General features: G+C 47.7%; 4 protein-coding genes across 6 annotated transcripts; 2 read left to right on the plus strand and 2 right to left on the minus strand.

Moving 5' to 3' along the window:
- Positions 1-371: 371 nt before the first annotated feature.
- Positions 372-99,386, plus strand: LOC8037300 (sodium/hydrogen exchanger 10). Of its 3 annotated transcripts, none has more exons than XM_040504469.2 (26): positions 372-488; positions 63,708-63,892; positions 65,471-65,731; positions 66,603-66,743; positions 68,001-68,117; positions 68,494-68,764; positions 70,726-70,869; positions 72,050-72,221; positions 75,907-75,988; positions 77,390-77,580; positions 78,302-78,481; positions 80,236-80,333; positions 80,589-80,649; positions 82,865-83,146; positions 85,635-85,838; positions 87,364-87,549; positions 87,945-88,109; positions 89,163-89,288; positions 90,829-90,927; positions 91,839-92,018; positions 92,900-93,037; positions 93,918-94,115; positions 94,631-94,819; positions 96,578-96,748; positions 97,623-97,781; positions 98,338-99,386. In XM_040504469.2, exons 2-26 carry the CDS (start codon positions 63,724-63,726, stop codon positions 98,437-98,439), a joined length of 4,086 nt encoding a protein of 1,361 aa, XP_040360403.1. In that variant the 5' UTR covers positions 372-488; positions 63,708-63,723; the 3' UTR covers positions 98,440-99,386. The 3 variants fall into 3 exon arrangements, with proteins under 3 accessions (XP_040360403.1, XP_040360401.1, XP_040360404.1); XM_040504467.2 differs by having other exon boundaries at positions 400-488; positions 78,299-78,481; XM_040504470.2 differs by lacking the exon at positions 372-488 and adding an exon at positions 21,369-21,519.
- A 1,678-nt stretch (positions 99,387-101,064) lies between these two features.
- On the minus strand, positions 101,065-109,473 carry LOC8037289 (DNA-directed RNA polymerases I and III subunit RPAC1). Its single transcript, XM_002412219.4, has 11 exons — positions 109,043-109,473; positions 108,876-108,947; positions 106,267-106,374; positions 106,058-106,190; positions 105,873-105,989; positions 105,074-105,123; positions 104,611-104,676; positions 104,470-104,536; positions 103,584-103,706; positions 103,389-103,505; positions 101,065-101,217 (listed from the first exon to the last, which is right to left on the minus strand). Exons 1-11 carry the CDS (start codon positions 109,100-109,102, stop codon positions 101,096-101,098), a joined length of 1,035 nt encoding a protein of 344 aa, XP_002412264.3. The 5' UTR covers positions 109,103-109,473; the 3' UTR covers positions 101,065-101,095.
- LOC8037287 (AP-2 complex subunit sigma) lies at positions 109,431-115,120 on the plus strand. Its single transcript, XM_002412220.4, has 4 exons — positions 109,431-109,614; positions 109,861-110,010; positions 113,588-113,761; positions 114,248-115,120. The coding sequence occupies exons 1-4, from the start codon at positions 109,612-109,614 to the stop codon at positions 114,347-114,349; spliced, it is 429 nt and encodes a 142-aa protein (XP_002412265.1). The 5' UTR covers positions 109,431-109,611; the 3' UTR covers positions 114,350-115,120.
- Positions 115,121-116,915: 1,795 nt separating this feature from the next.
- Positions 116,916-118,129, minus strand: LOC8037288 (rRNA-processing protein UTP23 homolog). Its single transcript, XM_002412221.5, has one exon. The coding sequence runs from the start codon at positions 118,001-118,003 to the stop codon at positions 117,245-117,247; it is 759 nt and encodes a 252-aa protein (XP_002412266.4). The 5' UTR covers positions 118,004-118,129; the 3' UTR covers positions 116,916-117,244.
- Positions 118,130-118,677: the final 548 nt, after the last annotated feature.

The following is a 118,677-nucleotide window of genomic DNA, read 5'->3' on the forward strand; positions in this document are numbered from 1 at the left end:
TTGGCGACGGCGGCCGAAGATAGACTGTAGCGTCGTCGAGAGCCGCGTCAGCGATGCGACGACGTTTTCTCTCTCTCCCTCTCAAGGTCGTCACGCAATATTGATTCGAACCGCGTCGATCCTCTCTCTCTCACGTACTCCTTCCTATCGCCCCCCCCCCCCCCCCTCCTCCTTGTCCCTACCGCTTCATTCACTCTTGTCACCAAGCTGCTCCTCTTCTCACCTGTTGTCTCCGCTTCACCTGCGCTGCCCTTTTCTTTCGTAAGATTCGTCCACTTCTTCTATCTCTCTCTATCTTTCTTTTCCCGTGTCTCTCTTCCTCTTCACTCATCTCTCCCTCTTTTTCCCCTTCCCCTTACCCCCTCGCCCTCGCAGTTCTTCACGGGGTTCTGTGCAACGCGTCGGATCGCTTTGGAGGGCAAAGGAGCCCCGGCGTTCGCGACTGGTATCCCGAAGTCGGACTGCAATCGGCCGCTGCGTTCGCTCAGGTGAGAATTCCTCACTCCCTTTACAAGCGTCCGGCAACATGGTAACAACAAACTCGTAGTGCCGAATCGCTGACGTCACCTAAAGAGGAAGAGATTTGAACCGCGTCTGCGTTCGGTTCGTGAGAACACCAACTCGTGCATCCAATCTGTGCACCGCGTTGGCCTTCTCTGGGTGACGTCAACGCTTCAGCACTCTCCGGCCTTCGTCTGCTCTTTGTGCGTCACCTCGTGCGTTTGTTGAGCCGTCAAATGCGCCACGTGCATTTGTTTGCGCCCTTCCGCCCGACTTGAGAAGCAATGACGGCGCGTGCTCGAGGCTGCATCGTCATCGCGCATTTCCTGCGCGTTCTCTAGGTTCGCGTGCCCCTCGTTGGGTGCTCCGATGCAGCAAGAGACGCGTCTTGGAACACCTTAGGGGGGATCGGTGGCCGAGTGGTCTAGCGCACACCAGCTCGGAGCACGTGGAGCGAAAGCTCGCGCTGCAGAACCCAGGGATCCTGGGTTCGAGCCCCACCCCTGCCCGTTTCGATCTGGATGAGCATCGTACTGGCGTGCGGTCGTGTATCACTACTGCGTGATGCACGTTAAAGACCCCAGGCTAGCGGCTGTACCGCACTGGCTAAAATTTCTCATCTACAGCTGGGAGACTCGTCGCCCCTGTGAGGCAGACCAAGTTCTAGGCTGTATAAACACACACACAACCCAATTTTTTTTTTTTTTTGGAACACCTTATTAGGTGTAGCTCCGGGCTTCACTGATTTCTTTCCCTCTCCGTTATAAAACTTATTTCTCGTATGTTTTTACTTTTCGCATTATCCGAGTCTCGTAGGCACTGTGCCGATTATCCGAGTCACCGCACGTTTCTGGGAGACTCGGCTGGTGAGCGAGTCGTCTGCGAAGTGATTGACGCTCACCATCTACTACACCGCTAATGCATATACGTATACAAAAGACAGACTGCAGATATTACCTGTTCAATTGCTCGTATAACATGTTCAAAGAAAACGTCCTTCAAACGTACTTCTGTCGTCATGTCAACAACGAAACACCGTGTTTAAAAAATATATATCTAGTTATGATGTATGGGCAGTGGGATTCTGGCTTTTAGGGGACGAACGTTTTCGCTATTTTCGAAGCCGGTGTAGAAGAATGAAATAGAAGAAGAGAGCAGGTTTTATGTAGCTTCATTCGATATCGCGGACGAGAATTTTGCTCTCGTTTCTCTTCCTAAATTGGGCAAAAGGTACGATAACCCATTTCGATTTTTGAGACGTCGTGAACGCGTATAGGGAAAAGACTCGCTAAGCGTGATGTTCGTAAAATGACGTAGAGTCCACATTGCATCCCTAGATACTAAAGACGGATGAGTGCGGGCTTTTAATAACTCTCGGGTTTATTTTGCCTCTTTGAGTCGTCGTTAGTCGCAGTTTGGTGACACAGTTTGTATCGACGTCGGACCTGCACCTATTAGTCTGAGCGTATTGAGATATACGGGTGAAACGTGCAAAGTACAGCGCGGACAATTTTTGAGATGACTGAGCAATTATTTCCAATGATTTTAAAACAAATTTGTCGAGAGCCAGAAAAAGAAGGGGGGAAAAAAAAACCTAGCTGCATTTTTTGGGTGAAACAGCGCAACGGGACAGTTTTACCCCGAAATGTTCATCAACCAACTAGTCTAAACAATTCGGCAATACGCAAATTACTCTGGGTGCATAAGGCGATGAGAACATTGATGCATTGCAACCAGTAAAGCACAAGACAAACAAATAGAACGTAGCGTATCTTATCCTTCACATTTGGAATCACTTCGGTTTACATTGTAGAAATTTGGCCTTGGAGGTACTGCACGATGATGATGACGATTTTTTTTTTTTTTTTAATTGATATAGACACAGAATTGTTGCAGTCGGATCGGTTCAGTATCAGCCACCCATAATATAACGATAGCACTCCGTATCAGTGTTGCCCGACACCTGATAGAAAAGCGGTTCGGAGAAAAGCCCATTCATATCGATTCACGTTATGAAATAATCAGTGGCGGGAAAAGGCAGCAGTGTTTCCAAAGATCCCCGATGGACTGAACGCTGCTTTTGATGATAACGTGGATTCTTGCGCGCTGTTTTTGGACGCACCCCAAAGCCTCTTTCTTTGTCGAATGTTTCATTCTTTCGCAAGGGACGTCTTTTTTCACGTTACTGTCGTATCTGCTAGCTGGTCGATCACGGCGAGCACGAGTGGGTTGAGAAACGAGTGCCTTCCGTTATCTGGAAGCGGTCGACGTTCCTCGAGACTTCGTGTTATTCCATTTGTTATGGAATGTTTACGTCAACCATTTTGATTGTGCCATTCTTCGATGTACGTGCTACCAGCCTGCCAAAAGTGCTTGCTCATTTTTAAGCATATATTGTTGTTTTTCAGCACTCTAAACATTTTTTTAAAATCATTTTTGGTTACATTCAGTAAGGTGTTGGATCGGTACACATGTAATCTCGTATGCAATCACATGCTTCGTGCCAAATGGATGGATGGATGGTAATGGCTATATTCTTTGTAACGGGCGGCAGCTCGCGCCACCTACCGCCAGTTTTGCTTGACGGGGTTTTGAAACGTGTATATTGTGTCCGTGTTCAATGGGTACATGGCATTTAATTCATTGGCATAATCGTTGAATATAAAATGGCTCCGAACAAGCACTCGGTGAACATCCATGCGTTGTGTCCTGTGGAATGTGCAACCTGTTTGGCGTATAATAATCGGGGCTTTGTTCGGTACGGTGTTGCATTTGTGGCACAAACTGCGGGACTTTGGCGTACGAAAGTAAACGGTGTTTTGAAATGTCCATCTCTCGAGAAATGCGGCGGGCGCTGTATTTTTCGAAATTATCGTCGGCATTATATATTAGGTCGACATTTTACGAGTTCTTCTGGCATATATGGTGGGAATGTGTGTCTGAATTTGCCCTCGTTTTAATTTACTTTCACGATGAGTCGCGTTTAAAGAAAGAAAGAAAAAATCGTTAATCGCGGTGAATATTTTTGTATGCCAAACTCCAAGAATATTGATGAGTGTGTCTGAAAGTTTACTTAAGGAACACCTGTCGGCTAATCGCACATTTTTATGACCACATTTATTGGATCTTGTCTCAATGACCAGCGCGAGGTTGGCATTTCAAGTTCCACCACGTCAACGTTTCATTCACATGTCGTTTGTAGCATATGTCCTGCGAGAAGCCACGCGTGCCCGTGTTGTTTGCAAGCCATCACAGACGCTCCTTTTTTTTTCGAGTTTTTCACAACCAATATATTCTTTTACTGAGCACGTCTAAATTGTAATTTGCTATGACGGTAACATTACACGTTCCTATCCTACACTGTGGCGGCTTTGACCCTTCTGGAAACAGTAAAAATGTCGAGTATATGTCTGATTAATTGGTCTTCTATAGCTGATCATTTGTTTCCTAAGAATACCACCCATAACGCTCGTCTGCTGGCCGTACCACGTACCTTTCACGTAAAAAAAAAAAAAAAAACTTTTCCAAAGCCTGTCTGGAAATCGCAGAATGAACTAAAAAGAAAAAGGAGACAAAACAAAAGAAAAAAGCGGGTTTGTATTTTTTTTTTTTTTTTTCCTCTGAGCCCTCGGGGGGTTTTTATTCTGATGCTGTTCCAGCAATTACGAAACCTGGCCGCCAGAATGCGTGCCTGACTCGCTCGCGCAGATAACGTAGACTACCGCCATAAGCTCTCAGCTGGAATTCTCGACAAAGTGCGATCTGACTCGGCAGAAGAACCTGTCCTAAGGATGACTGCGTCACGGTTGGAGGCTGCTTCGTACCCTTTTAGAACTTGCTTCTGTTTTCATAATCTGAAGATGGATCGTTACCTATCCCTCGCGTTTTGTTCATTTTTCCATGTTCCGGTACGTTCACTCGTGTAGGTTTATTTTAAAAGCGCTCGCTCATTTCTTCGCTTACGTCAGTATACTTGTAGAGTGATAATTAGTTACAAAGTGCATTGGCTTGCCCCCTGTAGTTATTGCAACGCTCTCTAAGAGTTCTCTAGCGTTTACTTTCCCGAAAAGAACTTGGAAAAGCGCTGCAATTTACGGAGGGAGGCAGGCGAACGCCGAGAACGGCAAACGCTAGATGTCGGTGTTTGAAAGCGTTTGAAGAGTGAGATTTATTCTCATCAAAGCTGGGCATTCTGACGTCCCCTTTCATCTCCTTCTCTCCCCCACTTTCTATACGCAAGAAAAGTCAAATTTGGGGGTTTTACGTGCCAAACCAACGACGGGCATCTGGCACGCCCCAGCGGAGGACTGAGGATTAATTTGGACCACCTGGGGATCTTTTGACGTGCAACCGAAAGCTCGGTTACACGGCGCCTCCTCCGCAATAAACCCCCGTCAGATTGTCTTTCTATACGCATACACTTCGATGTGTAGTGCACTGTTCTCGCGGAGAGGTATATACCTTTTTCACGAGGGCGCCGCCATCTTGAAATATCGCCACTTCCGGTGTGGGTGAAAACATTGTTTTGCCGTCTCCACGCCAACGGAATACATTTAGGATATAAGCGTAACCGTCATCCATTCTCGTTTCGTCCTCCCCTCTATTATTTTGCTATATGCTGGTTGGAATGTTTTATTCTATTTTCGTCGCCCATACCGGATACGCTTATTAGGTGGACTGGGGGCGAGAGTACAGTGTATACTGCATGCACAGCGATGCACCAATTCTTTTTTTTTTTAATTCGTTGAGCGAATGAGAAGTGCCATTAGTATCATTATTCAGAGCAGTGGTTCTCAACCATTGATGTTTCGCGAACCCCTTGTGGATCGGCGTAGATGATGGAGGTTCGCGTTCACGGTGAGGATAAGGGAAAGGTATAGATTGTTTACGATAATGATTAATAAATAAATAGGAGTAAGGGCTAGTGCGAGGTAAACTTCTCTCATTGACGTACACACGAGAAAACTGGTCCGAAACTGGAAAAATTCCTTCTCGATGTGAAGAAAGACAACTTTTATTGCCGGGCTTCATTGATGAGGCAGGACTTCGCGGACTTCTACCGTGTGTTCCACCATAGTGGCCAGGCTCTTTAAATCGACCGCGAAAATCGGTTTCTTCACCTATCGCGTTCATATTTGTACAGCATTGGCCACAGGTGGTGCATTTTTTCTATAAAATTCGCAAAGAGCGAACTTCCCCTTCCCCCTCTCCTACCATTAATGCAATACATTGAATAATCACTCCATCGGAGTCTCGAAGTCTCTCCTCTCTTCGGTCACCAACCTATGACATCATAAAAGTGACGCATTCATACTACGTTGCGCATTTCTCTTCGGGAATTCGTCAACTCAGTCTCTCGTGCAGTTCCTCCGTTGTAAGAGGAGGGCGCATAGCGACAATGGCGGAGATCCGTTCAATCACGGCCACAGAATAAGTTTTGGATCATACCGCGATCATCAACTGCACCGGTCAGTGTTTCGTTAAACGCGGTACTCCAAAAATCACCGAGGTCACCAACTTTTTTTTTTTTTTTTTTTTACTTTTTGACGGCGTGCGTTGCTTCTCCAATTGGTCGTCGCAATTTTGTCAACATATTAATTGCGAACGCGCCGGCTTCAGATAACTTGTCGACGTAAGAAAGATTAACAGCGAGGAATTTGCTGGAAGCATGCCCGGAGGTAGGTTTTGTTTTGTTTTCTTTGTCGAGCTCTTGCGGAAGAGAAGATTTTGTCGCAGATGTACTCCGTATGCCGCGTTCGCAAAAGAGTTGTAGAAATGTTGAGTTCCTTTCCGAAGCGATAACGAGCGAGTTTCGAGTAGTGGTAAGCTATAAGATTTCCAAACTAGGAAGTTCGAAACCTTTCTTTTCTGCACCGAGTCTTTTACGCGAGAATAGCGACGTCGCCATGCACCAATAAAAAACGCTGTTTGGGCTCGGCGCACGCGCAGTGGCGACGACGTCATTCCTTTGCGTTCGCTGTTCTAAAACTCCCTATTAAATAGGGAGTCGAACTGATCATTATTTCGGTTCCGTTTCGGCTCAGTGATAAAAATCGAAATGACGGTTCGGTTATCGGTAGGATTCCGTGTCTTCGGAAAAATTCGAAAAACTCGGAAAAACACCCTCCGGTAAAATGTGGGTTTTATGTGCTAATGCCACCCACCCCCTTCCTCCCTTTTTTCAAAAAAAAAAAACAAACAAACAATAAATAAAGAAAAAAAATCTAAAAACAGACGGTATATTACATTTCCATTCTGATGTTAGCCTGAGACTGAGGCAGGAAAAGAGGAAGTTTCAAAGTATAGAGACGTATCCTCGACTGTTCCTTTTTCTTCTACTTTGAAACTTCCTCTTTTCCTGCCTCAGTCTCAGGCTAACATCAGAATGGTTAATTTCCACCAGCTCGCCTGCGCACTCACTACAATATCATTGGTATATTACACTTAAGTTTGATCAGTGCAAAGGATCAATGGTCCTGGAAAAATGCCACCACAGATATCTTTTGAAACCTCGGACCATTGTCAAGGAGTCTTACCGCTTAAGTCCTCAGAGTTCATTAGGACAACAAGTCATTGTATTTTCGGGTCACGACAACAAACGAAAGTCCACTATTTTGGTTTCCAGTTTGGGCCATACTATCTGTGCTTGAGAGAAAGGAGATGTCTTGTTTTGGTAGCAGGGAAGGCTATAGATTATAGAGGTTGCATAAAACAGGGAAGAGGGGCAGACGAAACTTTTCTGTTCCATCCTTCACCGCTCTACGCCTCGCGCGGCCGTGGGGAAGGTTGGTGGAATAGGAAGGGATGAATACGAGGTGCCCAGCGACTACCTCTAGGAGTTCATTGATTTTAAGGTATCGACGTTTATCGAAGCAACAATCGCGTGTGACTTTTGTCGTAAAGCAAATTAATATTTTTATTTATTTCATTTCATGTATTTATTTATACATACTACCAGCTGCCATTTGGCAGCCAAGGCAGGAAAGGACATACAGGGCAACACACAAGAAGAAAACCTAGAGTAGAGAATCAGGTTGTTTTTGTTCACTCCGGACCTCGATGGAGCACCTGGAGCTACCGTCGGGAACCGGGAGGGCAGATCGTGGAAGATGTGGTCCGGATGCTGCTTTTAGTTGAAGAAGACTTCTTGCTTCTTCTTGTTGTGGCCGACGGCGGAGAGTCAATAGACCTGGAGGCTAAGTTGTAATGAATACAACTGGTAACAATAAACTTTACTAAAAAAAAGATACACAAAAGAAACGACATGCTGCAACTATAACTGCCGCGCACGGCTTACGTAGTTAAGCAGTTACAAAGGCGGACGGACGCCTCGGCGTCAGGTGTCCTTCCGCGCACGGTGAGGACGGCATCTAAGCCGCAGAGCAGGTTCTGTCGCGCACGAAAGAAGTAACGTGGCGAACCGCGGGAAAGAAACGCCACACGGGTTTGTTCAAGCTCAAGCCTCACACGCTCGTTCAGGTCTTAAGACAGTGCGCCGTCACCAGCCCTGCCCAATGAGGGTTTAATTCGAACCCCATTGGGTACAGGTCCCTACACACTCCCGACCAATCGCACTAGAGGTCATTGCCGTTGCCGAGAGGGCCATTGAGATCAAGCCCTGCGGTTGAGTGTCCAAGCCCTGACATGTTTATGCTCGAAGAAAGATCTACTGGCTCACGGATTCGGCGAAAATCGTCGAAACGTGCCTCACCAGCGAACCTCCCTTCACCACGAAACACTGGAACCTGACCCGAGGCTTTCGACAAAGTCGTATACGATGCTCGGTCCGCGCCTTCGCGTATACGTCAGCTGGGCCCGGTGCCTTTCCAGTCAAAGTCACGAAACATTGGAACCTGACCCGAGGGTTTCGACGAAGTCGCTCGAGCTCGAGGCGCGGCCAAGTTTATGAAATGGCGCGCCAGTCGTTGATAGCAGCACTTAGGTGCCCCGAGTGGAAGCGTTGACAGGCCCAATACACATTGTTCGCAACCAGTGGCGTACCAACTTGTTTTTGAATTAAGGGGGGGGGTGATCCCCGCCCCCCCCCCCCCCCCCCTTAGGGCCGGGGGGGGGGGGTGGGTGGTGCCCTTGGTATCCGATTTGTGTGCCCGCGGAGGCCCCTTGCCCCGGGTGAGAGGGAGGGAAGATCCTCCGGCAATGACACGCCGTGGGAGAGGCACAGCACCGTTGACAATTGGGCGAGTTGGTTACGCATAGTGACGAGGAGGGAAACAGCGCCATAGGTATGGAGGACTTTTGGCGCTGTTTCCCTCTTCGTAAGAGAGGCACGGCGTCGCTCGTGGTGGAAAAACTATAGGTTGAGCCCTTATCCAAACGTTAAACTAATTCATAAGAGAAAAAAAAACTCCGCCTCCGTAGCGCGCAAAAAGGCGACCACATCTAAACCTAGTGACACACAAGTGAATGGCACCAGCGTCAAACCCAGCTGAAGAAATATTACGAAATAAAACTTTGGATTAGGCTAGTTGGTTCGTTGTGATCTGGAGGACTTAAAAGCGCGAAAAACACGGACGACAAGAGACGCATACAACACAGACTGGCGCTAACTTTCAGCTGATTTATACTAGGCAATTAATCTTAGAAAGCTGACAACGGCTTATTGACACAAGCGCGCTCTATTTCTTATCTAGCATACGTTTACACCCGGCTATTATTTATTTTTATTGGAAAACACCGCGAAATTAAATTCCAAATTGCGGCGAATTTGGAATCAAACAAAAGTAAACTCCGAAAAACGCCCTCCGAGTTTGAAGAAAAATAAACTCCGGAAACACGGGATAGTTATCGGTCATAATTATGCGTTTCTTGCGTTGTTTGTGACTAAAGTGGTGAGGCACTTGAACCCGGCCGTGACACGACAGGCTCATTGGCTGAAACCGATTGACGCTGTCCTCTTGTATCCCGCCGATCTTGCACTGTGGCTGGGACGAGGAACACAATTAAGATAGCGCCCGGATAAGTTCGCCAACTAAGCACTATACACGAGATCTAATCGGACACGACTTCGCACAGTCCGTTCACGGTATGCCACGATGTGACCGCTGTCGGTTTCACGCGCTCCTCGCGTGCAGAGTGCCGTGGGCGAACGAAATCATCGCCCGGGTCGGCAGCAGAGCCGTATATGTAGAGAGTTTGGTCAATCGGAGGCGCGGGCACAGCCAGGGCGTGCGGCAGACTCGGAAAGAGGGCTTGGCATGCTCTCTTGACCAACAAGAAGCCGAAAAGAATCCCCTAGCGGTGGTAGCGAGAAACAGTTCTGATCAAAGGTCTATGTTCGTAAATGGTTTCTATAAGTGCGTAAGAGTGAAGTGGAGTAACTCTTTGCGGTTGAAAATAGGGTGCACGTGTTGTTTTGATCATGATCATGCAGAAAGATGTAAGAAACGAATGCGCCGCTCAACTCTGTTTTGCTTGGGCAGAGTGTGACCGTTCTGGCGGCTGATTCCCGGCCCTGGGCGCTTGGCGTACGGATTATGTCGATCGTTCCGCTAGTCGTACTCTTCCACCATCATTTTAGATGAGTGTGATTGAAACCATAGAGTTATTATAATGTACGCTAGAGGTTCAACTGGCGCTAGTATCTATGCGACTTCCGGGAGGCAAATTGAAGCAGACAGCAACTATACTTTTGCGGTGCTTTTGTGCATTCCTATGAGAAAACGCGCGTGAATTTTGTCTATTCGCCGGAAAATAACATGAATAACTTTTGTTATTTCGGTTGTACCGGATAGTATGTACCTTTATTAATATTGTGAAAGTGTAATTGATTTATTTACACCATTTTTCTTTACCACTGAACGATGTTAAACTTCGTTATATTTCAGTCCCCAACCTATGTTCCATGGCTGGTATGTGAAAATGAGCGACGATTCTAAGCAAAATAACAATCGAAAGGAATGTAGAGTGCGTTCAAGGTTCGCTGGCATTCCGGTGGCGCTTATATATTGCTAATATGCCCGTTCTATCACTATATGAAAATGACTCCGTTGTGCATTTTTACGATCTGTTAAAAAAATAAAGTATGTGGGCTACGAAAGATGTATTTTTATTATTTCCTATGTCGGGCAGTTTTACTCGGGCACCTGTTCTCTGGCTTCTCCCTATTTGCAAAGATTTGGAGCGTGCGGGTGATGATTTGAACCCAGAACAAGCATCTTCGCACATATTCATGAGCAGAAAGAAGAAAGCAGTACTTATTTATTGCAAATCTGACTATATTACGTGGCTGTCAATTTATTTTTGATGGTCTGCATGCACAAGGAGTTACTTATCCAGTGTTACTGCGTGGTCCTTGCCGTCTCTCTTGGTTTTCCACATGTCCTTCGTTCGCTTGGCACGTATGTCCCTCATGCTGGAAAGCGCCGACGCCGTGTTCGCGCTAACAGTGTCCGACAGTGCACATAAATACATGCACGAAGCGGTTTTAGCACCGTTTTTCGTGCCACGAATTTCAAATAAAAATGCTGTAACTGACCAACTATTTCGTCAGCGTGACTGAGAAATGTTCCAGGCTATTTAGTACGTACCAATAATTCGTGATATTTGCTGTTATAATCGAGCGCAGAGAGAAAATGCACTCGCTTTTTCCCATAGGCTCCTTGCACATGACGTCATTTCCGATACCCTCCAGAGAAAAGGGAAAGAAGGAGCTCACTTCTTATCAGGGTCCTTCTTTGTGTCTCCCGGATTTGCACAGGCGTCGCTATTCTCACCCCAGAAGATTATAGAAGATTAGCCCGTCACTCAAAATTCTTACAAAAGCAGCTTCCCTCTCCTCCTCTTACTTGGTGTTCAAAAGTATGCGATGTGACGTCAGTGCAAGGAGCCTATAGAAATGCATTACCGGAAGTCGATTTCGGACTGGTTGCTGTCTGCTTCAATTTGCAGCAGCACACTAGCGCCACTTGAACCTCTAGCGTACATTATAATAACTCTATGATTGAAACATCACGTGTACCATATTTTAAGCCATCGAGAGTTACTTCAATGCAGTTATCAGGTTTGTTTCTCGCGACCACCGCCAGGGTATTATTTCCGGCTTCTGGTTGGTCACATTCGAATTTCTGAAGACGCCCTGGAACACGCCCAGCCCGCTTTCGGCCAATGGCGCCTCCTCGTTTGTCTCCTATACTTCCCAACGAATGGCCAAACTCTCTACATATACGGCTCTGGTCGGCAGAACCATAGCCTCCGTCGACGGAGCCATTGAGTGCCCGGTCGCAGATTTGAAGCGCGGGGATATGGTAGCAGAGAGCATCAAGGAGTCATTTCTCAGGGAACCTGAACGTCAGCGCACAGCTTTCGCAGCGGCGAGGACCCGAAACACACTTGTTCGCTCGGGAGGAGTGTGTTTCGGCGTCTCGCCGCAGCGGGGCGCCAGTCACGTGGCTCTCCTCTCATCCGTTGTCTGCCGCTCTACCTTTTCCATTTCGGCAGCCGCTTCCCGTGGCGATCTGCCAGGCTTTATCAGTATAGAGGAGGCTATGACAGAACGCGCTAGTCTCGAACAGGTTACTCGAAAAAAGTAAGCGATTGCAATTGCAATTACTCTCGATCAAAAGTATTCAATTAGACTACTTGAGATGAACGGTAACTGACCGTTACTCAAAAAAGTAACCGTTCATTTTTCGATTCCTTCACGTTTTGAAACACGCATATGTTTCTGCCGGTTTGAAAACGTGCCTTTCGTACTATCCATTACTGGTTTCGATTCGGCGAATTACAATTCTACCTATCCTCTCAATCCACCGACTTTGGTGATCCATCCTGCTGTCGAGACATGATTCTAAGATTCCTCGCTAGGAAATTTGGAAGCTATTAGAAAGAGGTGGAAAAAATAGTACCGGCTACGAATAATTTTTGTACTTCTTAAGGTGATCGATTACCTTCGTGATTACCTCGTAATAAAAGTAATAAAATCATTACAAACTACTTCGAAAGGTAGTCGATGTACAAGTAATTTGAATCCTCGTAATGAGTGCAGCGCGAGTCTGCGCTAGAGTCACTGAACGGCGTTGAGTGACACTACTAGCCACGATCGCAGCTCGTGACGTCACGGAAGAAAACGACGAGAGGACGCCACCGAAAACATCTCGGCGCTAATCGTGGGGACAGCTGCGGAGGCTCTCGTCGATTCGCAGATTCTACGAAACCGGGCTTTTGAGTGACGTGAGCAGCAGTCGATCTCGCTTATTGGTTCTCTGGGTTCGCTGACGATGCCCGTCTGACCTGCGTCGTGCGGGGCTCGCTCGTCAGATGAAGACGGCGCGTCCGGTCCACGTCCGCTGTTCCATTAGGGTCATAGCAGAGAGGGTAAAAAGAGAAAAAAAATGCCCTCCCCCTCTCACTCCGTGTGTCGTCTGCTCCGCCGAGGGGGCTGCACCTAGCATCCGGCTGGCGTACAAACTCTGTTTAAAATCGCGTCTTTTTGGAAATTTCAAGCGCAGATGCGAAGATTTTGGTATGCCAGTTATCGTGTATTACTATGCTAGATAAAAGGACTAATAGGGTCCAATTGCGCAATTACCTGCCTGCAAATAAAAAAAACAAAAAAAAACAGGGAAAACTGTGTCAGACTGGCCGGTCTCTCCGGCGAAAAGTGAATCCTGTGGCTGTACCTTTTTTACTATACAAAGTTCGTACTGGTGTAGGCCTTTAGCGACCATGAGTGGATGTCTGAAATAATAAATAAAAACGTGCTCTCCTGCCGCAATACACGCAGTAGTTGAGGGTAGTACTGCCGGCTGACTCAACTGCTATTCAAGTAACGGAAAAAAGATATGTCAGTTGATCATTTACCGAAGTAGAACAACAGAGAGTTCTAGGCTGATTTTGGAGTAGCCATAACTCTTCTAAGAACGCGAACCACTTCACAACGGCAGCCACGTGCGAGAGTTCGATGTTCCGTACAGCCCGCCGATACAGCCCAAAGATGGAGAATGGCAACCTCCCGTTTTGTCGTCTGCTAGCGGAGTCGGGCGTGTGCCCTCTCTCTCGTTTTACCCCGCCGAACCCGCTGAATTTCCCGGATGTATGGCGAGTTCTCTACTCAGGCAGAGCCTGACTTATTACGGACAGCTTTCGTGACCCGTGCACATCGACTGGAGGACTTAAATGGCTGCGAAGCCAATTAAGTCCTCACTGGCTCATTGGCTGCGAAGCTGTCTTATTGCCGGCAAAGCTGTCTTATTGGCTGTTGTTGTTGAAGCGATGTTTATTAGAAAATAGATGTCGTAGTTAGTTGCGCTTTGTCTTAGTGGCTGCGAAGCTGGCTCATTGGCTGTGAAGCTGTCTTAATGGTTTCGAAACTGTCTTATTGGCTGTGAAGCTGTCTCGTTGGTTGCGAAGCTGTCTCATTGGCTGCGAAGCTGTCTTATTGGCTGCGAAGCTGTCTCATCGGCTGCGAAGCTGTCTTATTGGCTGCGAAGCTGTCTTATTGGTTGCGAAGCTGTCTCTTTGGCTGCGAAGCTGCCTCCTTGGCTGCGAAGCTGTCTCATTGGTTGCGAAGCTGTCTCATTGGCTGCGAAGCTGTCTTATTGGCTGCGAAGCTGTCTTATTGGTTGCGAAGCTGTCTCATTGGCTGCGAAGCTGTCTCATTGGCTGCGAAGCTGTCTCGTTGGCTGCGAAGCTGTCTTATTGGCTGCGAAACTGTCTTATTGGTTGCGGAGCTGTCTCATTGGCTGCGAAGCTGTGTTATTGGCTGCGAAGCTGTCTTATTGGCTGCAAAGCTGTCTCATCGGCTGCGAAGCTGTCTCATTGGCTGCGAAGCTGTCTCATTGGCTGCGAAGCTGTCTTATTGGCTCCGAAGCTGTCTTATTGGCTTCAAAGTTGTCTTATTGGCTGCGAAGCTGTCTCGTTGGTTGTGAAACTGTCTTATTGGTTGCTAATCTGTCTCATTGGCTGCGACGCTGTCTTAAAATGTTCGGTACACGCCGTGCGTCTCTGAGGCTTCCGCTGACTCTCGTTGGGTTAAAATGGGGCGGTGGACGGAAACCACCGCTTCTTTTTTGTTTTGTCACGTTGCGACAAAGGAATTGTAAACGAGTACTCACCTTTCCACAGTTCAAGGGAAACTGAAGCGGTTCTGTATTTGAAGAAACACGCTTAGATCGTCTTCATCTGGCCCCTAGGATCTTGAATATCGATATCACTTTTTAATTTGGTGCACGGAGGCTGCACAAATTCATTTTCGAAGTGCCGCTTTCAAAAATAGCGATAGTAAGCGTGATGTCATAAAAAAAGCTTTTTGTTTTTTTAATCTTCGCATTTGCGCATTTTCAGGGCCTATCAAAGCTATGCACGTGCACTCTCGTGACTTCACGACTGGTGTCATTGCGGGAAATTACACCTGGGAAGCTCGCAATTGCACGCGCTGCCCACACGAGCGACACGCGCTTGGTGGCCGAGTGATCCCCTTTACGTAACGACTGGTCTGGAGTTTTTCGTGTTTTCTCGAGTTTAGTTACATTTTATGGGAAGACAACCGTGATATTCAGATTCAGGGGATAAAACTATACGCTAGAATCAACCTCTATCTAAATTTGTGAAAGAAGTGCTTCGGCTTCCTTTTAACGTGCACGCGCAGAAAAAAAGAAGGCAAACGAACAGTCTAGCGATGACGAACATTAAAGGGGCCATGAAATGATTTTTCAGCTTCTTCCTCCTTAGCTTTCCTCCTCAACTCATAAGCGCAATGAGAAATGACGTGGACGTGAAGTGCTTAAACATGACTCCAAGCTTAAACCGTGAAACTTGTCATTCGCAAGCGATGATAAGTGACGACATGGCACTCATTCGCCACAAACGCAGAATCAAATATTCGTGGACGGATTTATTGCTGAGGACCGATCGTGTCCAACACGGCTCCCTCGTAACTTTGGCTCTCTCGCACGGCTGGGAGAACTTCCGTTTCCGGTAGAAAGGCGGAAAGCAGACGTGAGTTTTTATCTTTCTTTTTGCGTTAAACGGGGGTCAATAAGCCGAAAACGAATTCCTCCTCAGGGTTCTATATGAACATCGAAGATTAATGGGGGTCTTCATTCGGAAAAAAAGCTAAAAAATCATTTCATGGTCCCTTTGACAGCATCAGCAATGGCAGCTGCCAAAAGCTCTTGCAGAACGATGAATCGTCTATGCAGGTGGCAACGCAAAAACATGACGGGCGATACCAGCCGTACAGCTTTCCATGACCTATCCCCCCGACAAAATACTGTGGTCTTACATGAGCGGTGTACTGAAGTTCGTACAAGGAAGCGATTGCGCACGCTCCGGACGCAATCCACAAGTAAGCAAAGGTGGCATACATTCCTCTGCTCTTGCAGGCTTCATCTGCATCGGCTCCTGTTCTCTTTGCATGAACCTCCTTCTCCTTTATTATGCTCAAAACGGCGACACAATCTCAGCGGCTCACACGGAGCAGTACATATGGGACTCGAATCCTGCCTTCAAGGTTCAGTGGCCGTACACTCGCGACCCGTTGAGGACCTCCGACGAAATATTGTCCTCGAATCATATCTCGGCTCCGATATGAAACTGACGATTTATCAGTCTTTTCCGGTTAATTCCACGTGACGGCCGTCCTTCGGGGCTTCGGAAAAAAAAGAAAAAAAAAAAGCTGAGAAATATCTCTTAGAAACGCTTCCCCACTACGTCGACCTAGAACCCTGCCTGCATCCGTCATATGCGTCTGGTTATTTTTCCTTACTAACGACGTGCTCGCAATCGCCTAAGCATATCTCTGCTTGAGACAGGCACTCGGTTCTTTGTATAGCGTTTAAAGTTCGCGGAAGAAGAAACGCCGCGCATTCATCGAATGTAATACAGGTTAAAAATAGTGGAGTCAGTTTTAAGGCCCGTTCAATATAGCAGCATTGGATAACGCTTGACTGCGTTATAGAGGCTTACGTAGAGTTACAACCGCCAGTCGCGGGGCAATTAACCCACTGAATGAGTACCTTTGAACGCGACACGAGGCACGGATGTCGCGGTCGGTTGTACCCATGGGCGTACCAACCGGGAGGGGGCGGGGAGAAGAAGAGGGCAAGGGGGGCGCTTGCCCCCCCCCCCCCCCCAGTTCTCAAAGTGGGGGGCAAGGCATGTGCTTTGCCCCCCCCCCCCCCCCCCCCCCCCCTCCCCTGAAACAGCCGCCACTGGGCAGGGCAAACACTGGACGGCGGCGCTCGAGGGATACCTAGGGCACTGCCTCCCGGCCCTTTGGGGGGGGGGGGGGGGGGGGGGCGGGGGGGGGGGGTCTGGGGGTCTGGTTTGTTCCCCCACTCAAAAACAAGTTGGTACATCGCTGGTCGTACCACATCGCGTAGGGTAAATAGTCAAGCATACGCTACTGTGTGAACTGGTCTTCACTATACGTAACCCCTCATAATGTAGTTAAACGCTCATGTGTAAATGGGCCTTAACTCTCTGCGTAAGTCCTCATAACGCAGTCAAACGCTCCTCTGTGAATGGGCCTTAGCTATCTTGTAAGCCCTCATACCGTACTCAAACAGTACTGTGAGAATCCTAACTACACGCAAGCGCTCATAAAGTAGTCAAAACGCTCCTGTGTGAATGGGCCGTAACTACATATGTAAGCCCCCATACCGAAGTCACACAGTACTGGGTGTATGGGCCCTAACTACTTGTAAGCCCTCATAACACAGTCAAACGCTCCTGCGTGAATGGGCCTTAACTATCTATATAAGCCCTCATACCGTAGTCAGACAGTACTGAGTGAATAGGTCTTAACTACACGTAAGCCCTCATACCGTAGTCAGACAGTACTGAGTGAATAGATCGTAGCTACACGTAAGCCCTCATAACGTAGTCAAAGAGTGTGTGAATGGGCCTTAACTCTCTAGGTGGGCCCTCATAACGTTGTCAAAGGCTACTGTGTGAATGAGTCTTTACTTTACGTAAGTCCTCATAACGTGGCCAAACGCTCCTTTGTGAATGGGCCTATCTGCGTAACTCCTCATAACATAGTAAACTGGGCGAATGGCCCTTACCTCTAAGTGAACCATCATGGCAGTTAGGCGCGGTCAAACGCTACTTGGTGACTGGGCCTTCGCCTTTCGCCGAAAACAGCCGCGCATAGCGTGTTCTTTTCACATCCGAGATTGTTACACACTGCTCAGCTTCGGGATCGATTCCCCTATTACGGAACGCCCTTTCCTATGCACAGTTCAACGGAAAAATGAAGGGCACGGTAAAGTACGCTTTCCATTCCATATTATCCTTTTATTTCTCTTGCGGGCTGCAAGAGGCTGCAGCGCAGCAATCGCCGTTTTGGATGTGGTCTGTTATCTGTACAAGCGCCGTCCTTCGATGAGCGATCGGCTTCGAGGATCGTGCGCCGGTTCTCGACGACGCCAGAGTGGTGGCCGGCCTTCGGCCGTCATTCGAAGCACGTAAGGGGAGCCCTTCCCGTGCACGATCGCCAGAAACGTCGTCGCCACACCAGTCCTTCCTTTCCGCGAATCCGTGCGTCGTCGTAAGTCTCCAAACCATGCTGGAATGCCGCCATATTGCGGCACGAAGCGAGACGAGAGAGCGCAGAGAAGAACACCGAGCTCTGGTTGGAATGATCAGTGACGTAAAGCTAACTGCCTTTGTCTGTACTCACCCTTCGAACGCGTTTCAACATCGGCGTGTTCGAGCCCGTACGAATATTGAGTATAGACAGAGGCAGCTATAGCGTCGCGTCTACCCAGTAACCATGGCAACCAGAGCTCGGTGTTCCGCCGTCCCCCTCGTCTCCTCCTCTCCCTCAATTTCTACCCGCATAGCAGACGGTGCGGAGTCGCTGTGTCGTCTGCGAGAAACCGCGGCGAAAGGTTACCGTCGTAGAGTGTGGCCAATATACTGAACCCCCCCAGATAGCAGACATCGGTGCGCTAGCAGATGACGCGCATGCGGAGTCTTCGTCGTGTCTCCGGGAAACCATTGTAAAAGCTTAGCGGCGGAGAGTGTGGTCAACATTGAGCTCCTCAGAAAGCAAACATGGCGGTACGCTAGCAGACGATGAGGCCGCGCAATTTTTGTGGTGTTTGAAAGGAACCGTCGTTAAAAAGTTTATTATTATAATGCAAATAAATGCAAAGGTGCAAGCGAGCTGGACAAGAATGACGAAAATAATCCCTGGAGAAGGGGAACAAGAGGGACAAAGGACAAAGGAGATTTGTGTTTGTCCTTTGTACTTCTTGATCCTCTTCTCCATGGTGATTATTTTCGTCATTCTTGTCCAGCTCGCTCGCACCTTTGCATTTAATTGCATTATAATCATAACCTTAAATTGCAAGCTTCACTCTTGTTGGTGTGAGACTGGTGGCGGCTGATAAAACCCGTTTGCTCTACTGATGTCTAACCCCTGGATAGCTCAATTGGTAGAGCGCGCCACCTGTAATGCAGAGGTCCCGGGTTCGATGCCCGGCCCAGGCGGATTTTTTCGGTCGCGCACCAGTCACCTAGCTGTGTTTGGGGATTTGTGTTTGTCCTTTGTCCCTCTTGTTCCCCTTCTCCAGGGATTATTTTCGTCGTAAAAAGTTAGTGGCGAAGAGTATGGTCAATGTTGAGCAGCAAACACGCATGGCTGCGCACAGTCCGCTAGATGTTGGCCATCGACTGTGATTCCGGCGATGGATCTTTCATAAATTAGCGATTCTAATCCCGTTTTATTGCAGCGCTGTGTCGCGTAAGGCGAACTGCGTGCTGTTTCCGAACCAACCCGTCTTCTTCCTTCTTTTCTTTTTTCTAGCGAGTTTTCTATGAGAGAAGATTGGAAATAAAGAGAGTGTGGCTTCCATTAAGATGTCTTTCCTTGTGTAAACTAGTGTTGCGGCGCTATACACTGTAAGCTTCTTTCCCGTAAAAGACGTTGAAAAGGACTACGATTTTCTTTTAGAATCACTTTCAGCTAAATTCGAGTGTCTACATTCATTCAATCCACACGTCCGTTGACGCTCTTCTGGGGAAAATTTAAAGAAGCGAATAAGTTTTCTCTTCTTCATTTTAAGTAAAGTAGGGCTGAGAAGTGAAGTACCTTGAGCAGCCAATGCGTATATCATCGTCCTGCCAGCTTACAGAACAAAATATATGAAGCAAAGTATATGTTCGAGGTCTTTACGCCCACTTGCCCTCCAGTGCCAGGACGGCGTCTTCGCGCGTAACTCGGGAGACAGGTGAGAAGCGTCCTTAGAATTTCCGGCGATTGATAACACACACGGGGATGTGCCGGCGTACCACAGGATGCGTCGATGGAACCAATCAATGCTGCATTATGGATCGGCGGAGGGAGCTATCGTGGCCTCTCAGATCGAGGCTGCTCGCTTACGTAAGTTCAGACCGATTCTCCGAGTCTCGCCAAGCAAGATGGCTATAAGCGGAGCTGCTGCTCTATCCATGTCGTGGAATTTGGTTCGTGCACGCTGGTTCCGTCGCCGTAAATTTTGCGGTCCGGATCTATCCCTGCAGAGTTTGATTGCAGCGGGTCGTATGTTTTTGCGATAGAATCCAAAAGCGAGCCGTGGCATATGCGACTCGAAATAAATCTCCCAGATCGATGTTTAATTCATGGAAAATGCTCACGCGAGATACGAGGGGTGTAGGTTCTGGAGCCGACTGCATAATGTCGTCCAGGACCTCGTGTACGTCATCTAGATAAACGCCTCTTTTTTTTTATTCCATTTGTTCTTGAACCTTTTGTTTAAACAAAAACTAAAAAAGAAAACTAACGGTACCAATAACCACACCACAGCTCGGAGTGCGTGAAGTGAAAGCTCGCGTTGCGGAACCCTCCTGGGCTCAATCACTACCATATACAAAACAAAGCCTGCCCCCCCCCCCCCCCCCCCCTCCCATTCCATGCAGCGTTGCCTAGCTCGCGTCAGCGTCACTAATTTTGACGTTATGCGATGCCTTGTCTTCAACGCGGTATTGGCTGAGCCCCCGTTTCCCACCCCTGCCCGTTTCGATCTGGATGAGCATCGTACCGGCGTACATTCACAGCGCAATGTAGACGTTAAAAACCCCAGGCTAGCTGTCCTACTGTATCGGCTAAATTTATCGTTTACAGCGTGTTGCAGTGTCGTTATACACACCGGCAGACTAAAGTTTTTTTTTATACATAGCTACGATAATTTTTACTCGTACCGTCTTCTAACTCTTGCTCTCTACAAATATTGAAATAACCAAAGAAGCAGCGTTGCAGGCTCGGACCGTCTAATAAATCTGATTCTGAGAATATATGAGTGGAAGTCCCAGACACGCCACTGCCCTGACTCGCGAGCAAACAATTCAACCGCCGTGTAAAGATGACCTTGGAAGGCTCGCCCAGCGAGGTTACTCACTCGTTCCGTTTAACTTAGTCGCAAGCTATCGGATCACTGACCACACCACTGACACCGATTCGAGTTCACCGAGGACAAAGACAGCGGAATTGTTGACTGATAAGAGGAGAGGGACGAGGAGGTGCAGGGAAGGGATCGTGGTGGCTTGCCCGCTTATAGCCGTGTATCCCAGCGGCTCATCGGCAAGATTCGCCAGTTCGATCCTGTCCGCCGACGTGCTTCGGAGCAGTGCCAATATACCATCGACGAGCGCGTCTTTCCCCACGTAACCGCCCGCCGTCTTTCGCCCTCCTCCGTATTTCAAATCCGAAAGCTTCTCCGCGACTTGTGCAGAGGTTACCGGGCAGAATGTCCGCCACCGATAGCTACTGCTGCTCTGTGGCCTGACCTCGCGTTCGGTTTTCCTGATTAGTGCAAGCGGGACGTCGTCACGAACGGACAGTATCCAAGCGCGCGTCGTCTGCTCGCCGCCGCCGCCGTCGTCGTCGTCTGCGAAAAGTCGTCTGCTAGAAGTCGTCTGCCAGAAATCGTCTGCTAGAAGTCGTCTGCTGGAAGTCGGCGGCCCATCGTCTGATTCTGTGTGTCTGTGTGCGTGCGCCCGTGATCTGCGCAGTCTGCTTTTGGACAGGTAGCCCAACTACACGTCTTTGAATCCGTAAGTGTATATCTGGTTCCTAATATAGATGCATGTTGAATTTTTACCTTTGATGCACATTTATGGCATTACATAAAATGTCACGAGCTGTAACATATTCCAGTCTTACAAGCAGACTGAATGTGCTAAACTACAATATAAGTTATACACGCCATAAGCGCAGTAAAAATACCTATTTAAGATAAAATAGAATAGACTTTATTTACGTAAAATATTAGGCGCAAATAGTGCTGGCCTGCGAGAACAGATCCTGATTGGGCGCAGGAAAGTACAACCAGCAAAACTGCACATACATTTACATCTCAAAGCAGGATCTAGGTTGTGCGTATGCCCGATGAAGCACCTAACCTAATTAAGTAATGTAGCAAAAGTTTTTAAAAAAAGTTTATGAAGTATTAACACTTTTTTCGTAGAAGGAAAAATATATATATATATGAATTTTACGCGAATATGAATGGCGTTAGCTCGTCAATGTGTGGCGTCTGAAAAAAAAAAATTAATATAGACTGGACGAGTGAAGTTTGCCACTGGATGTAGGTCGCGGTACGAAACTAAAATGTAGCGCTGACACGTATTTTAGTGGTAAAATTGTACAAACATTCCGCTTTTTCTTTTTTTTAAGTCAACTGAGTTGTAGGCTCATTAGCGCAATATGCAACATTTGAAACCGGGAGCAAAGCGAAAATTATATTCTTCCTCTGCTTTGCTGTTTTAGTAAACAAAAAAAAAAAAAAAGTGTAGTTCTTTAAGACGTTTTAGTCTTAAGAAACCACTTTTTTTCTCTATCTCTCTCTTTGACCCGCAAAAATGTGTTACTCTACAACAATCCCGAGCAAGCTTTTAATTTTTCGTCGGGAATTGTAATGGAGGTGAGAAATACCTTACTTATTTGCACGAAACAAATGTACCAGCTTTAGGCGCGAATTGGTAAATTACTGTCGCAGCACGGCGATTGTAGACGTTGCCGAAGGAAAGTAACGAGAGACGTTACTCGTTACGAAAAGTAAAAAGAACACGTTTCCGCCCTACGTTACCTCAAGATACCAATAAGCAAAAACGCGCACGTTACCTCCACGCTACTATGTAACGGAAGAACACTACGATATTAACGTTTTTTGTTTACAGAAGAGTGCCGAAATCTTTACTTACAGATATGCGTACACGCCTTCATTGTTCGCCCGTTTCTCAAGTTCCAGGGGTAACGTTTGATTCATAAGTTCTCGTGACGTAATTGGCCTCTGGTAACACCAAACAGTTAGAAATATCCTTTAGTTTAGCCTCGTGGACGTCCTGGCAATATGAAAGGTAGCGAGTAGCGTAATCCTATACGTCACTCAAAAATTGTTACGAAAATCCCTCACCCGGCCGTTACTGCCATGTATTGTATAAGCAGCGTAACAGCGGCTTTAAGAAAATGTAACGAACACGTTACTAGGCTACCATAACAAGTAACACATAAGCCGTAACGCTGTTACTTGCAACGCGTTACCGCCGACGCTATCCGAAACCGATCTTTCTATAATTTATTCAACGTGCATTAGGTAGTTTTTTTTTTTTTTTTTTCGCGTATTTCTTTTATTTATTCTTTAGGCACAGGGTTGGTGTAGTATAGGGAGCATTAGTGTATACAGATTGGACAGCACGTATACAATGTGGCATCGCTGGATCTGTATACGTCGCTCATCGTTTCCGTTCGTCGTTGCACCGCAGACGCTCTTTTTCACACACTCCGGAGTTCGCCCGCTCTTTGTCTGCAGCATCGCGTGGGATCACATCGTCCCTCTGCTGTGCAGACGGCATCCCCCGACTTACACAAGTTCGGTTTCTCAAGTCGAATCCAGGCAATAACAACTAGGATACGAGGCCTTTCCCTCCCAAACGTCATCACTAGTGGCACCCACACCAGCATCGCCTCCAGCTCGACTTGCAGCGTCTCGACGGCCGGGGTGTCCACTAACGATGACGTCATGAGCAGGCCTTTGTCCTCTAGCTGGTGCCGATCCGTGCGAGCGGGTTTCACTTGCAATCTGTTGTCAGCCTCGTATGCGCGCACGCTGTTCGTCGAGATGCCTTCGCGTGCATGTCCGTTTCCTAGGAATGCCCGTCGCCAACAGGAACCTCCTCTTTCTCCGTTTGTCTCCTGGCTTTGCCCAAGGGACAAGATCCTCGTTGGGCATTCATTAAACGTAGGCTTATCTGCCGCCGCGGTGGACATAGCGTGTTCAACATGCGCGGTACTGTGTACTAACCCCCGCGCGTTGCTCGTAAACGCCGTCAAAGTACGTGCAAGCGCAACCCTCAAAGACCACCCTTGAGTCGTAAACAAGCTTCTCTCCCATCGGTGGTTTTACAATCGTATACGGACTCCGAGACTCCTTACAATGACGACTACCAGTCCGTTTTAAGGCCCTTTTAGTAATACGCCGTTCAAAGCCAACCCTTTTCCCGGGATTCCTAACACTCTCTTCTTCGATCTGAGTTCGTTTCTCGATTTAATTCACTTCTTGTTGTTGTTGTTTTCCCTTCAAGGTGAGCGATCGGATTTGTCTGTCCCCCTTTGGGTCGTCGTCGGATTCTCCGCGTGTCCTCCCTTCTCTTCCTCCCCTTCAACTTCTTTCCCCCACCCCCCGGATCGAAATCCGACATTTAGTGGTTCTAATCCCCTTGTTTACGATTTGTCCGCCGGCCAAATCGATGAATTGGTGGTGCAACAGACCGACCGACCGCCCAGAAGTGATTTCTGACCTTTCTGCGCTCGGGACGCTTGCCGCGACTGCCTGCTGCTTCCTTTTCTTTCTTTTCTCTTTCTTTCCCCCTTTCCTTCGCCGTTTATTGCGTTCTGTCCGCTCGCCCCATAGTAATCCGTGTTAGCAGCTACGGCATTTCCGGAGCGACGCGCAGCTATGTATCGCTACTGCGTGAGGCACGTTTAAAGACACCAGGCAAGAGTTGCTCATAAGTGGCGCATGTACACGCAGCAGGGTTGCACTAGTTAGTGGTTAGCCGGAAAGCCTTCGTCTCTACTCGCTGTTCGAGCGGCCAACGCCGGCGCTTGGCAATCGAACGCGTTCGAAGAGTGAGTCAAGACAGCAGGCGAATTCCCTCTGCCCACGAACCATCCCAACCAAAGACTCGCCTCCTCCTCTCCCACCGTTTCTACCCGTATAGCCTGTCCAGAGCGTCTCACTATGCGGAGAGCAAATCGTTTGCTTCTCCGATTGGCTCTGACGGAAGGATAGTGGGTAGACCTCAAAGCAATATGCCTTGAGGTCTACCCACAATCCTTCCTTCGGAACCAATCAGAGCTCAGCGTCTTTCTGACGTCACCACAACAGCAGACGAACCTGTCCTCCGCGTTGCGCCACAAGCAACGAGATTGCGGCATAAGCCACTAAGAGCTTCGAAGAACCAATCCCGATGCAGAAAACGTGACTCACTACACATCCCTTCGCTTCTTGATGACAGCGAGCAGTCGTTCTGTGCAGATTCCTCATTTACAGAGGAGATACGAGACGTCCAGCGACCCTGACTCAAGCTGCGCTCGCGCTGCTCATACAAAGGACAGTGCACTCTCTGAGGCCTGTCTCTTCCTTTTAAGATGTTCGTCGTACAAAAACTGTCCGCAGACATGTACGAACATGCCCGAGGCGTGCCGGCAGAGAATTCTGCCATCATGTCTGCAGCGAACGCTGTGGCTTTAGGACCCGCTGTCTAACATACGTGCGACACAGTTACTTCATCGGATACCGAGATCTGCCCGTGAGTAGACCATCAGGAGCTTTTGTGTGTACGCTTCTCCGCGATGCACGCAAAACGCCAGTCTTAAAGGGGCGGTGCAATGATTTTAACACTGAACGAATGTGCAGCTTGTATTTTTTATATTGTTTACTTCGGCATAAGTAAGAGAAAAAGTGCCACCATACCCCAAAATACCTCTATTTCGCTGCGTAATCGCAAAATAAAAAACGCTTTTTTTCCCAACCTGCGGCCACATGGTGGCCGCAAATGGAACCTGTGGTATGACGTCATTCGGAGTGGATTTGTAAGTGATAGTGTTAGGCAATTGTAAGCTTGATTTAGGGTTAAGTTTAAAAAATCTTGTTGTTTAGGCATGCAGAAACGCTTCAAAAGCTTAATATTGCCGCTAAAAGGGTATGAATTATTTGTGGCGCCATCTACCGCAAGTCAACAAAACCTGCCGTCGCCATCATCCGTCGACGCCCGAGGCGCCTACGGCGGCTACACGAGCAACCCGGACGTTTTGTCTTTCCCTCGCTCGACGGAGTGCGTTGGTCGTGGTCCGTAGTATTATGGTATCGTTATTGTTCCTGGTGTCTCGACCTCGACTTCGACTTCGATTGCTCGCCGCGTCGACTGCCCGCCGCACAAGTCTAACTGACTTACTATACGCAAGCATCTTGCGCTCGACGTCGCTCAGGCCGTCCGCCCATGCCGCCATGTTGGTCGGGAATCGGCGGGAGAGCGGGAGAGCGGCGAGCCTGGCGAGCCGGCGGGCGCTGGGGAAACGGAAGCCAGAAGAACCCAACCGGAAACCAACGCCACTCCGAATGACGTCACAGGCGAAGCTGGTGCCGCTTCAATGTTGAGTTGAGGGGTGCCAGAGATACCAATTTCTTTTATTTTTTTTAATGAAAACTAGGGCAAGCAGGAAAGAATAGTTTTCGGTTCTTCGTTTTATATGTGGCCGGGATCGATTCCCGCAATTAATTAGCCAAAGTCCGCAAATTGTTGCACCGCCCCTTTAAAGACCAACGTCGGCTTTCTGCTCTTAGCGCTACCTTTCTCCTATAGGTGCGAGGGCAGCCAAGTTGGGGAGATGTGAAAAGAGGAGAGGATATAGGAAAGGGAAAGGGAACGGCGGGCAAAAAAATGGAAAACGCCGAGTGTGCGTCGGCCTTTAATCGACGCGTTCAACCACTCAGGAGGGCGACTGTACGGTGTTTCAGTTGCTGCGCAGTGTCAGTGAGCCGCAGACACGAACTCCTTTAAGCCACTAAAGCCTCTCGACCGCTAGAACACGATACCATCAAATATGTATTCCTCGGCAAGAACACAAGTAGGAAAGACAAGAAGAACGACACAATGACGTCACGTACAAGCCGTGTATGGATAGTTCCCACGCGCAGCCCAGAGTGCAGCCCTACCAACCAGAAGACAAGGCCCGCGCAATTTACGTCCAAACGTCATCGCTAGACGACCGAAGCAGCATAGCCGTCACGTGGGAGTTCGTTGCCTGTACTCCGAAGACGGCGCCTGCCAGAAGCACTTCGCTGGAATCATGGCGTACAGGGGCGACGAGGACGGCGAGAGTGGCAGACGGGGACCCGTTCCAATAGTCCACCAGATGCGTGTCCCCCTCCATTCCCCCGGGGCACTCTGGCAGGGATCGCGGGCATCCCGGCCGGCGTATCTCTCCGTCACGTAGCCCCCGGCGGCTATACTGGCCGCAGTGCCGTCGCTCTGGACAAGAATCTCAAATGGGGTCATCACGGAGAGCTAATAACGTGAGCGTCCGCCAGAGGAAAAAAAAAAAGTACGCTTCTCTGTAGACCAAGAAGACGGCTAAATCTATCCTGAGCACGCCCGCTCATTCACACTGGGAGCGGATCCGTGTTCGCAAAGCGGTTGCGAACGCGGTTGTATAAAGATCCAGTACAATTGCACGCGCACAATTGATGACATTAAATGAGCGTCAAATTGTACTGAATCTTTATACAACCGCGTTCGCAACCACTTTGCGAACGCGGATCCGCTTCCAGTGTGAATGAGCGGTTACTTCGTGATTGGTTGCTCGGCCTCCGATGCTTCCATCTCATTGGACAAAATAAGATGGTCGTCACGCCCCGCGTTTCTTGGCTTCTCACGAAAGGCTCTGTTCTACTACGACGTGGAGCGCAGCAAACGCGGCGTAGTGCAGCGGAAACCGAGACTGATTGGTCGCAGATATCGAGTTCCTACTCGCCGGCCAATCAGAAGCTTACCTTCTGCGCTACGCTACGTTCGCTGCACTCAACGTTGGAGTATAACAGATCCTTAACTTTAGCACAAATAGGTTCCTGTCGTAACGCCAAGGCTGGCTGTAGAATGAAGCATGTCCGTGATCCTTGGATGTTCCTCTCGTTCTTTTTCTTTTTATGTGTTTGTAACGAGTCATTGTTATAAACAAACGCACTCCGTTATCACATATAAGCAATGGACTAGTGTATGTTCCCAAAGGACGCGGTTGGGGCGTGTAAATATGCCGCTCGTTTGCTGTGAAACGCAAGCACAGTCTCTCCATACCGGCAAGCACCGCTCGCACCGCTGCTATGCCGGGACGCTATAGCACAGGTCTGTAAATGCGCCTTTTGTAGCACTCGGCACGCGCGGCCCTAGAATAGTAACAACATGCGCTCCGCGTGTTTCTTTTATCTGTTATTTTTTGGATCTCGGTGACTTTAATGGATACGCCGTAAAAAGCATACCCCTTCTTGCAACCAGACATGTAGCTAGTTGGTGGTGCATACTTGTTTGGTGTCTGGCTGTAGAATGAACTCTCGTTCCAACTCTCGTTCAACCTCCGCCATACTTTTGTTTTCTTTCTTTTGCAAAAGCTTAGGATTGGTAGACAGCTGCATTGCTTGTGTTCAGAGCGACCGAAAAGACAGCAACGACAAAGTCTTCGGGAGCAAAGTTTGCCGTGCACAACTAGGCAAAGAGTAGCTTCGTGAACAAGTCGCGAGTGGCGATGGACCCGGTGTTCCGGTTGTTGCTGTCGTTCTGGTGGTTGTGGGCGCAACCGACACCAATGTTTGAATTTGCAGCTATTAGCCGCTCTGAAAGCAACCAACGTGACTGTCGGGAACAGGCTTAAACCTTTCCGCGTTTCTTGAGGGAATAGGTGGGGCCGAATGCGAGCCTGCTGGTGATCATCCGATCGTTGGAGGTAGATTGTTCTTGCCGTCCAAATACGGCTTTTTTTTTTTTTTTCGTTACGCTGCACATGATTTCCTGTTCATTACATGCATACGTCTGTATACCTGTGGAGAGTGGAGAGTGCGAAAGTTCAGTCTTCCCGATGGCAAAATGGAATCGAAACGGGCGAACGGGAAAGGCAAATCGTGATAGCTATACACTCCGTGCGGGAACTATAGGGGGCGCTTTGAAAAACGCGCGCAGCGCCGCTAGCGGAGGAGCTGGCGTTCGACTGCGAGGCGCGTTCAGCAGCCTGCGGCGCCTTTTCGCATGCCAAGCTGTGGCGGCGGAAGCGCGCACGTACGAAACCTTTGCTTTTTGAGCCCATAAGTTGAGGGTGGCGTTGCATAAGTGCTGGGGCAGAAGGACATTTTGCTGTTCTCCACTTCTTATATATTGAGTTTGAGTCGTTATTAGGGGTAATTTCTCTAGTCGCGGCCGAAAAAGAAGTTGGAGCAATTTTCCCAAAAAACAAGACGGCCGCCACCATAATTGCTCTGAGTGCGAAATTTATTTCGCTCGTCGCTGTAAACCTAGGACTGCTGGAACGATGATATTTGGAGGCGAGTGAGATGTTCACTAAGTTTGTGCAAGAAGAGTGCCAAGTTTCTTTAGGACAGCAGGCGTGAAAGTTATGTTTAAAAAAGAAATAAAGCTGTACGGGATATCCAATATTGGACCCAAAATGTTCTGTTATAGCGGGCTGTGCAAAGTGCAGATTTGGGCACACAGGTGCTTGGACGTGACAGTAACATGACACAGCACTTATTATAAAAAAAAAAAGGTGGTATAGGGAAATCAGGTGAAAATTTGGTTTGGGCGGCATAACTCAATGGGAACCGGTTTTGACCATGAAAAGGCTGTTAAGAGAATACCACTGGTCGGGGGAGGTGGAGACTTGAGAGGTAGGAAGGAACTAGTGGACTGTACTTCCAATTGAAACAACTTTACGAAGGGTGGTTTCAAAGCCGAGAAAGCAAAGTTGTCGGCCAACACACGGTTTGGCCGCCAAGGGCTTTTGCGGTCAGCTGTTGTGTAATAACCTGTTGTGCGAGGTGCTGATTTTCGGCGCACAGGTACTTTGACATGACCGTCACTTGGCACAACACATATTATAACAAAAATAGTTGGCATAGCGAAACCAGGTGGAAATTTAGTTTGGGCGGCGTAACTAAATGGGAACTGGCTTTGACCGTCAAAGGCTGTCAGGTAATACCACTCATCGTGGGAGGTGCACACTTTACAGGTAGGAAGGGACCGGTAGACGGTACTTCCAGTTCGAACCACTTTGCGATAGGTGGCTCTAAAGCCGAGAAGAAAAAAAATGTTGTCTTCAGAACTCGGGGTGTCAGCGTTTCCACATCCAAAAGGAGGCTAATCAAGAAAGAAAGCACACCACATAAACTTCCATACTCAAACGTCGATTCTCCAGTGATTCCGAGTTTCATTGTTGTTTTCTTTAGATTTATATTTGTCACTTTTTTTAGCGTTAGAATCTTTCTTCATGAAGTACAGATTGCATGCCATACTTGTCCGGAAATATCATCGACACGTACGATGGGGACGAAACTTCTTTGGAGGGCATTCCTCCAACGAAATTGGCACTGCATACCCGCGAGTGTGGGATGGCACTTCAGTTCGTCCCATCGCCGCTGACACATGTAGGCGTCACTGATACGCAAACAAACGCAGAGCGCAAAGCGGCAGTGTAGAATATGTCAGCCGTGCCGACACGGTGGCAGCCATGATCGGGAGACCAAATTTCTCGCGTCGTACGGCACGGCTTCATCGTTGTCGCTGTCCCACAAAACATCGGCGAGGTGAAAAACTGTGAAACTTTATCTCCACGAGATACGACGCATAACTATTGAAGCGCTTAATGACGCAGCACAGGCAGCACTTCATGCTGTGAACCCAGCGCAACCGCACCGCTTCGACTTCAATGCGTACCAACGTACGCGGCGTGGTTTCGGTTTCGTTTTCTCTGGGGTTCTCACTGCCTACCTTCGGTACCGGCCGCGCGGCGGCGCGCCAGTCGCGTCGCACGGAGTGTATAGTCGCTATATCTAAAAAAAAAAAAGCAACGTGAAAATAAAAAGTGTACTAATTTTGTACTTTCACGGGACAAAATTTCCACTTTTAAATTATATTCCTAGCGTGTACTCGATGTCTGAAGTACGCATCTATTACACATCTACTCTATATACTCTGAATTTTAGCGGCGCGGTCCATGCGTCCACCCCATCTGACAATTGAAGTGCGCTTACTCGGAGGATACGTTTACAATACTATTCGTAAAATTAAAAAGAAAAAAAGAATATTGCCCAGTATTTTGTGATACTACACTTCGATCGCATATATTTTATTATCGTCATGGGCTATACGCGTCAAAGTGACGACATTCGATGATCGTGGTTGCCCGCGCTGTCCCGAGCTTCGTCTGGAATATCGCTTTTCCGTTTTTCCTAAATATTCGAGCAGTCAGCGGAATGCTGACTGGTCGAATATTTACGAAACTGACTCAGCTTCCTAATTATTTAGCTGACTCCCCTTTATCCGAAGCTGAGGAAGCGACTGGCCACGAGACGGAAGAATCGAGTGGCCGATACGCGATCTCTATACTTGCTCTGGCGATAGGGACTCATCGGTGCAGTGTGTACGCGCGTGCCCCCGGTAGCGCCGAGTCGACACGTATCGGCCGACTGGGAATCTGTTGGCCTGCCGCAGCAGACGCGCATCCACGCACTCGCCGGATGTCGTGCGATTAGACCGACCACAATCTCCGAAAGTGCTTGGTCACGGCGGTCATTGTCTTTGTGCCTCGATCGGCTAAACCAGTCGCGAAAAAGAAAAAAGTGGATGACCAGCGACGCTGTTTTAGCACACGACACAAACGTGACACAGAATTTTGAACAAAGGTACGAACTATCGCCGCCCCGAGGAGCCGGCGGAAAGTAGACACTCGCGACGGGAGCGCCACCTGGCGGAATGTAGACGCGCGCGACGGGAACGCCACCCCGGGCAGAGCGGAAGGAAATGAAACAAGACATGCAAGCGCTTGGAACGACGACAGAGAGAGGGCGCGCGAGTTTCTGTTGACGCACATGAAATATCCACAGAACCCTAGGCATTAACAACTTCGCTGCAAAAAAAATTAATAAATAATAAAAAAAATTAAAAAAGTGCAGGATCACGGGGCATTGAATGTTCGTGACTGGTTTAGGTATACAAACGTAACGTTTTCTTTTTATTGCAGCTCTTCATTTAAAATGGTTCCTTTTTATGGCTCTTTGAATGCCAGATGTTCGTTAATTTGGCCACCTGGTCTAGAGCTTTATTTTGTCTAGACCCGGAACACAGCCCCAAATGAACTGTCCACGAAGCTGTTTCGTGCTTCGGAACCACACATTTTATAGCGTTTCTTTCTCTTATCGGTACGGGACGTTTTTCGAGTATAATTAAGGCACACACATGTTCTCTCGAGATTGGGGAATTCCACGCCCGTGTCCTATTTTGTTCCACATAAACCCCGATAATCCCCGAATTTTGTCGTACACCGCAAATTATAATAATAAGCTTTATTTTCATTTCCTATTACGGGTAATGATGGGGCCGAGAATAAAAGCCGCGATAGACGGCTTGACGAGCTCTCTCTTTTGATACCGAAAAACACCGAATTCGTGGGAAAAAATATACCCCCGAAAAAACACCCCTGAAAAATAAACCCCGAAAACACGGAACCCTAGTCATAACTGAAGCCGCAACACGATTGCAGGGTACTTCAATATTATTGGCAGCGTTGAACAATAAACAGCTCGGTTGATTTCATTTTATTCACCTCAAGGGCGTCGGAAGCAAGCATTACATGAGGGGAGATAAAAACTAACAGAACAACAAAACACGGAAAAGTGAAATATGATCGCGGATGCCAGTGACGTTAACTCGTAACTTGTCTTTTTAGATGACAAAGTCTATATTTAATAGTATGGTTTAAATAGGATCGGGCCGTTGATCGATTATGCTTCCGGTAAAGCGATACACTTTTAATTGCGACCAATTTGTTTTCTCGGTTAACTGGGCGGGTATGGGGAAATTTTGGGTGAAGAGGAACAACGTACAGATTTCTTCAATTTAGAAGACAGGACTCTTGAACTCTATACGGTACACTACTTCAAAATTTAATGTCATTATACCATTCAAAGTAGCGCCAAGTTCCAAACAAGGCAGTACGTTCCGCCTTTGATGACATAGTAAAAATAGTAGAGTAAAATTTTGTGGTTTTGACAATTTTCGGATATTATTCCTGGCGTATGCAACATATTTGGGGATGTAGATAAATTAATAACCAGGTAACGTGTAAAAAAAATTAATCGAATCCGAGTTAACATTATTATTAGCAATGGGGCGAAATTGCGCAGGTTCGGTTTCGAACTTCGGAAGATTCCGAAACTTTTTGGACGAAATTTCCGCTGTTTCGAAGGTCCGACACTTTCGCCGGTATCTAGCCAACATGGCGTTGTTTCCCTTGGTTTTCCGAGCGTTTAAAGACCGAAATTTGATGAACCTTTTGTTTATTTTTTGCGTTATAGCAATATATACGAGGTTGCCAGCGATGTGTGTGGGATCTTCGTAGACCGTATACGACTCCAAGCTGAGGCTTGCGGGCGCGTCGACCCGTCGAACACGTTCTTGATCCGTGCTCGAAGTGACGGCCAAACTGACGGCACGAGCTCGAAAAGGAAAGCACCATGGCAGCTTGCGCGTGTGCAAGTGCCCAAGTGTCAGGGTCTCTGGGTGCGGTGTTTAGGCCTCCCGAAGATTTCGATCACGAATCAAGGTTGACTGATCAGTGATTTCATTTCCACTCTTGAAACACGCTGCCAGTGCTCGTTAGCGGAGCAGTCTGTGCACGTGAAAGCCGCCTAAAGGCCGGTTCTCACATGCAGCGAAGCGCTGATGTAGCGCTCCTCACGTGCCGTCAGCTACTTATCGTCTGCCATGAGCAACAGTTTTGACGGTGCGATACAAAGCTGGTGAACGCTCCCGTCAGCACGCGCTCAGCGCGAGGTAAGCGCTATGCTTGTAGCGCTCCGCTGCATGTGTGAACAGGCCTTAACTGTGTAAAGCACGAGCAATAAGCGTCTTCGGGTAAGCAATGGATGAGTATTTTTCTTAAGAACTAGGAATATGTTATATAGCCACAGGAGCAGATAGTGACGGGAAATGGACTGAGCAGACCCGGTTAATTTGTACCGTGCAAATAGGTTTATAGCGTCGGGAAGGCCTGTCACCGCAAATTTGCTTGCTCCCTGTGCTGCTGTGAAAAATAGTCGCTCGGTGCGTCCGCTTGAAACATGTATCCGCATTGATGGTACACTTATCAAGCTCGTTGGAACCAACTGTGCGGGTCTACGATGTATGTTTCTTGTAAACATGATACGCGTGTACAGTACAGTAGGTTTCGCGCAGCACGTGCCGTGCATGTTCTCGATTGCAGGACACGGATGTCGGAGATATTCCGACACAGTGACTTCCGCATGCCACTTGTGTTGTGTCAACTGGAAACTGCAACGTTATACCGGCGCTTGGAACGAACGCCATACACGTCGTCGAGTTATTGGTGCGATGAAAAAAAGCGTTGCAGTCTGTGATACTCGATTTCACCGATTTCAAAAGCATGCGGGAAGGGCCTTAGAACGCACCTGGTATCGCTACGGCGCAGCGATACCAGGTGCGTTCTAAGGCCCTTCTTGCATGTTTTTCAATGGGCGGAAGGCGAACAAAAAGAGTTCGAAATAAGGACTTAACGCAGAAGACTGCATATCTCCAGCGCCTCCTAATTTGACGAACCTTAAACGAAAAACGCGTTTTTATGGCTATTCCGCTATCTCTTTTTTTTTTTATCCGTAACATGGGTCTAAAGTATCAAACTGCCCAACTTTTTTTATTCCTTTTTTTTTTTAATCAACGTATTTGCAGTTTTTTAGAAGCTACAAAAAATGGATGTCATATTTTTGTCTATTTTTAATATTCAGTGTGTGTCTTCGATGATCCACGACTTTGATTATACTCGGTGGTTCTGCCTAAACCATAGAAAACGGCACGTGACCACGGAAAAAAGAGTAAGCGCGACTCAAACCGGCCAGTTCTCGATTGGCGGTTTTCGGGCGGAAAGAAACCGAATTTCGAGCCGCAAATTCTGTCCTGAGTAGGTGGGCTCTCGTATGTCATGTACAAATAAAAACCTTGACGAGGATAAATACCCCGTCAGCTTCCCTTTAAAATAAATCTTCACTTTGAACGACGTCGGGCGAGACGGCCTGGACAGCCGCAATTTTCAAAGTACCAATTATCTGCTTGCAACACGTATGAAATCAGGTATCGGATCCCCCTGAACGTATACTTACCCGCAAATTCCCTCAACACCCTTCACTAATGACGATACGCTGTTGTTTATATATTTTTTATTATTTCTGACATTTTTCCGGGAGACTTTAAGGACAAGCGTAATAAGGTAGCGAAAAATTCAGGCAAAAAAATAAAAGAGAAAAGTCAAAGCGAAAACAAATGATCGCTGTAAATATCCCCTTACGCTTGATTGACGTTTCGCCGCTGGACTCCACCCTAATTTTCCGTAATTTCATCTCGTCGAAGTGATCTGCGCAATTCCCAAAACACTCGGCCTACCACACGGCAATCGCTGCTCCTTCTCGCTTGAACGCGTCACGTGTAGTCCTTTTTATTATTCTTTATTTTGAATCGACCGCACCGTTTACAAACAATCCGGAGTTTGCCCACAGCTGCGCGTGCCCAAAAACCCAATTAGCGTGTGCCAGAGGAAGCGTCCGCGCATGAGCAGTGCCGACAGCAGCGCCAACCTGGTGGCATGACGCCAGAGAGTTGAGCTGTCGCAGTACCACCTATCAGGACAAGGCCGTCCCGTGACGTCATCGTTCGTGTATCTCCGACCCGGCCGAAGCGGCAAACACGCCGAAAAATCGACGTATACAGTCGCCGGAAAGTGGGAGACGCGTTTTCGGTCTCGTCGTCACCGTCTGCTAGCGTCTTGCGCCGTGGGCGAGAAGCTAGGCTGGGACAGGCTTCGACGCTACGACAGACGACTCAATTGATGGCTTTGTCGGCTGTCTCGTGGAGTGGCCTTGGCGCGTTTAAGGGCATATTTGTGTGACACCACGCGAAGCTTCCCCGCCAAAAGAGGATTCCGGAATTTCAGGTCGGGCTCGCGTCACGCGTGCCGCGGAATATAACTGTTGCTCAAGATGGGAGTGGAGTGGAGGGGGAAATTGGGTCTCATCGGGACGGTGTGCGAAGAAGTAATGGGGCAGCGAAGTCGTGTTTGCCAGATTAGCGCGTCTGAGATAAGAAACAGGAAGGTGTCGTCCGGACGGCGATAATTTTTGCGCAGTCGCCAATGCATCGGCGAGCGCCATCGTGCATTCGAGCCACGCGCCAGAGTGAGAAGGGGGAGGGGGGGAATGAGAGAGTGAGACAGATTTTGTTTCAAGTTCAAGTTCGCCTGCCACGAGCGACGGACTAGATTCGTGTATCCGAGTTCCTTTTGCCGACGAATGTACGGAGTATTCACTGGGCACCATATTTGTGGGTGCTGTTTAGAGCGCATGCTCAGACCGAGCTCACATCAATAGGCTGCTAAGACGGGCACTCTTGATGGCGCGCAATGCACGTTGCGAAAGAACTGTGGAAGGTCGCCATCAGTACCCGCTCAGCATTCGCGCACATAGTTATGGCCGCCAGTGAATACTCCCTATACTCCATGTTTCCAATATAGGCAGCGACACTCTCGGTAGGATCGGAGAAAATATGGTGCGGGAGAGCTGGTGAATAGTAACCACGGGGAATTAACCTGAGAACGGGTGAGAAGAGAAACATCAAAAAACGTCGATAGAACAGAAAATAGACGGGAGACGTCGCCATGTCTATTTGCTGTTCCTTCTACGTTTTGATGTTGCTCTTCTACCCGTCTCGGGTTAATTCAACGTGGTTAACTATTCGTATGACGGATATACGCAAGTCACCCTATGGTCGTTCGTCGTTCGCAGGACGCATGCTCGGAGCCAGCACTCCTGTATCGTCTGTCACTATGTCGGAATGCACGTTAGACGTGCACAATCCCGCGTTCCTCCCAAACAACATGTTTGTTTCTGGCAAAATATAAATGTCACCAGGGCCGGCTTGCTAGAAACAGCGTCTCAGCCGAGAATGGGGAAAAGAATGCACTGGCAAAGCCAGCGCACGAGCTGAGCGGGACTCAAACCGCGTCTCAAGACGCAGCGCGCCCCATCCCCAGCCTTTGCAGTGCTTTCTTTCACCCAGTCCCAGCTGAGACGCTGTTCTAGCAAACCGGCCCAGCTCTGAGCACACACTGCGAACGACGACCAACATTATGATACTGACTGTCGTGGCTTGCACATGACGTCACTGCATGGTTTTGCTGGTCATTATTCCTACTCGTTTTTGTCGAGAAAAACAAATTGGGTGCCACGAGGACAGGAACGCGCTCAGCAGCAATGCCCGCTGATCTGACGTCAGTGCAAGCCCTGTATACAGCGTGCACGCGACAGCCGAGGTATACACGGCCAATCCCCCGGCGGCCTGCAGCGATCCCTGGGCGTCCTCGAGACGCCCGTGTTTGTGTAAACAACGGGGATGTCGTCATTGGCCCCGAAGTCGGCGGGGAGTTTTTTTCCGCAGTCCGTCGCCCGAAGCTCGAGATCTGTCTTCCGAGCGCCGGGATCAGTCGGCCCCGATCACGAGAGCCACGGATGTTGGCGGAAGGTCGACTTCTCGGAGAACGAACGGCCACGGCAACAGCTCGCGCGTTCACTTGCCTTCCAGGGTTACACCCTACAAAAAGAAACCTGGTGCATCTACTTACCCGCAAGCAAATGTTGAGGATGTGTTCTGACATCATTGGGCCACGCAATGATGTTTGGCAGGAATGTTTCTCACTTCACTCAAGCTTACTGTCACGGGAGCCGAGTATACGCTCACACGCAACGCCACTCACCAAGAAGCGTCTTCGTCGCCGCGCGTAATTTCGAGAATATAAGCGGACGTTTTCTTGCAATCTCTCCTTCGCGAAACTTGACGACCAAGTTGTGGAGATCGCATCGTTGGCGGCGTCAGCAATGCGATCTCCGGGATTTCGTCATCGAACTTTGCGGTCTCCGCGGTGACAGTATATTTCAAATGCGGCGCATATGCAGTGGACACGAGCACTGCGTGAACAAGCAATTTGGGCTCGCGACAAGAAATGCCTCGACATCCGTTCGGACAGTCGCTCATGCCATATCGTTGCGATGACAGAATATTCCTCCAATGGTCCATGAAACGATTTTTCTACTTTCGCTAAATACTACTTAGAATCATTCCTTAACATTACTAACGGAATAAACTTGCCTTAGTGTTTCTCTCTAGGCAATGGCAGTAGCCGAAAAAATTCGAGAGATACGAGCATCGTTCATGCCGTCAACTCGGAGCTAGAACAAGTGGCCCCGTGGCGTGGTGGTTATCCCATGCCGCCAACGTAAATCATAGCCACGCGCTGGGGTTGGCTATGTTGGCTAAAACGCGTCCCGAGCTTCAGTCATTGTTAGTGTTCGGCTATTCTCATCGCCGCAGTAATTGGACACGAGCCACTACCCGAGCGTCCGCCGAAGCATGGATCGTTACGAGTCGAAGTCGAGTGCTCGCGCAGTTCTCGTGTCCGATCCATGAGCCGCGCTCGACTGTCGTCAGGCGGGTGGTTTCGATCCCCCAATGACGTCATCGAGCTTTGCGAAGGCAAGACTGAAAGAAAGAGTCCCTTTTGATCCGCGGAATTTCACCGCGACAAAGAAGTTTCTCAAATCAGTGGCGGTCCGTGCGAGTATACTTGGGTCAGACTAGGACCAGTACACCTCTATCACACCATGAACATTCCAACCCTATATCGCCTCATGACCCTTTTAACCCTTTGACGCCTAAAACTTTACTTGAAATACCGGAGACCTAGAAACACTAACGTGATTTTAGAACACACGCACGCACGCACGCACGCACGCACGCACGCACGCACGCACGCACACACACACACACACACACACACACACAAAATCTAATCTAAAACAAAACAAAAACTTTTTTCGTCCTTATGTTTTTGAAATGTTGCTCATACATAAGCAACATTGGTCATTTGCAGCATTATTTTACGTCTGATGACTTAAAGCACTTACGACCTGGGAGAAGGCACAGGTGCACTTCAAATTTCGCGCAGGAAAGACACTTGTAACTGGACTCGCAATATTTGCGCCTGTTCTTCTCCTCAGAGTTTCGAGGTCACTGGTGCATGGCTATCATACTACAGATTCTCTGTCAGCTTTGGTTTTAAAGGACAAGTGATCTGCTTTGAAGATACAATTCGATTCTTCATTGCTAAGCGCGGGTGTCCTCGCCCTTGCGACAGAGGGCGCTAAATTTATCGAGGCGCGCATCATCATCATCATCGCGCGTGGCGTGGGAGAAATTAAATCATTCTTGAGTTGCTGCTATTGGGCAATATTGGGCATCAAGAAAATGTGAAACGTTTTTTGTTTGTTATTTTTAAATAGATTAATGTAGTATTTTTTTTTGTTTTTTCTGCAGTTTTTTTTTGTTTTTTTTTTTGGGGGGGGGGGGGGGGGGGGAGGGGGATCTAATTATCCTCATAACTTGTCCTCAAAACGACACCAAACGTGAACAAAAAAAAAAAAAAAGGAAAAGTTGAAAAGCATGCTGCCGCTCACTGCTGCCTAACGTCATTGGTTGGTCGAGCCGTGACATCATAAAATGGCCAGGCGCGATTCTAATTGTTTCTTTCGCACAACGATTCAACAGGCAATCCTTACCTCGTTTCGTCTCCGCATCGCGTAAGCTCCTCGTATTTGCTGCCGTGCCCGCACCTTATGTAAAAAGATGCTCGGAACTGCCGGACTAGCAATCATTTTTACTGAAGATAAACCTCTTCTTCCTCCACCACACCCATTCGTTCCGAGATATGAAACTGATGGGTGTGGAAGAAGATCTTCAGTAAATGGTTGCTAGTCCAGCAGTGTGTTCGTTCTCTCTCTCTCTCTCTCTTCATCCTGCGTTCGGCTGGCATCTTTCAGAAGCATGAATCAGCAACTATAGCTCAGTATCGACGATGCACGACACTGGCTCTCCGAGTCGAGGAGCACGCGCAAGGAACCTATCGTGACGTCGTGTTTTCCCTTCTCCTTTTACTCCCCTCTCCCTGCTGCTGCAAAGGGGCGTGGTTTTAAGGCAAATTCAGAGGATTCGTACTGCTTGGAGTCGGATGAAAAAGAATCGAGTGTTTTGAATCAAATTCAAAACCGCTTCAGCTTCCCTTTTATCAACTTGTGGAACTTGTGATTTGCCAACACCACAGCGGGACTTGTGATAAACATTGGCGGCACATAGGCCAGTGTCCGAAGTTCTAGCCCCTAGCGATGCAAATAGGTAATTATAATTTCAAACGCGAGCTCTTGTGAAGAGAGGGGCAGCGCATGAAATAAGTTTTTTTGTTTGGTTTTTACAGCACTCTTGGAAACGATATTGTTCTTGGAGTTTCGTGACTATGCGTTTCTGACGTTCTTACACTACGATATGTGCGAAGTTTTTCACACAAAAAAGAAAAGCAGTCTTGAAAAAAGCGCAGCCTCCCTACTGTGTCATGGCGTCAGCATGACGCGTTAGGGAGGCTGCCCATGGAATAGAGCCTACACGGGTACATCGCTCCGAGTTGAGGTATGGTGCCTGGATCGCGTCTTTGACTGGTGTGTTTACCGCGGCCAAAAAAGTGGTCCCTCGATTTCCGCCTGATGACGTCATAAAAGTGTCATGCTGTCGCCGGTCGCGACCCTGGCGGCGTTCCAACAGTTATGGTGTATGTAGCAGATGCCTGTTCTGCTGCAGGTCTCTTTCCACTGTGACAGTTCACGGAAGCTAGTGCAGCCGGAAGTTGGGACGCCTAATGGGACGCCGTGACGACTGGTGACGACAGCGACATTCGCGTGCGCTCGTGCTTTTTGCCAGCATTTCTACGGCCAACCGCCAGGATCGCGACAGGCAACAGCATGACACTCGCGTCATTTGTTGCCACATTGGGACCACTTTTGATGTATGGACGGGATAGGACGCTAAACACACCAGTCGAAGACGCGATCCAGGCACCATAGTTGAGGGGATAAACCCTGCCCGTTTTTCTCGATTTTTTTTTTCGGCGATTATCATTGCGCGGAGTAAAAAAAAAAAAAAAAAAAACTAACGCGTGCTTCGTGGGTAATGAATGTCACGGAATAATTCTAAGCGGTATTTGCCTAAAGTACAAACATTTCTTGTTTAGGTCTGTACATATTTCCAGCCATTGGGCGAGCTCCTTGCGTTGATTGCGGTGATCGTGACTCTACCGAGTGATCTGCGGGAAGTTTCCTTCCTACACTTTTTTTTTTTTTTTTTTTGCGGTGCCCTCTCTCACGAGATATGAGACAATTTGGTGACCGTGTCTGGAAGCGTTTTGCAACTGGAACGACGTTAGTCTTTACAGTTACTTTTAATAAATATATTGACTCTGTTACACTTACGAATTATTTCCACTAAACAGTAACGCCTTACCGTTACAGGTTACCGAAAGAAGTAAGTAGCTACCGGTAACGCGTTTACAGGAATGGTTACTGCTGCTCTCCGAGTACCGCCGAGAGAATATGAGGCTCTCTCTGAGGCAATTCTCTCGGCACCACTTGCGTTTGAGTGCGTTTGGCTGCGTTGCGTCGAGAACTAAAAGCGAGTCACCGGCACATCTGTGTTTCGTATGAAGCGTGGAAACCAATTCAAGGAATCGCCTTGGCACGCGATACAAGCAGCAGCGATGTCCTGGTTTCTCGCAGCCGCAACGCAGTCAAACGCAACTGTCTGAACCAGGCTTTATTTTACATCGCGTAGCGGTAAAGTGTTGACTGCAAGAGGAAGCCTGCCACGTGAGTTTTCCAGACGCCGTGCACGGTTAGAAGATGTTCTTCGCACAGCTGTTGCTTTCACTCTAGTGCCATATACATGACTCTCCCGCTGCACGAGTATATCACGATTATTAAAGAACGTAGAAGACAACCGACTAATGAACGACGAGTGCGAGCGGGAAGTATACCCTCGTATTTGCGAAACTCTTGAGAGGCTCGAGAGGCTGCAAAGTGAAGTTTCGTCGTATCCGCGTCTTCACCCCGAACAATCGCAGGTATGTGCAAGCATCGAGAGACTCGCCGACGCTTATTTCTACCTCATACTATTCCGGCAGGCGGTGTCGATCGCCAAGCAACAAAACTCGAGCGAGCTGCTAAACACTGCTTCCGCGAATAGAAAAAGCGCAAGGCAAAGCTTCCCAGCATAGGTTTGGGCGAGATTCAGAGCAAGTATACTTGTCACGTGAAAGCGCACTCTTCCCTACTCGAACGGTGCGCATTGAGTCCACGTTCCTCTGCTTCCGATTTCGGCTGTTGGTCTCATTTTTTCGCAGCAAAAGGGCTACGTCCGAAAGTGACACGAGGTTAAATGCAGCCCTAAAATACTCCTTTGCTGAGAGTCTGAGCAGTTGAGGTGCTCAAACTTGGGCGCACTTGACGCGGGCCTCGCCTAACTTGTATATGCAGTGCTCGGAGGCAGCAGCCTAACGACCGGTCGGCGCACCGCGAGGCCACGCGCAGTGCAGGGGTGATTTGCCCGCTCCTAATTTGCCTCTTGTTGGAGGAAGGTAATCGCCGGGGACGGGGAGGAGACCGCCGTCGCCTCAAAGAGCCTTCTCCTTTCTCTCCATCCGCAACGTTGCTCCGCCTTTAGTCACTGGATCCTCGGAAAGTAGCGTCCAGCTCCCGCCGTATGGTCGCCATCTTGGTCCGTGAAATGAGCTCGCCATGTTGGTCCGTGAAATGAGCTATTTCTCCTTGACCCCTTCGTTCTTGGTGAGCCGATCTAAATTCCCAGGTGAAGGGTAGCTTTATGCAGACGTTTCTTGTATACCGAATCCACACACCGGCGAAACAAGCGTAGATCTTCGTATACCACCACCGCATGCTGTGTCGGTCCTTGGAGGCACTGGAAAATAAGTTTACTGTTTTGAAATACGCAAGAAGAACAATATAGTTGTAAGAGATCCTTGCAGATGGGCATGATTGATAAGTTGATTGCATACACAGTGCCAAAGACGCTTATGTTGGCGAGGAATGCTTCCAGTATGATGATGCTCCATGGTGATCTTGGCGCGACTGGTTTCCTGTGGAAGCTTCGAAGATTTGAATGGACCGAGATGGCGATTTCCATGGCAACGTAGACAGATTAGCCAATCGCCTTGCGAGGTTTTGGTCGTCCGTATGTTAGTATCCGTTTGTGTCCGGCTAGTAGGTAAAGAAGGCAATGGCGCTACCTTCCCAGGATCCAGCGACTTTAGCTCCGCCTATTGCTGCCGCTGTCGGCACTACGCAGGCGTAGAAGCTTCGCCTCACGCGACTGTTGTTTGTGCACACGCGCAATGTCCACACTCGATGTGAGCAAACGCGGGCTTGTTTGCAAACGTCAGGGCGTTCCCTCGTGTGTTCTCACTTATGTCTAGGGGTGTCGCGAACCGGCCGAGGTTCGAGTTCGACCAGGTTCGACTTTTTCGAACCTTTAGTGGAAAATTCGACGAACCTTGTATTGAGGTTCGACTCGTGTGCGCATGCGCGACAGGCTGGCCAGTTGGCTTTGGAATGGATGGTGATGGCTAAGGGGAGAATTAAGGGCAGCGCTGATTGGTTATTTCAGTTAATGCAGTACAAGAAGATTAAGTTATTAACTTCTTCAGTGATTAGAATTGGTTAATTTTATTTTCAACTGTTCATAAAATAAAATAATCCTTGGCATAAAAAAAAATATTCTCAAAACCTAGACATGCTTGTATCAAGGTCTGGCCACAGTGTCCACAAAGTCGAACCGGGCGAACCTGGGGAAAAGGTCGAAGGTTCGTCGAACCGGTTCGACCCAGTCGAACCCCGAAAGTTCGACCTAAAAATCTGGTTCGACAAAAGTTCGCGACACCCCTACTTATGTCCCGTAATTTCGTCCCGCAATCTGGACGCCGAGGTCCAGTGTTGCCAACTGCTTTCCGCAAAAATCCCTCAGCCGCCCTCGAAAAATCCTACATGTCCATTCATTGGTTACGAAACACCCTACCCGAGTTCCTACACGTATAAAAAAAATGCCTGGATCATGAAAAGAACAACGCGCAAACTTCGGTACGCGACTATACTTGTTTCTAGAATCACTAGTTTCGTTTTCTAACAGCGTGTGTGAAACATCGATTCAATTGGACATGTTAATGAGGAGCGCAAGTTCGTCTGCTTCATTTTGCAGGGGTGATGTCAGAACGCCGATCTGTGATTGGTTCTGATTGGAAGGATAGTGGGTAGACCTCAAAGCCTGCCCATTATCCTCCAATCAGAGCTCGGTGTTGTGACGTCACCGCTACCCCTGCAAAAGAAGCAGACGAATTTGCGCCCCGCATTAACATGTCTGCCAATGCACCGAGAGGGAAAAAGGCAAATAAACCACAATTAAGAGCTTGCAACGTCTAGTTTTTTAAGCAATATACGTCTAAAAAAACATAATGCAGGTACGGGTATTATTTATAAACTATATAACCGTGATTGTACACGTGCAATTCTAGCTCAGTGCACACGTCATGAAAAACGTTTTTCATCGGCGTATTTTTGTTTGTATTCCTAACATTCTACTATTCCATTCTAATATTTTTGCTTTCAGGTTGCGCCAGGCCCTCATCAGACTGCCGATGCCTTGATGACCTTTTCTATTTTACTATTTTAAACCGCGTTTTAAGTTATGAGTTTGCGTAGAAGACACTTCATTCTCAGCGCCCTCTGTAACAGGACTTCGTAAGGGCCTTGGCAGGAACGTGATACCAAATTTGGTGATGCCACACCTTTAGTGTCGCTATTCATTTGGATTAAAAAGCGCGCCGTGGTAGCTGCGATATGTAAAATGTCTAAAAAAAATGACAGGAACCGTTGAAAGTGTTCACGTTTTCCAGTAAAAATGAGAGGGCGTCCATACGTTCCTACTGGGCCAAATAATAGTGGCTGCGTTTAGAGACATGTCTCTACAGATGGTAACACTGCTGAGGACACGCCCTGCAGTCTTTAGCTCGGTGACTCTATCTAGTGCAACGAGCAAAGCTCTACAGGCGCCTCTTTTGCAGGCACATTTCAAAGCAGAGCGCTCTGCATGCGGCAACCCTCGCTCCGCTTTCATGTCGCGACCGCCTGACAGTTGACATACTTATTTCGGACGTACCTGGGATGGAAGGAACCAACTCATTATATTTGCCGAATGGCGTATACAATTGAAGACGCAACTTTTTATCCGAAGTATAATAAGCGAAGATTCGGCATCGCTTATGCAGGGGAGTTCGGAGTGCTTCGCTGCGCACCGCGTATGCGAGAACGTCCGTAGCCGACGGCCGAACTTTCCCATAAAGGGACGTGATTTTACTCGCCATTTTCACGCTGCCGCATAGCGTACACTCTCCGGTTATAGTAACACGAACGACCTCTCCGTAGCGTACGTAATGACGGTTCAATCGCCCGAAGCGTAACCCCAGGAACCGGTGGTTATGCAAAACAGAAGGCGGCCCTGCGGACGGCCAAAATGAAAGGGTGAGGTGCCCATTTAGACTTCATCACCCTCGTTTTTCTTTGGCAACTATACCTTCTATACTTATGGCGCTACTACCGACACACACACACACGCACGCACGCTCGCACTGCAGACTGCATGTAGTATAAGCGCGCCCTTTGAGGAATGCAGGAAAGGGAGACGGGTGTTTGGTTTCATTAGGTGGTTGACGGAGACGCATGCAGGGTTAATGCAGGGCGGTACTCAAAGGCGCTGGCGGCGGTGCGGCGCCAGCAAAAGACGAACCGCGACGCCAAGATCACGAAATGTGTGTCTGCGCGCCCGATTAGAATTAGCCGTGTGTGTCGGAAGGCAGGCACCGAAGGATGATTATAGAAGGGACCCGCTTCCAATGTTGTTTGCTAATTTGTTTGGTTGTTTGTTTGTTTGGTTGGTTGGTTGTTTGTTAAGGGCCGTTTCTGCGCGTAGTCTGCGTTCACCGACTCTGACATCATGGTATGGGCGACGGAACGTGCATTGGCGCTTCGTTCTTTGATAATAAAAAAAAAAGATGGTTCGTGCGCGTGCGTCTCGCCCGCGGCAGTCTGTGGGCAAACGTGTTTGCCGATAAGTAAATAGTCTGTGCACTTTATATAGTGTCGCAATTATCGACCTTTTTAGTGTATCCATTGCGCCTGCTGTACCGAGATAAGGCTCTCGTGAGTGGATATAGCTATCGTATGCAAATACCGCAACGTTCAATTGTAGTTCCAATAGCCCCGATAACGATATCCGATAACAAACGATACGATCTCCAAAGGCGCCGGCGGAGTAGGTAGTTTTAGTGTGATACATGATGCTCTCGTATGTCGCACTGCTTGTTCACGGAGCTGTGTATACTCTCTATAATAAACAGCGATGGCGCGAGCGAGCTGATGTACATTTACCATTTTCTTTGAACACCCGAGGCTGCAGCGTGAAGAACGTGAAAAAAAACCAGAGAGGAAGGAACAGGAAAAGGAAGACAGAAAGTGACGCCTCAAAACTAGGTTTTTTTTTTTTTTTTTAAAGAAAAAGGCCACGACCTTGTCTCGAACACCCCAAATGACAAACGCGAGTGTCTCTACATTTTCGGACGAGTGTGCATACTACAGTGTCACGAACGTATCGAACTTAAACGCAGATCCTCTCGTGCTCTCCACGTTCGTACTACGAAAAAGAAAACAAAAACATAATAAAAAAAGCATTGTAAGGTTGTCAAGTGCTTGTGGGGAGCAAGCTGATTAATCGTTGTGTAAGCTGCTTGCGTAAAGAGAGCGTAACTGGAATTATCCGAGAAATTCCCGGGACGATGATGATGAGGCAAATGGCGTGAGTGATCACGGAACTGAGTTGGCGGATACCCGCGTCTGAGGATAAACCTGAGTGCTAAAACGGGTGAGAATTGAGTGTGATAAAATGAAGCGAATTGAGGGGGTCGGGGCCGCGGACAACATGACAGCGCGCCACTTAGATGGGAGTGCCGGTGTTGGCGTTGTCGATCCATTGATGAAGTCTCTGAACGTCTCCACCAAGTGTCTATAATATAGTAAACGCCTGAGCATACGTGTGACCACGTGGTTTGTAAACTGTAACCTGTTTTTTTGGTTTACCACGGCGGAGAAATACAGGACCTCGTTCACTTTTTTGTTTGCTTTTTGCTCATCAGGCGTCTTTTTCTGTTACATTATTGTATGCAGTCGAGTCACCTGTATTTCCCTTCCCTTTGATAGATCAGAGAGAAGGCTGTCGGTATCTCAAAGCTTATTTGCTTAGGTGTTTATTTATTCGATGCTGAGAACCTTAAAAACCCAAGCAAGTTAGACAGTAAAAAACAAAACAAAAAAACTCGTCCTCATTAGGCACGACAATAACACCTTACGAAAAAGTAAGAAAAAAAAAAGAGAGACGACCTTGCTATTTTGTTAAAAGCCTATTAAACTCAAACGCAGAAACATCACCGTTTAACCAATTTCCATTCTATTCACGGATGAAAAGAGATAGCCCAGCAAACAGACGGATTATACGAAAAGAAATGATTACATTGCTATCCAACCAACTACATTATTTTCAGTGGCGAAAATAAATAACTATAATCAAACTGAATCTTTCGTTGAACATAAATAAACACGAAAAACAAATAGAGAGCGAACGCGGTAGATCACAAACACTGGGCGACGAAACTTCCACCGAGATATTAGAAAAGAATAGTGGATACAATTGTTCAGTCGTGGTGCGAAATAAACAGTTCATGATGCAATGAATTCCACTCGCTTATTGTTCGCGAAAAGTATAAAATTTTAACGATTGTTGTACGCGCAAAATCAGGTGCAAAATGCCAGAAACATGCACGAGAAAACATGCGACGGGTCGCACGTTTTCTCGCGCGAGCAGCCATGTTTATAGTTAACCTTGCTGAAACGTAATCTAAAGGAATAAATAACCTTGCTTTTTTTGTATTTATGTGGCAGCATTCGACACGTACGGCGAAAATACACATATTAATTTCAAAAGTTTTTAAGAACACTTAGGCCATGATACTCACTTTGAGTTTCGCGACACTCTTGTATTTGGGGCTTTATTTCGAAACAACGTGCAAAAATAAGTTCTTTTTTTTTTTTTTTTGACGCTTTAAAATTAGTTTTGGAACTTTCGATCCCACCTCGCAAAATACATATCAGACATTTGGTTATTTGCGAAATGGTAAAGTTTGAACCTTGAGGAGAGCGCTGCAGCTCAATTTGGATTAGCTATTACATATTCTAGGCACTATTGTCGCTTTTTGCATTTCCTATTAATATTGCATATACCATATGGCATGCCGTGAAAGATGTGGCTGTGTCGTTTTCGTCCTATACATGTTTGTTACTTCTTCGATGTTAATATTATTTTTTTCTTCCTGTCTGCCGTATTGGCACGAGACAAGCTTTTCCGGCGAGAGGCCCACACCGAACCAGAAATGCGAGTTTCAAAAACTGGGGGAAGCGGGAGTATAAAAACGTAAAATATCCAAAAAAAAACAAAAAAACTTGCGGATTTTCTTGCCACAGCCGCGATCGGCGCTTGCAGAAAGGGCCTGCAACGCAGTATCAGCGCCAAGTTTTTTTTTTTTTTTTTTTTAGACAAAGTTGGCAACTAACATATACCCATTTTCCACGTCCTTTAATTTCGAGTGCTGCGGGTGGGCTCGTGCGTTTGTTTTTGTCCTTTCCGTGGTGCCCGCTCAGTTAGTCTACGCACACCAAAAAGATGCGTACACAAAAGACGGAAAACGTCGAGAATCGCCAACGGGCACCGCACATTAAACGAACTTGACGCGTATGCAAAGAGACCTATACACGTATCGAAATTCGATGGTCGCCCGCGACAATACGTAATTATTCCCCCACTGCAACAAAAAGGAAATACGTATACCAAACGAGAACTATTTCGAGGATGGATTGGCAGTAGAAAGAAAATATACTTTTCTTTGTTTGTCTGTGTGTGTATGTGTACGTGTGCGTGTGTGTGTGTGCGTGTGCGTGTGCGTGCGTGCTTTTGGGACTGGGATACCTGCTGTCGAGCGGCCGAGAAAAACAATCTTGCCTTACTGAAAAGGTCGAGCCAATAGCACAAAAAAAAACACAAAAAAAACAAGGCCTTCGCCTCGCTCCCCTTCCGAACGTCATCACTGGTAGCGCCAACTAGCTTGCGTCATCGTCGACAGCGCGAGTTTGCCGCTCAGGGCGAGTCGGAGATCCACCCATGGTGACGTCATGAGCAGGCCTTGGTCTTCTTATTGGGCGAGCGAGGGCCCGGCGCCGGCGGCGGAGCCCTCGCAATAGTCAGCCCGAGGTGCGGTAAGGGAGAGAGTTGTTCAGGAAGAGAGTTACGCCATTCTCGAGCTTTTGTCTCCGACGGGTCGCGGCGACGTCGTCGGATTCTGCTCGAGGGCGCGGATGGCCGACGAAGAAAAGGCCGATTATCGAAACTCGTTTTTCGAAAAACCTTTTCCTGCGCATATACGTGACGGGCTTATTCGCGACTCCAGCGACCTATAGGGGGCGCCCCCACCAAACAAACATGGCGGCTGAGTCCAGGTCATGGAGAATAGAAGGGTAGGAGAGGGCATGACGTCAGCCGCGTAGCCTCCGCAAGCCATGCTCCCCTGACGCTACGCCTCTTTCGCATTTTCCTCCTTACTCTCACCACACCACGTGACCGTAGCTAGCCTTGCTAGCCTTCGTCTAGCTATGGTGTACTAGAATACACCACAACCTAGCCTTCGATCTGATAAAACCCACCGGACGGAGCGCGCGCAAGCCTGCAAGGATCCTCCTACAATCAACCATCCATCTCGCACGTGACATGTCACGCGCACCAATCGCCAGACAGATCTGCGGTCACGCGGGGCACAAAATCGTTTAAACTTTTTATGACTAGGCTTCACCAATATTGCAACGTGCCCCCTCCTAGTACTTCTAACCTCCTTGGTCCAGGTCGCGGCGGCTCGGCCGGGCCGCCTGAACAGGTGGCGCGTTCAATTTAACAGATTTTCTTTTGTTTAATGCCCAATTTTATAGGTATTTGAACTGAGACGGTTAAGTGTAGCCGGTGCAGATAAACTTGCAAGCATAGTTCTGTTTTGCCGGTGTTTTTTTGTCCTTTTCGTGTCAAACTTTCGTTTCGGAGATTTCGTTCAAAACCGAAACTATGGGCTCCGGAGAGACGGTAATATACTAATCAGTTTTGATCATCTAAGGAAAGCGGCGATGACTATAGAATTGTTCCACAGAGAGCAACTTTACAGCTAACTCGCATGCCTCGACCATGCGACTTATCTGTCCGCGAAATCGAGCTTTTGTGCGTATCCGCGTTTACAAAACCGCTCCAGTCTGCTCGGCCAACAACACAGGCTGCAGGAAAATTACGAAAATTAAGCAACCGCTTCTTGAGCCAAGGACCATGTTAACTCTCCGGCGCCCCACTAAGCAGCTGATACTCGTATTTCAATTCAGGTTTTAGTAGGAATCAAGAAGTCATTTTGACGAGCGGGTTATTACGTACTATGTCCCACTAAAGCGATATTAGTATATTCTTCGGGTTGAAATATGAGCTTAGTTGACTAGCTATAAGGTGAACTGCTGGATAAAAGTATAGTTGACAGACAGAGAGATACTACCTAAACTCAGCCATATAGCTCTAGCCGGCAGCACGAAGACAAACTGAAGAGAGTCTTCATCGGAAATTCACGCAGAACCTCTCTGCATTGAACTTTGCTTCGAATCCTGAACGGAGAAAATGAGTATTTTTTTGTGGCCGGTCAACCTGAGCATTGTAAACGGATATTGCTGTTGGCTTTGACGGGGGTATAATCTAAATATTGGGAGGCGCAATAGATCAAAATGCCGTGACAGCTTCTTACGTCGCGAAACTCGTCCCCCACTTTTTGAAAACGGATAATTTCCCTCATTAATCGTATGCAGCGAGCAGGTTTTCCCAAATCAAGTAATTGCGAAATCAGCCCAACTCCTTCAGTGTGGTCCAGAGGCTTTTTCGGCGAAAAGCAGCCAAGATGAATAGCCAACGCACAGACCGGCGTGGGTGGCTCAAACTTGAAGCCAACCGAACGCAACCAAACTCAAGAAAAACAGCTATCGAACCTTCCCATTCATTTGACTGCAGCATTGGTGTTTCCTCCAGTATCAGTTACCAAGCAGTCGTCACTTTGAATGTGATTCGAGACAGACAAGGAATCAAAAAGTTTTTCCGTGATTCCTCCCCATCCAAGAAATCGAAAGCACGCGACCGTGTGCTGTGGAGTAAACGGGCTTTCAAACACGTAATAGAAGAAAAGAATCTACTGAGGCTTTACCACGCTAACGAACACTCAGGCAAACTCTAGAAATATTCGGACCTTCGTCAAATTACATCGTTCGCCACCGCGCCGACAACACGTCTCCGCGAAAGCCATCAGAGACGCGGAGGGGCGCGGAGCGACCTGGACCGGCTGGTTCCCGGTTTTCCCGCTTGGCGGCGTCCGTTTTGCTGGAGTCGCGAATACATCCCTTGTCGGACCATGCGCCTGTTAGGAAGTAATTAGTCGTACGTAAACAATGAGTGGAACCAACTACCCGCATCATTGTAGTATCAATACCCTCGTTAAATTTGTTTCAAACTGCCCGTTAATAATTATGTTTGCCTTAAGTGTCCCCCGTGACTCCGTTTGACTAATACTTCGTCTTTTTCGATGTGTTTTATAATTGCCCACTCTCCCGTTCAATGCCCTCCCGGTCCCTAGGGTACTGTAATAAATAAATAAATATATATGATAGTATTCTGTTAGTATCTTTCTGTGTGTAATACACTTTTTTTTTTTTTAATAGGGCGTGGCCTATGACGCTCACCTGCTTCGTTCTTCTCCGCTTATGCTGTACATCTTATTCGCTAGGGAGCGATGATCCCGCCACGCCTTTCTTAAGGGGACCAGAGTTCTTTTAAAGGGAAGTAAAACGGCCAACTGGTCACTCCCTCGTGCTCTTTACATTTTTCCGATCTTTTATTCGGACGACAGGCACAAACAAATGTACAGTTGTCCGGAGGCTTTCGCAAGAGCGAATGAAAATACCTGAAGAGACTTTCATCATCCAGCGTGGCGATCAACAGTACATGCTTAGATGTAGCACTCTACGCGAAAGACAGCACATTACGACAAAGCGTGACGAAGCATAAATACAAAGCACACTTGTGCAGGAAAGAAAATCACTCCCGATAATACAAAAATAAGCACTCATGTTCCATTTTAAGCCATATGTTAATACACTATCTTGGATTATAGCAGTCAGATCCGGATGGTACGTCGTGGAAGTCGTGGAAGTCAGATCCGGATGGTACCTCGTGGAAGTGGAGCACTGGGCTCTAGCAAACCACCTGCAGCTTAGCCCCAACAAGAGTGCTGTGATCCGCTTCAGTGCCAGGAAGAGTGTGACCCCACCGGAGTACACACTCATGGGAGCAAGCTTGATGCCTTGCAAATCGCTCTCCATCCTTGGCGTGATGTTCACCTCTACGATGGATTTTTCCGCTCATGTCGCCTGTGTGGTTGCTAAGGCTCGGCGTATGCTGGGCTTCGTTGCACGGGTGACGAGGCCCTGTGAGCCGGCTTCACTGCGTACATTGTATACGGCGATGGTACTCCCATCTCTCGAGTATTGTTGCTCCATCTGGTCACCAACCCAGCAGCACCTTATTGAGCGAATCGAAAGCGTCCAGCGGAGGGCGTCTAGAACAATATGCTGCAGGGCACTTGGATATGTCTCTGGACAGGACACCAGCTACTGTGACCGGCTGAAGGCGCTTGGGTGGCGCCCGCTCCAACATCGGCGCCAAGTGTTTCGTGTGCGTTTTGCCTGCCGGGTGTTGGACGGTTCCCTGTCAGGCACCTACCTCTCGACAGTAGCTCGAATTGGCAAGAGAAGTGGACAACCTGACGAGCTGAGGGGGAGGACATTGCGCCACAGTTCCTCACTGCTCCCTGCTGCTATAAGAGACTTTTTGAAACTTCCCCTTTGTGTGCGCAGCCCCCTGCCGTCAAACGGGGCAGAGTCGCGAGAGCTGGCCAGGATGTATGGAATGCAGCTGGCATCCTCGTCATAACGCCTTACTTGTTTCCCACCTTCTTTTCTTTCTTTTGCATGTACTTTCTGTATTGTGTATATTCTGTACATATATATGTCTGTTGTTTTTTCACGTGTGGTGGCGGGCTGGCAGGCGCTCTGCGTAAGGGTTTTTCACCTATCTGCCTAGCCCCGCACACCACCACATGTGCCCATTCCAGCATGTGCAAATAAAATTATTTTTATTATTATCCTTTCACCTTTCCTTTCTATCTAGAAAGGTCTATCCTTTCACCACTATTGTTCAATATCTATGTCAATGATATGTGCACTGCTGTTTCCGACTGCATTCTATACCAGTACGCTGATGACACTTTGTTACTTACGCGTCACCTCTCTTATCCAAAATCAATAGAGATGCTCCAACGTTCTTCAAATCAACTAATGGAATGGTTTAATCGCAATCTACTTGATATAAACATCTCTAAGACGAAACTCGTCTGCTTTCACAATCCTCTAAAAGTTATTTCTTTAAATGTTCCTTTTTTCTTACACACATCAGAATGTATCCTCTGCCATTGTGATCAAATTCCTTATTCAGACACCGTAAAATACCTTGGAATACTCTTAGATTCAGACCTATCATGGAACTCTCATCTTACAAAAATATGTTCACAACTAAGGAGTGTTTCCTGTTTGCTTTATCATATCAAAACATTTATGCCTCTTGGTGTTCGCAAGCATATTGCCTATTCTTTAGCTTACAGCAAATTACGCTATGGTATAACTGTTTTTGGCCAATGCTCGAACTTGTGGCAAAAAAAGGTGAACAGCATCTTGAAGGGAATTCTAAGAAATGTATGCTATAATCTTACGTCCTCCAATTTAAATTTTTTTCAAATGCTTTTAATGCCCGATTTTCGATCTTTGTTCTTGGAAACAGTGGTACTCAATCACAACTGGAATGATGAATTTAAAACGCATCACCCGGTCTCACGGCAGTTGCGCAAGGTTTCACGATACCTTGTTCCCAGCTGTTACACTCGGTATGGTAAAAACATTCGTTCATTTTATGTTCCGCATATATTTAACTCTCTCCCGCCTCATTTTTCAGACATCACGTCCAAAAAGAAACTTAAAAAAGCTCTACGCCATGTATATTGGAATGAAGGAGATACATAAATAATTTTTGTCTATCGCGAGGAAGAGAGGGGAGAAGGGGGGGGGGGGGGGGGGGGAAGCGGCGTAGTTTCATTCTGGGTTAATAAGCGTTTTTTTTCTCCCCTCAGCCATTTTATTCTTACCTTCGACGCTAATTGAATTGTCGATGCTGTTCTGCATCTTAAAATATATTTTTTTTTTTCTATTTTTTTTTAATAACACACGCGTTCATGACAAAAGCTTTCGGCTTGTGGGTGTAACCTTCCTGTGACTTTCATGTGACATTCGTGTGACTTTCACGTGACTCCAGTGTGACTTTCAGTTTTTGTGATTGTTCTTTTTTTATCGTGACAACTGACGTCATTTTGCTCAAATCCTCCACTGTTTCCTTTTCGTTTTTTTTTTTTGTTTTTTTTGTTTTTTTTGTTTTTGAGAATGTTTCGTCACCAGTGCTACCATGGTTCAGTCACACAAGCCCTTGAAGGCTTTGACGAACCGGCCTTGCTTCATCACTGCACCCATAACGTACAAATAAATTTATTATTATTATTATTATTATTCTTATTAAAAAGGACAGGTACTTGACTGGTTAGTTCATGCGCGACATATTTTCTTTTCTTTTTTTTTTTTTTGTTGTTGTTGTGTAATTGGGGGTTTTAAAGTTGTATTTATGTTATTTGCAGATATACTGTGGGAAAAAGGTAGTTTGATTATTTCTAATTTCATTATAAATATGAGGAAAGCTATTTTTTTACGTTTTGTGCGGCTACTATTTTATGTTTTCTAAAAAAAAAATTTTTTTATCTGTGCGGTTTTGGTACGTTGCGTTTTCTATTAAACGTACGACTCTTTTCTGCCGTAAGTACAGCCTATCTATATTTGTTTTTGTTGTAGTACTCCATACAAGAAGGCAGTAGTGTGCGCGTGAATGAACCATCGTATAATATAACTGTTTATTTACTCGACGGGGCAATAATTGATTTACTTTGAACATCGTACCAATGGACAGCTAGATGTCGGTTCTCACCTCGTCTATATCGAAGGACCAACTTAAGTTTGCGTAAAAAAAACTGCCAAGGAACTTGCGTGAAACAACACGTTCGATAATGTCGCCTAATATTGCATCGAGGATTTTCTGTCGAACCATTTATTCTGCAGTCTAAAAATAATTTACTGTTCATTTCTTCGCATTTAGTCGGAGCCTATTTGCTATGAGCCATTCCGATACATTTCTAAGTCACGTATATGTTTTACCTCAAATGTTTTGTAGGTTATTTCGAGAGAAAAAAAATGAGCGTTGTCAGCGTATATCTTTAGGCGCACAATGTACTGTTTATGTTTATGCAGCGGAAGGTCAAACCTTTGAGCCTTCCCTGGGGGCCGCAGTAACTACGAATCTTTAACTAATGTGCATCACGCAGTCGTGGTCACGATTCGAGTCACTGCTAAGGTGAGAGCGGCAGGAAGGAGCTTCAGTTTTCCCGCCTCCAGCGGGAGTTTCCTGCCTTTGACAGTGCTTCGGCGTCTCGTGCACCGCGCACTCGAAGCACGACGGAAGGCCCGGAGCACGTATGTTCGAAGGACCCGCCCTGACGTTATCATTCTCTCAGTGCATATAGCCTCCAATATATACTGACAAAACCGGGCAGATCGCCACGAGAAGCGGCCGCCGAAATGGAAAAGATGGAGCGGCAGACAACGGATGAGAGGAGAGCCACGTGACTGGCGCCCCGCTGCGCCGAGACGCCGAAACATACTTCTCCCAAAGGAACAAGCGTGTTTCGGGTCCTCGCCGCTGCAAAAGCTGCGCGCTGACGTCCAGGTTCCCCGAGAAATGGCTCTTTGATGCTCTGTGCTACCAGATCCTCGCGCTCCAAATCTGCGACCGTCGTCGAACTGCCAGGCTTTGTGAGTATAGAGGAGTCTAGTGACTATTAAGAACTGAAACGAACGCATAAGAAAAGGAACACGCGGCGTTACTGATTTGAAAATCCCCGGGACACAGTGACAGGGTCAGAGGCCGTTTCATCGCCCCTTCGAATATAGCTTCTTCTCTTTTACGACTTCGATAAGCGGGCCAATTAGCGAACATCTCGGGTCCCGTGCCAAAGGCGGCGGTGGTCTATTTCCGCACTCCGCGGATTGAGATACGAGATCGTTTTATTTTCGTGTACACGTTCCAAGTTTTGAGGTCACCGCATGTTTCGTCTCTTGGATTCCCCAAAACTCGGTTTCATGGTCATCCAATACCGCCGCTGTTATCTCATTATTTATTTATTCGTTTATATAAGATACTGGTCGGCCTTTCGAGGCCATCGCGGGGAGAAATGTTGCACGAAGCGAATCATTCGCGCACGTGTAATGTACAACACAAATGCTAAACGTGTCCGAAGCACGCGAAAAAAAAAAATATTGTTGGCGAGGGCCTTTTTTGTGTGCTGGTGTTGCGACGGTGCTTGCCACCTCATGTACAGAGTGTTTCTTTTACAGTTTCTTTGAGCTTCTACTGCACTCGTCGAACGCAATTGAACCTGGAAAGCGGACGTCCGGTTTTCGCATTGGAACGCGTTCCGACGATTGCAGTGGAGGCAGCTGTAGCTTTCGGTGTACCCACTAATCGTACCAATCAGAGCTCGGCATTCTGACGTCCCCTCTCGTCTCCTCCTCTCCCTCAACTTCTCGGACTCGTGAATATTGGGATGGTGTATACGCGGGCGCCGCCATCTTGAATCGCAGAACTTCCGGTGTGCGGGAAAACATTGTTTTCGCTCTCGCCTCACCACTGGGAGAAGCTCACGTTTTAATCGCGACTGTCTATCATCCTTGTTTTGCCTTTTCTGTATTATTTTACTTATTCCAAAACTTTTTTTTATATTAGATTTGAACTATGTGGCTGCAGACGAAGGTAAACGAAAGAGCACGCAGAAAGCAACTATGGATTTTCTGACGAAACGGAACTGCGGTGGCGCTGCTGTCGGTACTGGGCATGCGCAGAGGCTTCATCCTGCGCGAACCCGGTCCTGGTTTCGAAATACGCCCTGTGACTGGTGCGGGCAAACGCCGACTCGGTCGTGCGTGTTGCTTTCTCATGGAATGCCCCCCGACGATCGAGCGATGAGCCCGGGCCTGAGAACGACGATGACCTCGCATCACCAACAGATTAGCCCTAACCTTAACTCCGCTCTCAGATGCCACATATAGAGAAGGAAGGCTGGAGAGGAGGACCCTTCCCCCTCGCTCCAGCACCCCGCCCGCTTCCTCCTCCTCAGCCTTCCTTTCCTTCGCCCTGAACTGTTAACCTGTGACCGCCTGTAGTTCTGTGCAGTGCAGGCGAAAGAAACGCCAGGCGAAGAGAAATGGCGAGCACTAAGTCAGAGGGGGAGAGGAGGGCAATGGAGGGCGGGGGGAGAAAGGGAGAGCACTAGGAACGCCAGAGAGGCAAGGAGGTTTCTTTCCGCCTTCCCAACCTTCCTAGTGCTTGTCCTTTGTTCCCTCGCCTGGCGTTGCCTTCGCCCGTACTGCACGCAACTATAGTGACACGGAGTAAAATGTAGCGTCGTCTGTACAAGTGCACACGGCAAGGGCAGCTGCCACTTCCCGGGAACGAGGATCTTCTCGAAGACCGATCGCTTCCGTTGACCCTCGCCCAGTTCCGCATTATCAATGCGGGCCGCGCATCTGGGCCTGGGTTCGAGTCCTTCCGGTGAGGGCATTGTCTTCGTCCGCGGACGCGGCGGTTGCTTATCGTTCGCCTGAGTCTGACCGACTGATAAACCCCCGTCGACGGCGTCTCCCGATTACGGCCATCGCGAGACGAACCGTGCGGAGTTTAGCATGTATATCGCCGATGACGTCGGTGTCGCCAGTCGCCGTCATACGTGCGCTCTGTCTGGACAGTTTACGTCCTGGCAGAGACAAGCTGCAGTCACTGCCTGAGGAGTTCCTTGTATGATGGTCCTGTCAGACTGGCTATCTACAAAGGCTCCCTGCAGACATGTGTGAAGCGAACGTACTTGGCATGTCTTCTCTATGACTTTGGTCCCTCAGGGAAAGTAACTGCGGCGCATTTAGTCCTTCCTAGGTCAAGAAGTAGCGAAAATAAGACACTCGTTCCCGTTCGTAAGAGGGGACCGTTCACTTCGTTACCCGGAAGAAGTAACATGTTACAATTGTAACATGTTACTGTTACAAACACGTGGGACTGAACCGCGGCATCGACTAACTGATAGTACGTGCGTTTGCGTGACACACGTCAATGTGAAGAAGACCACCGTGTAAAGGCGTTTCTTCATCGCGATTAACTCGAGCGCGTAGATATATGCCAGCAGGACTGGATTCTGGTCCCTACTATACGAGAAACTGGTCCTTGAATCGCGAACGGACGTCCGCTGTCGACGAGAGACGCGACAAGAAACGCGTGAAAGCTCTTCGTCGTGCCACTGGACGTCGGGAAATCTCAAACGTGTGTACGCGGGCGTTTAGGATGCGAATGCGAGACTGAGGCTGCGTTTCCATGGATGTAGCGCGTCAAGGTGAGAGGGCGTCCAGTCCCTCTGCTACTGCCTTTTCTGCCCAGTCACCCAAGACTCTCAGGTTCGTCTGCTACATATACGGCGTGCAAGTTGGCCTGGTCCTCGCGCACCTCGCGCGGTGGTTACCCTCCAAATGCACTCAAGCGCGTTTCTTTCGAATGACGGCGCGCGCTTGGCTGTCTTATCATCGCGCCTTATCTATACGCGTTCTCTGTGTCGCCCTTTGATTGGCGTTCCGATGCGCCAAAGACGCGTTTTAGATCACTTATTCGCCGTATAGAGTAGTAACTGACGTCTCATTATACCATAATGCTCTCATCCCCAGCGTTCCTGGACACGGTCTCCTTGCGCCCTCTCTTGGCTATTCTCAGCAAAACGCAGTAAAATGATAATTTTACTGCATAAATCCTTAAGTTCCCTGGGATATCTATACAGGGCACTAATACACTCTTATTTAATACCTACTTGAACCTCAGGATTGTGTACTTTTTATTCCTGGGCCCGATATAATATTGTTGCATTGGGTCCTATGGGCCATTTTGACAAAACTATGAATTTATTCTCACTGAAGCGAAGAATCGTAAAGTTCTCGAGGGATATAATAGCTGCCGACTTATAGCACACATCGCAGTTAAAATTTCGGTACTTTAATAAATACTTTTTATTCCTCGAGACTTTCAAATTCGGCCCGCTTTTTGCCCCTGTAAAGTTAGCACTCCGCCGTGCACCAAGAAGCTTGCGGCCAAGCTACCTTTACATAGGGTTATCGAAAAAAAGATTTGTACGACGCGTTTGTGACAGCATATTGACTAAGAATGGGGCAGTTATAATATGACTATAGATGCTAGCAATCAAAATTTCGGCCCTGGATTTCAAATAGGGTCAGAAACACTTGCATTGTGTATATCTTGCTTTGAATTTGCCTGTGTACGTAAAGTTTTAGCTCGGTTACAGACACAAACTGAACAAAATTCTTTCAGGCGTGTATAACTAGAAATAACTAGAAATATAACTAGAACGGCGCGCAACTGGCCGTTCGATTGTGTGTCTTTTTATCTATCTTATTTTATTTGTACATATATACGCGTATAAATAAAGAACACAACGACGACGACGTTGAGAGGATGACACACCGGGCGACGGCGGTGCCTCAATCTGAGCCCTGGTGCCTCGGAGGCGGCAGCTTCTACTTTGACTTGGCTGCCTCCTTGGAGCCTGATGCTTTGACCCCAGAGGACCCCAGTGAGCAACAGCACCATCATGTTCCTGGGGCTCTTTCATGCACCGATCGAACGGCGTGCCAGGGGTGCTATGTTGCGCCTTTTGGACTCCCAGGAGACTTGGAAGAGGGAAGTGACGTCAACGACTAGAGCAAACGCAGATTGGATGTTGACGGAAGAAAACAAAATCAACATCCAATCTGCGTTTGCTGTGTCGTTGACGTCACTTCCCTCTCCCTAGTCTCCTGGGAGTCCAAAAAGCGCAACATAGCCCCCCAGAACCCCGTGGCTCGCTGCTGACCCGCCCGACCCACCTCCACGAAATCTGGACTTCTGCTAATCTGACTGCCATCCTCCCCAATACCAACAATCCATGTCGTCGTCATTATGCATGTTTATACTCATCTCATCACATTATCATGTTAACTAGACGCGGCACCGTGGGCCTCCATGGTACGGTCTGCTGCCTTTCCGCAGTGCCGCGGCTCTCCAGAGCCAAATAGATAAAAACTAAAAACTAAGGACTAAAGATAAAATGCTTTGCTGACCAACAGCCGGTAGCGCCTGAAAAAAAAGAACAATAGTTTTTCCTCGTTTGGAGGATGCGAATTCCCAAACTACACCATACTAGTGGCGCACATCACTGAAATAACATAGGCAATACCGAAAATAACAGATTGCCTTTTGAACGCAAAACGGCAAAATACACAAAATTGGGGAGACTTTTTTTGTTTCTAAAAGCCAAATTCAGAAACATAAACTAAACTAATGTTTGCTCAAACTCGGGGTATATCGTGTGCATCGTTCCGAAAATGTATCAAACAAAAAACACCACGCAACACACTTGACGTTGTTTCACACCTCGAGACACTGGCTTGCACTGGCGCACCGACCGCCGGCGTAGCATAGCTCGTAGTCGTGAAATGTCTGCGACTGATGATGATGATTGCTTATTTGCCCCCCCCCCCCCCCCCCCCCCCCCCCCCGAAAAAGGAGACTCGGCGCGGACCTCCCCTCCGTCAGGGTTGGATTCGGCATTGCAGGCGTTCTGTCTAATGCAAATGAGCGGAGTGGAATGTATTCACCCTATACTCTGTTTCATAAACTTCTTAGTGAGCGCGTTGGTAATGATGTAGGTTTAGAAAGAGTTATATACGTAAAAACAGGGGACGGGACAGCTATACTTTACTATACTTTACTATACTCTGTTTCATACTTAGCGTGCAACGCTGCCAAAGCTACTGGCACGAGCGTGGGGCTTGATCTCGTTGATCATTTGCACGCGTCCTCGCGCAAACAAAACCATAAAGGAAGCCACGGGCTCGCGCCAGTAGCTTTGACAGCGCTGCACGCTAAGTATGAAACAGAGTGTAGTAAAGTATTTGGCCAGACGCAAACGGTGAAAAGGGTGGAAGGCCGTAGAGATGCACTGGAGAGGAGGTTCAGATGGCGGTCGCGGGCTTCGAATTCTCCGTTTATCTTGCCCTAGGGTGCCTACATGTCTGTCTGTCTGAGGGTGAAGACATCCATTGTTGCCTTGAATGTGCCAGCGCGTGACGTTCTCGCGCACTCGGTGCGTGACTTGGGCGGTAAAATGGCGTCTACGCATTAGCCAAAGCTACGCGCTCGAGCTGAGTGACACCGGATTGCGCGCGCTTCAGAATGCATAAAAAAAACGATTGGGCGGGAAAATGGTTGAGATGTCAGCACTCAAGCAAAAGCGCGCGTGTGTATGAAGGCACTCTATCTTGCTCTAAAACCCCTCGATGTGTTTGTGTCTGTCTTGCAATAGTGCCACTAAATAAGCTACGCTTCAGAGTAACGACACTTGGCCATAATGTGGCTTAAAATCATGGTTGCCAGTTATCTGAAGCTTTATCTGAAATCACAGGAAATGCTTTTCCACCCTCTACAAATGTTTAAACCGTTCGCGACAGAACAGAGCAATATTACATGACCTTCCTAACACCGAATCTAATGCTGAGGAAGTCGCACTTTTGAATCATGACGATCGGCCGTTGCGTCTGTTCTGCATACGAGCCAAAATGGCGGCGCCCACAACAATGTCGGGGAACGGAGTGCCGATACTCTAAGCGCAGCTTATTTAGTGGCTCTATCTTGCAAGTAGCGTCAAATGCGCGAGTACACGAGACCCACGTCTCGAGCGGCCCTTGGAAGCGAATGGCGGCGCAGCACTGAAATGAGCGGACCTAGGAAGCGAATGGCGGTGGAGCACCCGCTCGTGGCAAGTGTCTCGCGCGCTTCCCCACCAATGGTTGGCGATACTTGTAAAAAAACGCCCTTATCAAGGGGCTTTATCTTGCTCAAGGTTGATACGCCACGTGTCGTGAGAATCGGGAACTGAAACAGCGCGTCTCAGAAAGCTGGCCATGTTGCTGTTCGGCGTCCTTAACGGCCGATTCTGCAGCCTCATTGGCTTTAAAGAAACACCACCCTTCCCCCCCACCCCCACCCCCCCCACCCCCACCCCCCCCACCCCCTCCCACCCCCCCCCACCCCCCCCCCCCCAAAAAAAAAAATATATTTTTTTTTTTTTTTTTTTTTTTTTTTTTAGCCAGGCGATTTATCATTGTGTCAGCACCCAACCAATATTATACAGAGTCAAGTATATTGTTTTAATAAAGTAAAGAAACTCATCCATTTTAAACCGAAAGATGTGCACAGAAGCTCGGAGGACAGAGTTGCCGGAAGTCACGTGGCCATCGCTCCCTACTCAGTTTTTCTTTTTCTTTTTTGCATTCTTCCCTTTTTTTGAGCGTGTGAAGCAGACGGCGACAGCGAGAACGTTGCTTGAACCGCTTCTCGTGCGTCTGCTTCGCACTCCTATTCCTTCCCCCCGCTGTTCCGTGCTTGAAAATCGATGGGCCGGTATCCACGACCCACAGTTCCCATGTAGCGATCCCACGCCGCAAAGTTGGTTCGTCGTGCGCCACCATCGCGTCCTGACCAATTCAGTTTCCCCGCTGAATTGGTGCTGAGGTCACGTGATGTCAGTTTTCTCGCGAAATCTACCGTAGAAACTGAATTTGTTCATAGATTACGTAACACCAAGTCATGTGACGTCATTTTCCTCGCTAAATTTTGCGGGAAAACTGAATTGGTGTTGAGGTAACGTGGCTTTAATTTTCAAGCTAAATTTAGAGGGGAACGTGTGGGAGGAGGGGAGGGTACAGACAACCGGTGTACAGAGGAGGAGGAGGGGAGGAGGAGAAAAGGGGCGTACCCTCCCCTCTATACCCTCCCTCCTCCTCCTCAAGAGCTGCGCTCTAATTTCGCGTTACAGAGATTTGTAAACGTCTTTCATTTTTCGATCAACGTATTTGCAGCTCCTTGGAAGTCACAAAAAAATGGGGTTCTTATTCTTTTCTATCTTTAATACTAAAAGTGTACCTTAGATGACCCACGACTTTGTATGTATATTTGGTACGCATCAGTTTGAACGGCACGTGACCGTGGAAAAGAAAGTGAGGGCGCCTGAAACCGGTCAATTCTCGACCGGCGGTTTTCGGGCGGAAAGAATACGAATTTCGGGCCGCAAATCGTGTTCTGGATGGTTGGGCTCTCATAGGTCACGTTCAAATAAAAACATTGACACGCATAAGTACCCTGTCACTGTCCCCTTAAGCAGCGACCATAGGTTCGTCGGCTTCATTTGTAGGGGTTGTAGTGACGTCAGAATGCCGATCTCAGATTGGCTCTGGTTGAAGGATAGTGGGTAGACCTCAAGGCAGCTTGCTTTCAGGTCTACCCACTATCGGAGTCAATCCGAGCTTCGCGTTCTGACGTCACCACAACCCCCGGAAAAGAAGCAGACGAACTTGCGCTCCGTATACCAAGAAGCGCACACGCGCTGACATTTCCCCGTGCCTTCTGTCCGGTATAGAGAACATCGGTTGGCTCACCGCGATCGGTCCTTGTTGCTCTTGCAGCGCGTCCGGGCTCGCGATGGACCTGGCGGGCGGGCCCGTGGACTCGTCGCACATGGCGGCGTCCCACCACGCGGCGCGCGAGAACGGCACCTGGGCCACGGAGCCCTTCATGGAGATCGAGGAAGGGGAGTTCGCCAAGGCCTCCTCGCCCATACTCTTCCTCTTCGTCAGCTTCATCCTTGGAGGTGGGTGCCCCATCTGTCCGGCCCCGTCGCGCCCCTTTATCCTGGGAAAAAAGGCGCCATTCACTGTTGCGGAAATGCCACTTCTAGGAAGAACATGGCGTCTGAAATCTAGCTCAGTGCTGCGCTGTGCCGCCATGCTCTTCCCAAGGGCTGCACGATGCACGTGCCTCGTGCATCGATGCTCATGGCGCTACTTTTAAAACATGGAGGGGCTTTAGTCGCGCCCAACTGTGCCGCTAAAGTCACTGGATCCTGGGAAAGTCGTCCTCTAGGCATTGTGCTAGACGTCATAAAAATAACAGCTTAGCTGGTCCTCCATCTTCACGTGTTTATACGCCCCTCGGTGCCCCCCTTTTGATGGCGCCCTGTTCGACTGCACAGGTAGCATATCCATCCAGCCCTGATCACGTATACTGCCAGTCCAGTCCGAACCCGTCGCACAGCGTCTTCGATAAAGACCGTTCACTTTACCTGAATGATTCAGTCTATTGCTTCAATGAGAAGTCTTGCGACCTCGTTGCTGACAATTAATTTCTCAAAATCTCGCGGACGTCTTTCTTTTCTCTGTTGCACCAAAATTGAATAGCAACCCATTGAATGTACAAATACAGTGTCCTAACCTCATGAAAACCGAGTGGAATGCAGATGCGCCTCGTTTACAAATGGCAGATGGCAAAAACCCTCCAATATGGCGGCTCCGGGTGGCATATGATGATGATAGCTGGAAGATATTTTACGTATGGCCTATTGGTCTTAAATGATTGATTCGAAGACTGTGTCCCCTTGACGTCACATTTGAGCGCGTTATTTGTTCACAGCGCTTGCTCAAAGCGGACTTGCACTCATGGTGTGTCAAGTTATGATAATCATGGCGTGTAAGGCACTTTGCGGAAGTGTTGTAAAAACTCGCTCCTCGGCAATGGGCCTACCTTTTGTTTGCTAGTGAGTACAGTCTATAATGCAAATGCATATCACCGCTCTTTTGTTAATGCGTAGTTTTTTTGTTTTGTTTTTTTTGTTATATGAAGATTATCTCGTACATACACAGTTGAATGGAGATTGAATATCAACACTGACCATGTCAAACACAGGCGAGGCAAGGGGAACGAGCACTTGTCTTTCGAAGCTGCTTTCACCCGATGTTTTGTGCTCCAATTGAATGCAAAGGACAGTGTAGGTCCGTCACATCTGTGATGGTTGAGTCACGTGACCAATAACAAGGTGCTCAGGGACCTATCTTGGGCGCTCAACGCTTTAGGGCTGTTCGACTAATACCCTTGTCAGACGGGAAAGTAAATGTGATTTTGATCGAAGGCGAATCAGCTCGTGATGCTGGTTCTGCACGTGGCGGGTGCACGCGCAGCGTGGCGCATTAAACACGCGGATTGGCCGAGCTGTAAGGTCATTTTGCTTAAATGGCATTTAACGTGGGGTATAATAGAGTTGTCCGATCAAAAACGTGCATCTGCACCGGTAAAGACGCGCCTGCAAGCTCGAAATGAGGATGGGCGATGACACACTCGATGGCCCACGGAGCGAGCGTCTAGAGCGACTTTGTTTCCCTCCCCTCGGCCACAGCCCTGGTGCGGTTCCTGCTGAAGCGGCTCAGCATCCCGCTGCCGTACACGGTGGTGGTGTTCGTGTTCGGCGCCATAATGGGCCTGGTGTCGCACTACTACGAATCCCTGCAGGTGTACACGTACCTCGCGCGCATCGACCCCAAGCTGCTGCTCCACATGTTCCTGCCCATCCTCATCTTCGAGTCGGCCTTCGCCATGGATGCCCACACCTTCGTGCGCTGCTTCAGCCAGTGCATCCTCATGGCCGTGCCGGGACTGCGTGAGTGCATAAGGGAGCCCGGCGATGCTCTGTGATAACTACACACAAATCGTCAAACTTAATCTTTTCAAAAAGGGGTGCCATCTTGTCGCTGCTGCGTCAATTATCCGAGTCTACCATGACACGTGTTCTGTCTACTGGACACGAGGGTTGGGTCAGTGTTCAGCGTGGACTCGGATCCAATGACACTTTCGTGCCCCAGGAATGGCGACCACCAATGTTGCTCGATGCACTTTTGAAAAGGGGGCCCCGCTGTCGCAGATCTCGCACTCATTGGCAGCACTCTCAGCAGCCAGGAACCATGCATGCAGAATGATTTCCTTCAGCATTTTGTATAGCCTTTTAGTCGTCCCGAGCGTATAAATCCCCACGGGTTGCGAAATGCAAGCAGGCGAGTGTGCGGAGCCCTCGGCTTTCGCGAGACTAATATCTTGCGAGCAATCTACTTTCCTTTGTGATTCCCTTTCACGTACAGTTCCACACCTCAGAGCAACCCTCCCAGAAGCAAAAACCGCGATGCGATACGAATACTAGCCAATCATTCTCAGGCGAGCCAGTGAAAAAGTCGATGGAATCATGTTAATGTTAATTCAGCTTCAATGGGCAAAAAGGGTGTTCAATAATTTTAGCCACAAGGACCCCATGGACCCTGAGCATGGTGTAGATCGTCAATCTCAATGGCTGAACCATTCAAAGGAAAACCAAAGATGGGCACGCGTATGTCGTCATAAGCGGGAGCTGTGGGTAATGTGCCGCCTGCCAAAAGAACAGCTTTAAGCTCGCAGTTAGCAGGCGCTACATTGTTGCACACACCTATGTCAGCCACCTGCCTGTAAATCTCCATCGTTACTCTGCCCTGTCTGGACCGCAGTAATCTGCTCGGGGCTGACGGCCTTCCTGTCGGTGAACCTGTTTGTGAGCTACCAGTGGACGTGGCACAGCGCCCTCCTCTTCGGCTCCATCCTCAGCGCCACGGACCCCGTCGCCGTCGTGGCCTTGCTCCGGGACGTCGGTGAGTGCTCCGGCCATGCTATACGGAGCGAAAGTTCGTCTGCTTCTTTGGACGTCAGAATGATGCCAAGCTCTGACTGGCTCTGATGGAGGGATAGTGGGTATACACCTCAAGACTGCTTGCTTGGAGGACCACCCATTACCCTTCGATCAGAGCCAATCAGGGTTCAGCGTCGTTCTGACGTCACCACAACCCCTGCAAAAGAAGCAGACAAACTTACGCTCCGCGTACATTTGATGCCATGGCTAAGAATGCAGTATAGATGCTCCGCCACCAGCACGTGCTCCTTGCCTTCCACCGTGTTTTGGCTCCGCGACCGAGAAGGTGGTATCGAAGGCAGTAATAAGCTCGCGCTGGAGGCGAAGCACCTACTGCATTATTTAACTGTTTATGTGCTTACGAGGTTCACACTCCTCCAGGCGGGAAGCTTCTCAACGTTGGAGAGCTCGTGCGTTGGCAGGCGACCTCGCGCTTGGCGCAACTCGCGTGCTGGCAAGCGAGCTGCGTGGCGTTAAGGAGTTCGCGGCTCGTGCTGGCAGTAGGCGACAAAAGTCAAGACTAATGATCTGTCAAAGGCAATTTTCTGGCTTGCAATGTTAGTTGCTTTCTTTTTTCTTAAGTTGGAGGGTTTAGTTGGCTTTTATTTCATGTGGATAGATGTTTCTCTGCAACGAGTTTTAGCGTTTCACTGTAACAATTCTTACAAAAGGGCAAAACAAGAACGGTAGAAAGAGAATTATGATTTATGTCACGGTATATTGCAATGGTACCCTATATGCCAACCTATAGAAGGTACAGGAAAAGTAGCCGTGACTGTTGTAATGCAGCTATCGCAAAGCCAACGCTTAAAGAAGCTAAATATAGTCTTCTGGTCCAGCCATGACCAAAAAAAATCTTTTTTTTTTTTTCTAAAATAATTAACCAGGTGAGCTGGTCGAGATTCACGACGGATACTTGAAACTAAGTGAATTTATTAAAACTACGCAGAACGCAGGTCTTATGACCTGCGTTTTTAAGATTTCTTGAACCCTCTCGGCCTCGGTTATACGTCTATAATGTATACTCCTTATCGGCGTTTTTTTTTTTTTTTTTTCCCCTTTTTCTAAACATAACTTTTTGACTTCGATTTGCATACGAACGTTTCTATAGCATAATTCGCTGTTCTTACGTTAGCAAGGTTCGGATATGTATAGATGCAGGCGTGCATCGGCAAGCACGTGCTGACTGCTTTCATCGCTTCTTGTTTCCCCAACGCAGGCACGTCCAAAATCCTGACGACCATCATCGATGGCGAGGCACTGCTGAACGACGGCTCAGCCATCGTCATCTACGAGGTCCTCATGGAGCTGGCCATGCCGGGAAAAAGCATGACGGGCAAGTATACTCCTTCGACTCTCGGAGATCCTTGAATGGACAGGCCCTGTACTGTACAATGAAGTCGGCAAACCAATCATTGGCCTTCCTTTAATCAATTCAGCCAATGAGAGGCGATCGGTGCCATCATCCAATGACCAGTCAGTTTCAGGATGGCCGTCTGCCACGAGCGTGATACTGTAATTGAACAAACTCATTAAAGCCACTGCCGCACTGCTGGAATACGCAAGGCACAAGACATGGTATTAGCATTGCGGCCGTGACTTGATGAAAGTCCAGTGACTGGTGTTTCAAGTGCATGCATCGCAATGCCTTTCGACCCTCGAGGTCCTTCCCCTTGCCCCTCGACAAACCTCGTCGCCCGTTGAATGTGCAGCCGCCGAAGTGGCCTGGATGTTCTGCCGGATCGCGTTCGGCGGGCCCCTGCTGGGCTTCATCATGGGCAAGATAGCCGTGTGGTCGCTGTCCAAGGTGTTCAACGACTCGGTCATCGAGATCACCATCACGCTCAGCTCCGCCTACGTGACCTACTACCTGGCCGAGAACGTCTTTTACGTGTCCGGCGTGCTGGCCGTCGTCGCCCTCGGGGTCGTCATCAGCGCCAACAAAGTCAGCATCAGTCCCGAGGTCGAAGAGTTTGTGCACAGGTCGGTTTCTCCGCGGCAGCATATCGCGTATAAGGTGCGCATCAGGTAGCGGTAATTAGCAACTTTCACGGCCTATAGAGGCCCGCCCTAGTTCCCATCAAAATGGCTGCCATCTGGATGATCGTCGTAGAACAGCCGAACGAGGTTCGGCCTGTGACGCGTAAATGATTCTAATTTTGCGACATGCGAGCGATATGAGAGCCTTACGTCATACTTCCCCGTCAGGTCGGTGTTAGCAAGCACTTATCTTTCCTACCTTTTAAAGCCGATCATCCAGGGGCTAGGGAGAGCGATTCTCACACCGCGGTGCCACCATCGCTGAAAGTTGCGAGTTTTGAGAGGCTATGTGTAACATAGGTTACATATGTCCTAAAAAATAAAAAAAAATACTGTTTGTCAATTAGCGGTACTGAACGTTTACACGCGTCAAGAAGTTTGTTTCGGTGGCTGATAAAGGGTTAGGAGTGAAATGGAAGCTCCTCCCCCTCTTTCCACTTTAGCAGAGCGAGCGCTGGAGAGGAGGTCGCCTCCTCTCCAAAGTTCGCTCTGCTAAAGTGGAAAGAGGAGGGAGGGGCTTCCGCTTAAGCTGTCACCGACTATAGACCTTTTCCCCAACGGCGCCGCTATCTTGATTTGACGTCACTTCCAGTATGGGCGAAAACATTGTTTTGCCCTCGCCACGCCAATAGAAGACATTTAAGATATAAGCCTAACCATCACACATTCTCGTTTTGACTCCCCTCTATTTTTTTGCTAGTTACAGGTTGAAACGTTTTATTATTTTGTCGTCGCCCATACTGGAAGTGACGACAAATCAAGATGGCGGCGCCCCTGTGGAAAATGTCTATAGGTATTATGCAAAGGCGTGGCCTATTATGATACCGCATCGTTCGTCGGCGTTCTTATCGGCGAATAAATACCGCACTCTGATTGGTTGCGATAATAAGACATTCGGAAATCGCCCTGCCTTTCTCAGTGGCTATACAGAGGCTGTCATAATGACCGCGGTGACGTACGAGGCGCCGTTTCAAGGCTGGCCGAGAGCAAGTTGTGGAAATGCAATAGACCTGCAGCGGCAAAAAGCACAGCGTCCTTCGCGGCTGCGAGAGGAATTCTGGGAGTTACTGCGTCGAACCCGCAGTCAAAGATCACGAAGGCAACTTGTACAAAAATATGCCATGTATTGCGCTTTGTACGAGTCGCAATTCTTAATGGGTCCATATCAAGAATTGGGCAAGTAAGGTCATATATGCAGCAGTATAACGCGGGGTGTTTGATTTTAATTCGATCATATTTATTGCAAGAAATCCGTAAAGGGTACACTAATGCGGTTTGTGCAGGTTAGGTGTAGGGCAAGGGAGACATTATATAGGCGGATCACCTTCTTAATAAGTCGGATGATTAACTAGAACGTGTTAATTAACTCTTTAATTAGTGAAAATGAGCAAATGATTTCAATTCGCTAGCTTTGCGCCTGCTGCTCGAGTGGTAGCTTTGGTGCACCCCCCGCGTTTCCCACTGCTTCGAGTCGCTCTAAAATGGGCTGATTTAATGGTTTTCGATGACGCGCAGCAAGTTTCTAATTAAAGCCATACGGTGATTTTGAGTTTCACTAATTAAATTAATTAAACACTTGTTAATTATTTGACTTGTCGTGAAGATTAGCCGCCTATATAATGTCCCCCTGACTGTAACTCACCCGCACAACCCAGATTAGTGTACCCTTTACGCATTTTTTTAACTAACTCCGCTCGCATTACAATTAAACGCCCCGTAAATGTGGCCATATACATATATGGCCTCCTTTTCCCGATTCTCGGTATGGCCATATATGGCATTCTTACGCGGGTGAGCGGGCGAACGTCAGGCCAGGCGCACAACCGCGCTCCTCGAGGAGAAGCGCGTACAGGACTTTCCCAGAATTCCTTCTGGGACTCTAACCGGACCCGATGTGTGCGCAGCTTCTGGGAGATGCTGTCGTACCTGGCCAACACGCTCATCTTCATCATCGTGGGCGTGGTGATCACGGAGCGCTCGCTGTCCTTCATCGAGAAGAACGACCTGTTCCTCATCCTCATCACCTACATCGGCATCACCGTCTTCAGGTACGGGCCAGAGCTCTCACACGGCCAACTTCCCGATCGATCACAGCGCGCAAGGTTGCTATACTTCGTTTCAGCTTCGGTCCGAGCTCTGCCGATGTTATGAGCCGAAGGGCCAATCAAACAGCGCAAGAAGCTCAGCGTCATAGTGTGCTCTCTGCGCTTGATAGGACTAGCCGGCGGAGGAGCGCGCACAGAGAGACGGCGAATACCGGCTGGTCCTATCAACTGCAGAGAGCACGCCATGATGTGCCTCTTTCGCTGTCTGATTGGCCCTTCGGCTCATAACATCGGCCGCGCTCGGACCGAAGCTGAAACGAGGTATATACTGCGTGTCACATTAAGCACGACAGCAGTCAATCCAGTGAGGCCAATCAAACAGGGCCAAAAGTGCATCGTCACGGCGCTCGATCTTTTTGTCTTCGCGGGTTTGATACCATCGATTGAGCCAATCACGCACACACACGCCAAAAAAGTGCAGGATCGCGGTGCATACGTGATTAAATTTAATCGACGACAGCAAACCCACAAAAGGTGATGAAAGACGTGACTTGGCACTTTTGGCGCTGCGTGATCGGCTACGTCGGATTGCATTTATTCTGTTCAGAAGAAATCGCGATAACATCATACAGTAAATAAAAAAACGGTAGTTTAAGAAAAGTTGAGACAGATAGTTTATGGTTGCGGTGAAAAAAAAAAGCCCTGGGATTTTTTTTTCGGAGACATTCTGTACATTTTAGGCGTAATAATGACGGAGACTCCCTCCGTTTTAAATTTTACAAACATTTTTTTTAACAGCGGAGTTGTTAAGGGCTGGTTTCCCCAGGATCGTGTCCCCCGCAAATAAATGAAGACACCGAACTTTGGACACCTACCGCCATCTATGAGCGACGGCGGCAAGCCACGTATCCGGTTTTCGCCGTCGCTCATAGATGGCGGCAGCCTTTCCACTCTGGCTTGCCAACTTGCGGCCGGCCATTACTTTCCATTGTACAGCTCCGCTGGTCTCCCTTCTTCACCAGAGTGGAAAGGCTGAAAGTTTGTTCTACTGAATAGTGTTTAATTAGTTTCGCAGCTACTCATGGACAACACATTCCTCTTATATGAAGCTGCTACACGATCTTATTCAGACAGTTATTATATAGCTATAGTAGAGTATAGGATGTGGTGGTGCACTCGACAGACTGGTGATGATAGGCATCCTGAGCCCGATTCTGACACGGCTGGGCTACGGCCTCAAGTGGCAGGACGCCGTCGTGATGACCTGGGGAGGCCTGAGGGGTGCCGTGGGACTGGCCCTGGCGCTGTCGGTCGCCGAGAGCCGCTACATCAACCGGGAAACCATCGGCAACAAGGTCCCCTCTCTCTGTCTTCAATTTCCTTCTCTTCCTGTAGCATGGCTTGCATTCACGTCGCATCAGCTGCCGTTGTGGTAGTCTTGCAGCTGAGCGCATCCTGCTGCAAACTGTTTCCACGTCAGATCGTGCAATCATGGTTCGGGTCCTATTTTTACAGCGGAGCTGTTAAGGGTTAGGTTCCCCAGGATCGTGTCCACCAGCAAAAAAATAATGATGACACCGAACTCTGGACAGCTACCGCCGTCTATGAGCGACGGCGGCAACCAGACAATTGGTTGCCGCCGTCGCTCATAGATGGCGGCAACCTTCCTTCGGAGGAAGAAGGACGGGAGCGGAGCGATCGAGCGGCGATGTGCACAGCAGCGCGAATGGTTCCGCAACCGCCGCAAAGCCGCTATCGCCTCAAGTTCCACTGCGTCGAGTGCTTCAGATTCCCTTGCGAAAGAAGAGCAGATCGCTCGCCTGGAAAGCCACCGTCGACAACAGAAGCTCCAGCTCCACTGCTCTTCCTTCTTCATGAGAGTGGAAAGGCTGAAAGATTTTATATTTATGTAAAAAAATACGTTAAAGCCATGTTCTTGGGAGAAACATTCGGCTATATGCGAACGCCGTAGCTTATTTTCTTCCGGAGATATAAAATTTCGAAGCTCGAGGCATGGAGATTGCCAAGGTTTTGCTATAGTACTCGCACAGCTGTCAATTTCACACGTAGGAATAATATTTTTTTAACTTATTCTATGAAAGGTTTACGACATTTCCACGAAATATTAAAAAATACAAGATTTTTATGCAAAACATCTTCGAAACACGTTCAGTAAACACGTTTTAAGGAGACATTCAGAAACTATTTTCTGACGAACTACTTCATATAAAGCGACGCGAAATATGTCAAAATTATTATCTTTAATTGAGAACTACGAATATATAAGAAAAACATGCTTAGTCGTTATTTTAGTTATGTTATTAATGCGTAAACGCAGCTAATATTTAAAAAATAAAACATCTTTTTTTTTTCTTCAAACTTTCCTTAACCATTTACAGTGATTTGAACTCACTCGTGATGGCAAAACATTGAGTAATATATGATCAACTTAGGGGAAAAACGACAACAAACAAATTGATCTAGCTCCACTTCGTTATAGAGGCTTTCCCGCACGACGTCATCTCCAGACATTTTCTGGAACCGACAAAGGCTGTATACAGCGGAGCTGCTCTATCGTAGAATGTAAAACAATATGGTGTCCCTACTTTAGCTTTACGTTTGTGTTTCCTTGAGTTACTTACCAAAACATATAAAATAGCGCAACAGAAACAAGGACAAGAAGTAAACAGGACAGGGCTGAGAGGACATCATGAAGCAAGTTGTGTCAAAAAGTGCTTGTATTTTATACTTTGAAAGTGCATTCTATTTAGTACTTTACTTCAAGTAAAGGAGTAAGTACTACTTACTCCTTTACTTGAAGTAAAGTACTAAATAGAATGCACTTTCAAAGTATAAAATACAAGCACTTTTTGACACAACTTGCTTCATGATGTCCTCTCAACCCTGTCCTGTTTACTTCTTGTCCTTGTTTCTGTTGCGCTATTTTATATGTTTTACTAAGATGAACCAACTAGCCCAACAACATACCTTACTTACCAAGACCGACCCCCCCCCCCCCTTTTCTCCCCTTTTTCAAGACACGCCCAACGTGTGTGTATTTTATGGAGCGCCATAAAAGGCTGCGCATGCATTACATATCTGTAATGTAGGTGGATTTAATTGAATTCAATTATGACCACCTTGTCTGTAATTGAAATGGTACCTTTACATTTATTAATTATAAAGTTAATTACTTGAAGTAATCTTTAACCTAATTATATAAAACACTTATTGTTTTCCTAGAAACTCTTTTTCTGCGCGACGCATACTGTTCACAGAAACGATTTGGCCCGCGTTTCGTGAAACACCCTGTATGTGTAGCTGAATGCTTCTCCCAAGCAAGAGGCTTTTATATAATATAATATATATTTTACAGAACTATACAAAATATGACCCAGACCATCAGTGTATCAACTGACATGGAAACAGTCAACAACAAAGCCCTTGTGGTTATCTATAGACGTATCGGTATTCCACTGGGTATACGCATGGATACTTGGGAGGAGTAAACTGGTTTGTTTGTAACCACACAATGTGGAACAGCAACATCCCGACTCTCCAGACACATACTTCATTCTTCTTGTTTTCGCGGTGTTATAACCTTTTCGTGCGAGCCTTCGGTTGTTAACAAATGTCTCGTTGTACCGACGTCGTGCGGAAAAGCCCCTATAACGAAGACAAGCTAGATCAATTTGAGTGTAGGTTTTTTGTCGTTCTTTTCTTAAGGAGGTCATACGTTAGAGAATGTTTTGCCATCACAAGTTATTTTAAGTCATTGTAAACGGTGCGCTAAAAAAAAGTAGTTTATATTTATTGTTGACGTGCAATATTGTCAAATTTAGTGAAATGAGCTGCATTTCTGCATTAATAACAAGACGACAATAATGGCAAAGCATACTTGCTTTCTTTTATATTCGTACAATTTAAAGATGATCATTTTGGCCTATTTTGCGTCGTTTCACGTGAAGTTCCTTGGTAAATAATTTGTGAACGTGTCTCTAAAACGTGTTTATTTGACGTGTTTTATAATTTTGTTTGCATAGAAATATTTTATTGTGTGCCTGTGTTAAACCTTTCATAAAATACGTAGAAAAAAATTATTATTACGTGTATGCTTTGGTGTGAAATTGGCAGCAGTGCAAAGTACACATCGCGATACTGTTAGCGCAAACACGACATCGGCGGATTTTCGCATTTTACATCTAAATAGTATTAGCGAGCATTACATTTTATCGCTTAAATTATAGAAGTAAATGAGCTCTTTCCGTAGCAATAATAACTTGGATGACAGAGAAAAACTGGAAAAACCGGCGATCGCTTGTTCGCGCTAACAGTGTCGCGCTCTGTACCATAGCGAAACCTTAACAATCTCTACGCCTCGAGCTTCGAAATTTGATATCTCGGGAAGAAAATGAGCTACGGCGTTCGCATATATCCGAATGCTTCTGCCAAGAAAATGGCGTTAACGTATTTTTTTTTTACATCAGTATAAAAAATTATGACCCGGACCATCATTGCACAATCTGACGTGGAAACACCCTGCAGCATACTTTTCGCACCACCAAATGTTTCCCCGCGTCAAGGACAAGACCACGAGCATGGTGGGGTGACATCATGTGAAAGCCACCTATGTATATATATATATATATATATATATATATGTATATTACCTCTATCCATCTCTTTCACTATCTGCCTATCTCTCTCATCTTCATACGCCCTTCTTTATCTGCCTCGTCCTACCGTTGGGCCTTGAAGACAGCTCCGATACGCTGCCATGCAAGCAAACACGCAACCCACCATCCAACTGCAGAAAAAAAGGGCAATTGAACACTATATGCAGTTCTTATCAGGACCTGTCAATGGATTTTTTTCTTACAGGTTTACGGTACAACTAACCACGACATACCATATCAGGACATCCGATGCTCACACGTTCCCCGCTTTTCGCACCTTCTGAGGAAGCGACACCGCGTGATAGTTGGCGGAAGAGCGTCGAAGCATCAATTAATTATTTCAGTTTGTTTGTTCCCGATGCAGATCCTGATCCAAGTGTCGGGAATCGTCATCTTGACCCTTCTCGTGAACGCCACCACCACCAACTTCCTCCTAAGGATATTGGGTGAGGCCCCGAAGTATACACATCCCTAAACGAAAATACATTTTGTCCAAAGTCTCGGTCACACCAGTCACACTGCTAATGCACCATATACAAAAGACAGTCTGCATGACACTGTCTGAGGAATATTTCTTCCTTGTATGACGGTCAGACTGGTCATGCAAAGGTTAGCTGTCTGAACACATGTTTGAAGCATACATATGTAGGAGAAAACGTGCGTAGAACACGTGTGAGAGGTGTCTGAATATAATCTTGTCATAGTGCCTGCAGCGAACACTATATATATGTATATGTTTGTATGGTGCGTGAGCGTCTGTGAGTGCGACTTTGGGGCCGAACAAGGAAATCATAATCTTATCTCGGACAAAAAGCCAACAGATAAACTCGGACTAAATGCAACGAAGGGAGTTGTCCGGTTCCTCAAGTTGTCGCACGACAGCAGGAACAACACGAAAAGCAAGTGGAGTCATTCGATCTGGTGCCACGAAGAGGTCTCTCGCCCATCCTCTCCTGGGGAGTACTTGTACACTCTAAAACAAAAAAGCGGTATCACCTTACACCCTTTTGTCCCATATAATACACCCAAAAACTTCAGTTCCACATACAGCGCCCTATAGTCGAACAGACGGCCCCAAATTTTACGAGGGGCTTGATAACGGTGCGATATAAGTTTTTAAACAACTAAGCTACGTATCAAAGACCACATAAAGAAAACACCGAGGTTTTGCAATAGGGCCAAGAAAACCCCGATTATATTTTTGTAGTCAGTAGAACGTACATTAGCTATTTTAATAAGTTGTACCACACGGCTATCAAGCGCCTCGTAAAATTTGGGGCCGTCTGTTCGACAATAGGGCGCTGTACGTCGAATCGAAGTTTTGGGGTGTATTATATGGGACAAAGGGTGTAAAAATACACCCTTTTTTTTTTCTGAGAGTGTAGCGCGCTTTCGGGAGTCCCTACTTGCGCACTGCACCTCAACGCACCAAACAACAGTCTATTCTTGCGTACTATTCTACGATGGCCATGCGGTCTCAGTGGCGAAAGAGGTGGACGCCTCTGTTGCCACTGGGGCTGCATGACTATAGGGACCTCAAAACCTCTTGTCCTTCTCTCGCTCGTGAATCTATAGAAGTCAAAGGACTGACTGGTGGATGAGAGTATATGGTTCATGGGCTGGCTAGGTAACAGAAAACATAATAGAAGCCATGGAGATAAAGAAATGTGAATACAATAAGCCCCGCACTTCAGAAATGTAGGAGCAGGACACAGAGTTGGGCCCGGGTGTTGCGTCAGCCTTCGGCCAGGACTCGTGCAGCGAGAACACGGGTCCCTGCCGACCGCTGACGCCGCACTCCTGCGTATGACCCACTGACACCCGCTTCTATAACGCATGGACGGCAGGCATGAATGCCCTGTCCCCCTGGAAGCGGTCCAACATGGCCAACGCCGTGCGGCACCTGCGCGAGGTGCAGAAGCGGGCCCTGCAGGTGCACCAGGAGGACGTGTTCCTCACCGACGCCGACTGGAAGTACGTGGACAACTACACCGCCATCGGGAATCCCTACGACCCCAAGGACGCGGACCACCCGGAGGTGCGTTCGTTGTGCACAACCACGAGCCAACCGCGGGCCCGATAGCGCAGTGCACGCGTATGTGCGAGTGTGGGAGAGATATTTATGACGCCCACATATTTTAGATGAGTCTCACGACCAGGGCCGTACCCAGAAAAAAATTTCGGGGGGGGGGGGGGGGGGGGGGGGGGGGGGTTTCGGGGACAACGGCGGCCATTTTGAAAGTGTCTATTGTCTTATTTTCGCCTATGAATCATGTGCATCGGTGGCATATAATGGAGAGTTACAGCAAACCGGAGAACTGGTCCCGGTTTGGTACCCGGTAGCCGACCGGCGCCACTGCGCGTGCGCAGAGGTGGAGATTAAAATCGGCTGGCTGCCAGTGCACCGACCAGGGCCGTACCCAGAAAAAAATTTCGGGGGGGAATCAGAACCCCCTAACCCCCCCCCTGGTTACGGCCCTGCTCACGACGGAATATTAGCTCCGAGTGCGTTTCTTGGTATTTTTTTAGTCGCGCAGCTTTTGAAATGAGCTTACCTATTCTAAAGCGTGTCAACTCTCCAACGTCATGCCACTGCGCTGCTGTCGGCACCACGCATGCGCAAACGCTTCTGCCCACACCTGGTGCGGTCAAACATGGTGTTCTTGGTAAACGGCGTGATTATCTATAGAGCACACTAGAGCGCACTCGTGCGCTTCGACGACGCGCACGTGTGAACGCGACACCGCGTCTCGCAGCAGCAGCCGCCCGAGGAGAACGGGGACGTGCCCAACGGCGCCCTGCCGGCGTACATGTTCCGCAAGCTGAGCCACATGTCCCTGTGCCCGGACTGCTCGGAGCACCACCTGTGCCAGCCCTCGCAGCAGGAGAAGGACGAGATGCTCAATGAGGCACGCATCCGCATGATCTCCGCCCAGAAGGTGCGTACAACACTGCTTTTCGATCCGAGGAGGACACCTACGCTTGGTCTCCGCGCGGAAGGCGTACCAGGACACGACAGTCTTCGAGGTTCCTGCCAGCACGGCAGGGCCCAGCTAGGCAAAGGGAGCAGGTTCTGCGCAGTTTTAATCACTGAAAGTGAAATGCACTCTCAGAAATCTCCGAGTACATTTTCTTCGCAGCGATGCACCTAGACCACCAATCACCTAGAAGGACGAGCAGTATCATGCTTCCAATAGCCATACAAACACAGTGTCAAAAAGGCATCCACCTTTTTTACCTGTCCGCGAGGCCACTGGAGAATCGTGTCAGTCACCGTTCTCTCGTCGCCGCTCAAGCCGGAAACGGGCACCTAAGAGCTGCGCTCTAAAAATAGTGGGTAGAGCTCAAGGCATGTAGCAATCAGGTCTGCCCACTATCCTTTCAAAGCCAATCAGAGCTCGGCATCAGTCTGACGTCACCGGAACTCCTGCGCAAGAAGCAGACGACTTGCTCTCCGGATGGAGTCTGTATGGACTCCATAGGGTGTCTTAGTATACACGTTTGCAAGTCCGGCTTCAGGGCGCTGCCATCTTGCTTGGCTGGGGTGCGCTTGGACGAGGCATAATCCTATTACGAAGCCTTGCTAAGGCGTCGTAATCGGATTATGGCCGCGCCCAAGAGCGCACCCCACTGAGGAAGATGGCGGCGCCCTAAGACCGGACTTGCAAACGTGTATAGATAGGGTATAGGATGACCTTACATCGGTCGCTAGAATAGGACCTCCATAAACGTCCGTTGGCCAATATTCTATAGGACGACCATAAGATGACTTCAGGAAGGCAACAGTAATCGTGGACTGCCTATAGATGCCTTATGTTCTTCCTAAGGATGCTGTTCTATAAAACGTCCTAGGAGTGTCCATAAATAATCTTGCAAGGGCGCGCGGTCTTAGGACGCCGCCATCATGCGCAGTTGGGGTGCGCTTGGACGCGGCCATAATCCGATTACGACGTCTTAGCAAGGCGTCGTAATCAGATTATGACGCATCCAAACGCACCCCAACAATGGCACCGCCCTGAAGCCGGACTTGCGAATGTGTAATTTCCTCCCAATAAAGAAAACAGGCTCTACTAAGTAGGTCCTAAAAGAAACTCTAATCGCGTTAACGAACGCCAACATTGCGTAAAAATTTTAACCGAAGAGAAAAAAAAAAAGGTGTCGAAATTGCTGCTGTCGCTACGCTGGTGCTCGATGAAATGCGTTTGCATTTAGCGGCGGGGTTTCGACCCGACGAAGGATGGGAATTCATACCTCGCAACGGTCCACATAATGTTGTGTTCGGGGAGCCAGTCTGTTCTCCCGGGCGTCGGTAGTTTCGGATGCAACCGCGACAGCTTCCACCCGCGGCGCGTCATTGGAAGCGTTCCAGAAAACTCTTTCCATCTTGTAAGACGGGAAAAGGACGTAACCAGCAAACGAACGGAGCGAAAGAGCACGGAAGGAACCGGGCATCGCGCCACCAAGACCCCACAAAATCAGTTCACTACAGTCCAGTATAAACCAAACCACGACTGTCCAAGCGAAAGACGGCTGCATGCACCTGGGCAACAAATGCCAACACATTTAAAATCACAAAACTTGGTGGGGCTACCAAAGGAACAATAGAATCGTTCCAGGGCTTTCTTTACTTCAACCTCGTCTAGTTCATGTTTAAGCCAGAGAAACCCTATACATGCAACTCGCTTCTCTACAGGTACACTACTGGCGACAGTTCGAGAGCGGTCTGCTGCTTCGGGAAAGTGCGTCGGTTCTGAACTCTGCTGCTGATGCTGTTGCTGACAAAGCGGGAACGTGAGTATATATCCCTGCAGCCTCTTTATATTCCCTTAATCCCCAGGAGAACGGCTCAGAAGTGCAGTTAGGTATTTCGCTATACGAAACTCAGTCTTCGGCAGTTTCCACGTGAAAAGTTGGCGACCACTTTTATGACATCAAGTGGCTCCATCTTTAATCGCGGCTTTCTCTGTGCCTTTCTGTCTTTTCCGAACTCCTCTGAAAGAAAGAAAAGTCGCACCACACTTAACTCTTCCCATTTTTGTACCCCAGGTTCATAACCGTGGCAGAGTTGCGCAAGAACTGGGAGATCAACCGAGTCTACAAGTGGCTGGTGAGTGTGCGGTCTTCTCCCCAAGCATCTATGCCATGGGCAGATGCTCTTGTTTACATCATATGGGCGGCTGTAGCAAATATAGTTCTTGGAAAAATCGGCCACCGAGAATGCCATATGGTATTCCCGTACTTGATACAAGAGCTGTGGGTGGTATACCATGACGCCCCCCTTGGAAAGTTGGCTAGCGTAAGTATTCATGGACGTAGAGTGTGTTAGTGCAAGACTGAATAAACATGAGGTTGTGTCGTCTTCGTCCTACATGTTTATTTTTTCTTCAGCCTTGACTCGTAAGAATTCGCCCTCAAAATTAGCATGCATCCGTGCCACAAATGGGGTACATCACTCACTGCCAATGATTAGTCGTTTCGTAAGAACTGGATGTACAGTTTATTCTATCCCATCTTGTTTGACGTCTAAAGCAGATGTGCAGAGTATCCCTGTGACAAATTTCTCACCGCAATATATGAAGAAACGTATCATGAAAACTTGCAGCTGGGTTCAAGGCTACTGGTCCTGGACCAGCTGAAACCAAGCCCCAAGGAGACAGTCACCGCAATGTAGAGAACGCGTCCATCTAATGAAAAGGCTCAGACAGCGAGGAATAACATTTCGCTTGCTGATTGTTCGCAAACGTGATCAGTTCTTTCAAACAAACCGTTTTTTCGCACCTCCTAAATGTCCCTGTGTGCTACGCGTAGATGTCAGCGATTGGCCACCAGCGTTCTGTGGTGCCCATCTAGATATTTTCATTTTTTTTCAAAGCAAGGACGAAATGCTTAGTTTCACACTATGCATTGATTAAATAATCTCTGTAGTCAACGGAGTGGATCTAGACGCTGTAACGTTTTAAAGATGCGATTTTGTTCTGGTATGTGCGTTTTTCTAGGTGTACGATTCTTTACTTAACTTTAGTTTTTTCTAGTGTGTATGTTTTGAAGGGCGAGTTTTTTTTTTCTTTTTTTAAATCTGTAGTTTTATAGGTTTAACCAAGCTGAAGTTTATGTCCTCGTCCTCAAGGTTTCTCCTCGTGGTCGTGTCCTCAAGGTTACACAACGCCCGTGGCTGAAGCGTAAGCGCCGGTCGCGAGCGAGTGGGAGAACAAAAAGAGAGAGAGAGAGAGACCAACGACGCTTAAAGGCCTACGCACAGCCTCGGTTTCCTGCAGGGATGATAGTCCTCTTAGCGCTGCCCTCTCCTAAGGTGCGAGGTGAGTCAAGCTGGGGTAAGATAAAAAAAGTGGAGAGGATATAGGAAAGGAGGAGGCGGGCAAACGTGGAAAGCGCGAAGTGTAGGTCGGCCTTTGAGGTCGCGTCATGAAGGTCACGTAATGCCCGTAGATGTAATGAAGCATAAGCTCCGGTCGTGTGAGCTCCGTTCGCGCAACCGCCGGTCGCGTAAGCACCGGTAAATGAAGCGTGACCTGACGTCCTTGGAATCCGTCACGTCAGGTAACCGACGTCCAAATAAGTATGGCACCATCCGAAGCATGACCGGTGCGTGAGGCCAGAGCAAAGCATACAAACCAAATTTATTTTAAAGCGGTAGCGTTATTAAAGGCCCAACCATGCTCAAGGTCATCTTCTCGCCCTCAAGGTCATGTCCTCATGGTCTTGACCTCAAAGTCGCGCAACCAATGTCACGTAATGCCCGTGGCTGAAGTGTAAGGTCACGTAATCAAGGTCACGTATGCGCCAGTTACATAAGCTCCGTTCGCGTAAGCGCCGGTCACGTAAGCTCGTAAGCGTCGTTAGCTTAGGCTGACGTGACCTGACGTCCTTGACGTCGTCCTAGAGGTCATTTTAGAGGTCGTCCTCTAGGACGTCATGCTCGACGTCGCCCTAGACGGCGTCCTAGGGGTCCCTTTTGACGTCGTTCTAGAGGTCCGGCTCGACGCCGTCCTTGACACTGTCCTAGATGGTCACTCCAGGCGACGTCTTAGACGCCGTCCTTGACAACGTCTTTGATGACTGCATATTACAACCATTTCATCATCATACCATTTCCTTTCCTAATTGTTTTCACTAACGACGTTTCGTCAAATAAATGTGTGTTGGTTTTTTTTTTGTCTGTATTTTTGCTATTTACTGCTGACCATTGTAGGGACCAGGGGGCTTGTCAAGCTGTACACTAAAGCTTTTTTTACTTAGGTCCGCCGTCGTAATCGATGGAGAGTTAGGTGATCCTTAATACTGCTATCCTTTCTCCCTTGCAGCAAGACCACTTGGTGGAGCCCGTGACGGAGAAGAACAACTACACCAAGTCCCGCTGGCAGAAGAAGATGCCCGAGCAGCGCTGGCGCAAGCCCTTCTACTCGGCCACGCACCACACCGCCTTCAACTTCGTGCTCAGCCTGCTCCTCGTCGCCGACGTGGCCTGCACCGTGGCCGAGCTGGTGCTCCGACTGGGCGAGTGCGGGCGCTGCTACGCTACCACCGTGTTACGCTGGACCAACCTGGGCTTCGTCACCTTCTACTTCTTCGAGCTCGTCTTCAAGGTGAGAACACATGGCGTCTTCCTAGACGTGAAACAGGTCTGTTGGCGAGGGCAAGGAGCAAAGGCATTACGACCAAGAGGTTAAAGGCCGACGACCAGTTCGCGCTTTCCATTTTCCCTCGCTTCCTTCTCTCCCTCCTTTTACCCTGTCCACCGTTGCCTGCTTCCTCCTCCCTTAGGGTGAGGAGGATGCTCTGCCTTGCAGAATCTCGAGTCTGGTCGTCGGCCTTTAAGACGCTTCCCCTTCCCTCTGCTACGCCATCCGACGAAGACGCCACTACTGCACATGCACGCCGCTAGCCCTGTCTGCGGAGCTCTAGAATGCGTAGAGGGCTGCGGCTAGCGTGGCGAGAGGGCGGAAATGATCTACGAAAACTTGCTGACAATAGGGTTTTTTCGTAGATTCCACTGCCGAAATATGTTTACTCCAGCAGGTTTGTATTCCCACGTTACTTGGCAGCCCTGCGGGAAAGCCGACGTGCTGAAAGCTTCGCATAAGCCTAGATTATTTTACAACGAGAGGATATGTTGTGCGTTAACTAAAGCGCGAAGAACATGCGCCAATCTTCTGTTTTTATTTTTTAATCATTTTTAATAAAAGGAGCAAAGTTGCCCATCTACCGATTGCCTTTAAAGAGTTCAAAGTCCTTCAAACGGGTACTCTGGCATTTTCTTCATGGTCCCCGATTTCTTTCAAAATTTTAACCAAAAACAAACAAACATCGCTGAGCTAGTAACCCAAACATTAGGTCCAAATACTTTGGTTGTGAAGTTATTGCATTTACAATTTCGGTCATTACCGTTTTATTTTATTTTTTTACTGGAAGCTTTTTCTGGCTACCGTAAGAAGTGATGACTGTGGCAGCTTTGGACAGTAGAATTTGTTTCCATTTACAAGAAGTTTGATGGTGTCAAATATATGCGTCGGAAGCTTGCATCAGAATCCGCGTAGGAGAACGAAACAAATGCCCGGTATACTCCGTTTTCTAGACTGTCCGCTCCACCAGCAAGCCTGCCTGCCAGTGACGTCACAGCACTGAAAAGCGCGGGCACATTTGAACGTTCGTTTGGGCATCACCTTCATTTGCCAATTTCAAAATAAATACTTCGAACTTTGCGATACCAAATAGCATGCTCGAAAGGGTTAAGACCGGGGATCCTTACACCCTTTGTCTTATTAAGTGCACCCCAAAACTTCAGTTCGATGCACAGTGCACCAACGTCGAACTGACAGACAAAACTTTTACGAGGGCTTGATGACGGTGCAAAATAACATATTAAGCAGCTAAAAGTGTAAATCAAAGATTACAGAGAAAAATCCACTGAGGTTTTCTAGTAGCTAGAAAACCCCGATTACTTTCTTTTTTTTTTTTTTTTCAGTCAACCACAGATACCTTTGCTATTTCAATAAGTTGTACAACACGGCTATCAAGCCGCTCGTGAAAGTTGGTACCGGCGGTTCAACGTCAGCGCGCTGTACATCCATCATAAATTTTGGGGTGCATTTCATGTGACAAGAGGGCGTAACAATATTTTTTTTTCTTAGAGTGTATTCCCTCCATTCCCTAGTGAAAAGAGTCATTTGTATGAGAAATTTCTCGTGTCCAATAAACACATATGAATCATACAAGATATATAAGAACATATAAGAACTATAAAATAACTATATGAGAACTATATAAGAATAATATAAGATATACAAGAACCATATAAGAAACCTATAAGAGACTTCTTACAAGTTTTTTTTTATATGGTACTTGTATGTTCTTGTATATCTTATATAGTTCTGATATAGTTCTTGTATAGTTCTTATATGGTTCTTATATGTTCTTATATATCTTGCATGATTCATATGTGTTTATTGGACACAGAAATGTCTCATACAAATGAGAATTTTCAATAAGGTTTCTGTTGCCTTGTCCACTCTGTGCGCTACGCGAAATCCGAGTTCTGCCAGAATCCAGTTCTGCATTAAAAGAAACACACCATGCAACACTAAAAAAAAAAAAAAATCGACTGAAAACTTTTTTGTTTTTTAGACAGTCCGCACTCGGCGCATAGTCCGCACCCTGTGCATGGTCCGCACCTAAAAAATATTCCGCACGTAAGAAAAAACAATATTAATTGCCCACCTCATTACCGTACAAACTTATTATTAGCATAATCTGCCATTCACAAAATCCATCACGTCTAGCTCTAATGAACGATCATGAAAAGACAAATCCAAGAATAGTCTGGACATGCTCCGAACATGGCTGTAGACAGTTTTTGTATGACCCACGTGACAGTCATACAAGGAATGCCTCAGAGACTGTCTGCAGGCTGTCTTTGGCACGATGCATCATCACTGTGACCACAGCTTGAAACGTGTATAGTCCGTGGACTATGGTCCGAAAAATATGCCGATAGCTGCGCGTGATCTTTGAAAACGTTGTCCTCTTGCAAGGCCACATTCATTCCGAGCGTTGCTTTCGACCCCTGGCATGCAGCTCTTGGGCCGTGGCCTGCGTGCCCACTTCCACAGCTACTGGAACGTGCTGGACTTCGTGGTGCTGTGGGTGTCCATCGCGTCGGCGGCCATCGAGATCGAGATGGAGCTGTCCGACTCCTGGTACTCGGAGTACATCGTGCTGCTCCGCCTCTGCAGGCTCTTCAGGCTCATGCACTTCAAGAGACTGCTCAGGCTCTTCCTGGTATGTGGACGCGGATTGCTACACCCGCCCTCGGCGACTGCTCTTAGAAATAGAAATGTTGGGTTTCTTTTATAGAACAAATTGAGTTTTCCATCTGCTAGTAGGCTGGTGTTCAATTTTTACAGCATTTTTGCATAAGCGTTTTTTTTTTTTTTAGTTGAATATTGCATGTGCAAAGTGTTCGAGTACGCTGAAACCACGAAACCTTAGCTTCATCTGAGATGGAGACAAAATTGTAACATATGATATCGGTCGCGCTCGGCAAGGGCAATTAACAGGCGACAAACATGTCACCTCACCGTTTCATCCCATATAATTGTACACTCTTTTGGGTGTTAAAAAGGTATGTCAAGAAGTTTGACCCATCGCTGCTTTTAACACTCCTTGTTCGCGTAGTATGCCATTGATAATTATCAGGTAACGTCAAGCCGTAATAAGGGTGCGGTGCAGTTAAGTGACACTACACGCGCCTGAAACCGCTTGAGCGCAGGTTGTTTGTAGTGAATGTCTTATAATCTGACCTGTGCACATTTAGAATGAATATGTGGTACATGAACCCGTACAAATTATATTTCGAAAGAAATATAAGAAAAAAAAGGCAACGTATTTGTAAAATTAGTAATTCTTTTTATGCGATTTCTTTACATAAAAAAGAAACTATGGCAAGCTTTGCATGTGCACACTGTATGTATACGTGAGGAGAGCACCTGGATAAACCACATAATGCTCTAGAACTATTTTATATTTTTGTGAGTTTGCCATAAGAGTGTTGCCTAACACCCTTATGCTGCATTCACACTGGCATTCAAATCGCAATCAAGTGGATCCGCTCGTTTTCCTCATCAAATGCGCGATTGCGGCTCAACAACCAACGACCATGTTGAGGCGTTAGGGTGTCGGTTTTTGAACAAACCAAAAAGCACCCTAAGGTTCACCGTGTTCCCTTGTCCTAAATGTTCCGCACGCACCAGTACAGCACATTCATAATGTTTTTGTGAGCTTGTGTGGCAAGGAACCATGCACAGTAAATTCATTATATTAGATATTAGAATGTGCTTGCTCAGAAACTAATCAGTCTTCAAGAAAAAATTGTAGAGCCCTTCCACTTCATGTGAAGATGGTGGACTAGTGAAGCTGTCATCTTTACGACGTCTAGGACGATGCCTAGAGGACGACGTGTAGAACAACCTCAAGGACAACTTCTAGGACGATATCGAGGACGACGCCTAGAGGACGACATCTATGACGACTTTAAGGACGACTTCTAGGATGACCTCGAGGACGATGCCTAGAGATGATAAGAAGGGATCAGGACCTCACTATCTAATTATGCCGAGGAAGGCTGACTCACGCTGGTTGCCCCCCTTTTTATTTTTATTTATTCATAAACTTGCCACAACCAAAGGGGAGTTTTCTGTCAACATACGCGGACAGATTTTTTCCCAGATCCTAGCACATAACAGCTTTGCTATAAAAAGAGTTCTTGTTTCAAGCCTCTTTTTAATGCAAACATTTTTTGCTGCAGCCAGTGGGCACCAAGGTGGCAGACGTGGTAAACCACCGGGTGAACGAGCAGCTGACGGCTGGCTACGACATCGGCCGGGGCTTCATGATGGGCCAGTACGAGGTGGGAAAGTTCCTGGATCAGATGGTCGACTACCAGCCAATCGCGGATCGGCTCAAGAAGATCTGCGGCGACAGCAGGCTCGAGGTGGGTTTACTGCCCCCCCCCCCCCTTCCCTTCCCTTCCCTTCCCTTCCCTTCCCCCCCCCCCCCCCCCCCCCACCACCACGAGCTCTCTACAATAAAGGCAAGCCCATAATTGAGTTCAGGTAAAGCTTACTTTAAAGGTACAACAATCATTTTATACATTGATGTCCCACTTGAACCTTAACTGCAGGCCTCTCAAGATAGTGGAAATGGGCATAATCTTTGTATCTTAAGTAGCACGTTCAGCGACAAAGTTTGATAACATGCTAAAAACCGCCATGACACAGACACCGTGTATATTTTTTCTGCGATGTCACGAAGGCCCATCTGTGACTGAAAAGACCACGAGACAAGTTCAGACTCCTTTGACGGATAGCCTTCGATTCCCCTTGGCAGATCCTTCGCGAGCTTGCGGCCCTCCAGGACAAGTACCCCAAGGTGGCGGTGGCGGTGAAGACTCGACGGGCGGTGAGACACGTGCTCAACTCGACCAGGGACGAGCTCATAGAGCTGAAGGAAGCCGGCATGCTGGACGACGGCGTCTTCCACTCCCTCCTCCAGGCGAGTCCACTGTATTTCTATGTCTTTAATTGCGTTGCACGTATGCATTAAATTAGACAGTGGGAAGTGAGTCAGCCCCAGTGGATATCTGGTGTCTCCACTGCAGATGAGGAATTTGGCTAGTGCAGTACCACGCAGTAGGGATACACTACTGCACATATGTACCGATTTTTATGGGAATTTTCTGCGATACCGCAGTAGTTGCCGATTCATTGAACCTCAGTGAAAGCTTTAAAAACGATACTTTTTTTTTGCACCTGTAACATTTGTGTTAAAACAGTTTTGCTGAACTTTTTTTTTTAAAATTTTGGCATGGCCTGGGTGCCTGAATCATCGCAGGAATATTTGCTCCTGCCTTTCCCGCAGCTTAAACTAATATTGGGAGTCCTGTTTCTCATTCACTGAAAGAATTATACGCGCTTCGTTTGTCCTGTGCTGCATTCTTCAATGGTTTCCTTTTACCTCGGAGTTGTCAGCAACATTTCCAATATTTTATCAAAAATTAAGTGCCCCCCCCCCCCCCCCCCCCCCACCCCTCCCCCATTTCCCGCTCACAAACAAAATCGTTCCATCCTGCCTGCTTAACTGCATGGCTCGAGTATGCTGCGGAAAAGCCAACCCCCTGAAAGACACCTGCTCATAATGAATATTATTAAGAACAGGAATATGAAATATGCTGCTTACTCGAACACTTTACTTTTTTTTTTCTGCCTCGGTTTCTTTTTAAATTTGTATGAATTAAAAAAAAAAAAAAAGCTTTCAGCCTTTTTTACTTTGGTGAAGAAGGAAGAGCAGCAGAGCTGGTACTACATGCCGCCATCTATGAGTGACGGCGGCAACTAGACAACCGACAAGCCGGTTGTCTGGTTGCCACCGTCGATCATAAAAGGCGGTAGCTGTCCGGAGGGTTCTGTCGACATTTGTTTTGGTACCGGACACGAAACTGGGGAAACTAGCCCTCAACAGCTCCACTGCAAAACTTCATATGTGCTTTGTTTATTCACAAACTGCAGGGAAAGTAACTTTTTTTTTTTTTTTTTTTTTTTTTTTCAGGAGATTGAGGAGAAGATGATGCGTCTCCACTCGGCGCCGACGAGCATCGTACCCGCTCCTCCGACCGAGCTGCTCAAGAACGTCAACTGGATCAAGGGCAACGAGGAACTCTTCAACTACTTCCAGGTACGGCCTTCTCGTCTTTTCAGTCTACCTTTATGTGGACAGCATCAAACCGTTTTTCTTTAAGAAAACTTTTTTTTTTGTTTTTTAATATTATTCTAATAATCGTCTACTGCTGTAAAGCGATACACTATCGACGGCATAGTTTGTCAGGCACATTTCCCCACCCCTTGTGTAATGCCAGTACGGGTCCTCAAAGGTCAAGAAATTATGATTTTGATGCCCTTTACAGAGGTATGAATTGTATACGGCATCCAAGTTTGTCTGCTCCTTGCACACCTTATGCGTTTTGTTTACCCCCCAAACGTGCCTTTGTTTTCCCCCGATCACAAACATGGACGCCGGACGCTGGGCTGCTTCGTCATCGTTAGTTCCACAAGCGCTCTCCATGTCGTCCTTCGATTGGTGTGCCCCTTCTTGCATTCCGATGCGCCAAAGACGAGTTTTTTGGAACACTTGCTCGCCGTATAGTCACTCCAAAGACCACAGTTGTGAGAAAAAAGGTGGTTGGCCAGCGAAGCTGTGGTATCACGTGCAACGACTGCCCACTGCACTATACCAAATGATTGACGAAAGAAAAGTAAATGCACTGTACCGAAACTTTTCCAAGTCAGCCAGCCAATCCAAGTCAGCCAACCATCGAGCATGGGTCATATATTAATCTAAGGTTAGCTGAGAATATCTCTACAGTGAGAATGTAAAACTTCACAGCCCACTGCAGGTGATACCACAGCTTCGCTGGCCAACCACCTCCACACCGTGGATTGAAGCCTCAACTTATTTTTCTTCTATGTTTATTCTGCGCAAAACGGAGCAAGTTTTGTGCTCTTAGCACATTGCTGCGCAGAGGCCCCAAAATCAATTCCTGAAGGCCAAACAACTTTTTTTTTTCTACTTCAAAATTTATGGAATGGTTTTCTGTCGACTACTGTTCTGTCGATGGACATGAAGAAATCCGACCGAGTCATATACAACTTCGCTGTAATAAGAATGATGAGCTTGATGTGTCTTCGGAAATTAAAAACAGCGCGGAAAGACGAGGACCAGACAAAGAAGTGACACGGACGTAGCGCTGACTTACAACTGAGTTTATTGAACGCAAACTCGCAATATTTATTTGCGGTGTCACGAACAAAACATAAAAAATTCAGCCCATGTATCATTTTTTATGTTTTTTTTTTTATGTTCTTTTGTTCGTGACACCGCAAATAAATATTGCGAGTTTGCGTTCAATAAACTCAGTTGTAAGTCAGCGCTACGTCCGTGTCACTTCTTTGTCTGGTCCTCGTCTTTCCGCGCTGTTTTTAATTTCCGAAGTATGTACCAACTCGCCCAAGCCTCAACTTTAGCTTGATGTGTCAAACAAACAAAACATCTTAGCCGTCTAGTTTGACATGAAGAGCTTGCAGAGTACCAGTAGAAATGCCCAGATAACGCAATACAATGCGACATAAGACTTAAATAAATGGTTGTTGCAAGAAACAAGTGTAGTGTCCACACTTGTGCACGTGGAAACCTAACAGCTTGCTTTTCCGTTTTGCAGGAGAAGGTGATCTTGCAGAGCTACCCATCGGGCTGGAGCCTGGGCAAGGAAGGCGAAGAGCCAAATGGAATCTACGTCATCGTCTGCGGTGTTGTCAAGGTACCTCAGTGTACGCTTTGGGAATGAGTCAGCTGTAAAGATGTGGCTCAGTGTATCACTTCAGGAGGAATGCAGGGCAGCCGGAATATTTGTCTTGCATTGCACACCCCCTCCGATTCACAAAAATGGGTTCTAACGTTTTTGTTCTATTCGCATAATTCTACGAATAATCTTTTTTCATTCCCCTGATATCATGTCTTATCTGCTCCCACATGTTTGCATTTTTAGTTGCCGTCACGTCTTTCCAAGAGGACAAAGATTTGGATTGACATATTTTAAGGGTCTGTTTATGTTCTTAGGCTGCAGCAGCATGGACCACAACTTGAAAGCACTTAATTCGACTTGCAGTTATTTAATTATGTTTATTTATTGAAATTCCACCGAATCTCTAAAAAAGCCTTAAAAAACACTTTAAAATCGCCTTTATTTGATGGAAGCTGAACTTCTTTTTGAGGCACAGATCACAAGGAGGCCATTGTTTTCAGAGTAGATGAGAATAAATTGATTGATCGACTAGGTGATTTATCGATCAAAATCCATTAGTGCAACTCACCCTACTAACCAATCATTAATGACCAATCATCAACAATAAATTGACGTAGAAGTAAATGTGGCAGTTTTGTCACATGCCAGAAATGCAAGAGAGCCAGGGGCTTGCAGCACCTTGCATGGGGTGAATTTTTCAAAAATAATCCGTGGATTGCTAAGTATCATTTACTGACAATAAATAAATGACTACTAGGTCTATTAAATAATGATCGTCACTCAGCCCATCAAAAGCACTCATGCTACTACAGGAACATTTTAGCTCGTGCCACTTGAACTGAAGCTTTCTTTGTTCAGATCGAAGGTGGTGCACTGTGGCCTACGTTGCTGCTGCGCCAAAAAACCCCAAATTCAATTCAATTCAGATCGAAGGCACGGTGACCGAGAAAGACGGCGGCAGCCTGCCCAACACGGACTCGTACCACTGGTTCATGAGCCAGGGCCACCTCCAAGACCTGCTCACCGTGGGAGCAGTCCTGGGTGAACTCGGGGTGCTCACCAAGAAGTCCCGTCAGACGAGGGCCACGTGCGAGACTGACGTCAGGGTGAGGACACCGCCGCCAAAGTCTCGAAAGGCGAGACTGCCGTCGGAGGCTCTTGTCTCGAGGAGCCTCATTACCGTCGAATACGCTGCCTAGAGCGCATCTCCGACTCGTGTGCACGTGTTTAGCGTTTCAACACCGCCCATGCATCGAAAGGGCTCCCGAAGTGTCAACAAATGACGCACAAAAGCCAGAGTGTGGTGTCACACTGTCGGATGTTGAGATCCTGCTGGATGGTCATAGAAGTTGTGGCAAAAAGCAGTAGCGAAGGGGGTGGACATCGCTGACGCTGCAGCAGATCGGGCATCTGCCGCACGCACCACCGCTGCTGTGACAGCGTGACACTTCTATAACGCCGTTGGGTGGAAATCGAGGGACTACTTTGACCAACCACCAGGATTATGCGGTAAACGCACCAGTTGGAGATGCATTCCAGGCACCATACCGTCAAAAGACTTAGCGAAACACGAGGAATTAAGCAACATCTTTTAGCGATTCTATAGTCACCGACGAGGCTCCAAGAGTTCTCTTCTACAGTTTTCTTCCCTTTATTGTCGCATCATTTCCCTAGGAACCTGTCCCTCAATCTTACATCTCGACTTTCTTTTCATCAGCGACTCCTCTCTACACTGATGTAGCTAGGGGGGCTTTGGTGTTGCAACCCTCCCCCCCCCTATGTACAACTCCATAACCACCTAAAAAAAAATATTCTGGCTATGTTGTTGTCTTTAAGCACCACCTCGACAAAGTCGGTGCGTTACCATTTAGGCATACGGCTGTTGATAGACGCGTCAAATAAATAAATCTAATCTGTTGTGAGTGGCGTTTCTTAGAAGTGGTTCCCACTCCAGATGCACTGACTGTCGCTGCTCGTACCTTTACAGGCCTTCCATGTGCCTCAGAGCGTGATGCTGGAGGCGATTCAGCGCTTCAGCCGACACCCGTCTCTAGAATACCGCCTCTGGCGAAGCTGCGCTCTCAAGGTGGCAAGAAGCGTACTGAGCGTCGAGCCAAAATACGAGGTGAGTGCCACTGTTTGGCTGGGGACCATCGGGGAGGCTGGTTTGTACAGGGACATTGTTTAAGGCGTGCTCACCGCTCCTACCTTATACAAAAGACAGTGCTCGCTGCAGACACAATGACAAAAGTGTCTGTGGACATGCCTTGAACATGTTCTAAGCATGTTCACTTCATACGTGTGTAAGCTTAAACAATGTATGCAATAAAAGAAAGAAACATGCCTCAGACAGTCTTTTGTATGATGTGTTAGCGGTGCAGCTGTGGCTTGAGGCTTTCTGGCAAGCTATACGGTTATTTGCAAGTAGAGGTCAGCCCGATGAACCTTTGCCATAGGAGAATGTGGCCTCGTGCCCACACGAAGCTGTTCTTCTGGAAACGCAGACAGTTGGGGAGAGGTTGAGGAGAAGTTGTCAAATTCTGCGTTGCGCAGCAGTCCAGCAATATCCGTACGAAATAATGAATCATCTCATCCATACTGAATGGAAAGGGACGTGCTATGAAACCTGCACCTCATAAAACAAATTACATAAAAAAGAAATAAAGGCGGCAGTCGACGGTAGACACACTAAAATATTTGCCGCATCAAGCTTCACGAGTTCTCTCTACGAAACTGTTGTCGATTCCGGCACACCCGCTGCAGCCAGTTATGAAGCTGTAAACAAATGCTGCGCACGACTATCCAAGACAACTGTTTCTCTAAGGAAAAGGCAACCATCCTGGGAAACCGTCTTGCACCGTGTTAGAACCCAGCAAGAAGTCAAGCTCCAACATAAAAATGGGGCAACTTTGTGCTTCTCCACGATGGCAAGTATGTGCTAACTATAGAAGTTAGAACATATCTGTCAGACGGTTGTCCGACTTGCCCTCTCGAAACCCATGCAGAACTGGTCCCCGAACAAGCTGATGATGCACCTGGACCATGCCTTCCTGCCGGACCTGAGCACGGTCAACAGCTACCTGGTGCGCCCCAGCATGACGGACGTCATCCTGGTCCAGGGGGTGGCCACCGACGTGAACAACGCCGACGAGTTCTTGGGACCCGTCTACATCCCGAGCACAGTGTACTCCATTACTCTGAGGGTGAGTGCTTCTCTACCTGCACTTCCCATTTGATCTGGAGTTTGTGGAGCCTTCCGTCGCGTCGGTACTCACGGTCGCCCCTTATGCAGTGCATGTTGTTCTAGAGGCAACATCATATGTGCACCAAACTGTGCATCGGTTATTTCAGACAGTCAAAGCTGATAAGAATGACCTTGGTACAGGGGTTGGGGGTGATGGGAAGGAGGTTTTCCTTTCCTTCCCCGAGATATTTTACTACAAATGTCAGAAAAGTACTGGGCAATGATTGCCTACCCTGCCCTTACCCCCCCCCCCCCCCCCCCTGCCCCTCCTTGTTTTATTACCAAAGCTTTGGAAAGGAGAGTGGAAGCCCATCTGTTTCTAGGAAAATGGACTTCAGGTTCCTAAAAAAGACGAGTGTCCCAGCGAAATGTGGGCCGTAGCCAACAGAGGCTTCTCTTCGAGCGTACCACGCCTTAGATTTTTGACAGTTTACCGCAAATTGCCCTAACACGGCCGTTTCTCGGTGTTTGCAGAAAAATGTTTACAACGACCGGACAATCTTGGTGATAGTGGGCGACGAGAACTTCACGCCGGATCCCAACCTGGACTGGTCCGGCACCAGCCAGCGAAGGGGCAGCATCATGAACAACTTCGGCCTCTGCCTGTTGCACGACGTCCGGAGGCGGCAGTCTGTGCTGCTCGATGAAGACAACCCCAGAGGGGTGAGAGCCCAATATCATCTTTCTGAACCGAGATAGGCACAGCCATACCGTAGCGGCAGAAATGCTTTGATGCTGGTTCACACGCTTGCGACTGCCCACAACCGACTGCCCTAATACCTCTCAGAATCTTTTACGACGAGAGACTGGCGCCATCCATCGGGTGGAACCCTTGGCATTTCCCCTATATTTTTTGCACATTATTCTTTCTTTCTGGGCGAACAACGTCTGACAAGGTTATAAACGACTAATTCTCGTACATAGTATGCACATTTGATCAGGCAAACACTGCCAAACTTTTGCTTTAGTGAAGTTCAAGGGTCACCTCATAGATGGTGCTAGTGCCTTCGTAAGAGATTCTGGTTACCAACGTGTTTTTAGGGCGTCTGAGTTGTGGTGGCTTCAGACACCTCTCCAATTTCAATGACATGTTAACATTATACGAATTTTAATACTGCATGGTGATGCTGAAACATTTTCAAGGGCAGTGTTTGGGCCGGTGATGAAGAATTGATAGATTCCTCTTGGAGCAGCTTACCCAGAACTAGTTTCAAGGTCCTTCGTATGTTGTCTAAAACACAATTCCAAATTAAGTACCGTATTCACACGATTGTAAGTCGACTCGATTGTAAGTCGGCCTCCCCACAGTGCACGTCAGCAAAAAAAAAAATGTAGAGGCGCGTGAGAACGGCAGGCACCTCTTTGGAAAGTCCAGCCTCCAGCACATGCTCGATGCCTTCTGGCATGCTTTGGCTGCACACGTACGCGCAAGGCACATGACATGCCCAATCATTACCAAAGAGCTCGCCCTGGAGGTGGGACAACTGAAGCTGCTCCTTCTCACTCTTTCTGCGACTAGAAACTATGATTTGTCCGCAGTTTTGCTGTCGCTCCCGCCGTCATTTCGCTGCGTTAAAGCACGTCGTCGGCGTCGGCCAACGAAATCTCACACTTAACAAATAACCGCATCAACAGCATCTTCCGTGCTTGCTCGGTGATCGCGTCGCACATCACATGTAGAGACCGATCACGCAGTCCCGCGACGTACATTGCAAGCCTGACCTCTAACTCTGGACAGCATCCAGACCTAACCAGACTCTGGCCCGCAGAAGCCTCTTCGCTTGCTGTCACGGTTAAGACGTTAAGATCCTGTGCCGTTACAGGCGCCACTGGAGCACAACCCACTACTACTCGTCTATCTTGCGTCCAGCAGCGCACTTGTAGGTTGCTTTTGGATGAAGGATGTCCACAAACGAGCACCGATGTCCTAAACTGCTCAGATCACACCTGTCGACAGAGAAAAACGTAGTTGGCACTCCAGCAAGGTCTCGACACCCCATCAAGCGACGTGCTACCATGAATAGTGAAAAAAGAACTTTTTTACCTCAATGGAAAAGAAGCAGCGGGGAGTGAGGCTGAACACATAGAATGGCGCAATCCTACAGGTAGAGCAGGCTGAACTCGTAACTTGCCGAGGTGTTCTTGATATAGTGATTGTTTCGTTTTTGTCGGCGTTAGAATGCTTTGGTTTGATTATAAGTTGACCTAGATTTGTGTAGATACGGTAGTTATGAGAAAAACATTTACCTTTCCTTCAAGGCGATGAGCTCACCGCTGAACCTGGCATTTACAACAATGGTTATAAGTGACAGAAAATATACTATTTCAATAAAACCCAAAGTAGTCACATACACATTTGTTGTAACATAAATGTGCCAATGAATAAGTTCCTCAATGAACCTTTGAATCTCATGACTGCAGCGCTCGTGGTCCGACAACTTCCGCAAGCGGTTCTTGTCCAATGCGGACTCGACGCTGCAGCTGACGCCGGGCAAGCGTCGTCTGTCCATGTTCAGCACCGGCGAGAAGTCGGGCATCGACAACCCTTCCTTCGTCACAGAAAAGCCGGATTTCCAGAATGAGACCAAACCGGTACGTACACTGCCCTCAATGCAAACGTGGCAAAAAAAAAAAAAACAGACATCCAAATATTGACAATTATTGCGCAAGTTAAGATTACCAAGTGCCTGATGATTTATGTGGACCTGAGTACAAAAAGATTTTGGTCAATAAATTGCAAACTGGAAGACATCTTGGATTGACAAGTTGCAATGTTTAATACCATTAAATACTGAGCAAGCACCCACCCAAAAATTGGAGACAATGTTGAAAATGTGGAAGAAGCAAAAGGTAGGATGGGCTTCACTGCTTAGCTCTTGTGCACACGCAGAGGGCTTCATTGTTTTGCACCTTCCGTGGAGAAGCGGGTAATGCAGAAGAGCATCTCAGTTATGTGGGCTTTAGGGTCTGGGGCTGATACTTGATATGCCTTTTGTTTGTTTATAGAATGGTTCAAAAGTAGGGGTGGACGCTTACCGGGACACAAGTGCGTGCTCGGTATTTTACGGCAGTTCAAATGGGATGCTCCAATGAAATGTTCCTGATATTCCAAGAAACAATTTAACGCCCATAAAACACTATTAGAGCAGTACATTCAGAACCTTCAGACTCCTGCTTGTCTCGAGTGACCAACTTAGAAGACGTCTGCATTTTCCCCATATGCCTAAAGAGATGGACTATGGGGCCCATATGCTGACAGAGCATTCGAAACTGATAAAAGCTATTCATTTAAGCCAAGTCCACCAAAAACAAACAACGCCCTCTCGATTGTTTGCTTCGGGTTTGTCCAGATCTGCCGAATAAGCTAGCTTTTCAGGAAAAACCTAGCAGAATATGTGGTCCTTGGCAGACTAGTGGTTGTCCCTAAACGAGTTCAGTCCCCTTTTTTCCCTCGACCTGTCTGCAGAGGTCTTGGACGGACAAGTTCCGGGTGCGGTTCGGACCAACCGAGCTCATGGCGCCCGGCAGTGGTGGCGGTGGCATGCCAGACCGAGCGAACCGGCGCATGTCCATGTTCAGCCGCATGGAGAGGATCAACAGCTATGGCAACGTTACCGAGTTGCAGGTACGAACCCAGACACAACCGAACAGTACCAATCGTTGGGCGAATTGGTGCTAGATTTGAGAATACATGGTAGCGCTCGAAAACAAGGACAGAAGAAAGGAAACTGGGTACGATTCTCCTTTTTCTCTCCTTGCCTTCAAGCGCTACCATGTATCCTCAAACTAAAGATAACCGACGGCAGAGAGACATTTGACCACCCAGAGAAAACAACTGTCTTGACAGCATTCTGCCGTGTTGCCAGAGAATGATAAAGTGACAGCCGCCACTAATATTTTCTTATTCGTGGATGGTCCAGCTGCTATTGCTCCCCTCTTGTTCCTTATTTTCAATTTGTCTCGCATATCAGTGAACACTTGGAAATGTTCCCAATGTGGTCGGTATACGTAGCACAACTTCGTCGTGTTCCCGTCAGTTTAGAAACGTGTCACCAGATTACACTTGAGCCCCTCCCAAAAGTTTCTGTGCAGAACAGCTGAATACCCAAAGGATTTTGGTGGAGGAATTAACTAATTAAAGTCATCTGAGTTGACCATTCCATCTCATTTTTGCCACGCAGGACAATGGAAACGGAGAATCGAAGCCGGCGGAGCAACAAAACGGCAACACGGCTGACGACACCACAAAGAAAGTGCCCGAGATTGTGTTCAGCCATTTCTGAGTGTGCCGCGAAAACAAACTCTAGTGACTTGCACGACGAAGGCTGCAAGCTACACCAACAATGCAACGCAGTGTCTACGAGCAGTGACTAAGAGACAAGCTTTGACTTGGGCTTCGAGGCCGAAAGACTGCCGATGCCACGAGGGGGAGCCATTGGACAGGGGCGTCACCAGTCACGTCATCGGGCGCTACCTCCGCCTCACCCCATCATGTTGAAGACTTGTTTTGTGACGTACCTCACCACTCACCATCGCTCATCCCGCAACACCGTGCCAACTGTGACTCAAACTGTTCGTGTAGGGAGAGAACAGACAAGCCGACCGGCAAACATTGCTCCAGATACTTTTCGCACAAAACCTCGTCGGCACCACGTCTGCGTGATGCTCGGGCAATAGCCTGGTGTCGCGAGTTGCCGGGACGTAGAAACCCTTCTCACGATTTCACGGCACTGTGACTGTGAAATGGACGAACAACCTTCTTTTTTTACAGCGGAGCTGTTAAGGGTTAGTTTCCCCGGTACCGTGTCCGTCAGCAAACAAATGATGACACAAAACTTCTGGACAGCTACCGCCATCTATAAACGACGGCGGCAACCAGACGATCGGCTTGCCGGTTGTCTGGTTGCCGCTATCGCTCATAGATGGCGCAACCTTTCCAGCCTTTCCACTCTGGCTTGCCGACCTGCGGCCGGCCAATACTTCATTCCCACCATAGTACAGCTTCGCTGGTCTTCCTTTATCACCAGAGTGGAAGGGCTGAAAGTATTTTTTAGACAGAGATGACTCCGGTCACAAGACATCTGCAGAGTTTTTACCTCCACCAAAAGCTTGCGTGTAAAGGGAAAACAAATGTTTATGTAATATATTTTAAAATAGGCCGCAGCAAGCTTAAGCTCCAATACATTTTTTATGGCATTTTTATAGATTAAAAATCTACGCTTGTTACCTACATCTGTTTTATGCAGTTATTTCATCGCATAAATGTGTCTGTGACATGCCGTTACACATTGTGAAATTACTGGGGTGCCGCATTTATCATTGGTACGTATCATTTTCGTCAAGAATGATTAGCTCGCTAAAAGGGCTAGTGAAAATAAATTTAACGGTATTTTGAGTAACTTCCCACGCTGCGTGGATTATGTTGAGGAAACAAAAAGTCCCTAATGTACAGAAGCTTGCATCGATTTTAAATCCACGCTGGAGCACTGAAGGCTCACATGAGCATTTTACTAACAAGACGGCAAAGAGCCAAAGATACAATTTTTGCGGTGAAATTTTTAAAAGAATGAAGGCTTGTCTTGTTCACATATTTTTTTAAAGCTCGTGCTCGGCATGCAAACGATACCCGTGGATTGGACACGAGCGCATATCCCATTGGTCGGTGCGCACTCGGTGGTCAACGAGTGCAGCGAGAGAAATTGCCACTAGCGCTCATCAATCTTCTCCAGTGTTTTCTGCAACAGTGAGGCTGGTTCGCACGTTTCCATTCGAGCGCAGCCGACTGCATTGCGACCCTTTGCATTCCACCGTGAAGCATTGCTCAGACCTCGGTTGGCACAGCGACCATCTTGTCATCCGCAGTCGTAACGTGGTAGGCCGCACTCAAACGCAGATGTCTGAACCAGGCTTTAGCGTGCAGAGCCAATGCCAAAATATGTATCTTACGTATAATCTACATCGGTGATTACGTCTAAACACGAGGCTCGTTCGATTCACCTGCACGTCCTCTCTCAGTCTACACTCAGTTTCACTGTAACTTGGCAGACTATGACCCCAAAATCCAACTGGAGGGAAGGGGAGAATCACGTGACAGCCTTCCATAAGTGAAGAGCATGCCTGTTTTGCTCCCACATTCTTTGACGAGACCGTAGCATTTGCCATTCACAAAGTTATGCTAAAACGAGATATACACTCTATGTATACCACCTCATTTGTTCTATTATAAAACATTTACCCTAAGTGCACTCTCGTGCACTTTGCTACACCTTTGCGAACCAATGTATGTTGGTGCAGGCAAATCGAACGAGCCCAGCATTTAGCAATCCATCCAGAGTCCTTTATGGGCGATTCGCTAGAGCGCACCCTAGAAAGAGCGCTCCAGAGCAGACTGAAGACAAACACCAGAACGTGTCTCGAAATAGTGTTTTCCCAAAGCTGCCCCTCTCGACCTTGAAGTTGTTTCAAAATGCATTTCAATTTAGCATTTCTAAAGACGTTTGTTAGTGGAACTGTAATATTTCTATCAAGGGACACGTAAGAACAGTTCCAATTTTTTCTAAATATGGCATGTTTTAGCACACTAGAGGGCTGAACCTACTACTATTTTTCTGCAGTATTTAGGTACTATTCCCGTAATGATCAGGTTGTGTGTTCCCCTCGTTCAATTGATGTGTGGGCCTAGGAATCGTTCGATTAGAGCTAGGCCAGTGCCCCTCATAGAATTCTTCTCCAACAGCTTTAAAACAGCAATAAGCATGTTTCCTCACTTTCAGTGGAAAGGTGTTGTGTCCACTGGATGCACATAGGCGTAGCGTAAACCACGATTGTACAGATATTTGAAGCTCTAGGGGAGGCTACGACTTCGAAACAAACTGGTAAGACGACCGAAAGGGACATCCTCCTGTTTGTCGTGGGATGAATTGTTTTACTGACTCCGTGCTAACCGTCCACATCGACATGTTCTAACTCGCTGAGGAAGGCTTGGCACTTGGCCATGAGCACCTTGATGGCTTCGGTGACCAGCAGGTCCGGTGGGTAGGCCCCCGTTGACTCCACAGAAACTGGAATCAAGACGGAGAGTTGTTCGTCACTCGACGCCTAAACGTACGAGCAAAGACATCCTGACCACCTCTCTGTCAGCACCACATTGTAGCGCTCAACTATGTGCGAGCTCGTGTTGCACTACACTGCTACGGAGCTGCAGAGCAACTAATTAAAAGTACTATTTAGGTTTTCGTAATTCAAGTTTTGGTAACTAAACTCTTAATTAATAAAATATTGAAAAGGAAAAAAACGTTTTTAAACAGCCTGGAAAAATTACAAATATTAAAAAATACATTACCCCTCCCTCCCAAACTTCTTAAAAAAATTATTTACAGCGCTAGACTTGCTTTAGTGTAGTTTTCAAATGTGCACTCCAGAAATAGCTACATAACATCACTACCAGATTACCGCATGTACACGCCAGGGACAGCGTTCTTATCCTCTTTTTCACATAGCGAGAAAAATGGAAAGGAGGAACGCTGAAGAGAAGTAAGGGGAGGAGAGGCAGCCAATCAGAACGATGCCCTTGGCGTGTACGTATGATGACGTGATGGTGACGTTATGTACCCATTTTTGGCGCACGCTTTTGAAGGCTGTAAACTAAAACAAGTCTAACACTAAATAATTTGACAAAAAAAATATTTTTGTGTAAAACTTATTTTGTAATAGTTGCAATTTCTTTAGGTCGTTTAAAAAAAAATTTTTATATGCATGCTCACGCTTTTAGCTCACATGTTCACGCTCGTAGCATCAACCGCGTCTGGACTTAAGCTGAAACGAAGCATAGTTTCGATATCGGTGCTTCACACTTCCACTGCTTCAACCTTTACAGGGAATAGAAACCTGCATCAAACTATGCAAATGTGCCGATAGCATCACGGCTGCAATGGACAAGCTGTTTGTCAACCAGGCGGAACAAACCTCGCCATAAAGAGCTATTTTAAAAATAACTAGGTGGACTGTACTACAGGGAGTGACGGCGAGTAACTGTGAGTTTCTGCGAGTAGCTGCAAGTACCTGTAATTCGGACGTTTCAGCTCCTTTAAAGGGGCAGTGCAGCGATTTTTAGATTTCGGCCAATTAACTGCGGGAATTAATCTGCGTCACCTATAGAACGAAGGACAAAGAACCTAGTTTACTGGCGCGTGCTAGCTTTTATTAAAAAAAATGAAACAAATCGAAGGTCAAAGTGCCTCTCAACTCCCACGCCGTCTTTCGAGTGACATACTCAGGGTTGCCCGTTCGGTTCTCTTCTCGGATCCCCCAGTCGCTCCCTCCGTGATTGTCAACTTTTCAAAGATTAGTATCGCCGAAGGTCGCGACGAGCGATCGACACAAAATACGGTTCGCCACAGGGCTGAGTGTAGCAGCAGAAGGGGAAAGGTTTTGTTGACTTCCGCGTGCCCCCCAGAAGGCATTTCACTGTGTTTCCCATAACCGCCACAAGCAGCGGCAGATCGGCCAATGTTAGTTTTTTTTCCTTTGCGATTACGCGACAGAAAAGCAGTTTTTTGGGGAAAGGTGGTACGTTTTGTGTCACCGTTGCCTAGATAAACAATATAAAATATAGAAACTGGGAATTCTTTGAACATTAAAATTGTTGGACTAAGCAGTGCAAAGATTTTAACGCCGAAAACATTTGCAGCCTGCATTTTTTTATATTGTATATCTTGGCAAAAGTGAGAGGAAACGTGCCACCTTCCCCCAAAATACTGATATTTTGCTGCATAATCGCGAAGGAAAAAGCACATCTTTTTCCGACCTGGAACAATCTGTGGCGGCCGCTGGAATTACAGTGCCACACCATTCGGAATACGTAAATTTTCGTGGTGCCATCCATCGGAAGTAAACAAAATTATTTCCTCTCCGTAGCTACCTCCTCCGTCTTTCCTGTTACATACCATGTTTGTCCCGATCGCTTGCCATTTCGAGGCCCCGAAAATAGGACCAAATGCGATACTCCAAGTGGCGTTACTGCACACCTCACTCAAAAAGCTGCGCAAGCTAACAAGTAACCCGACCTTCAATTTTTTTGTTTTTTTCACTTGATAGGTGACATAGAACAATTACGCAATTATTTGTCCAAAGTCCAAAAATCGTTGCACCGCCACTCTAAGATGACTACTCTTGAAGAACAACTTTCTCAGTTCCCACGGCATCCCTGGGGGGTACGAGAAGGAGGGCTTACAGATGAAGTGGTCCTTGACCCTGGTCAGCTCGACGGCATCCTTGAGGTCGTCGTACAGGAAGACATTTCGGCTGCACGTGTCCGCCCGTGCATTGGCAACCCGTGCCACCTTGTGACCTGAGGAGCACAACCGAAGGTCTCGCATCACGAGAGACGACGGAAACAAACGTGCGGACGCAAGCCGCTAAAACCTACCGTCATCTGTCTCGTCGAGTTCGATGACCCCCTTTGCGAAGCAGCCCTGGAGCCTCTCTGCCTGTTCGTCCCTCACTTCGCGCAGCAGGACAATCTCCGGAAGAAGACGATACGACGCGGTCGCTGCGGGGCATTACAGCACGCACCGTGCATAGAAAAAAAACAGCCGTTTTTAAGCTTAATTCTTTTTTTTTTTTTTCCTAAAAACTACTCATGAAATTTGAGTATGATATAAGTGCCACCCAAAGATAGCTTTGTGAAACGTTTCAGTGCCCCCAGTTCATTGGCCACTATATATGCACCTTTTTACGCCCGAGTAGCACTAAGAAACACCCCAAGAGCGCCTAGATTTGAGAGTGTTTCCAACTCCCGGATTGAGGTGCGTGCCTTACGAGCTGCGTCTGCGATACAAGGTGCAAGGAGGGTACAAAAGCGTTAATAGTTTGCAAGCGCCTCCAGCTCGCCTCAACGCCTGCTATCGTCCTTGTCACGCTCAATTCTAGGCTCTTCAGCTAAGACCACTCCAACGGTTTGACAATGTCACTTACACTGAGTGACCAAGCGACACAATGCTTGGACACTACATTTAACTACCAAGCCCCAGTGATGTGGGTGAATGTAGTTAAATGCTGGAGTATAAAAAAAGGGAAAAAACTTGATACAATGCAAAAAGTAACTTTCCGCTGCACAACCTTTAGAAACAGATTACATTTCCTTCCCTCCCTCCATTGGCCTGCTGCTCCAACAGAATTCAAACACTGATACAACTCTTCGATTCCACACATAATAGGGATGCATTCTATGACACTTGCAACTCCATTACGTTGGCATTTCTTAAGAGTGCCATAGCAACCAGAAATAGTTTTTACGAGAGCAGATGACTCACCAACAGGGGAGAACTTTGCATGGTCTTGACCGGTCCCTTTCATACAATGAAGCTTCAGGTCAATTTCCTGCAAGCAAAGAAGCGAAGGAAACATAACATGACATGATATATTTTTTTGTGGGTTTAAGGTCGTCCAATCACCTGCCCAGGCCTCAGCTTTGCGAGGATGATGTCATCGTAGACTGGCTTCGGAGGCTTGTTCCCAAACTGCATTGTCAAAGCATGATGGCAAAATTAATGTCGCAAATGAGTAATGCCACAAGTTTGGACCGCGTGACATAGAAGCAATCGTTATATCGAGGTAGCATAACATTAATCTAGTGACATGACTGGATAAGAAAGATCTAGTCGAGGTAGATGTAGCGCAATAGGTGGATGAGTGGATGGATGATATTGGCTATGCCCTGAGCATTCGGCGGTGGCTTGTGCCACATGGCCTAAAATCATTCACACCCCTCCCCTTCAGAATTTGCCCAAAATTAGATCTCTTAATAAGTCGTCTAAACCATGTTATGCGCAAGTTCTTCGTCTTGTGCGGGCGTTTATACATTTTACGCAGAAATTGGCCAAAATAAACTGCCGTCGCATGTGGACAAAAACTTACAATCTCCGCCTGAGAGCCAATCGGAGTCCACGTCAAGTGCCGAGTGTAAACTGCAAGAAAAAAAGAATGTGGTATTTGAGTCGCACATTTTTTATGAGCTTCGAGACAAGCAACCCGGTAAGTGGATCAGAACAATTGAAAACAGTATTGCTTGGGCTACTGCAGCCCAGTGTTCCAAACATAAAAATAAACCGAAACTCACTCCGGCATTTCTTAAAACTGGTGCTTCACACATTTACATTTCAGTGTGACCCACTGCGTTAAAACCACTTGCAACTGCTTATACGACGGGAGAATGCACTGGTGCCATCAATCAGGTGGCCCTGGAGCACTTCCGATTTGCTTACGACTAGACCAAAGGTTTTTGGGTATGTGCAAGATGAAACCATGAGAAAAGGTTGCTTATAACTCTGTCAGAATTATTTCGAGCCCATGGTGAAAGAATGGTAAGTAAAAAATAAGGAAACTATGCAACTAGAAAATGTTCCAGTGGTAACCAATAGGTGGGGCCACTGTCTTATCACGTGTTGCTGCTTACCACTCTTTTAATTGAAGAGTGATTAAATGTTCAAACCAAAAGCTCTGGCTGGGGGCGCAGCCCACTGCCAGAAAGGAGTTCAGCCGTATCTGCCCGTCCATTGACCGTGGTAAGAGGTTCCAACGCAGTAAATTCCACTCAAATTCAAATGTGAGAACCAGGCTTTAGACAAATTCCAGAAAAAAAGAACCATGAATGTACCATGCTGTTGTAAGAAAGTGACACTGTACGCAAGGAATGAGAAGATGGTGGTTTTCGTACCGACATGGTCTTTGTACAATTCGTCGGGCGTGGTGGCATCTTTTGGCGCTTGCGGGTTTCTGGTGCACTTCACCTTCAGCTCAAACTCGACAGTATCTTCGGGAGAACCCTCGCTGTCTGCAAGCCGTTAGTCGGGTCAATTCGCTTGCTGGCAATGGCAGCCAAATAATGTGCAAAGAACCGACCTTTCTCCCTGTAATCAAACATGCGTGGGTCAATGTTGAAGGGCACAAGTCCGATGCGATGAGCGAGCACTTCGTCCTGCACGATGCTCGTGTTGTTATACATGAAAACTTTGTCTGGTGCCATGGTAGGAACCTGGAATATATGACACACATTAGAGATTAGCATGCACCCCGCCATTTTAGAACATGGAATCGGAAGTGGGGCGTACCTCGGCCAGTAAGATCCGTCGGATGGCGTTGGCAATGGCCGGGTTGACTCCGATCATGTCAAACTCCATGGTCATGTCGTCGAGAGACACAATGCCAATTTGAAAATTCTGCGGACATTATAAAAAGAAAACGCTTGTCAGAAACGCAGGAAAAGATTTACTAAAGGCTTGCACATGACGTCATCGCATTGCGCTGGCGGTCATTACTACTTGTTCTTGCCGAGAAAACATCCGTGGTTTGCACTGACGTATGGTCTCGTGCGATATGAAAGACCCACTGGGGAATCTGTGGCCGAGACGACGGCAGGCGGGGGCACGGTGCACACTTCAGGTGATTCTATTTTGCTTTGAGGGGAGCTCTCTCACTTAATGCACAACCGGACCTGAACATGCTTAAATTCTTGGTTTTGGTTTAGCGGAAGAGTGCGCTTTATCAGTATCATGCCCATAGAGATATGGTCACAAAGGCTGGAAACAAGCTAGTCATCACTGTTGTTTATGTTGTTTCTGGAGTAAAATGTCAGAACAGGCACTGCCAAATAAACAAATATTAAAGCTCTACTCGAGTTTTATATTTAAGATATAAAATTTGTTGAAGAGCACAATCATTAATTAGAAGGAGTGTGCAGATCTCACTCTTTAACAGAGTCAGAATAATCGCTTTGGCTCAAGGCCAGTCTCTCCGACCGCAATTCCAGCGTTAGTAGGACATAGCTGTAGCACGACGCCGACAAACTGTTTTCCGCCGCGAAACTGAAGCTGATAAGTGTGTGTTGCGCTTTTCCTGAGCCCCAAGTGAGTCCTCCCCTTCGGTAGAATGGAATGGTTCAAAGTGCACGCTTGACCGGCCACCGTCTCGGCCACGCACTCCCCAGTGGGTCTTTAATATAATACAGATTTTTCACGTGACATCACTTCCCCTATCACCGTTCGCCGGCCGCCATTACCAGGTACTGAGAAGCAGACGCGGACACCGCTCTTGCGTATGTTACAGCATTTACATGTACGACTACAGCACGAAATTTCCATCGGAAATGCAGGATCACTGAACTGAACATTTTAACTCAAAAGATTCATAAAATGCATTATGCAAACTGGCAAGGCTCGTAACAGCGGAGGTTGTTTACCGCGTTCGTAGCCCAGATGCTGAGTGGGTACCCAGTCGGGGTTTGTGTCGTCCATTAGAGTCGAAGGTTTGCCTGTACATTAAAAGACGTGCCTGTACTTGAGGCATTAAAAGTTGCAGCATCTGAACTGTACAAGCTTGTGCTGCTGCCGAAACATTATCAACACAAGTGGGCTATGAACATGACAGAGATAAGGAAGCTCTGCGACAAAGGTAAAAGCAAAGAGAGCAGCTGCGGTTGTCCTTTATAGTAGAAGGTTTGTCAGTCCCTGCAGCATGACACTACCAGACACTGTAAAGCTGCCTTAGCTGCTGTGGCAAAGCACACAGAGTATGAATGTAAGATTTCAGCAATCCATGTGTTAAGGATGACAGATGTATCCCTTATCGGTAATGACGCAACGACCAGACACGGTCATTGTCGAGGTTCTTCAATCCTTCTGGCGTGTGCTCTGGTGTTTCTCGAACAGCAGGTTTTTGCGCTCAAGCTGTCTGTATACCACTTTTGGCAAACAATGCAGCCTAATATTTAGCACTGCGTTACTCTCCTTTGCGGAGGACTTGGCTGCAACCCAACATCGCACACATCAGCATTACTGCACCACTGTGACCACAAGGGTACCCTAACACGCAAACACGCAAGACTTGCACCGAAAACGATGTAGCTGGGGCCATCGTTGCCGGCAGTGGCCTGAAACAAGGAGGCTAGAAGTACTAGAAGGGGGCACGTTGCAGTATTGGTGAAGCCTAGTCATAAAAAGTTTAAACGATGTTGTGGCCAACGTGACCGTAGATCTCTCTGGCAATTGGTGCACGTGACATGTCACGTGTGAGATGGATGGTTGATTGTAGAAGAATTTCTTGCAGGCTTGGGCACGTTTTGTCCGGTAGGCTTTATCAGATCGGAGGCTAGACTGTGGTGTATTCTATTACCCCATAGCTAGACGAAGGCTAGCTACGGTCACGTTGGCCAGATAAGTGAGGAGAGTAGAGAGGAAAATGAGGAAGAGGCGAGGCGTCAAGGGAGCATGGCTTGTGGAGGCTACGCGGCTGGCGTCATGCCCTCTCCTACCCTTCTATCCTCCTTGGCCTGAAACCAAAACTATGTCAGTACCTGGTGATGGCGGCAACATATCCCATGAGCCCCGGCAGTGACGTCCGGGAAAACTATGTGTTGCAGGAGATTGTACGTACGTCACATCAGCGGCCATTGTGGTGGTCTTGCCGCGGGGCGCGTACCTCCTGCACCATTCATTTCACCCTAGCGAATTGGTTTCTCTCGGCAAGAACAAGTAGGTTATTACATGATGCGATACATCTCCGCAAGAGATATAATTTTCATCCAGTCAAATAAAGTTGCCGTAACTTCAGGCACACAATTTTTACAACATTTGCTAACAGGTCGTCTGATCAAATTGCCATTCTCTAAAACGGTTATTCGCCAGTCTTCAAAACGCTGTTTGCAAAAGCCGTTGGTGCTCACACGCTCGAACTTCTTGAGATCCCAGCTATCATCGATTCCGGCGAAGGTTCCCGGGTAGTCTGACGTCTCCGTCTGAAATCGGAACCATCGCACAACGTAAAGCAGTGACCAAAAAACCAATCGAAACGCTCGGGTTCGCACAAACAAACTTCGTCCGAACTACTCACATTTAGCAAATCGTGTTCGCACATATGAACGTGAGTTCTCATCTTGTGTAAATGCGCCATCTTCTAGCTCTCTTGGGAGTTGGCACTCTGTCGACGTTCGCTTGGACACACTAAATACACACTAAATAACTGAAAATGATCGGCGAAGACTTCAGAGAGTTGATGACACCGAAAACATTTCAAAACACGTGCGTTGAACCAACAAAAACATCCAGCCTAGAGCGAGCACATTCCGTTATTCGTCCCAGCCTTCGCGTTTTAAAAAGTGACGACAATAGTGTCACGTGATCAAGATACTAAAAAAAAAAAAGTAGCCAACCAATATTATAAAAGTATTACAAGTAAGTTTATTGCTTTATATTGCAGTGGATGGATGATATTTAGACCAGAGACCACCTGAGACCACTCAACGAGACCATCTACCTAATTTTAGAGCGCGGCCTCTATTCTATTTCCGGGCATTAACGGTCGGCGGTTCTGTTTCCGGTTTGGGTGGCAGGGAGGTGGAGTTCGCGTGCTTGTGACCCGGCGGCATAATTTTACACATTTTCGATTTGCCGAAAAAAAAAATGGTTAGTACGACCTCCCCGCTGCTTTCTCGACTCTGCAAACGGTTTCCCCTTTCTCCGGGTCCCTCGGCCACTCATAAATTTGGCCTAGCCAGTTATATTTTGACCGAAATGGGGGTTTCCGAAGGGGTCCCCCATCCCCCTGCCGAAATGTCGAAAGTGTTCGTGCGCCCGTAGGCGGTGTTCGTTCCTTCGACTTAACCGGCCGGCGTCCCCCGGCCTCGAATGGTTCCTCTTTTCTGGTTCCAGATACGATTCATCCTGATCCAAAACCGCGCCGGGAAGACCAGGCTCGCCAAATGGTACATGAACTTTGACGACGACGAGAAACAGAAGTTGATCGAGGAGGTCCATGCAGTGGTGACTGTCCGGGACGCCAAGCACACCAATTTCGTCGAGGTGAGGGGACGGAGAGCTCGCCACAGGTTTCTGGCGTGCATTTGAGTCTGCGCTGTTGCTAATGGGACGGCTTGGAACGAGTCCATGGACACTGCAGGGATTGGGAAAGTGACAGTACTCTGAAGCGAGGAGTCTCGCATGTTTTGGTCATTCGAATACCTCGAAAGCCCGGGCTTTACGTAAGGGAGCGTTTGATGGAACAGGAAGAACACTAGGGAAGCATACAGTATGCAAGGAAAGCTAGGAAATACAAGAAACAAATGTAAAAGGCATAAAACGCTAAGTTGAGTACATACGTTAAGAAATCCTCAAGATTGATTCAATACACTTTGGTCATGTCCACGTATTACACTGCAGTACAAATTCTTATGACTTGGAGTGTATGCCGATGGCTGTAAATGCCACTAAGCTAAACATTGTGGAGGTTTGGTCAGCAATCTTTCCATGAAATCGAGTGTTGGAGCGGGGAGTTTATACTCTGTTCACTCTTAAAGGGGTACTCCGGCCGTTTCTTGAGCTACCCAAACATATTGCATTTTCCGAATACCCGCCCTTTTAGTCTTCACAGTATGCTATTTATTATTTTGAAATTCAAAATAGCTATTAATTAAACCGTAAATAAAGATCATACCGAAACCAATATTCAAATTTCCGCACGCCCTCCAGTGGTGTGGCATCACAAACGGCACAACAGATATTTGGTTCGAGCAGGTAATCTTAAACAGAGTATGTCGAGCGGTTTAATGCAAAAGCATTTACTGCCTCATGGAGCAAACCGACGTCGTCAGCTTTGAAGCCGCGCCAAACGGCACCTAAACTTCTTTCTCCAAGTGAAGCCGCGTTCTGGTGGCACCCAGCCTTGAAGCCACGCGAAATGCCTAGCCAAACAGCACCTACTTTCCTGATCCCAAAGGAGCGGAGTGAAGCCGAAATCTGATCGATTTCGGCTTCGGTCCCATTGGCTGGCGCGCGTCATAGCTTCAAGGAACGAGGCTCCCATTGGCCGCTGCGCGTCAGTTTCAACAACTGCCGCCCCATGGCACTTTGTGTCCGCGCCGCCAGCGTGCCGGTAACGCAAAGCGTCTCGCCGCCGAGCGAGGCGACGGCAGCAGCGGCCCCACTCCTGAGGTCAGAGCGTCAGAAGGACATGTATGCTTTCGCATTCACAACTCTGAAGAAGTGCTTAGGTGTGCCACGAGCCTTTTTGTCGTGCTTCCCAGTGAATAAGCTTTTAAGGATTCTTTTCCCACCATAAAACGTCTTGTAATCAGTTGGGAATGTCGTTTACTGCCTACTTTTTACCGTTTCTGTCTTCACACTTTAATGTTGCCAGCAGGGGCTCTCGGTTTGAGAAACACTATGAGATTGAAATTCAAGAATTCAGTAACTTTGCACCTTTTTTTTTTTTTTTTTTCATTTCGCCCAACATGGGGGACTGGTACAGCCGTGTCTATTGGTGTGTTCAGCCAAATTCGAGCTAAATCAGCGACCATAAAAAAATGGCTGGACTTCGGTGGAAGCTACAAGCACTTTGAACCAGTCATGCGTCGACCCTTCACCATGTGATCACGCTCTCGCCCGCATCCTCAAGCGGTGAGCTGGTCAGGTGATGAAAGGTAGGGGCCTGATTGGTCCAGCGAGAGCGTAGCTCTTACCACAGTCTCAGCTTAGGGGTGAATGGAGTATACACCTTTCCAAAAAACACTCGACCCCAGGGGCCACAAACCGTTTTCGAGCCCAGTCACTGAGTTTGAGGCTAGACTCTCACCGGCGTCCCTCCTAACCCTAACCGAGTGGACTGTGATTTCAATAGGCGCGGCCTGCGTAGGCGCAGTTTCAAACGCTGCTGGCGGCTAAATTCTCGTTTTTTCCCGCAATATTTTGTGTTTCATTGTACATGTATTTTCTCGAGGGCATTGAGAAAGCATTGTGCCACACTAAAAAAAAACAAAGAAAACTGTAAACTGTTTTTGTTGGGTACGCGCGCGACAGAGCGAGTGCGACTGGAATGTATAGTTTAGTTATTTGTTTTTTTCTTACGATCAGTTTTGACGACGCCGCGGGATTCGCCGCATGTGAAGCGACAAAGCGCTTTGCTGTCAAAAATAAATACCAACAGAAGACGGCCGAAAGGCATGCATTTTTCACGCTCACAAATAACGTGTTTACCGATGGACAGGACACGGACGTGCAATTGAGGAAGTGGTAACATTAGAACAATATATCGTACATACCACACGATGCAGCGTTATCCAAAAAGAATTTATTTGAGAAAGATCTCAAATAACACAGTCACAGTCGACGACAGTCACATCTTGACGATCGGACGGAATCCGAGATGACTTCGTTTGGGGCACGTTTCGGGGAGAGCTTCCTTTTTTTCACAACCGCACCAAGGCAAAGAAACAAACGCGACTGACCCGTTTCTCACCCCAACCCGGGCAACTATTTTTGGAGATGACTGAGGATTCTACGCGGATTATCTCTGGGAGGGGGGAGAACAATGTTCGCAAAATCGCGTCGAGGGTCGTTCGACGTCCTTCACCTGCTTCGTTTCCCGTGAATGTCGAGTAGAAAAGCTTGAATGACAGGCAATTACCAGCCTTATTTCTCACAATGGAAGATAACACAAGAAGGGTAGGCAGAGCGCATAAAAAAAAAATGAAGCGGAAACTTTCAAGAAAGCGAGAAAACGGCGAATGCAAAACGGCTAAAATGCATGTAGAGAACCGCGCTGAGCGGGTCTTCACAGTCCCAGAGAGTGGCAGAAAATTTCTAGCTGATAGAGGGCGCGAGAGTCGCACCAGCCGCATCAGCATCAGCAACATGGCGGCGGCCTAGGAGCGCTTTTTGGAAAGGTGTATAGACCATACAGTTTCTCTGATGATGATGATGAAATTTTGCAATTTTCTTTAAAGGAACCCTGCAGGATTGGGAGAAGGGACCGCCACTTTTCACCTTTGCAGACAATATTTTCTTAACAGTGAAGGGCTTTTTGCTCGGTATAAGAAATAATGATTACAAAATCACATGGTTTCTTCAGTATGTTTCCAGCTTGTTCGAACAAAATAGTGTATTTGTCTCTGAAAATACCAGCATGAGAAAAACAGAAAATGGCAAGTGCTTCTTCGATGGTAATTTTAATAAAGGCTTCCACTGAGTCATTGCTGTGAGAGGCTTTAATCACCGACAGTACAGGAATGTTTTGCACTGTCCTACCACTATGCTCCGTTCAGCCCCAAGCTGACAATGTGGTGGGACCCACACGCTCACCTTTCCTCTTTCCCTGCCCATTGGTGTGGGCGGGGGACATGATTGTGCGGTTAAAGATGGGCGTATGACTGGTGCGACGAGCAGGTAGTTTCCACCGCACTGTCAGCCTAGGGGTGAACAAGGTGTAGCATCAAGCCTTTTGTAGTGTCTTTGTTCTTCTGTGCACTCCAAAGGCTAGACCGAAGTAGAAAGCTTGTGCTCGAAGCACGACAGAAACTTCAGTCGTTCTTCAACTGTCTGCGAATACAGTATATTCGTTTTGTCTCGATGGTGCCCTAACGCATGTCTTGTGTTGACTGTGCAGTTCCGCAACTTCAAGATAGTGTACCGCCGGTACGCCGGCCTGTACTTCTGCATCTGCGTGGACGTTCACGATAACAACTTGGCGTACCTGGAGGCCATCCACAATTTTGTGGAAGTGCTCAACGAGTACTTCCACAATGTTTGTGAGCTGGACCTCGTCTTCAACTTCTACAAGGTACCCACCTCCACTTCCTCTCCTTGTTTAGAGCTTCAACGCAGAATGTGTTCAAGGGCTGTGATCCCCAAGGAAAGTGGGACGGAACAGAAACTGTTATGAAAGGTGTAACACATACTTATGACTCGAGGACAATTAGTACAAAAGGGTGGCAATATGAGAACAAGGATTGCAATTCCGGATGCACCTCAACCGTGTTCAAACGGTTTATGGGAAAAAACAAGAAATCCAAGACATGCCCACCGTTGCATAAAAAGAACAGAGTTCCGAATAAAGTCACTTAATATAAAAAAATTAATAAAAATAAACGGGAATATTTATTACAAACTCTGAAGAATGCCGCAGAAGCACATTCTGTGTATGGCGACTCTATCTGCAAGGTCAAGATAAATTGAGCATTCTTCTTCTAGTCTCTAGCTAACACTTGGTTCCATATATGATTTTTTGATCGGCCATCGAACCCCCCTCGCCGTCTTCACCTCGCAGGTATACAGCGTTGTCGACGAAATGTTCCTGGCAGGCGAGATTCGGGAGACGAGCCAGACAAAGGTGCTCAAGCAGCTCCTCGTGTACAACTCCCTGGAGTGAGACTTCCACCGCCGGCATCCCAAACAATCCCAAACGGCATTCCCACCTCTTTACATTGCCCCGGCGGCCGAACAGTTGACGGCGGCCAACACCTCCTCCCCTCGCTCCTTCCCTCCCGATGGTCACGAGGACGCTTGTTCTCGCGCCAACGTCGCCGATTCTTGCAGCATAAAGCAGAGCCCCAAATACTCGGTGGTACGAGCCCCTCCTCCCACTACCTCTCACTCGTCACCCAGCCCCGGTGTTCCTGAGCGCTACTGATTTTAGTCGCACGGCCGAGACTAACTCAGACCAGAAATGAAAGCGCGCGCTTCCCGCCCTAGATTGCGGCAATCGTTACGCGGGAAAACCAAGCGGGGAAGGAGGGCAGCCGGTTTGTTTTATTGGGACAATGCACGTTTCGTTTTGAGTGGAGAGAAATCGGTATGAGAACACGCCTGCCGTCGTTCGGAGAGCGTCTTGTTGCGAGGCGTCGTCAAATCGATGTTTCCGCGAGCAGACCGCCTTGCATGCCGACCTGTCCTTCCGACGCTGGGCCGTCGCACCGTTTGGTTTAACTCACTGTGGTATGTGGAGCGAATCGTCCTCGGGCTTGTGTATATAACTGTCTGGGTCCTTGCGTAACGCGGCGAACAGAAGGGAACAAGTCACATGCTGATGTCCGTATTTCTTTTTTTTTTTTTTTGCTAAAAGCAACAGAGTATTATGTGAAGAAGCATAGCCTCATGTAACCGTGTTAGCTGTACATAAAATGTGTCTGTGCCCTTCCAACTTGTTGGACTGTTTTTTTTGTGTATGAATGTTTGTGCATCGGCTGTATGGTCTTAGTCAAATTAAGCCGAAGCAACCAAGACGCACCACTGTTCTCGCTCCAAACATAAAAGTACACGTAGCTTGGAAATGCAGTATGCAGACGAGAGTGCAGCACCACTGTGTTCCAAAATGCACATCAGCTGGTATCTTTTGGTCATTCCAGCTTAGAATGTCCAAGACTGTTGAGCGCAATTAACACAAGCATGCGACTGCATGTTTTTCAAACTTTTCTCTCGGAATTGCGAGGAGTGTTATCAAAACTAAGTTTGCGATGGAATGTGCTCATTAGGGGCAGCAACTTGTAAATTTTTTGGCTGTCAATGTTTCATTTAATCCCTGAAGGGTTTTGGACCTCGTCAACGTGGAGCCGCCCCCAAGCCGTTCAGGACGAGTATAGCTCATTTGCTTTTCCTGATTCATGCACTAAACCGTTTTGGACTAAGCAGGCTTGCTTATGGCTGGCTCTGCCAACAAATAGCGGCATGTAATGTTTTTTTTTTTAAATTTCTCATTCTGTTTGTGGCTAGAAACTTGTTTTGAAGGCAACATATGTAATTTTGAAGACAATTAAGCAGTTGAGAGTCTGAAATTTCCCGAAACTAACGCAGGTTAAAGGGTTAAGCAAAAGTGTTCTGCACCGTACACGCCCGCGTGCGATGATAATGTATGTTCAATGACCTCAGTGTTCTTGTTGGGCGATACGGAGAGAATGCATCTTTTCTGTCACTAGCCTTTAGCACCCTCATTCATGTACAGTGTACACTGCAAGCAGTAGCGTACCAACTTGTTTTTGAGTGGGGGTGCAAACCATACCACCCCCCCAGGGCCGTGGCGATGCCCTAGGTATCCCTGTGGCGCCGCCGGCTAGTCTTTCCCTACGCAGTAACGGCCGTTTCAGGGGGGGCGAAACACATGCCCCTCTGAGAACTGGGCGGGGGGGGCGGCAAGCACCCTTCTTGCCCCCCCGGTTGGTATGCCCATGACTGCACGGTACTGCACATTTTGCTCGAGCAGTTTATAGACGGGAACCAAACTTTAGCGCTTGGATTACTGCCCAGAATAAGGGCTTTCCACAACACTACGGTAGCCATTTTTATGGCAGCGGTTCAATTTTAAGAAAAAGGGGAAAAACTGGCAATTGCTGCTTTGTGCTAACAGTATCGCACCACAATATAAATACCAGTAGTAGAGACGGGACTGGCCGACTAGGTGATGATTCAAAGTCAAAAGTCAAATTTGGGGGTTTTACGTGCCAAACCAACGACGGGCATCTGGCACGCCCCAGTGGAGGACAGGATTAGTCTGGACCACCTGGGGATCTTTTGATGTGCAACCGTAAGCTCGGTTACACAGCGTCTCCAGGTGATGATTCAGGATCTGCTAAGCACCATTTCCTTTTCAGGATGTTCGAAATTATTTCCGGAGACGTAGTTTCAAGGCAGGCTTTACATGGCATACTAATAATTCAGTTCCATAATACACCTGTGTCGGCGGTCCTGCCGGAACCGCAACCTTCAAAAGCCTCACAAATCATTCGTCCAACTACAAATGCTGACATTGTGTGCTAACACGAAAACAATCTGCTCTCCGACAGCGCAAGCATTCTTCCACAGGGTTTCTTTTGCAGCCACAGCCAGTTGGCAGCATTGGAGCGAACAAACAATCTGGTAATACTAACAAAGTGCATTCTGAAATAGGTGTTTGTGCACAGGCAAGCCATTGCACTGAAACAGCCAAGACAACGGGACAAGTATGATGTCTTAAAACTTTTAGGCGGTGTCGCTCTTGTCCTTTTAGTTTATTTTCTTGTATCTGAATTTTTTTCAGTATCTATGAGTTTGATGTGCCAGGTACACACAGGGATGATGGTGATGATCTAGAGGTATGGTGCCTGGAACGCGACGCCAAGTGGTGCGTTCTCCCTGTCCTAAAAAAAGGGGGTCCTTCGATTTCCGCCTCACGAAATCACAGAAGTCGTGCTGTCACTGGCCACGACCCTGGAAGTGTCGCAGCAGTAGAGCCCCGAGTTGCCTCTGCTTGTGACAAGCCACATAAAGAGATTTAAAGAAATGTTTCGCAGCTCTATTTTTCCTCCCATTTTGACAACTCCAGGGCAACGTGTTTCGCGAGCTTGAGTCGTTTGTGCCGTCTGCGCTTCCTGGCGCCCTCTTGAATAGCAGCTTCGGCCGTCTCGGCTGCCGGCGGCCGTTTCGCCTTCTTTTTCTTGCAGGAGAGCGGATTGGGACCGCTCACCTTCCGCTTCTTTCGCTTGACAGGCGCCTCTTGAAGGAGGTTCTCTTTCCGCTTCAGGCTTTCGATCACCCGCAGTTGGTGAGCGGGCGCTTCGGTCTGCGCTCGGAGGGTGAGCGCGCCGGCCTTCTCCGACTTCTCCGACGGCTTCTCCAGGGTGATCGCGTTGAAGAGGAACAGCAGCGGAACGCCGACTAGTTTCCGAACGCGATCGCTTAACTCCGGGTCTTGCGTGGCGACCATGTAATGGTCCGGGTTCTTTTTGCGGACCATCGTGTGGAAACAGTTGGCGGCCGTGATCGGGCTTTTCTCGTGGCCGCATATGCGGACGGGGAACTGCTTGATCACCAGCGTGGCGCCGTACAGGGCCGGTCCCAGTTTTTCCGACTCGGCGATGGCGCACACGGTGGTGCAGAGTTTGACTTCGTCGTTCAGGTATTTTGGCATCTGCTCGCGGATGTTCACCTTGTACTTGAGCGCTGCAGCGCAGAAAGTGCCGTCGACTAGGATCTGGAACGGCGGTCTGAAGCCGAAGACGTTCTTGTAGAACGTCAGGTGCCGTTGGACACGTTTGTAGCGGTTGATGCGCATTTTTGGTCGGTATTTTCACTATTCTAGGCGCACACGCGGACGGCACGAACGACTGTAAACATTTCGGCGTGAGCAGGAGCAGGCGTTGGTGCGGCATGAGCAAGAAAGCGATCAAGACTTGACTTTATTGACTAAGTTTTAGTGACGCAGAGGGCGCCAGTAGAGAGCCTACATTTGAGTGGGAGAGTCGGCGACAGGGGGGTAAAGGTGGGTGAGGAGGAGTGGCAAATCCCGTGCGCCGACATCCTGGGTCCCGAGTGAACGAACGCAAAAGAGAGCGACAGAACACGAGAGAAAGAAAGCAACGTTGCCATGGTAAACGCAAAGAGTGAAAACTCTCAGCAATATAAACAGTGATAATTTAACGTTGTAAACTAAATTATGAGCTATTCTAACGCTTATAAAAAGCAATAAACTCATTACGCTGCATTAACTTCCCTTCTGTCGAAATCTCGGAAATCTGGTGGTTGCGCAGTATCGTATTCCTCAACGGCGCCCAGCCGCGCCCCACCGGCGAAGCCGGGTATATGGTTTAGTTTAGCGTTAACGCGAGGCCGTACATCTGCGCGCTTTTCAAAAAGAAAGCTTCGAAAGGAACGTGAATATCTTTCCAACGGTAAGTTCGTGAATTGTTGAAGTTCACGAAACTGCTCTGATGTAGCCGTGTTTGGGAC

Source organism: Ixodes scapularis, unplaced genomic scaffold (genome assembly GCF_016920785.2).
Source record: "Ixodes scapularis isolate PalLabHiFi unplaced genomic scaffold, ASM1692078v2 PGA_scaffold10__122_contigs__length_95168666, whole genome shotgun sequence".
Lineage (NCBI taxonomy): Eukaryota > Metazoa > Arthropoda > Arachnida > Ixodida > Ixodidae > Ixodes > Ixodes scapularis.

Bases quoted from the DNA above. Each gene is read 5' to 3' on its own strand.
- LOC8037300 (XM_040504467.2), top strand. From the start codon at position 63,724: ATGGACCTGGCGGGCGGGCCCGTGGACTCGTCGCACATGGCGGCGTCC. The intron at 63,893-65,470 runs GTGGGTGCCCCA...CCTCGGCCACAG, and splicing joins CGTCAGCTTCATCCTTGGAG to CCCTGGTGCGGTTCCTGCTG. The intron at 89,289-90,828 runs GTACGGCCTTCT...TCCGTTTTGCAG, and splicing joins AACTCTTCAACTACTTCCAG to GAGAAGGTGATCTTGCAGAG.
- LOC8037289 (XM_002412219.4), bottom strand. From the start codon at position 109,102: ATGGCGCATTTACACAAGATGAGAACTCACGTTCATATGTGCGAACAC. The intron at 103,506-103,583 runs GTAGGTTTTAGC...TGTGCTCCTCAG, and splicing joins ACTCGACGAGACAGATGACG to GTCACAAGGTGGCACGGGTT. The intron at 101,218-103,388 runs GTAAGCCCTCCT...TCTTGATTCCAG, and splicing joins GGTCAAGGACCACTTCATCT to TTTCTGTGGAGTCAACGGGG.
- LOC8037287 (XM_002412220.4), top strand. The intron at 110,011-113,587 runs GTGAGGGGACGG...TTGACTGTGCAG, and splicing joins AGCACACCAATTTCGTCGAG to TTCCGCAACTTCAAGATAGT. The intron at 113,762-114,247 runs GTACCCACCTCC...TTCACCTCGCAG, and splicing joins TCGTCTTCAACTTCTACAAG to GTATACAGCGTTGTCGACGA.
- LOC8037288 (XM_002412221.5), bottom strand. From the start codon at position 118,003: ATGCGCATCAACCGCTACAAACGTGTCCAACGGCACCTGACGTTCTAC.